The sequence below is a fragment of the Channa argus genome, chromosome 6 (assembly GCF_033026475.1).
Source record: "Channa argus isolate prfri chromosome 6, Channa argus male v1.0, whole genome shotgun sequence".
NCBI lineage: Eukaryota > Metazoa > Chordata > Actinopteri > Anabantiformes > Channidae > Channa > Channa argus.
In genome coordinates, this window is record NC_090202.1 from 5,259,100 (window position 1) to 5,393,929 (window position 134,830).

Genomic DNA, 134,830 nt, shown 5'->3' on the forward strand with positions numbered 1-134,830 from the left:
AGTAATCACAATGTAAAAACATCTTTTCTTAATATGTCAAATCTATTATTGTAGGTATTAGTATTAGTATTAGTATTAGTATTAGCATTGGTTGTTATTTGTTGTTGAGATTTTGTAATTATAATGAAAAGGTCGCATGTGAAGGGGCGGAAGTAATCGGGGTTTACAGGCGCGTCAGGAACGACCCGAGCTCGGCCTCTCAATGAGTTTACTTTAAATCATGACGTCATTACAGCGTGTCACCAAATAAAAGGACACTTAAAGAAACATCATTAAGGAACCAGTGGAAGCGGATCAAACCAAACGATTGTCAGTAAAGGACAGTAAAGGCAGAAGCTGAGGTAAGTCTATACCTGTGGATGTGCGCATTGATGGACGGAAGAAACCTTTTTTTGCATTTTGCATTCACGGCTGTTCGTCCACTGGGAACTGGTTGTCGGCTTGGTTGCTACTCAAAGTTCACGCTGTATGTGTTTGCACTGACTTCGCTCAAAGGGTTTATGGCTCTGCATTAGTCCCACGATGTCACGGGAATCTCCTCTGAGTGTTTCAGGTTAACGCTGTTCTAATAATGCGCAAATCTGATGTTTGTTGAATGGCCTTTTCTGTTAAAGCCTATGGGTTCAGTTAATTTACGGAAAAACCGGAAGAAAATAAAGTAAATTTGAGTGAAAGAAATGAGGATGTTTTAGGTCCTGAAATAGAGTGTGGCAAAGGAGAAACGAAATAACTGCAAAGGCTTTAGAGAACAATATTGAAAAGCTTAAAATAAAGGGCTCACTCCAGAGATTAAAAAAATTTTTTGACTTTCCAACCTCTTCTGGAGAGTATTTCTCTTACTTTCAGATGATAAACACAGTAAACAAAATGACTGGCTTTCCAGCAACATGTTTAGGGACAATCTCAAACAGTTGATGAATGAAAATGGCATTTCTGTTTTAATCTTATTGAAGAGATGCTTTACCTTCCAGTAGCAGATAATCCTCAGAGTACAGGCTGCATCTAATTATGAAAAAGGCCAAACAAGATGATGTAAAACCGAGCCACCGTGTGTCAAATACTGGAAGCACTGTTAAAGAAATTTGGGTGCAGAAAGACCCCCACACAGGAATGAATCAGTAGCACTTTCTTATGAAATCAATTTTTTTACAGGTCAAAAAAGTGCAGTTGCAGAGTGCAGCACGGTTTGCTATCATCACATTGCGACATTGGAATATCGATAAATGTATTTCTGTTTTGTTGTCTACTGGGTAATGACTGATTAAACGAGTGTAAAAGTTTAACAACAAGTTTAACAGCAAGGGTAAATTTTGCTTTTGTTGCCTGATTTTAATCTTATTTTAGTGTCAGGGATTTTTTGCAATCTTTTGCAAACAGTAGAGTCATATTTGATTTATTATTATTTATTATTATGTGTTACCTTTTGAAAATGTGACTTCATAGTGGATTCAAGTGTCTGATCAAATGAGAAAAACTGTGAACGCATCTTACCTATTGAAAAAACTGCAGAAGCATGAACATGAAAAAGAAGAGGGGCAGCTACAGAAGAGGAAGGAGCAACTTAAATTAGATGGGGAAATTGCAGCACACATGTCTAAACTAACAGTAGTAAGATCTCAAACATGTATTTACTTCATTAATGTTATCATAAGAAAAGGACATTAAACACGACCAACTGGATTCAGGATCAAGGTCTAACATGACAAGTGCGCCTCAGATCAGTCATTCAAAACCTGGAACATCTAAAGGCTGTGCATTAAAGCCTAGTTTCATTGCATCACAATGCACAAGACACTACACACATCAGCAATGGTGAAGCCTCGACTTCAAATATTGGAACAAATAATGGACCTCATATCAGTGTTAGACATGAGAAGGCAGAATGAAATAACTCCACTTTTAATACAACAGCAAGGCCTTTCATCTTTGCCAAAGAAAGAGATACCAGTCTTTGGTGAAGATTAGTTTAGAGGACCTTTATGAAAAGATTTAGGAATGGTGTAAAAACACTTAGAGAAACAGGCATGGACTCTTTTTCTTGGAGCAGTACAGAACGGGTCAATCTATGGATGTGGCAGCTAATTAATCCATATAGGGAATAAGACTTTATTACAGGGGCAGTTTGGCAATAAGCAAAAGCTGCATACAGTATCTCTGCAGAAGGGTCATTTTCATTGCCCCCAAATAAAACTGAAGATGTAAAACCTATTGAAGGCCACAGCCTGTTTCCTATTGTTTACTTTCATGCCATGGATGAGGTGCAGTACATGATCCTCATATGTCTGTTAATATGTTGACCATTACTGACGGCAAATAAAGGCATATGCAAACCCAACCACCAGCTTTGCTACAACTGTAGTCACCCAACCTGGAGGTAAAGGGAAGGAGAGCTTTCCAAAAGTGTGAAGACACATCCATAGACTGATGTAGTTTTACGAGTTAAGGGGCAGGTCATGGATGCTCATGTCCATGGAAACTAAACAATCAATAATATCAACAATAATGTTTTTACAGCTTCTACGGCACTTTCATCAACAAGTCGGACGTGGCGGTTGCAATGATGTTGTCCAAATTATGAGAGAAGTATTGTATCACCAAATGTTCAGCCAAAGTTCCAGAAGATGGCAGACTTGCCCACTGAAAAAGTTACTCTGAAGGAGCCTCCACTTACTCGTGTTGGAGTAAACAGTTTGGACCTTTGAAGTAAAGAGCAGTTGAAGTGTAGTGATTATTTACTGAATAATGTTTTCCTGTCTAACCATGTGAGCAACAGACATTAGCAGGCAGTTTCACTGGACACAGACTTATATGCCCTCAGATATTTTGTCATGATGGGGTCAAGTTCTGGAGCTGCAGTATGATAATAGTAGGGACATAATAGGAGCAGAGTGTTGAAAAATTACCAATGTTTTTCTTAAAAAATGAAGAATTAAGTTTGTTGACTTTCAGTCCCCCAACCGGCTCACGTTATGCAGGACCAAGTAAAAAGGCTTATTAGATCTGTGTAGAAAGGCCTTCACTCACTTCTTGGTGTAGGAGAAGCCAGTCATCCAATAACCCAAGCATGAATCCTAATGACACAAAAGCATCAACAACCACAGTTAAATAGATGTTAAAGACGTTACTATCTTTACCACCAGCAGAATTCTAAAGTGCACACATATGACATCAGAGATGATCTGGGGTAAAGTGCAGCCTCATCCGTTGAGACATGATACAGGTAGTGGATAACACTGCAGCTCGGACACTTTGTCTCATGACAAAGTATGTGGATGTCTCCTGACATCTAACACCTTCTCCACAAATGGTCCATGATTCTATGTGACAGGTGTTTTTAAATCACCTGTCCATCTATTTGGACTTTCGTCTGCTCCCTGCTAGAGTTTTGTACGCTCGGAATTAATTCTGATCCCTGGCTTTCTCATTATTCCTGCATGGTCTGCATCCCTGACCTGCAGGCAAGAAATAAATCATTAAATCGATAAACTCTAGCATCAAAATCATGGCCAGAAACATGACTTCAAATGCACAGTAACATAATGTTGTCCCTTATGTGTGAACAAGCAACCTTTGGCAAACTCAGTGTCCAGATAATAATAGTTTATCTGTATTGTGCTTAAAGCTTGTTTACACTGCTCCATAGTGGGCAAAAATGTTATTTAATTTCTCCAAAATGCACATCGGTTCAGATTTATTTTCGCAAAAATCTTTTAAAAAGCATATAAGCATCTCAGTGTTATCTTAACTGTGAGATCACTGGGTTTCAGATACATATGCAATAAAACTGGGGGAAAGTAGAGTTACTTTTGGCAGAAAAGGAAGCCAGTCCTCTACTCAGCTTGAATTCTGTTGCACAAAAATGTGCTGATAATTCAGATAAGTTTATTTAATGCCTTTTTCCAGTCTAGGAGATACACAGTGAGTACAGTAAACGTCCTGGATCTCGTTTATCCTGCAGTGAATATGATCGCAACCTGTGCTTATTTAAACACAGATCCTCTGATGATTCTAGGTAAAGCCGGAAGACCAAAGTTCTGAGCAGCATTTAAAATAATAACATGAGCCACAGAGCATCTAAATCTTATCACCTGAGAATTTGTAGACAGAAATCCAAATATTATTTGGCATTAGGATCCAAGCAGAAGTCACAGATATTGAAGCCAAATCTGTTTAACCATAAACTTAAACTTTGTTATTGTTCAAATCATGTTTTAGCAAATCCTCATAAATTAGGATAAGCCATGACGTATCAGCTGATGAGCCTATTTAAAATGAAAAAGGTGGCCAAAACATTAGAACCACATAGGCTTATAATGCATTTCAGTACAACTCCAGTATGACCTTAATAATAAACACATATTAGAATGATCACCTTTCTGTAAGTTTCGACCTCGAGAATATAACCTTGTTAAGGTAGAATCTGTGGCAGAGTCACTGTATTGGATTGTATTAAATTACACAGGGGGTCATAATGATGTGTCTGATCGGTGCACGTCTGCATTACAGATTAGTTAGGAGCAACACAGGACATGGAAAGTTAAATACTAACTATAAACTTCTAAAACAAATACTGCTTTGTCACTCCACTGAATGAATCCCAGCTCTCATGGCACGAGGCGGGGGACACACTGGACAGGCCTCCAGTCTGTGTCAGTGCCAACCTAGAGAGACATATACAGATAACTCACACCTACAGGCAATTTAGAGCCAACAGTTAAACTAAGAGTCATGTCTTTGAACTGTGGGAAGAAGCCAAGTACGGGCCTTTCTGTGTGGAATTAGCTGTGCAGCTAGATTTGAACAAGATTTGAACTAGGACCTTCTAGTTGCGTGGTGACAGCACTTAACACTCTGCCACAATGCTGCTCCCTGATGTATTATAAAATGAAGATATACACTTGTCATCCATTTAAGCCTACACTTATCAGCTACGGCATTTTGATCCTCCACCTGATATTGAGTATGTCCCCCTTTTCCTGCCAAATCAACCCTGTCCTGTCCAGGCATGGACACGTCTGAAGTTATGCTTTGGTATCTGCATTATCCTGCTGCCTTCAGGAAATACTGTTTTCATTAAGCAGTGTACTTGGTCAGCAACAATGTTTAGGTAGGTGACATGTCTTCTTCTCTATTGCTCTTTGGTCCAGATATGATCGTCACATGCCCAGTGTGACGATCGTCACATACACAGCAAACTGTGATGACACCTTTTTATTAGAATCAGCATTAACTTTTGAGCTACAGTATCTTCTACTGGGTTGGATTACATGACTGAGCCTTCGCTCCCCACAAGCATCAATGAACTTTAGCATAAATAACCAAGCTGAGTACCCCCTGTACCCACCATTCTCCCCACTGGAACCTAATACTTTATAGGTAAACTAACACCCTCACAGTTCAGTCCTTCACCCCAGTTTCTTCCTTCACCAGCACTGAAACTGTTGTTTTTCAAATGGATCTGTTGGCTGTTCCTGCAGAAAAGAAAAAAGGGTGGTACCTTTCTCTGATGGCCCCTAACACAAAAGGACCCATGTTTTCCTGGCTGGACCCTTCCAGACTCTACTGCAATTCACAGGTACTATTGGAACAAAAGGGGATTTTTCTTGATACAGTGTCTGTTGTCCAAACTTTCACGAACTGCAGTCATTCACTAAGTCATTAGTAACTTTAGAAATATGAATAGTTTATGTGTTTATTTTACCCACATTTAGTAAAACTTGCATTCATTCTCTGTGCACTTGATTCAGGCTTTTGCAGACTGTGTTGAAGACCTTCTCAGTCCATTCCAGAAAGATTCCATAGACCTGGTTGCTGGGATAGATGCAATGGGATTCATTCTTGGTAAGAAAACAAACCAATTCAAGAAATTAAACGTTAGGAGCAATCACTCTTGTTGTTGCATGCTAAATATATATTTTTAGAGGCAGTTACTCTGCTAGTAAAGTGGTCAGGAAACTGAACCCCAGTGACAAAGATACTAAATTTAGATTTTTGGTCTGACTGTTGAGCTAGGGTCCAACACCCCACCAAGCCTACCAAGACGACTGGTTAGGATAATGGATGCATTGATCAACTAATTCAAACACGTTTTGCATGAAAATGTGCAAAAGCATTCTTTCCTCAGTTTACATTTGTTTATATTTGTACATTTAGGTTATATTTGAATGCATGTTCTCATGTGTTCTTCAGGAGCATCTGTTGCAACTAGTCTTGGAAAAGGTTTCCTGACTATCCGCAAAGGTGGACACCTGTGTGTCCCAAGCCAACACCTAAACTACACAGACTACACAGGCAAAGAAAATACTTTGGAAGTGAGACAGGATGTGCTGAAACCAGGTTAGCGGAAACTTACCCAACAATGGAAATCAAGACTTCAAATACTCCAACATATTGTCCATTTGCTCCTACCAATTAGGTCAAGGGTTCTCATTACAGTAACATCACACTGAATGTTTTTCCTTGTCTCTGATCCAGGTTGCAAATAGCAACACAGATGAGCTCAGATCTTTTATAGATGAATGGATGATCACTGATTCAAGAATTTTGTGTTGGCCGATTTATATTTAGCAAATGAACTTTAATAGCTGGGACCATGTGCTTTCCTTTTATTTGACACAGTTAATTCATAAAACGTTTTTTTGAACAAAACATTGTTTTGCTGTGCTAAAAATGTGATGGTGAAAATCAAATGGGTCCTAGTTGTTATTAAATTAATCTTTGCGATTTAAAACAACTCTAACAGAGGTGGGAGCACACCAACTCAGTACTCCAGTAGAAGTGCATTATTTGCCTAAAATACTAATATCCACTTAGTATCCAAAAGGCTATTACACTGTTATGGCTCCCTTGTATAGACCATGTCCATTGACATGTCTCTCTTTCTTTCAGGTGTGCGTGTGCTATTAGTGGACCAATGGATAGAGACTGGAGGCACTATGAAGGCTGCAGTGCAGCTCATAGAAGGGCAGGGAGCCACTGTTGCAGGTCAGTGGTTAAAGGTTCAAGGTCTGAAATAAGACACTGACTAAAGTATATGGATGAGTTTCTGGATTTGATTTGAAGGCCCCCACAGAGTCAGTGTCTAATGTCAGTGGGCATGTTACGTATGTTACGTATCTGACAGGAAAGCTGTAACTGATTGGCTCCAAATCTGAATGCATGAATATGAATATCTCGTTTTCTCCTGCAGGCATTGCAACTGTGGCCATTGAGAACACAGAAGGTGGGAAGTGGATTAAAGACAATTACAGATTTTCTCACTGCATCCCAGAAGAGCTGCAGAGCCACATCGATGGGAAAGACCTCAACTCCTTAATTCAAAAGCTCCAAAAACTGAGCAACTAAACAGGATTTCGTAAAAGTTCAGTAAAGGGGAATAATGAGTTTCTAAAACTGAGAAAAATGAGGAAATAGTGTAGATGTACTGTAATTACTTTTTATTAAAATGTATAATAACATAAACTGTTCAGTGATTTTAACTTACCGTCTTCTTAAAACCCATTAGTTTACAAACACTTTGATAGGGATAATTTTTACATAAAAATGTTTGCCATGACAACGTGGCGATTGTGGTAGAGTGGTTGTCCACCAATCTTGCAGTTGTCGGTTCAATCCTCGGCTCCTCCTGTCACATGTTGAACTGAACCCCAACTTAGTTGCTCCCGGTGAGTGTTGGCCAGCTGCATAGCAGCTCCCCCCTCAGTGTGTGAGTGTGTGTGTGACTGTGAGTACAAATGGTTGAATAAGATGCAGTGTAAAGCGCTTTGAGCACCAATAAGTAAAAAAGCACTATGTAAGTGCAGAACATTTACCATTTATATAAACATTAAAAAATAAATGACTGAACATAATATGTACCTTTTTACCAATCTCTTAACAGTGTATTACTATGTATAATATTACAGTATATAACAGTAGAAAAACTGTGGATTTAGAGTAATTTTGGAGTATATATGCCAGCATGTTATTGTTTATTTTCAAAGCTTAATAAAATTTGCTACTTTTTTATTTTAACTGCATGACAGTGTAATTAAAAAAGGACAATAGAGTGCAGTAAGAAGGACTGTAATGCCGCATTTGGCTGGTATCCTCCTGGTCAAAAGTTCTATTGTTTCTAGTTATAATCCTAATTACAGATATCTGAAATTACATTTTTATTAGTCATAATAGGAACTGTAGACATTTTTACTAGTCAATGTATTTTTGGATATTCAGAATTTTATTTTAGATACCGAGAATATTGTATTTTCATTTTAAATATCTGAAATTAACATTATGATTAGTAACAACCGCAGTGTAAATATGAGACAGGAAGAAGTTAATTGTGGTTATATAAATTGTTCTTTTTGAGTGTAAAGATTCAAATTACAGATATGTTAAAACAGCTAAGGAATATCTTTAATTACCTTTCTGTCTAATGGGAATACAGCTTGGTCTAGGAGAAATGCTTTTTTAAATATCTAAATTTCAATTACAGATAAGAGTTTTGTTTGCTTTACTGTTAAAAACAGCAGCCATACTTGCTTTTTTCCAACCCTCACAAGAATAGAACCCACATTGCACCTCAACTGTTCACAGTGTGGTGGTCGCAGGCGAGGATTCAATTTGATAATCTGGTGTGTGATGATTTTTTTGATTCTCTGTTTTTTACCACTGAATTCAATCTTGTTGGCATTGGACAAAACAAGACTCATCAGCATGTCGCTTTGCGCTCTTGGAAATAATCTATTGCTTTTCTGCTTACGGAAATTAGCATGAGAAATATCAAGAGAGGCTCACTACTGTTTCAAAACAATCACCACAGAGCAAAAGGGAAATAATTTAAGAAAATATATGTGTCCTCCAATAGAAAGGTAGATTAAATAACCACAATGAACAAGTATGCGTCTCACTGCTTATCATATCATAGTATTCTTTTTGCTCTGTGTCAGAAAGGCTCTGAGGAAAAACTACATTCCTGTGGTTTGAGCCAGGACACAGAAGATTTGCTCTGCACATACCAATCCAAACGATTTGGATTTGACCCCAGCAACATCACAGAAATGGTCCCAAGCACAATTTTAGTATCAGTGTATCAAGTATCAATGTAAAATAGTAAAGAACGTACACTCTCAATCTTTGTGACCCCGAGTAACAACTAAACACTGGTGGGGTTGTTCTTGTAGCACACACACAGAGCTTCACAGACAGATTCCTGACCAGTAACAAACTGACCTTTAACCTGTCTCCATCAGGAGAAAGAGTGGACCCACTCCTTTCCTAAACCATGGAAACTCAGCCTTCTTTAGATGAAACAAGACTGTGATTACATGATGTTTGATCCAAGTTTGATTAGAGTTCAATAAAAAAACAGCGAAGTCTACATTTTAAATAGGGTGAATAGATAATGAAGACACAGTGCCACTGAGAGGAGATTTTGTTCATCACATTACTGTGCCGAATGCGTGTTTGGTTGACTAGATTGACTCTTGTAATAACTAGCAAGTTTTAATATTTCTAAACACAATATCATATGTCACGTGTAAGGCACTCTACTTTTTACAGACACTGTAGTTGCACTGAAAGCTGCTGATTTTATGATCTATGGATTATTCGTAACAGGACCATTGCATTTGAAAAGAGATGCTGATGCGAGAAGGTTAAATATGTTTCTTCTGTGTTTTACATTCGTGTAGCTACTCATGTAAATAATGTAAATAGTGTTTTCTCTGTTACAAGTAAACGTCTTGCACTCAAAACTAGAAATAGCTTTCCAAAAAGAAAATGCACTGCGAATGATTCAGCACTGAAAGGACTGCTGATAAAAGCTGAACTGTTTTTGCTGAAATAGCTGAAACAAAACGTCACTTCCTTATATACTGATTGGCAAACTTCATAGCCCGTTGGGGTTGACACAAAAACTTCAAAGGCAATTATGTGATGTCATTTATGCTGTAATCAATGACGTCATATAAAAAGTATAAAAATCTTAGAAAGATATCAAAAGTCTTTATACAAGCAATAATGATGCTTCCTTTATGAGATGAAAGTGTTGAACTTTGAATGGTGTTTCTTGCTAAAAGTTTGCCCAAGTAGTTAGGTGCCAAAAACTTATGAAAGACTGAAGTCATAATAATCATAATAATAATAAAGATTAGAATAAAATATACTGTGAAGGCTGAAGTTCACAGTACAATAGAAATGAAAATGCAATCTGAGGGCCTCGGTGCTGAAAGGATTTTCCAAGCAAAGCTTAAAAAAGCTAAACTGTTTTGCTGAAATAGCTGAAATGTAATGTTGCTTCATTATATGCTTCAGTATTTACAGAAGATTATAATTAAGTGCTATGGTAAAATATTTAAAGTATCAAAGTAAAAGTACTCACAGCTGAAAAGTGGTGTAACTGCATAATATTGAGAGTTAATATTTACTATTCTGCCTTTAACTTGGGTTGGAGTGTTAAAATACATGTTAGGCAATAAGCATGCGTCAGCCTAACTGTTTAATTAATGAGGTATCACATTACAAATGTTATTTAGAAATGTAATAAGAATACACAGAATATGTATGTAAATATGATATTCATATTATATGTGATTTTGCAAATATTGACATATTTACTTACTGAATTATTTTGCATAGTAATAGTTTATTATAGGACAGTACTTAGTGTATGTGCATCATGACAATAATTTAGTGAACCAGGCTGAGAGCAGGAAGGTTTATGTCGCCCTCTACAGTCGTTACATTTTATTGAATACCCGGAAATACCCGTTTTTTTTTCTTTTTTCCCCCTTGTTGCGAAAACAAGGGCATGCAGTTAAATACTGTAAATTACCACTTGCATTATTTTAGAAAACATGTCAAATGTATAGAATTTTGCATTATTTTGCAGAGCATCACAAGCATTCTATTTTTACAAGATCCTTGCCTTACAAACATAAAGCATAAAAGATTAAAAATTCAAAAATTCCACATTTCTTCCAGTAGGGGACCGAGCAGAGAACCTGTGGGAGGAAAAAAAAAAGACTCCAGGGAACTGAGTCAGCAGCAGCAGCAGCAGCAGCGGATCAGTCTGCGTCTCCCTCTTAACTTCCGTGGATCCATTTCAGCTTAGTTCACTAGAAACTCGGCGTCTTTAACTACCTGACATCATAACAAGAAACGTATGCGGGAATAAAATAATTTGTATTAAGCAGAAGAGAGAAAAGACGTACTTGGAGCGGATCGTCCTGCCTCCCTAAGGTAACATCTCTACAGATCTGTTGCAGGTCAAACACGTTGGATTCAAAAAAGTTTAGTGACTCGTGACTTATTCAGAGGTTTAACTTTAACGAGATGAAACTGTGCTTTATCTGCGATCTTAGATCCAGTGTCAAAGTCGTTATTTTTCAGCCTTGTGTCTGGAATCTGTTAATAAAAGTCTGTTAAAATTTGGGTTTTACGAGGAGCTTTGATGAACAATAGGATTAAAACAGATCTGCACCATAAATGGATGAGCAGTGATTACTGTTGTCTGGCTGTGTGTGTGTGTGTGTGTGTGTGTGTGTGTGTGTGTGTGTGTGTGTGTGTGTGTGTGTGTTGGGGGGACGACAAACGGTTCCTCATTACTTGTTCTTTGAATTGGCTCCCTCTCTACACTACAGTATCGTGGCCTGTTTGGTTAAGGACACACAGACACACGGAGGAAAAGGTTCCTCTGCCTTCTCTGTATTAGAGCATCTGTGCTTTTAGCTGAGAAACTCGTGTAGATGATGTCATTTATTGGATTTGTTTCAATTTCCATTAAACACATTTGGTTACAGTCATATTAAAGGTTGTAGTCTTGCTCCTTCACAGCTCCAGTTGACATCATGTGAAATGAAAAACTACTCTGGATTTTATCATTTGGAGAAGTTTTACAGCTAATAGTACAGCAATATTTCAAATGGAAAAGGCTAAACCAGGGGCCAGGAATGGCCACCAGGAGTAGTGGCTAAATGGCCATTTGTTTCCACGGTTTTATTGATACTCTTTACCCTGAACAAGAAAGCATATAATTGTCAGATCTTTTGATGATGAAAAATATTTATTGGCTGCAGCCTTTCAGTACTTTCTCTGCTTGAATTATACCATCGTGCCAATGTTTCCTGCTTGTTTACAGACAAAAGATAATGGAACAATTTGACAAACATAATGTTATATCAAATTAGTTCAATATAAACAAAATCATTCAAGTTGCGATTGTAGTCTTAGGCCAGGTACCATCTAAGAAAGGAGGAGCCATCATCCTTACGATTTTTGTTGGACTAAAGTGACTAAAATCGTTATTTAGTTAACAAAACAGTGACATTTTCAGTTGTTCGGTAAATAAATCAGCTAAGTTGCATTTCTTCACTAATCAAAAGTCAGTAGCTGCATTAACAGACATTTGTCATTGAAGCCTCCTGCTGGTTGCATCCTGATAGTTTTTCTTATTGAAGAAAATTCTTATATTGTAGTTTACTCTGGGCTACTGGAATTTCAGATACTCTAGAGAAACCAACAATTGTCTTGAAACAAGATTTAGACAGTCTCTATGAGACAGTGGGGTGGAGGGGTAGACAGTTATTTTAAAATGAAAAAAATATATAGTAGCTTTTTGTTTTCTGTTAACTGCTGAATCAATACATTGACTGATTGTTTCAATTGTATATAAACTCTAAATGCGTAAACATTCAGACAACATTTGAATTCAGTAAATCTATCTAAAGATTAGTTGATAATTTTCTGTCTATAAATGTGAGGTGACAGTGAGGAATGTTGATTACAGTTCACAAATTATGGCTGAAACCATCAGTCAACTAATCAACTAGTCAATTGTCAGAAAACAAATTGTGACAATTTTGAGAATCATCTATTTATTACAACAAATATATATATATATATATATATAATATAAAAAGTAACATGCAACACATGTACTATTTCCCCTTCTTAAATAGTTTGTGTAACTTGGGTTTAACAATGCTGCACAGCCTAAACAAGTGAATTCTTGTAGACTTTGATCGGCATGTTAGCAATTAACTGATTAATTGGATCCAACCATCTTGCTACTACTAACACATGGTTTTATGTAGATTTCTTTTAAACCTTATTTTTCACCTTTTTCATTTAATCAATTAATTCCCTTCATGCTAGATGTTGTGATGAAAGCTGTGAAGCGGTGAGATGATTCTTCTCTTCCTCTCTGTCCAGATCATTTACCCTGAGCTTTCATGTCTTTCCGAGTTTCAGCCATGAGTGTTCTTCCTCCTGTTCGAAGGGATCGCATCATCGCTCATCTCCCTCAGGTAAAACCATTCACTATTTCAGCCTCAATCTCTACCATATCTGTAAAACACTGTACAGTCTCACTGTCTTCTCCCTCACCTGTAGTATTTCAGGAAAGAAGCAGCTCTCCACACTGAGGACGATTTCCACAATAAAGTGAAGACAGCCTGCCAGGAGCAGCGCACCGGCACTGTGGGGTAAGTTCCTGGGTTATGTTACATTACGAGTTTTATTTGTGGCACTTGTTTACATATTACTTGTTCTTGTAATCTTCTCAGCAGATTTAAAATCTCTAAGGTCATTGTTGTTGGTGACCTGGCTGTGGGGAAAACCTGTCTGATTAATAGGTAAGCGCCAGCCTAATATGTGAAGAGCTAAGTTGTGTTTCTGGTAAAAAAAAAAAAATTCTGAAACCCAAACATATACCCTAAACATATAACCAAACTCAATATGGCCTAATATAACTTACTTTGATAAATAATTTCATATTTAGTTTTTTTTTCCAACCTTGTTTTTTTTTCCTACCTGGTCATCACAGACACAAAACATTTTTATTATTTCATAGTGTCTGTATTTTAAACAGAGTTGCAATACAAAGGAGAAAGTAGATTATTTTTTTACTGGGCATGTGTTAAAAGTCAGTCCCACAAGCTGTTTGGCAGCTCCAAATATTTGGCAGTTGTCTTAACAACTAAAATGTTCAAAAGTCTAAAATTAATGGTGCTAGCAGCAATGTAGCTATTAAGCTTTAGCTTTCCTGCATGGCTTTCTGAACAACAGCATCACAATTGCTATCTTGCTAAGAATTTAACTAACATTAGTCAGTAAAGGTTCTTAGCCATCCACATTTCATGTCAACTGGACTTTTCATCAAGTAGCTTCTTGGCTGGGTGGCACATTATTACCAGTGGTCCTTTGTTTCTCACCTGGCCTGAATGGGCATGTTAGGTGAACAAGTGGAGGTGAGATTAGGGAGGAGTCATCAGCATATAACAATCGTGATCCCTAATGCCTTCATCCGTTCATGGGGGGGATCATTAGCTGTGGCCTCCCTGGTGGATGTGTGAAGTATTTTAAAATTATCTTGGAATGGATGAAAAGGCAGTTTGGATATTGGGAGACAGCTAACTTTCACTGAGAATGAAGAAGCTACCTGGATGAGTAGTAAAACATTTTAATCTGAAAAGTCGGGTTGAACTGTAAAATAAGCATTTGCTTCTAAATGTGCATTTACTAAACAACACGTGTGATGACCTGTTTTCAATCAGTAAATGCAGTAGTTCAGATGAAAATTCAGAATATTAAAAAACCATTTTTATTATTTTGTGTCCAAGTCAAAACAGATATTTAGAAAGTGAAAAGTGAAAAATAAGAATTTTAAAGGAGGTAAATGCTTGTGCTATCAGTTACTGGGGCCTGTGTAGCTCAGATGGACTTTTAATCTGATGATCCAGGGTTCAAGTCCCTGTTCAGGCGACAATGTTATTTAGGTGGTTACAATCTAGGCTCTACTAGAATGTTTCCTCTTTGCTGGGACAGCTCTAGCTCAGTTGGTAAGGCATCAATGGTTCGATCCCCAGCCCTGGCTACATGTTGAAGTGTCCTTGGGCAAGACACTGAAGCCCAAGTTGCTCCTGGTGGGTCAGGTGAGCATCTTGCATGGCAGCCACCGCCATCGGTGTGCGAGTGTGTGTGTGTGAATGGGATTGGGAACATTGTAAAGCACTTTGGATAAAAGCACTATATGTGTCCATTTACCATTTACTTAGATGTTATATCTAATCTAGATGACTCTAAAAATTAGGAAATTTATGTCCAAAAAGCCAAATTAAATCATGATTCATTGCTATACTAAAATACAACGTGAACACTTCCAATAGCTTTTTTGAGCACCATACAATGCAACAATGTTTTTTGCATATTTATTTATTATATCTCTCTTTTTAGATTTTGCAAAGATGCTTTTGATAAGAACTACAAGGCAACAATTGGTGTTGACTTTGAGATGGAGCGGTTTGAGGTGCTGGGAGTTCCTTTCAGCCTACAGCTGTAAGTGGAAGTGGACTTTTTTTTTTTTTTGCACACATCAAACTGAATAAAATGGGCCTAAAGTATCATCAGTAGGAATTTCTTTTTGCTACAGGTGGGACACTGCAGGACAGGAGAGGTTTAAGTGCATTGCTTCTACATACTACAGAGGAGCCCAGGGTGAGAGATTTGTGTGTTTTAGGGAACCAGACCAATAAACACTGCTTGGATACATAGTTTAACAAAGAACAAAATGTCAAAGGGGAAATGCTAAAACAACATTCTTATAACAATATTAATGCAGATTCTTCTTTCCAGTTGTGATCATCGTGTTTGATGTGAATGACATCACCTCTTTGGGGCATGTGAGGTAAGCTTCATTTCTATGAGCTGTGTGTTTGCACACGTGTCCCAGCTGGAGGATTTACTGTATTTCACGTTCTCTCATCTTTTATTGTCTGCAGGCAGTGGCTCGAAGATGCCTTGAAAGAGAACGACCCCACGAGTGTTCAGCTGTTCCTCGTGGGCACAAAGAAAGATCTGAGTGTAGGTCTTTTACTGTTTTTAAATTGATGCAAGGGAGCATTTCTGTGATGTTACTGGAGTGGATTGGTGTGAGCAAAGCAAATCCTCTCTGTACTGGCTATGTCAGGAATGTAGTATCTCCTCCTCTTTAACAGAGCTGCCTTTCTGACAGAGGGTGATGACACGCATACTTGTTAATTATGATTATTTCATCCACTTTTCTGTGTGAAGAGGAATTATTTCTTTTTACTTCGTAGTGATTTTGCTGAAACAGTAGGGTCTGTATTGACATTTCTTGTGCTAATTTCTGTAGCCACACAAACACTTTGATTATTTCCCAGAGCCCAAAGCAACCTGTTGGCGAATCTTGTTTTGTCCGATGCCAAAGATATTTAATTCAGTGGTAAAAACAGAAGCCAAAAATCACACCAGATTATCGAACTGAGACCATGGCAGCCTCTGCTTTAGGCCACTGGAGCTGCCAAACAGCATAATGAGCCCACAACCACACTGTGGACAGTTGAGTTTGATTGTGTGTGCTGCAGGTTTTGACTATGAACCCGGTGTGGAAATAAAAGAAATGTTATTCCACTTCTAGTGTTCACTGTCCACGGTTAATGCAACAGTGGTATAGTGTGGGACTGTTATGCCAACTTTTTCTTGGAATATATGAAATGCATCAGTAATCTTTATAATTAGCACTCTACTTTAAGGTTTTCTTCTTGACTTATCGCTTTGGATAAAAGCTTCTGCCAAATGAATAAATATAAATTAAATGTAATTGGTTGATTGACGTCATTTGTAGAGCAAAGGTGCCTCCTGTTTTTCCTGCTTTGATAAAAGTAATATCAATATTTTGGACAGTTGCTCAGATGAAAAGAAAAAACAGCCTGAACTGTTGGACTTTGTAATTGATATTTTTTTTAAACAATTTGGCCAGTTCATAGACCTAACATTTTATCAAGTAAGAAATTCATTGATAATGAAAATAAGTTACTTTCACTTCAGTCAGTTCCTACTTTTTGATCTGTCTTGGTTTGATCTCTTCTCACAGTCCCCTGCTCAGTACTCTCGGATTGAACAAGACGCCCTTAAATTAGCACAAGAGATGAAAGCGGAGTACTGGGCTGTTTCATCCCTGACAGGTGAGTGTTTAGATTTCCATAGTCAGTAACTCTAGGGAGGGAGCAGAGGTTTCAGTCTTCTTTCTTACTCAAATATTGCGGACGTCATTGATGTGTATCTCCATTGTGCTATAGGAGAAAACGTCCAAGAGTTTTTCTTCCGAGTTGCATCATTGGCATTTGAGACCAATGTTCTTGCAGAGCTGGAGAAAAGTGGGTCGAGACAAATTGGAGATGTCATCAGTGAGTGTCCAAACTGTTGCACTGCAATAATAAAAAAAAAAAATCACATTTGTCAAAGTTTAACACTCTGCTGTATTTCAGGGATTAACAGCACTTCGAGCAACCTGTACACAACGTCGAAGAAGAAACAGCTGAGCTGCTGTCAGTAAGAATCAGGAGTCAGGAGCAGAATTTTCTCAGTGGGGAAAACAACCACGGCTGCAGCTTATGTGAGGGATTTGTGTGGTCAAAGCAGGAGGGAAGCTGGATTTTCACTTCCTGACATATTTGAGTTCATCGGGTTTCCTCCGTGGGAGATTCCTGTGGTAGTGGTTAACATGCCTGGACTTGCAGACTGACACATTAGAGAAACAGTGACTGTTCTAGTACTGGCCAACATGACAAGTATTGACTGTACGTAACTTCATCGCCATGTATTTGTGGATGCTTACTTAGAAATTTTGAATTTACTCTTCAGTTGCGCTGGTGTGTTTTACAATCGGTATTCCTCATTACACAATGGTGACTTACCTTCAGTTCTTTGTTTTTAAATCTTTTTTTAATTTTCTATTTCTTTATAATTTTTTATTTTTACAAGAGATGTTGCTTTTTATCTTTTGACTCGATACAACAAAGCCATGGATGCTGTTAGTCTCATTCAACTTTTCAAATGTATTTTTCTCCCTTTAGTTTTATATGAAACCCCAGAAACCCAAGAATTTTTTTTTTGTCTTCAACTGAGAACCATTGTTGTAATATAATCACAGCTTGGCCATTTTAACTTGAAGATGTAAATTTTTCTTCATAGGTACTTTTGTACTTTGTTTACAATCAAATCAACTTAATTTTATTTCTTTCTACTTTTTTCACAGAATTTATGAGAAATCATTTTTAGTTGTTCAGTTGTTGGAGCTTTTGAATGAAGGAGTTGAGGTCTTTCCCATCAATGTGGCTCTGCAGCTCTTCTGGGATGCAGTGAGAAAATCTGTAATTGTCTTTAATCCACTTCCCACCTTCTGTGTTCTCGATGGCAACACTTGCAATGCCTGCAGGAGAAAACGAGATATTCATATTCATGCATTTAGCTTGAATGCAAATTCAGTTATAGCTTTCCTCTTACTGGCTATGTAAGATCAGAATTGAAGGGGCCTCCAGTGACATAAAACCCTATTTGAATGTGCTCCATTTGATCTCCCCTTAACCTTATACTGAACCCTGTGGTCCCCGCTCTCAGAATGCAGGGATCCTGTCTGTCTCCAGAGTCCCTGTCTGTTCCCTTATAATTTTGAATAACCTACCTGCTGACATCAGACAGCCCAACTCTGTGGGGGCCTTTGAATCCAACCTAAAAACTCCTCCATATGCATTAGGTTACAGTCCGTGGCTTATTTCAGACCTTGAACCTATAACCACTGACCTGCAACAGTGGCTCCTTGCCCTTCTATGAGCTTGATTGCAGCTTTCATAGTGGCTCCAGTCTCTATCCATTGGTCCACTAATAGCACACGCATACCTGGAAGACAGAGAGCCATGTCAATTAAACTTCCATTTATTCAGTATTAATATTTTTTTTAAACATTATTCATGTGTAGTCCCATGATTTAAATCTGAGTGGGTCATGAGACAGTATAATAGCCTATTGTATACTTTTCTGTCTACTGAAGTTTAGAGGTAGCAAAAGTACATACATTCCTCACGTAGGTGGTAATGCATTTTTTCAGCTACAGATTAGGTTACTTCTCATTGTGCTGAAAGTTCTAGAGCAGTTCTACCTACAACCTTGTTATTCTGACAGGAGGTGGCACCCCTGGGTACACCATGGAAGGGTCTCCAGTCTATCTCAGGGCCAACAGAAAAGCATACACAGACAATCAACCATTCATATTCACACCAACGGGCAATTTAGATAAACCAATTAACCTAACATGCATTTCTTTGGACTGTGGGAGGAAACTGGAGTGCCGTGGCAAAAAGGTAGCTTCCAACTGGGGACCTTCAAACTGTGAGGTGGCAGTTCTAACCATTCCATGGGTGTGCTATCTGCAGTTCATTCAGATCATATAAAAGAAATAAAATATAATTACAGAAAATAAAATTGAGAAGTAATAATATATAAACTCTCCTTTTTTAATTTGGGGTAGCTGACTCAGCTGATAGAAATCTTTATTCTTGTGAAAGTTGAATTTTAGATTAAAACCAAAAAATACAGATATGAGCGGTGGTATTGAAAAGTAAAAATGCCTGAAACATTAAATTTTGTATCACTATTTTTTTGTTGTTGATTCAGTCAGAAACACTACAGGGTTATAGTGAAGTATAAATACTGATCACAGGTTATTTTTAAAACAGAAAATGAGATAAAAGAAATAAGAAAAATAATGTTGATTAAATGTGTATCAGAAACACTGACATACTCTTAAGATCTGTAGTCTGACTTTACACCTTATATTTAAGAAGATAATTTATCCAAATACTGGGCCTGATTCACAAATAATATGTTTTGCAGCTTAAAACACTGACATGATGTCAATGAGACCCCTTTAAAAAATTCATGACCAGCAGGAATGTTGATTCATCCTTTAATAAATCCAAGTGGAGCTCACAGTGTGAGTTTAAAGAAAAGCTTTAACCAGAAAAAGAAAATGTATCTTGTCCTTTTTTTATGTATTTATCAGTAGACGGTGCCTTACTTGAAACACCAACGGGTGCAGAGATACCTGCAGGTGGCCCCTATGTTTTGGACACTTATTCATAGTAAAATAGCCTACTTCATAGTAAAGTGTTAAAAGTCAACAGCAAAATTTTTAGCCCTCTGGTAAAACGTTTATATAAAATAGTCGGCTTAAGGAAAGAGTTCAGGCAGTTTATTTAGACTTCTGCCAACGCATTTACAACAGACCTGTTTGTGAACAGCTTGTCTTTAGCTGCCAATCATGGAAAATTGCAGACCAAGCTCTTTGAAAATTTCGATGTGGAGATGGAAGGAGCCTCCTTCAGTTACTGAGTATAGCTATGCTAAAGTTAGAATATGCCTGGACTGAGAAGGTTGTACAAAGAAAAATAAAATCACTTCAAATGCAGTAAAAAGTAGCAAGCCTGTTTAGAAGATGTAAGGAGTAGAAAGTACAGATGTTTGTGTTAAAATGTAAGGAGAAGAAAGTACAGATATTTGTGTTAAAATGTAGGGAGTAAAAGTAAAAAAATGGTTAAAAACTAAATACTGAAAGAATAGATACCTGAAATTTCTGCTTAAGCACAGTAACAAAGTATTTGTACAAACATTCTGGACATATAAATAAGAACAAGCCTCGAAATTATTCTTTTTTAAAATAGGGTTTATCCATCAGCAGTGTGCTCTATTTTAGAAGCTTATACATTAAATTACACAAGTACAATATTGTGATAGTAGAGTAAAAAGTACTGCCCTCTTTATTGTATTGGTGTGAAAATGTCTCACAATATGGTAATACACTAGACAAGTACCTCTAAATTGTATTTTCGTATAGGACTTGTAGAAATGATGGTTAGAAGAACTACTTCTAGTTGTAGATTAGTGTTTTTGCTAAGAAGAAGTGTAGGACAACCTCTGTCGATGGCACATATGTATAAATTCAGATGTAATTTGATTCAACTAACAAGAACGCAGTACTTGTAAAGATGAGGAAACCCGTGCTTTTAATGCTTGTGGTTATTATTCAATTATCAGAAAGATTTTTCTTTATTTTTGTAAATATTTGATGGAATATTCTAGTCACATACGTGGATTTATTCTCTGAGATTTCCTTATTTTATAACATTACACAAAATTGAATATTTGTGTGTTTTTTATGGTTCAGTGCATTTAGCACTACATTTCGCTGCTTTTCCAATGCTCACCGCACAAACAATTTCTTTGGTTAAAAATGATGAATGAAGTCATCATCGCATGAAAATGCAATCAATTCATTTTTCAGTGTTGACAAATGTGTGATGTTGTCAAAGGTTAAAGAGCAAAGGAAACTAACCTGGTTTTAGCACATCAAGTCTAACTTCCAAAGTACTGTCTTTGCCTGTGTAGTGCATATAGTTTTGGTGTTGACTTGGGACACACAGGTGTCCTCCTTTGCGGATAGCCAAGAAACCTTTTCCTAGAGTGGTGGCAACAGATGCTCCTGAAAAAACACATGAAGGCATGCATCCAAATATATTAGAAGTGGAGGAAGAATGCTTTTGGACACTGCCATGCAGACAGGGTTGGATGAGTTATTAATCCATTCATTGTCCTAACAACTTACAGTATTTGGGGTCATGGTGGCCAACAGTCAAAGCAAAATTATAAATTTAGGGTTCCTGTCCTCTTTACTAGCAGAGTAACTGCGTCCTAAAATAAGTTCAAAAACAAGTGTAATTGCTCCTATCATATCACTTTATGAATTGGTTTGTTTTCTTACCAAGAATGAATCCCATTGCATCTACCCCAGCAACCAGGTCTATGGGGTTTTTCTGGAATGGACTAAGAAGGTCTTCAACACAGTCTGCAAAAGCCTGAGTCAAGTGCAGAGAGAACCAGTGCAAATTATACTAAGTTTGCCTATAATAAGCTCATAAAACATTTATATTTCTGCAGTTATTAATGATTTTTTTTTTTTTTTTGCTGTATTTAGTGAGACACTGCAGGCAGATACTGTCACAGCAGCTTGCTGACTACCTAGAAATCCACTTTTGTTCCCACAATACCTGGGAATTGCAGTAGAGTCTTGATGGGTCCAGCCACGCAAACATGGGTCCTTTTGTGTTGGGGGCCATCAGAGAAAGATACCACCCTTTTTTCTTTTCTGCAGGAACAGCCAACACATCCATCTGACAAACAACAGTTGTCTGTGCTGGTAAAAGAAGAAACTAGGGTGAAAGACTGAACTGTGTGTGTGTGTTACCTATAGAGCAGCAATTATTAATACAATGACCGCGGACTCAATCCTGCCCGGACCCAGGGCCGGAACCGACATATCATTACTATTACTATACATCACTATAGAGTTTTAGCGGAGATTACATTTAGACCGGCGACTCTTGTTTCAACACCGCTACCAAGCAACGGAGACGTCCTGCCTGTCTTGATTGGCTAGAGATTGAAAAAGATTGATCAAGGTCAGAGTATCAGCCAATCACAGGCAGAGTAGGGCGGGACTTCACTGCTTTCGAGTGAAAACAGCGCTAGTGACAGAAAGAAAAGTTCGGCTTTTCTTTAGCGAGAAGTGAGACGACAATTGAAAGAAAAGCGGCCGAATTGTAAGTCATGGTTTCATGGCTTGTGCTAAACTGCGGAAGGTTGACAGAGAAAACCGGGCTTTTAATCTGTAATGGACTGAGACCTACATGTCCATTTAGAAAGCTCGAAACCGCTGTGCCTCATCTGCTCTGACACGGTGGCAGTTTTTAAAAGTGGGAATGTAAAAAATAAACCTACTAAATTGAGCAATTCGGCTACAGAGAATAAGCGTTGTGAAAACCAAAGCTACGAAACTCTCCGTTATTTAAAGATGTTAAAATTATATGTTAAACTGGTTAAGCCTATTTAGTTGTTCACTGTTTTTATTTTTTTAACTTAATTTTATTACATTTTATTTTTATATGCAGCCAAGTATTTGTTTTATTGAAATGTTAAAACTCATTATCATCATTATTATTATTATGACTCTCGCCTTACGTTGTTTTTTGGCGCTAACTATTTAGGCATATTTTTAGCTAGAAACACCGTTCAAACCAAAACGTTCAGCTTATAAAAGATATTACTGACTGCATTGCCTTTTTAAATATCTTATAATTTTATAATTTTAAAAGTTATTGCTTTGATGACTTCATCGATGACATCATCAATGACATCACATAATTGCCTTTGATGTGTTTGCCCTTAAAGTTTTTGCTTTTAAGTTTGCCTAACCAGTATATAAGGAAGCGACATTTTGTTTAAGCTATTTCAGCAAAAAGCTAAACTGTCAACTGCTTTTCAAAATCCTTTCAGTTATTAAATCCCTTATATATTTAAAAATAAATGTAGTCTATAAATGAAATAAGCTGAAATGATAAACTGGCTAAGGTTTCTGTGGCATAATTAAGTCAAAATCCTTGGACTTGCACTGTCGCACGGTGAGTGAAGTGAGGTAGGATGGGAATGAATGGCAGCTACCCATCAATTCCATTGATGGCAAACCGCATTATGGTATCAAAGGAAATGATCCTTGTTGGGCACAAAAAAGTAAGAAGAGCTTACTTGACGGTACATATTTTTGGTTCAGGTTATTTATGAGGCATATTAGGCTGTGGGTTACCTATTAATCATTTCCTCGCAGGTTTCAAACAAAGATGACCTTTGAGATTTTACATGTGCTGAGAACAATGGAAGAACAAGCATAACTCCTAATGTAACATAACCCAGGAACTTAACCCACAGTGCTGATGTGCTTCTCCTTGCATCTTTAGTGTGAAGAGCTGCTTCTTTCCTGAAATACTACAGGTGAGGGAGAAGACTTTGTTAGCCTGTACAGTGTTTTTACCCTAAGCCTTCATGTCTGTCCACGTTTCAGCCATGATTGTTCTTCCTCCTGTTTGAAGGGACTGCATCATCACTCATCTCATCTAAAACGTTTTAAGCCTCATTGTCAGCCACATATGTAAATCTACATAGAAACAAGTCCTTTTAGTACCAAGATGGTTGAATCCAAGGTCATTTAATAGGAAAAAAGTCACATTCTCTGTAAATTATTTTCTTAGTCTCCATTGATTTTCATAATCAGTCAGTTGCTTAAATGTTACAGTTTCCAAAATAGTGGATGTCTGCAAAATGCTAAACCCAAAGATTTTAAATTTAGAAATACTATTTGATAAGAGGAAACAGTACAAGTGTTTCCTGTTACTTAAAAAAAGGTACTTGATGTAATTATGAGATGATTCTCTAAATTGTCACAATTTGTTTTCTGACAATCAACAAAGTGATTAGCTGACTAATGGTTTCAGCCCTAATATGAAAACATCACCCTGGGAACTCTGATCAATATTTCTTAGTTTTCTTACATTTTGTAAACAGAAAAAAGGAATAATCACCTATCAATGAATTTTCAGTTGCATTTACTGAATTCAAATGTCTATTGAATATTTATGCATTTACAGTTTATATACAGCTGAAACAATTGGCCAATTTATTGATTGATCGGTTAAAAGAAAAAAAGCTGCTATTTTACATAATTTTCAAACAACTTTGTCCCCCCAGCCCTATTGTCTCATACTCTTTGTACAAATCTTGTTTCAAGACAATGTTGCTTTCTGTAGTGCTGAAATTCCGGCAGCCCACAGAAAACTACAATAGAATGCTGTTCTTCAATAAGACGTAGTTTTGTAACTCATATTTACGAGATCTGTATCTCGTAATTACGAGAGAAGTAAATTTGACGTTTTTGCCTTTGGAGTTTTTAAGGCTAACTGGTTTTGACATTTGCCTAACCAGTATATAAAGAAGCAACATTTTGTTTCAGCAAAATCAAAAGTTTCAGGTTTTTCAGCAAAAAAAAAAATATTTCAGCACTGAAGCATTCATAGTGCATTTTCTTCACGGAAATGTTTTTTATAGTTTGATATAAAACTACAAAATTAAATTTCCATTATCTTTTGTCTGTAAACCAGCAGAAAACTGAGGAAATGCAGCACTATATGATTCAAGCAAAGAAAGTACTGAAATAATATAAATATTCATCATCAAAAGATCTGACAATTTTTTCTTGTGTCAGAATAAAAATACCAGAAAATAGTGGCAAACATGGCCATAATTGTTCCTAATGATGGCTAAATGAACATATTCAAAGAGGTTTTTTTTCTGATCAAAGCAACAAAAAATTACGAAGTTTATTGAAAAATAATGACAAATATTCACATTTAAGAACCTGGTCTTTTGTTTAATTTGCAACTACGCAAATTTTCAACTTGCTTCCTATGGTTTTACAGATTAATAATCTTTTATACCGTATGTTTGTAAAGCAAAGAATTTAGAAAAATAGCCTTGTAACGCTCTGCAAAATAATATACATTTGCCATGTTTTCTAAAACTATGCAAGTAGTAATATTAGAGTATTTGACTGAAAGCCCTTGTTTTCGCAACAAGCACACATACAAAAACAAAAGATAGAAACGGGAAACTTTTATTTACATTTCTGAGTATTCAATTGAATATGACTGTAGAGGGCTCCATAAACCTTTTGATGACTGATCTCAGCCTGGCTCACTAAATCTTTGTCATGGTGCACATACAACAGGTATGGTCATAGAATTAATGCAATATAAGTCATCAAAGTAAATATGTCATTATTCGCAATATCAAATACAAATGAATAACATATTTACATAGATTATTTAGTAATGTAATACATAGATTAAGTCGTAGTTTAAAGTGGTGTTGGGCTGAATTACTTCATGCTGAGATGTAGTTTTACTCGTAAAAACCACATGGGGGCAGAATATTACAAACTGCTCTCATTGTAATAGGTACATGGGCTATTTTTTCAGCAGTGAGGTTATTTTTTCTTTCGGCTTATCCCGTGAGTTCAGGGTCGCCACAGCGGATCAATGTCCGCATTTTGCGGCTTGATTATGCACAGTTTTCACGCCGGATGCTCTTCCTGACGCAACCCTTCCGGCACTGCACAGCTGGGGATGGGAAAGGGCTGTTGGGGGTTCATTGTCTTGCCCAGAGACACTTCGACATATAGCCGGGATCAAACCACTGACGCCTTTGTTACTGCCTTTACCAACTGAGCTAGCCACAGTGAGTACTTTACATTAATACTTTAAATATATTTGATGATAATACTTTTACTTCTAATAGAGTATGCAATGTTTAAATTTAACTGGCACTTCCTCTGACTAACTTTGACATCTACGCGTGAATGTAGGTAACTACTTGAATGTAAAAAAGCTATTAAAAATATGTACACCAGCATCCCTGTCATTTTAAACATTTTTTAATCCATGGTATCACTCAACAATCTAAAATACAGGGTTCTTAAAAACACTTTTCATTTTAATACACAAGATAAATTAGACATTATTGTGGTCAAATTAATTTACTGTATGTTTTTTCTTTCTGAAATCTCTCTTCTGGGCTCTCTCTTCTGGGCTTTTACATATACAGATAACATGCTGCACTATATCTATATGTTCTACATTAACCATATCTCCACTTTCTTCTCAGTTCTCAGTGTATTTTTTTAAAGGCACTATGGTAAAGGCACTGTGGCACAGGTCAGACACATCTCCACTCTGATTTTCTTGGCATTGGCTGAAATATAAAGGTAAATGTACTAATAGGTTTTAAATGATACTGTCAGCACTGGATTTTTGGCATGATTAGGAAATTATTATTCAAAGTTAATGGAAGGTTGACTTGGTGTTACAATACTAACTTTTGAAATATATCAAAAAGGAATGCACAGGAGGAAGAGGAAACACAAATCTTCAATCGATGCTTAAAAAGACGGTATATTTTGTAAAAGTATTATTTTACAAACGAGCAAATACACCGTGAGGATACTTTTTTACTATTCCACATCAGGTCGAGCTACTTGTAATGCAGTATCACTACTGATTGTGCTGCTGCCTGGTCCCTCATGCCCACCTCCTGATGAGCAAAATTAACACACTGTTAAATGGCAGGAAGATCCAGCTTCAGCTTTGCTTAAGTCAAATACCAACAAACATTACATGAGAACCATAAAAGGGCCATAAATTGTCCTGCATTGTGTATTGCAAGTTCATTTGGTCCTTGACAACATTATGTATTAGTTCTATCACAGCCCAGCATCTCTTCAGCCACAACTGGCTTCATACAGATGAAGACGATGTAATATATATATATATATATATATACATACACATATTATTAAAATGTGTCTATTGCTGAGAAAATTCAAACTCCAGTGTTAGAAAGTCCCAGCTGGTGGGTTGTTCAAACACTCAGGGAGACAAAAATGGACGAGTTTGAAATGTTCCCTACAGAAAAAACACTGCTCCCCATGTAAATGTTATTGCAAATAGCTGAGCTGTCTGCTACAGCTAAATGCCACTTCACACACACACACGATTCAATTTAATGTATGAGTTGAACTGTTTATCACTTTGGAGTTTTGACAGTTTTACATGCTGGTTGATTGAAATCAGGGAGTTTATATCCCAAAGTATCTATTGCTCACATGATGCTGAGATAGATTCTTAAAGCAGAAGTTTGATATTTTGGGAGTATTAAATGAAAATACTGATAAATGTACTGCTCTCTGCTAGTGAGAGAGAAATAGGCTACAGTCAGTAACAGTCTCGCAGAGACACTATAGAACTGGGGGAAACTAACTAACCTGGCTCTGTCTATAGGTAACTAAATCCACATAACAGCTCCTCTAAAGCAAATACATGATGTGGCTTTGCAGACACAGCCAAACCACCTGTTTCTAGTGTTTAAAGGATAACTTTAGTTATTTTTCTGAATTAATTGTATTGTCCATAATCGCCATACATGCTAAAGCCACCACTATATCTTCTCTGCTCACATTTGGTTAGTTGATGCCATACACCTCCATTGTCAAAAAAAATATTAAAAACACATCACAGCCAGACACACTGCTCCACAGGGTGACACATTTCTTCATTCTAAAAACTAGGACACATTTAAAATTTGTCCACACAGTTGAAGTATATGGCTAAATTTGTTAAAAATAATATAGTCACCGTTTTTCAAATAAAGACGTGTGTCACCCAGTAGAGTGGTGTGTGTGGCTTATGTATTTTTAATAGTTTTAGCACGACAGCAGCGGTCTGTGGCACAAGAGGGGGGAGTGAATGCAGGCTACAGGCTGACAACTAACCAAACGTGAGTAGAGAAGATTCAATGTTGGCGTCAGTGTCTATGGTGATTGTGGACAATAGGATTAATTCAGAAAATGACCAGCGTTATCCGTTAAAGCTGCAGTGTGGAACTTTTTTCATTTCTTTGTTTCAGTAAAGATATTCCTCAGGCACACACTTAATGACTTTGGAGACGATATGAATGTAATTTGGTAGAGATGACTGGTTGGACGTCCTGGACCATTTTCATCTAGCATAGTTGGTGTTGTCAGTCAAGTAGTAGAAAAAATCGTTTGTGCCGTGTAAAGACTCTAGCATTTAGTTTTAAGATCTAGTCACTGCCAGCCGTTCTCCCAATAATTTATAAAATATTTACGCCTGACATGAGTGACCGGTCACGTCACAACAGAGACAGTAAGTACAGTAAGTTTCAAAGTTCTATATAAGCACTACAGTGTGCATTGTTCTCACCTCTCCATCCAAGACACTTTTATTGTCTTTTGTTCTTTTCAACGCAAATTGCACATATAATTAAAATAAGTAAAAGTTGCTGGTTGCAACCATGTTTGTATGGCACATTAATTTTTGTTCATCAGGGATTTGTCTTTCTCCAGAACCTCCAATCGATAATTGTGTTTCCCACAGTTTACTCAGTCATCGGGTGTGATTAGACTAGAAGTCTCTGACAGTCTTTGAAAGTCTTGGTTTTCAGCTGTGTCCTCAGCTTTATGACCATGGGCCCTGCACCTAAACAATTTAATGTTAATGTTAATTCAAGGGGGTTGTTCTTTGGCAATGCTACACAACAAGGGAACCTGTCATGATAATGAATGGTGTCAGTTATTGTGTGAAAAAGACAACGTGTAAACTCCCACCCTAAATAAAAACCTAACATAGTGTTGTAAACCTCCCTGTCAGTCATTGAGGAACTTTTTGGAGTTGTTGTTATGAATCCCGTTCTGCCCCACATAGCTTTTACTCCGGGGAAAGAAATCAGCACGGAGCAGGCGGTAGAAATAAATCAGGATCATAATATTCATCACCATGATGCTGACAAGAAAGCTTGTGGCGTTGTCCAGCCAGGAGTAGTTGTGGATGATGTACCAGGTGAGGTAGAACTGAGTGCCCAGACGAAACGTGATGTAGGTGAAGAGGTTGACGAGTTTGTTGACGTGGTACATGGAAGAGGACTGGGCACCAGCCAGTTTCAGCATCAGCCTCAGATGCAGGGTGACGCTGTTGACCTCCACAAAGAGAGCGATCAAAGCGCCGGCTATATACAGCTGGGTGTAGAGGGCGTACAGGAAACACCAGATCACCTAATAAGGAGACAGACAATTTGTTTTTATTTTACTTTGCCTTACTTTATAGTCTACTTTGTTCTGCTTCTTTTAAAGCATTTTAAAGAATTTGTACGGGATATTCTATATTTCGTTATTGTTAGCAAAATCCCATAAAGAGCCATTAACACCCTGATTTAGTTTATTCCTCTATGCCAAAGCCTTCCAGTTGTGTCCAAAAGCTAAAAAAAAACACACATTACACTGCGGGAAACCTTTTCATTAATCAAAATATGGGCAGTGTAGTTTATCTATAAACAGCTCCAGACTAAAAGTGGCTGCCACTTTCACACTCTCTGGAGTAGTTCTTGTAAAGCAGAGTACTTGTACTGCACATGCTTCTGTTTACATTGCTTTTGGGCAATGTTTGTTGTGGTTCTCTGACATTATCACAAAAAAACGTCCAAACATACGAATAATTTGAAAAAGTGTTTTATGATCAATTGAGGCAAATGTATGTCATGTGGTTCAAAAGAGGAGCTAATGAAAAACATGGAGATGGGATGAAACAAACGCAATCTGTCAGGCTGTCACATGAATTTTAAATCTTAAAGTATCTTGAAGTTGAAATAAAAGTCGCCGCATGACCTATTATCAGTGGCTGCATGATTGACATAAATATAGTGTGTGTGCAACAGTTCTGTGTCATAATGAACAACACAACAGCAAGTGCAAGTGTTTTTGTGCGTTTCTCACACACAAACACAAGGACACAGTTCTGTGTCCTGATAACCTTGATGTTTCGTTTCTTGTGTTGAGTTGCTGAGCTTAGCATGGTGACTAATGCAAAAATGAAACCACAATAGACTTAAAAAGAAAAGGAAACAAACAAACATGGCCACAGGCATGCTGTCTTACCAGTGCATGATGGAGTAAGAATTCCCACGATCCTCTTGCATGTCCTGTCACAATTATATCACCTGCATCTTGCACAAAGTATCCTGAGAGGAAAGAAATCAAGACGATGTCTCTGCTAGTGCTATAAGTTAATCAGCTTAATAGCAATTATAAATTAAAAATAAAATGTAAATGGACAGTTCAGTACCATTACTAAACTGTGGAGATCTAGGTGACAAACTGGTGGAAGGAAAATGTGGTAAGAGTAGCCTAATGTCAGGGTTAGTGAACATGCAGAGCCCCAGATGATTGTTAATTAGAGGATTGTTACAGTCCTATAACAGCATCAAAGTGTTTAAGTATGTGAATTATACAAAGAGCTACGGATTGTGTTCAGGGTTGGCTACACCGGAACATGTTCCGCACAGTGATTTGGCATGTGTTTTTACGCCGGATGCCCAATGCTCTACCACTGTGCCACCAGGCCCATTAAGTATGCTAATTAAGTCTGGGAGTTTGTTTAAATGGCTTATTTATTTGTTGTAAAGACAATTTATTTCATTGTCAATATATTGACAATGAATCATTTTCAAGTGAAAATGACAAACATTCCCTGATTCCAGCTTTTCAAATTTAATTAATTTCTTGCATATGGTAGAACATTGAATATATTTGCATTTTGAACTGTTTGGTCAAATAAAACATAACATGCCACTAACAACTCGAACTGACAATAATTGTATGGGTAGTTTTCACTATTTTCTCATTTGAGTAGTTACGACCTAGTAGTAACTACCCTAAGTAGTTGTTAACTGAAGCCCTGTTTAATTTAAATTATGATTTGTTGTTGCTTTGCTTTTAGCCTTAATAAATCATTTTACACTTAAGAGCCTCTTTGGGTTTATGGCAACTGAAGTATTTTTAATTCATTTGTTTGTATGAACATTTTGATGTAATGACTTTTTTCTTTACTCAATAAATCCAGTTTGGTCCTTCACCCTGCTCAGAAAGCAGAGCAACTGTTACCTCACCCTACTGTTGTGAAAACTCAAGGTAATTGTAATATTGCCTGAGGGGATGAGTCAACCAAACAGGTGTGTGACTCAACAAACTCACAAACATTGTAAAGGTTATTCCAAAAGCAATCAATGCTGTATTTTACTTTACAATATGGAGGGATACAACAACAATGTAGTCATTATAAAAATGGGGAATTCAGACTTTAAAGACAAAACTTTAATTCCTTACAATGTCAACTTTCAATTTATTCCTGACAGAAAACTGTTTTTTCCCCAAAATAACAGCTCTTTTCACTTCAAATGGGTCCATATCTTTTTTGTCTCATATAGTTTTTGTCACCCTATATTTGTAGCACTTTATGACACCACAATGCTTTTGTAATGGAGTGTCGGCAGTTGTTTTGCTGGTAATGCATGAACTACCACCAAGAAAGCAGGAAACCCAATCTGCTCCTGTGTTACAGAGTATAACCTTCACTAATCAGTGTGGTTGGCCTCAGTGGAGTTAATAGCTGTTTGTGGGTGGTAGGACAGATTGCCAAAGATTTTTGTCTTCGTGATAACAAAAAGATGCACATTACAGTAAAACCCAGCCATGTACAGCACCACAGCTCAGTCAGACTAATCTCAAACTTATCAGTTACTTGATACACTCATCAGCACTTATCAGTGGGATTATCGTTGCAGTTCATAGCAGCTAAGAAAAGCCACCTATTTGTCTGTTCTAAGAAGCAGGTAAGAAGGCCAGATCTGGTTTCTTTGAAAATCAGAAACTGGAAAGTTGGCACGTTTACACACCCACAGAACAGGAGGGTTTAGTATATATCAGGGATGGAAGAGACACCTCCCACATTTCCCTATTCTGCATTAAAGTGAAAAATTAATCAGTTGATAATAAAGTAATCTGCAACTATTTTAATATTTAAATGATAGTTTAAAGTTTCTAAAGGCCCCAGAAGTGCTGATTTCAGCTTCTCAAATGTAAATGGTAAATGGTCTGCAGTTATATAGCGCTTTTCTACCTATTGGTGCTCAAAGCACTTCACACTGCTTCTCATTCACACATTCAACTGACACACACACACACACACACACCAATAGGGGAGCTGCTATGCAGCTGGTCAACGCTTGCTGGGAGCAACTGGGAGCAACCACTCTACCTTCTGCAACTGTGGTGCAGGAGGTAGAGAATGAGAAAACAGCTGGTTAATTAACAATATAACCAGTAAATGACTCAATATGGACATCTTTTCTGTTTTTAAACATTATGACATATTCTGTGTGTGCAGTGTAGCTGGAGGCAAAATAACTCCCTAAACACTTTAGGTTTTGGGTTTGGTGGCTTTTATAAGAGTTTTTCTGCAGACACATGGTCACTGACTCTCTGGACTGAGGCCATCATAAAAATGCTTGTTTTTGTAGCACACTTCAAACCATGTAAGGTCTGGGTGTGTCTGAATGCAAATCACAAATTGGGGAACTAGGTGGAATAAAGTTAGGTGATTTGACACAGGTAGTTCACACAGAAACAAAATAAAAATGTACATCCCGATTAACATGCCACAAACTTATTTTATGTATAAATGTTTTTTTTTTTTTTTTAATTCCACAAAGTGTTTACTGACCTGTTGAGATGCAGATGAGCAGGTAGGACTGAGGCGTGTGGTAAGAGTGGATGTTTCTCAATGTCTCTGGCCAAACCACCACACTGGAGAGGGACACATGTTATGGATAGGTGGGTCTGTAATCACCTCACTCAGACATACGGACATGGGCTCACTCCTGGAGAGAAAAGCCCGTCTAAGCAGAATATCATGTGTTATAGCTTGTTTACCCACTGGCCAATTGTAGAAATAGTGCTATTGTTGTTTTTCTTCTTTAAAGGACGAGTTCACAATTTCTTTTATGTGCGTCTTAAAACACTCAGGTACCTCTATGGACACTATAACTAGTTTTACTTGCTCTAACCATTTCCCCTGTTCGCACAAGCCATGAAAAGATCCCTCCATGAGATACGTCCCACTGGATGCAAATAAGCGGGGCCAAAATTCAATGTGCAAAAAATGTGCAAGACACTGAACCCCCAACAATCCATCTACAGCCACGTAGTGCCGGACCCAAGCCCGGGAGAAATCGGGAAGGGTTGCGTCAGGAAGAGCATCTGGCGTAAAAAAAAAAAAAAAATAAGAAAACGGTGCCAAATCAACATGTGGACAAATGATCTCCTGTGGCGATGCTGAACTCATGGCCAAAAGAAAATCTGAGGACAATAGACTGTTGAGGCATATTTTATTTATGTTTAGTTATAAATGTACATTTGAAAACATTTCTGCAAAGAAGGACTGTGGATTTTGGCCCCCCACCACTTCCATTGAAAGGACTTTAAGAAGCAATGTCTCTGTGGCTAATGGACACCTGACTTGTTTTAAGACGCACTTGTGAAACAATGTGAAACTCTTTTCTACTCGTTACAGTGTTATTTGTATCTAAATATGAGTCACTGATTTGACAATATCACTTAACACTGTCACTTTATTGTGCTGTTTGGAAAAAGAGGCACACCTCCTAAAATCAATGGTTTCTCAATGGTTACTCCCCACCTTGTATAAACACAGCATAACAGACTTAAATGAATGACCTACAGTACAGTATAAGCAGTGCACCATTACACCTGTACTTTAAGTGCACAAACTCTCTTTTGGATGCAAAATCTTACTTCTAACAACTCTAATGCCACATGTTAAATGCAGCAATAATTAGGTAAGAAAGCCGACGGTTGATAAACACGATCTTGGTCCCACTGTTTCATGTTAAAAGATGAGTTAAGAGCATGGTCCACACCCTGAGAATAGCTTCTTCTAATGCTTTCCCAAGAATCCTTTGGCAGGTTTTTCCAGTTGCTATCAACGACTGAAAGTGAGACTAGAATGATGTGTTTCCTCTGAGTCACACACCAGATTCAACAACAGCAACAAGAGCTTTGTGTGGCTCATATACTGTACAGTGGCATTTCCCTCCCCACTTTAAAATGCCATTGTCTCCCCCATCCCTCACTCTGTCTGAGCATGTCCTTCTTCTCCTGGCTGCCACAGACTGTCACTGCTCCACACACACAGACACACACACACACACACACACACACACACTCCCCTACACATAACACATCACGTGGACTGTGAATAGACAATGGTGTCCCAGTGTGGATGGACAGACAGCTGTTTGGATGGACGGATGGAGACTTACCACATCAGGGCCCATGTCCCAGTTAGCAGGGAGTGTACCATTGAGACGGAGAGATTCCTCCACTTCCAGGAGCATAGGTCATCCTGCTTCACCACCTTGGGCACAGGCAGCCTTTGCAGAAGCCAGTGGACCAATCGGAAAATAAGAGCGCACACCAGGACAGACGGGCCTGGGTGACTCTTCAGCACAGGAAGCAGGGCCTCCATCCTCTCCTCCCCACGCACGCTCTGCCTCTATCTCTCGGCGCTTGCTCTTCTCCTAATTAGATTGCGTTGCCTTTGGTCCTTTGCTGTTGGCGACACACGCTCCTGTCAGCGTCTCCGCAGACCGGTGATGGACGCAAGGGACGTGATGGGTTATATAGGACCGGGTTCTGCTGTTGCAGGAGATGATCTGCCTTTTTTATTATATTTTTTCGGATATCCTTTCCGCACACTTGATGTCTGAATGATGCTGCGGCCGTTTTTCTTCGCACGATTTCAGCCTGAAGATGGACGCTGGTAAAGGAATCCCGTAAACAACTCATACCAATCTGCCTCGTAACGTTCTGTGAAGCCGCTCGCAGCCCGCCCGTCTGTGCACAACGATGGGGGAGTGGTGGAGATGGAGCGGGGTGGGCGGTACTGTTGCTGCTCCGTTTAAGCAGAAAAAACAAGACCGGGCACAGAACTGAGATTGTGTAGGGAAGCACTCCATTTGCCTGTGGCGATGTGCCTCTTTTTACAGAGCAGTAAGGGCGGGGAAAGCGGCGGTAGCAGAATTGTTGAGCATGTCTTTGCTTTTGGTTACACAAAGGGAATGGAATGAATTTTATTTGTATTAAATAGTCCAATGTGAAGTTGGCCTTTTATTATTGATTGTGTGTGTTTGTGACGTTTGTAGAGTTTAAATGGAAAACCACGCCCACCCGGCACGGGCCGGACAGATTTTGGAGTGCACCCATGCAGTGCCGTGGGAATCACGTTTTTCTGTAGGCCAACATGGACGCAGCATATTCCTGATTCCTCCGACAAAAAGTCAATGGGTTTTTCTCACTGATAATTGGAATAGTGCACGAAATACGATAAAACTAATGAGAACATAATGATACTCTCTCGTTTTGTTCAGCCAGATAACCTGCACTGATAAACTGCAAGCTCGACAGAAAACGTGGACGAAAGCAGGCGGCGACAGCAGGGGGAGTGGAGACAAAAAGCTGCTCTCAAGACGGACAGAGACAAGATTTGTATTCGTCATCTCACTGATCTTTGAACTGTCAGAGATAAAACGTGTGCAGATGTTTTTTTAAGAATCCTCACATTCTATTTCCAATTGTTTTGACACCCTAAATAATGTCTTTATTTTTTTATGCTACATAACTAGATTATTAGCAGCACAAACACAATGTGTGATTTATCGATCATATTAGCCTTTGGTAAATCGTTACGTTGATTACTAGTAAAATCAAAATATTTCACACTAAACAAATAAAGAAACAAGTCTATACACGTCACACCTGAACCAATCAGCTGTTATATACTTCTGTGTATTACGTACTTTAGATCAAATACAGATTTCAATTTTTTCTGAGGCTATGTTAGCACCTGGTGCTGTTACTGTAAATATACTGATATGATTAAAAAAAATGACTACAAATATTAATTTTATCAATATTTAAACTATATAAATCTAGTATATGGATAGGCCTTAAACTTAATTCTGGGTGTATATACCCCCCAAAAGTTTTTTGCTGGGTTTGATCTTCAGGTCTTTTCCTCTGAGATTCTACTCTCAGTGGCACAGAGGAATTGTGAGACCACCAGTCATCCCATTACTGTCACCTCTGATCAGATTTGACGTCAGCCAAGATGGCAAAATGTCAATAAAGAACATAGGCCAGATGGCATTGATTCTAAAAACTTGAAACTAAGTGCTGATCAGTTATGTGATGGATTCCATCATTTTTCTCCCACTCCCTTAGTGAATATAGAATACTGTGACATGGAATACATCTTGCATACTGGCTGTCTCTAAGATTTGATAAGATAATGATTTAAGACCATTGCATTAACATATTATGGTTGTCCTATGTTTATGGAATGAGTTTTAAGATCCCCTGCAGTTTGCTTATATGAAATGTTACATTCCATAGTCATCTGGAGACAAATCGTAGTTCTGTGCAGATTATGTTTTCGGATTTCTCGTGCATTTCACACTGTTCAACCTCATCACACTAATTGATTTTAATCTCCATGCTGCCTTGTTAGCAAGGATTTACTTACAAGACCTCAGTTGGTCACACTTACTAAAGTTTCTAACACAGTTTTGATCTAATACAGGACCCCCACTTGTATGTGCTCAGACTGGCACAGTGGCTCCTAAGAGTTGCCTGTATACATTTTGCTTGGCTAAAAAGTACTTTAAATCATTCAAATTCCAAAATGCATCCTCAAAAAATGCAGTTTCCATCTCACCAAATGAATGGCAGGGGGGTCCTCACAGCATGGTGTTCTCTTTAGGGAATATGTCTGTAGATATTCGTTTGACGGTCTTTGATTTGTTTAGGGTCTAAATTAAACACTAGCTTCATTAGTCAGTGTATTCAGAGAAACCTCATAACAGATGATGAACATGTGGAAATGCACTACAGTAACCTGGTTACTATAAACCTAATAATTGCTAATTACATCTAAAATACATTGTTTTCATTGGTATCTAAAAAACCTTGGAAAAGCCCAACAAAATTACCTAAATATGGACAAAAGGTTTCAATCATGAATGTTTTGTTCTAACCACAATAAATGCGGAGAGTTTCAACTCTCCCACAATACATACAAAGTCTTTTATTATACTACTTTTAGTTCCTAAAAACGTTAGTGATTAATTCAGTGTGTTGAGCTAAGCTATGCAAACATTCACTTAGTTTCATTATAAATAATTTATGGAAGTAAGAAACAGAAATTTTAAGTTAAATTAAATGCACATTTCTTGTATAATTTTCATGAGAAAAGATTCAATTGAATAAATTGATTAGATTTGAGTCTACAAAATCATTTATAGTCACTCACATATGTCCAAAAGAGAAACTTAAGTGTACAGTTTGTGTCTGCACTTTATCTTTAGAAAAACACTCCTAACAGCACAGACTACAACAACAAAACCGCCGTTAGATGGCAGCAAAACTTCATGTCAACAAGCTTTGTACATAGACGATTCTGATGTTTAGTTCAACTGCTCCCATTTTGTCATCACACCACTTGGGGGCAGTTCTGTCCTACAGTTTAACCTGCAGAGGAAGATCCACCCCTCTAACACTGATTGTTAAGATGTGCTAGATGGTTTCCAGTAGTTATTCCGTATGAGTTTAATTGCATGTGTATTTTTGAGAAAAAAGAGAGAGATCAACTAAATATTTTTTATCAGTAATGTGTTGTTCAGCATATCAGGATCAATACAATGCTCATTTGACCTTTTTGCAAAAGTATGAAATTTGAACCAAGAATGATTAACCATATAATTAATCTACTTATCCTCTGAATACAGAGCTCTTTGTAATCAAACACCCTGTGGTTAGAGAGTGAAGTGTAACTTAATACCATGCCCAGTGTTTCCTGGTTGCTTCGCCATGGTTATTTTGTTCGTGTGTGGGAGAATTAGAGCTCCCATAGTTTTTTCACTGTTTTTTAGTTTTTTCACTGAATCCTACAGATAAGCACAGCCTCAGATTTCCTAAAAAGGATTTCTTACACCAGGTGTAAATAAAACCCAGGACGTTTGCGAACTTCATTTCATTTGCAAAAATGTCAGCAGTTGTTGGTATCATTTTGAGGTGTTTCTACTTAAGTGTTTCTATTTTATGCTACCGTGCTTTCATTTTCCTACATGTCAGAGACAAATATTGTACTTTTACTCCACTATATTTATTTTCTACTCATCTTGTTACTAGTTGCTTTTCAGATACTAGAGTATGTGAAGCCATTCCACTCATATATAAAGTAGTTAAAATCAGCTCCATCTTGAGCTGTAACATAAAACATTACAAGACATTAATGCTTCAATAATTATAATCTAATAATATCATATTCATTGACATAGTTTATAAAGAGTTGCTTTACTTCTGCTACCATAAGTATTTTTGGTTATTATTGTACTTAAGTGACATTCTGAATGCATGACCGTAACTTGAAACATTTCTACAATTATACCTTTGCTTAAGTAAATGTTCCAGGTAGCCGACTTCTTACTAGTTATATTAATTATTCACTCCTCATTTATTGTATTTTCACCTCTGCTTGTCCGGCTGATACATGTCACAATAAAATCCACAAGCAAGCACCTTTAAAAATTTTAAGTATGAGGAAACAACTAAAAGCATTTCTGTGATTGAAGCCTCACCCAACAACTTCCTCTCATGTGTCTTGAGAAAACTACAAGGTTCATACCTGGGGCTTAACATCAGTTTCACTGTCCTATACAGTGCATTCCTGGACACTTACTGTCACGTCTAGAGACAGATTTGTTGCTGACAGAAGACAGTAGCACATGCCCAAATATGCCACTTATCTGGTCTGAGCAGTGACATATACACTGCAAGGCTTTTCTAGTTGTTCCACTGCTGAAATATTATATCACTGGGAAAGAGCAAACTATTGTCTGTAAAACCTTCACTGCACCAAACTGTTTTAAAAAGTGCAAATTGTAAAGAAAAATAAATAGTAGTTTAGTAATGTACTTCACCACAACACAGAGCGAGCTTTGTCACAGCACAAAGCATTTATTATCCCCATTGTGGTAGAGAGGGGAAACAGTGCTAATGCAGTTCCCTTCCAGCTTATCTCAGACAAGGGGAAGGCGCTTCATAATCACTAGGCGTCTGAATGTAAGACTGTTGTATGTGAAGTCCAAGCTCAAAACGCTAATCATATCTGTCTCACTGTCTCCTTTAGCAGCCTCAGTGTCTCTGTTTCAGCTTTCACTACTTGTTTCCTGGCATTGATGTTCAAGAACATACAGCTTAATAATAAAATACAGCACCTATCTTATTGCCCCTCTCTTTTTGATTTTTTTTAGTGTGTGTATTTTTAACACAACTCCAGTTTTCAGTGTTTATAGTGAACGTTCAACAAAGATGATCTTTTGCAAGAGGCAAAACAATCTAGCTTTACTTAGATTTTGAATAGAATTTTTAAAATCCACCACATAAGATCAAATAAAACCATAGACAGCAGAACATACCCAGCTATCTTTATCCAACCTAAACGTGAATGTTACCCAGTATTTACATGGAAGACCTAGCATTTCATTTTTATATATCTGACAAAAACACTTTTCTTACCTATGTCAATATGACAAGAACTGATCTAAACATTTACTAACAAAACGCATAGTCCCAAAGAGTCCTGCATTTCCCTTGTCACTATGTTAATCAAATGGTACCAGGAATAGATTTTAAAGAAACAGGTTTACTTTTATTCAGAAGCTTAATTTAGCTGCCATCGTAAAGAAAATATCTGTTTCTGACTTATAGATATCAGAAACTTCATGTCCAGCCGGACTGTTCACAGCTAAACTCACTTTTATCTTGTTCTTATGGAAGAAAAAAGACATAGAAGGAAGAAACTAAAGAGTGTATTCATATGCGTCTGAAAAAATAAAAACAATTTCTTGTTTGTGTAGAATCTTTGTTGTGGATTTTGGGAGCCTTCTTTTCTTTTCTTTTAGAAAATAAGGCCACACAATGTTCTTTTTTTTTTGACGTGGACATGAGCACATTTTTTTTATTTCCTTTGCCATTTTTGTCCTTCGTAGTTTGCCGTAGATGTCGTGTTGCCTGGAGACGGCGGAAACGTTTGGGAGCAGCGATGGAGAAATATGAGAAAATCAAAGTTGTTGGAAGAGGAGCTTTCGGGTAAACTCATAGTTTACTTTCACGCGTTAGCTTATTTGTTTTGCACACTTTTTGTCTGTCTTAAAGTACGACGCTGTCAGACACGAAAAAGAAGTTCGTAATTCCGTAAGGGCTCAGTTTTCCCCCACAAATGTGAAAAACGAAATCGTCCAACGTCAAATATGCGTGAAGAAGACGACGAAGACGATGTAGACAAGGAACGAAGCTCTGAGAATAAACAGTTTTATTTAACAAATAATGTTAAGAACTCACCTTGGGTCCCCCTATTTAGCACATATGTGTCATTTATATGCATGTACAGTAAAGTTATTTGTCACTGACCGACTGAAGACATTTGTAAAACGTTACGGTAAAAAGTTACCAAGTTAACGGTTACTAAGTTACTAAGTTAACGGTAAGTTAACGGTATGTAATGATAGTTGCTGCCTAAAAGCTCGGAAGGTGAACTTTTACCTGTTTATACTTAATGCCAAAGTCACTTTTGCTTTGTGGCCTTTTATTTTTTATTTTAAAATGTAACTATAGCCAAACTGTTAAAATGAACTTAGGCTAGTTAGCAGCTACAAGGTAACATCAGTGGGTGGTGAATATTTGATGTCTGTGCTCTGCATTGATTTGAGATATCAGGGGTAAATCTTTGTGATAAAGCTTCATTTCTAAAGGTTTAGTAGATTAAACAACGTTTAACTTATTAGTAATTAGTTCACTCATGCTTTAAAGGTCAATTTTAAACCATTAAATACAACAGGTTTCCAGATTTTTGTAAAATTGCTAGTTACCGTCTAGCATGGCACTTTGATAGCACCTATATTTAAAATCAATTCTATGTCATGAGTTCTCAACCCGGGCCTTCAAGCCCCCCGTTTTCAAACTATCCCGGCCCCACACACTGCTGTTTGCCATGGTCAGGTGTGTTTGGTTATTAAGAAGCTGGAAAATACCAATTCGCTTTTTCTTACCCCCAAATGTACCAATGACTGCCCAACTGTAGGTACAGTTGAAGACCTGACTTCGAGGGCATATCGATATCATCCATTAATGCGTTATCTGTAACTGCTATCCTGTTTATGGGCACAGGGGGGGGTTTGAGGCTATCGCAGCTTTTGTTAGGCGATAGTCTGTTACACCCTCAGGGCCAACACAGAGAGACATACAAAGACAGAAAACCATTCACAATCACACTCAAACCTACGGGAAATTTAGAGAGACCTGGAGACACATCCAATCTTTCTTTCTAGCACTAACCACTAATCATTATTATGCCACCCAGTAAAAGAAGCAAAGGGAGGCAAACACGACTATACTGGGGGAACAAACAAACAGTTTCATTGATCATATGGATCGCTTTGTACGTGTTTGGACTGGGGGAGGAAAATCTAGCAACACGACTGATTCAGTCGCACTGCACTTTCATTTTCACATATTTGTTTTTCTCGTATAATACAAAGTCGTGTCCTTTGATCAGATACTGCTTATCATCACTCAGTCTAAACCGCCTTATCAACCTAGGAGAGGACAAAATCTATAAATCTACACATTTTTTTTTTCTGGTGTCAGGATCGTTCACCTGTGTCGCAGGCGCAGTGATGGGGCCTTTGTCATCTTGAAGGAGATCCCAGTGGAGCAGATGTCACGAGATGAACGCCTTGCAGCTCAGAATGAGTGTCAGGTGCTGAAATTGCTTAACCACCCAAATATCATAGAGTACTATGAAAACTTCCTAGAGGACAAGGCCCTTATGATAGCTATGGAATATGCACCAGGTAAGCTTACGCTAATATCTTATTTCATTAACCCCATGGTGTTTTGTTGTAGGGGTCCATTCTATTTTTTGTTTCCATGTCAGGTCTGGGAATAGCACTTCATAATAATGTGATATGATGATGTTTTGAGTAACAATGTGATTAGGTAACTCTTATGTTAAGTAAGGTATAATGTATAAGGGGCAAACTCTATGGTAGTTATAGACACAGTTAATAAAACAATGTATTCAGGCTATAAATATTAAAACATTTAAGAAAGCGTCTTAGATCTCCTAAGTTGGTCAATCGCAGATAGATGTATAAAAGGATACATTAGTATTTTGTGGATCCAAATTCACTTTAATTCTGACATCTACATTTCATCTATGCACAGCAACAGCACATGTAGTGTTCTTTAAGCCTGGTCAATCAGTTGCCTATTGGCTTTGATACAATCATCTGACTGTCATTTGGTAGTAACTTGAAGTCATTATGATGGATTGAACACAGTATTATTTAATTTTTCTTAATCTGTGCAGGTGGGACCTTGGCTGATTACATACAGAAGCGCTGTAACTCTTTGCTGGATGAAGACACCATCCTTCACTTCTTTGTACAGATCCTACTTGCCTTGTATCATGTTCACAACAAACTCATTCTGCACAGAGACCTAAAGACACAGAATATTTTACTGGACAAGCACCAGATGATTGTCAAAATCGGTGACTTTGGCATCTCCAAAATCCTCGTCAGCAAGAGCAAAGCATACACAGTGAGCTGTTTCCCCCTTGGTTTGGAACTGTAATTACTTCAGCAACTTGTCGTGATATGGTGCCTTCTAACATGTGCTGGCAGGGAATTAATGCTTCATTTTTCACTTTGCAGGTGGTCGGGACTCCATGCTACATCTCCCCAGAGCTCTGTGAAGGAAAGCCGTATAATCAGAAGAGTGACATTTGGGCTCTAGGCTGTGTACTCTACGAGCTAGCCAGCCTTAAGAGAGCATTTGAGGCTGCTGTACGGACGTTTTGTCTTTACAATAACACTTAAAATGTACAATATGTGAAATATTAATGTTTGCAGCAAGTTACAATCCTAACAACCATCAGAGCCACAGTGTCCACCTTGGGAGACACATAATTTCTTATATTGTTGAGGTGTTTGATATTGACATGGTTCAAATCGTCTTACCTGCTTTCACTACGTATTCTACAGTGATGTATTAATGTGGCAGTGTTATTTGTTTAATTTGTAGGGGATTGGGAATTATCTTATATTTCTAAATCCTTTTGGTTTTCTTTCAGAATCTACCTGCTCTCGTTCTGAAGATCATGAGTGGCACATTTGCTCCAATTTCAGACCGGTACAGCCCCGAACTCCGACACCTAATTCTCAATATGCTCAATCTGGATCCATCCAAACGGCCTCAACTCAATGAAATAATGGCTCTTCCCATATGCATCAGGCCTCTGCTTAATCTCTACACAGATATAGGCAGTGTCAAAATGCGCAGGTGAGCCCTCTACTCATAAGTAATGAGAAGATGATTTTTATGAGACATGAGAAATTTATTTGAGACAAAGGTTTTTAATAATTAAGCAATTAATTTCTATTTCTATACAAAAATCATCTCATCTTGCATTTTAAATGTTTTTGTCAGAATTGAGAAACCACTTTCTAGTGTTCAAAGTGGTCCAGGCAGTAGACCAGGAGGGAGAGTTCCTACCAACAGATCCAGAGGTGAGGCTCATCACAAAGTACCTGTAACAAATTACTGATTGGGGTACTTTAATCATAAATCTGACTCTTATCTCTTGGACTAAAACAGATGGATCAGTTGGCTTAGGCTCAGGAAAGGTGCATTCCCTCCCCCTGTCTTCAGTGTACACATGGGGTAGTGGCATCTCATTGCCTCTCCGCCTGCCAATGCTCAATACCGAAGTACTTCAGGTGTCCCTAGGTCGGACTCAGAAGATGGGGGTCACCAAGTCAGGCCGTCTGATTACATGGGAGGTCTGTGTAATATTTTATAGTTATTAATATATTTGTTTACAAGTTGCTTCTATTACTTGTATGAAGGAATAAAGGAAAAATTCATTCAGTAACATGAACTTACTGTCATGTTACTGGGTCACCTCCTTGGTCACCTTGTTGATGAACAAAGGTGTATTTTTTCATATTGCCACAGACAACTAGCCAAATACAGTTGATATGTTTCTTGTTAATATACACGTCAAATGCACCTTAATACAACATAGTGGTCATAGTGGCGTTGTTGTACTAGACATACATTTTTATATTTTTAATTAAAAGAATTCATGGTTAAGCTGTTTTAGCTGTGTATTGTATTAACTGCAAAAAAGCAGATTTTACAAATCACATTTCACTGTCAGACCCTCAGAGCTTGTAGACTCTAAGACCAAATTACAGAGGGACGTACCATTGCAGGTGTGGCAGAAGTAACAATTTCTTTCAGCATTTGCTCTGGTACTTCAAGTATAAAAACCATCCATTCATTATCCAACTTATCATGTTAAGTGTTAAATGAGACAGGCTAGCTATTTAATAATGACATGACAAATTGATGGTTTTTAACAGTGAATGTTTTCCTTTGACATTTATTGTTGCATTTTTACTCTGTTGAGGCCATAAAAGCAAAGTATCCTTTTTACCTTACACCAATAAGCATGTATTGTCACAGGCTCCATTGGTTGGGTCCGGTGAGGCCAGTTTGCCCGGTGTGGTGGAACAGATGCAACCTCAATTCATTTCCCGCTTCCTAGAGGGCCAGTCTGGAGTCACTATTAAGTCTGTGTCCTGTGGTGATCTCTTTACCACCTGCATGACAGGTTTGCTGATCATTCCTCTTTGGATAGCAATCAGAAAGATCACAGCCACGTCCATTCAGCCTAGAAAGGAGATCCACTATAGGAAATCAATGTTTATTCTCTGCGTTCTGCACTCGCATATACTGCACAACATGACGGTAAAACTCCGAGGCAACATTTGAGCATATACTGTATATTAAAGTGTGGTGACAGTCAGCCCTTTTTCCACATCAGATAGTGTGAACCCACATGGAAAATAAACCTTTCCATGCTTGCTTAGCACTTTGGAACTACAGTTTTTCTTGAGCTTTAAACTGTAGTACAGTGTCAGTCAGTGTGTTTTAGGAGGCTGTCATCAGTCTGCATAGCATTGCAAAGCAGATAAACCAGGATTAAAAACCCTTCAGCTAAGTTGCCTCTCTTTTATCACGGTTCACTGTGGTGATGCAGATTAGTATTTACTAGATAGGGATTAGAAGTATTCTGTTGGTCTAAATAAAAATACACCTACTCTCATTTACTAATAGTACCTTTAATCCCTTCTTCTAAATATCAATTTGCAGACAGGGGTATTATCATGACGTTTGGAAGTGGGAGCAATGGCTGTTTAGGACACGGTAACTTCAATGATGTAACGCAGGTAAATGTTTACCCTTTAAAGTAAAATAGTTGAAGGCCACATTCATATTAAATGTACAATTGCTGACCTGTTGATCAGATATACTTAGCTAAAAGAATATTCAACTGTATTTGTCTAAGCTAGATGTACTTAATAAACTGACAAGTGTGAATTTCATAAAAATGCAACCTATAAATATTTTACTAATATTTCTAGTATTTCTACACTAAGTAAACAGATCTTCAGCCGATCTGGTCACTACTTACAGTGCTTTGGGATTTACAGTACAATATTCCAAACCATTCTCCCATCTGGAACTAATGCAGTGAGCATTAATACACCAATGTGTCTAATAAATATATGTTTAGCAAATAATCTGATTCCAAAAATTATTTTTTAGGGTCTTATGCATGCTGTCATATGCATTTCTTATGAAAATATGTGAGAAAAAGCCAACCATAAATATTATCAATAGTAATTAAACACATTACACACACTGTATTCAAATTTAAATTGGTACCATGTAGAGGTCATACTTATCTAAATGTGCAAAAGTTTGGACCCTGGCCGAAAGGAATCTATAAAAAATGAACCAGAACTCTAGTACCAGGATCCTTCATCCTTACAGATATCTGAAAGTGTGTCAAAAACATTACAGTGCTGACATTTCTGTGCTCTCCTTTCCCTTTTGTACTCAGCCCAAGATAGTGGAGGCCCTCCTGGGCTATGAGCTGATTCAGGTGTCTTGTGGTGCTTCCCATGTTCTTGCTGTGACCAATGAAAGAGAAGTATTTGCTTGGGGAAGAGGAGACAATGGTATAGCACCTAACTCATGACAGCATTGTCTCAGCATGCAGCTTAATTTTTGAGTCTCTGTCCTTGTTTCTGTTTCTCTGTATGGAAGGTCGCCTCGGGCTAGGCACCCAAGACACGCACAACTCTCCACAGCAGGTCTCTTTACCTGTGGAATTTGAGCCCCAGAGGGTGGTGTGTGGAGTTGACTGCTCTATGATTATCAGCACCCATTACAGCATTGTTGCATGTGGAAGCAACAGGTAATTACTGTATACTGTATAACACAAACTATCACCGTCACACTTGGTAAACAGTGATTGACAGGAGCTCACGATCAGCAGTGAAACATGCCTATGTTTGTGTTGAATGATAAGAGAAGCCTCTTTATGATTTCCAAGAAGGATCCATTTTGATGCATTTTGTAAAAGCATTCTTCTGTTTTCAACAACCAATTAAATGTCTCCTCCTATCGGCTTACTGTATACGATAGACCCATTCATGAGATGAGGGGGGTTAAAAGTAAAAAAGAAGAGAGATAGTTTCCTGTTTTTTTTTGTTTTGTTTTTCCGTCCTTTCGGCTTATCCCTTGAGTTCAGGGTCACCACAGCGGATCATTGTCTGCATGTTGATTTGGCACAGTTTTTACACCGGATTCCCTTCCTGACGCGACCCTCCCCAATTTCTGCTGGGCTTGGACTGGCACTGCACAGCTGGGGAGCGGAATGGGCTGTTCAGTGTCAGTTCAGGTTCTTGCCCAGAGACTATTTGACATATAGTCGGGACCGGGGATCGAACCACTGACCCTATGGACCTGTGAGACAGCCTTCTCCTAAAACCATTCCTTTATTTTATAAGGTTTACGAAAGGATGGAGAGTGTAAACAGTGCAGATTCAAAATCTGTAGCTCAGCAGAAACTCCTGCATATATACAAATGTATACACACACACATACATATGTATGTGTATACACACACACACACACACACACACACACACACACACATATATATATATATAGTTCAGCATTAACAAAGACGTATCTCTGTTTTGAATAAGTAGATTTTTGTTGTTGTTGTTAGATTTAACAAGCTTGGTCTGGATAAGATAACAGCTGGAGAGGAACCAAATCCCTCTAGTCAGGTGGAAGAAATCCATTCTTTCACTCCCGTTCAATCGGTGCCACTCAACAATGAGAAGTTTGTTTACATTGATATTGGAACAGCTCATTCTGTTGCTGTTACAGGTAAGGCAATTCTCAATATTATTTGGTCAGGTGAAATTTTTGCAGCAGACTGGTTTGTAGCAGTGCATGTATGTGTAAGTGACCAAAATATTTTTGCTCAAAGGATTTGTCACTCACATCTCTGCCACCAAATGTGCAACACTTCGCAGTACTTTTATGCTCATTTCTTTCCCCAGAAAGGGGTCAGTGTTTTACTTTTGGCAGCAACCAACATGGCCAGATGGGTTGTAGCTCCCGTCGTAGCAGCCGTGTGCCCTACCTTGTGCCTGGACTGCAAGATATCGCCATGGCTGCTTGTGGAGACGCGTTCACCTTAGCCATTGGATCTGGTTAGTAGAGGGGACTTTTTGGGATAATTTGACCAAAATGTGTAACATATAGAAATGTACTGACAGCCAATTCCTGCCTGACTGTGCCTTTAGAAATGAGTTGAGATCACTTGTATGGATGTACAGTAGTTGCAGAGGGTCTTAAGAAGTTGGGGGTTTTATTGTCACAGCATGCAGAACGTTGCATGACTTAGAGTTATACAAATTAACAAACAACGGGGTTTGTCTTAGCTTTGAGTAGATGTAACATGTCTCAGATTACCTGTGGTTTAGCTGCTTTGTTAGGAAAATGGAGAATTTAGGGAAAGTCAGCACATTGTGTCTTAATGCAAATCAAACGGTCTGTGGGTTTTGTCACTCAAAAAACCTTAATGTCTCTGCAAGTTTACTTTGATGCCAAACTGAAACGCACTGTTTTAAACCAATGCTCACAGGGAGTGTATTGTGTGCTGGGAAGAACCAACAATGCAAACTACACAGGGGTTTCGACTAATGGGCCAAACAGACAAAAAACGTTTCTACAATCCCTTAAATACATGTGTTAACAGATAGGTAACAGATGTGTGAGTCTGTGTTTTTGTGCTTGTGTGTCTCTAACTGTGCTTTGTTCTGAGAGTTAAGGGTAAAATGGTAAAATGTCATATTGTACCAGTGACTGGCTCCCTGGGGAACAAGCCGGCAGTGGCAGCCATGCCTGGAGGTTTTCTTTGGTAAAGACAGTCTTTGTTCAGCTCTGACTTCCTACGGATTGAGTCATTATGGTGCCACTGCAGGAGAGTCAGAGCTGTCAGTAAAAGATTTGTTTGGATTAATGGATCCTGGGGGTCTCACTCAGAATTTTGAGAAACGCTGACCAGCTTCTTCTTCTTCTGGTTTTCACAGAAGGAGAGGTGTACACCTGGGGAAAAGGGGCCCGTGGACGGCTTGGCAGAAAGGAGGAGAACTCTGGGATACCAAAGGCAGTGCAGCTTGAAGAGAGTCACCCATACATGGTGACATCAGTGGCTTGTTGTCATGGCAACACTCTTCTGGCAGTGAAACGTAATATTTCACTTATTAGCCTTTGTTAACAAACACTGTGTGATGTTGGGATGTGCTGAGATCTAACAGAGAGGCCTAATCCCCAGATGAAAGACAGGCTGAACTTGAGAAGAGCTTCTCTTCACAATGCTAACAGAGATCCATGTAGAATAGTAAAAGGACTCATTTGTAAGTTTGAAAGCTCATTCACCAAAGACATGAGTATAGCTTTGTTGATCGTATGTTATGTGTTAAGGCTTTTCTTTTTTTTTTTACTTCAACAAACAGTCCACACACATTTTTGCATGGACAGTGCAAAACCGGCTAAAGTAGGATTAAAACCTCCTTGTACAGTCCAAATTGAGCAGAGTTGCAGATTTAGAGAAGATTAAACATAACCACAACAATCTAACAGGTAACCGAGATAATGGTGATCTTTGCTGCTGTGTGACCTAAACCATGTGACAAGGATCTGGACAAACACTGAGGGTTTAAAGACATGCTAATGTGTGAGAAGTTTAATTTTATTGTTATTAGTAATTTAACTAGGATTTTCCTTCCATTACCAGTTCCCCTTTATAAGTAGAGCTGCTTCTTTACTAACAACAACAAACTCACATTTAGATGGTGAGATTACAAAGGTGAGTCACAGTCAAGTGTTTTGCAGACTTTTGTTAGTGACATATACAGGTGTCAGCTGTATAAATGAAACTGATAGTTTTGTGTGCACATGTGGAAACCTTTGAAATTACGGCTACATTTTAATAGGATTGAGTGCAGTATTTCAACGTTCCGTCTGAAGTTTTTGGCCACTATCAACAATATGGAGTATCATATTTACGATCTTGATTTTGTTTGCTCTCCTGTACAATCATTCCAGCCAATGGTTTCACACTATTCTACTGATGAACACATGGAATTCATTTTACTCTTTGTCAGTGGTCACGTTGTGTTACATCAGTTGTTTTGATGAGAACCAGTGAATGAAAATAGACTGTTTAGAAGAAAAGTCTATGGGGTCCTGTTATTTCTTAGTAGGAAGGAGCTGGTCTAAAACATCCTTTAGAATGTCACCAAACAGTAAAACCTTTCAGCACTTCTGTCACACTACAACTCATTATGGATGTAGCGAGAGAGGACATGAAGTTAGTTAGTGTGAGAGAAGAGGATGCAGAGGACAGGGTCAGATGGAGGCAGATGATTCAGATGATGCGACCACTGAAAGGGAACAGCCGAAAAGAAAAGAAGAGTAGGTTTAACCTAATAACTGTTATTTTGATTTCAGCCCACTTATTACAATTCAGTTTTATTTCTTTATAAAACATAAAACATTTTATTCTCAACAAAACAAAATAGCTCAAGATACAGCATCATGTTCTAGTACCGTACTTCCCCATTTTTTGTAATTGTTGCTTGAAAAATTAAGCTTAACTTTAAACTTTATAAAATACTTTTTAACTTGTTGGTGAGTTGATTAATCATACAAGCTTTATAGAATTTTGACCATCTTTACACAAGAATGATTCAGGATTTTGTTAACGTGAATGTTTGTACTGCTTTTGTACTGGAGCTGAAAACCTTACTATTAATAATGAACTATTAATAATAATAAATACAATTGATAATAATAAATAATTAATAAAACAAGACATTTGAAAACTTCTACTATCATGTAAAAGTGGCAAATCCTGGCATGCGGAAAACAGTAAATACTTTGCATTTTTACTGAGAAGTTACTCAAAGAAATTGATTATAAAAACACACTTTATATAACAACTGATCGGTTAATTGACTCCAGCTCTACTGACCCTCGTCCTTTGTTTCATGTTGTTTCAGCTTTGCTTGAGGAACCTGTCCCAAGATGATGTAGTCCCCAAATCCACTCAGCAGTTGTCATGAAGTCCAGCAGTGGCATGAGGTGAAGGAGAGTTTGCTTCGAAGAACTCTTCCCATCTGTGCTGCACTTAAACGATTCCCTTTCATACTGCAGCTGCGGTCACTTGGTCTTCCTCTCTATTTTTTGTTTCATTCTGTGCCTTGATATCATGGAGCATGACACAGAAAAGGTCAAACCTGACTGTTGTAGCAGGTGTATCTCACTGCCTCACACTTAAAGGAATGCTGTAACACTGTTGCTGAATGTGGATTGCAGAAAGTCAGCTTTCATGTGGCAAACTATTGTTCTCTTTCACTTGCATGGTTAGCATGATAAACAACAGAAGCAGTCAAACTTTGAGCTCTCTTAAGCAACTGGTGAATGAGCTGATACAATGCACACAAATTAAAAGAATTAAGCCACTAGAGAGTTCACCATTTGGATGAACCAAACACATTCATCTTGATCATGCAGTCAGTGGTTACATTGTGCTTTATTGGATTAGTCCTCCGCTACATTTGTAACTTCACAGCAGTGTTCAGACCAGATAACGACATGTTGTTCAGTGTTAGACTGAATCAAGCGTTTAAGACGCATCGACTCCTTTGTTCACTCATTCACTGCTCCCTATAGAATCAACACACAGGAGTGTGTAGTCAGCGGTAAATATTATTAACCAGAGGTAAAACAAATATTACTCATTTATGTTGTGGCATTTACATTTACAGGAAGGCAGAGCAGTTGTCCACCAATCTCACAGTTGTTGGTTCACATGTTGAAGTGTCCTTGAGCAAGACACAGTGAGTGGTGTATGTGTTTGTGATTGTGAGTGTGAATGGGTGAATAAGAAGCAGTGTAAAACGCTTTGAGTGCCAATAGTTAAAAAAGCACTATATAAGTGCAGACCATTTATATAGTAGGTGTAGGGATAATATTTTCTAAATTTTAATTGTACATATACTGTAAATGTGTAAACTGTGTTAATAGTAGGACAGAAACTATTGAAGGGACCCAGATCTGCCAGATTAGACTTCTAGTGAAAACTTTGAAGTGTATTTGCATCAGAAAGTTGTGTGCCTGCTGCAGACACTACTGTTCATGTTCTGTTGTGTGAGATTTTGGATTCAGTGTTGGGACACAAATGTGTACCATATATTAAATGTTATGGTTTACATATTGTGCAAAGTGCATTTACAGGAAGACCTAATATTGGAAATAATATACAATATTAGAATACTTAGTATTTTCAAACGTACTTAAAGAATCAAAAGTAAAAGTATTCATTTTGCAGAATAGCTTATGTCATATTCATATAATTAGTAGCTCGATTGATGCGTATATTACTTTAATGTAGTAGCTGGCAAAGGAGTTTTTTATTCTGAGCTATAGCTTAGCCTGTTATATACTGTGCATCCTTAAATATAAGATTATTATTATGCTTTGTACTGATAATCTTTAAAGTCGCAAATCTTAAATTAATACAGTCAAGTATTTCCCTCTAAAAATTGCGGACTAGAAGGGACAATCTTGTACAATGGTACAATGTACCACAAGATTGCAGTACTCAGTGCCTTGAAATCGTAAGAACTAAAATGTGTGTGTGTATTACTTTACCTCAATTTTTTCAAAAGGATTCCAGATCTCGACAAGTGTATCACGACTGTGAAAGCTGACATTAAAATAAAAACTATATTTGGCACACAGTGATTATACCTTATTTCACATGTGTTCACACCTTTTTTTTTAGACATGGATCTTCTCCATTGTTGTCTTGTGCGGTGATGTAATGATGATGTAATCCGGTGGCAATATAGCAGTTGAAACCTGGTCTAAATATGTGGTTGTGTTCATTTTTCCTGTCTTGAAACGATGTGGAGTTGTCTGTTTTTAGCAGTGTTACATAAATCAAATTCAAATTTTTGTTGTATGTAGATCATATTTTAACATGGACCACAGAACATATCCTAAATCTTGAGTTTGTGCGCTTGCTTTTGCCACCAGGGGGTGTTAGTCACCGCTGTGTTGTAGGTTTTCATCATCTAAAACCACATGCTACAGTCAATGAGTTTTATTCTCTTGATTTTGTGTTAAACCTAACAACCAAACCCTTCACCCTCAAGTTTATTAATGAAATGCGAAAATAGATTTAAGTGTTCCGGTTTCAGGCGCCGTGAAATAAATCGCCAGAAATCTACAGGTATGGGAGACAAACAGCTTATCTGATTGAAGGCCACTGTAGCCAGACAAACAGCGCAATTAAAGATCCTTAACGGGAGATGGGAGGATAAAATGGTGTGAAGAGAGGAAGCTTCAGCTTCTTGACTCCTCCTTGCTTGAAGGAGGAGGCGGGACTCGGCGCACCTCAACAGACGGAGGGGTTATGCGTTGTGTACAGTGTCAGCACTGCATCCACGGCGGGACAGAGGCGAGAAGGACACAGCAGCACCGGCGGCTAAAATAAAAACGCCGATCGTGCAGCGAGACCAGGGTCTAAGAACGAATCCGTGACCAGTTTTCTAGCGTTTCCTGGACGGTGTTGTGTCGTGCGTCTGTCAGCTTCCAGTCGCACGGGGTGCAGAAAGAAAAGCTGGGGAGGACTCGTCTCCTCAAACCCCGATCGCTCGTTGGCGGAAGGGACGTGATATGCACCCTCCATCGGCTTGAACGGCTGTGCAGCTGAACAGCTCCGTTTTGTGGAGGTGGGGTTAGCAGATACTCTGAAGGGACATATCTACCTTTAACCTGCAGCGGAAGGCCCGAGAAACAGTCACAGCGATGCCCGGTTTTGATTACAAGTTTCTGGAAAAACCAAAGAGACGCTTCCAGTGTCCACTCTGCAGCAAGGCGATGCGGGAGCCGGTCCAAGTGTCTACCTGTGGACACCGGTTCTGTGACACCTGTCTGCAAGAATTCCTAAGGTACGGTGTGTGTGTTTGTTTGTGGACAAACACAGATAGACCCACCTCTCTGAAGGCGATACCGAAGGCTACAGCCGTGTCTAGTTTCGGTCGAGCAACAGTAAATACAGGATATGTAGGTGTTTGTGTGCGCGCGCCCCCTTCACCTTTCCTCAACTGGGATTTTAGTCTTTTATGTCACAACCGCACAGTGCTGTGACACAAGATGTGGCCTGGAAAACAGGTCCTGGTTTTAGCCCGTCTTCTTTTAGTTTGAGGTCCTTAATGTCGTCTCAGCTGTGCGCAAAAAACAAAAGTGAGGAGCCCTTTGTTGTATCAGTCATGCAGGAACAGGTAGATCATGCTTTCACTGTATAGACAAGGCTCAGATCAGGGGGTTGCTGTGGCCACATAACACAACAACGCACGCAAAATGCAAATGATCCATAAGTTGCTGTTTTGGGAAAAATGTATGATTTTTATTTTTTTTTTTCTAATCACAGTATCCGGTCCTATTTGTGTCCTGCAGAGGGCCCTTGTTTCCTGTTTCTGTCTGTGTTTTTGCCCCCGGGACGGCTGAGTCTGCCTTGTGTGTGTGTGTGTGTGTGTGTGTGTGTGTGTGTGTGTGTGTGTGTGTGTGTGTGTGTGTGTGTGTGTGTGTGTGTGTGTGTGTGTGTGTGTGTAAGGGAGTTCAGAATTAGACAGATTCCTTAATTAGTGTCAGGGCACTTGGGGGATTACATGGAGACCTGTCACTTTGGGGTCTGCAGCCTCATCAGAAAGTCTGAACAGAAGCTACAGCTGTAAACAGATGTGTAAACTGATAGGATGCGCTGAATTTTACTTTTAATACCAACAACAACTCACCTGAACATCATACATTTTTTGCTTTACGAGCTTCAACTGATATCTCTGGTTTTGTGTGTGTGTGTGTGTGTGTGTGTTTTTTTTTTTCTTTGCATGTGAAACTTTTGCTGTTGACCTTGTGGGACTTGTGTAAGCTGTTAGTCATTCTCTGTGGACTCTCCACTGTCCACTCACCCCAACCGGTCAAGGCAGATGGCCGCCCACCCTGAGCCTGGTTCTGCTGGAGGTTTCTTCCATTAAAGGGAGTTTATTCTCTTCACTGTTGCCTAGGGCTTGCTCTAGGGGGGGATTGATGGGTTTTCTCTATAAATCTTCCTAGTCTTGACTTTTTTTCTGTGCCTAGAGATGACTTGAAAAAGACTTGGTTTTTCCCTGTCTTAAATTACAATAAGTGGAATATTTTTGAAGCATTGATTAGACAAAAGAGAAACAGCAATTTGAAGATGTGCCACCCCCCTCTCTGTTGTTTAAAAGGCAAAACATTTAACAAATTATAGGAGAAAAGATGAATCCTCAATGAGAAATCACATCTCTGCTTGTAATCATTTAAATGTAATATAAAAATGTCATTCATACATGCCTACAATAAGCTGTGAATGAAAGTGCCCGTTGACACACAAAGTAAATGCACTGTTGTTTTTACAGTCACTGAGTCATAGAATAAAGCCTCTGTGTTGTTGACATGTGACGCAGGTCAGAGTTTCAGTGATCATATAGAAAGATAAAAAGAGACGCAACAAAATTTGCTTACTTTTGTTTGAGACAGTCTGCGGAGATACAGTTTCCATGCCACTTAACCTCAAAGCCTTCAAGTTCCTGACTATAGTTAAATATAGCATTTCATTAGTTGCATTCAGTTTTACAGCTTAAATAAAAGCCGTAGTTTGTTGGTGTTCACTTTTACTACTGAGATATGAGCGTAACCAGCCTGGATGAAGATATTAAAATGTCTTCAGTTTTACCTGATGAAACTTGAAGGCACCCTGAGGGAAACATGCAGGCAAATACAGTATAGCTTCTTAGAGAGCAACACTTGCTTCTCAGGAAAGAGGAAGATCTTATCATATCCAATGTTGTAAGGAAAGAGGAACATCTAATCGTATCCAATGTCGATCTCATATCAACTTGTCTTGTGTCAGACAGCCAGGAGAAAGGGGAAGATGTGGATTAATTTGCTGAATACATTAACCACTGCGTCGTGAGTTCCTAGTTACTGCCTTGAGTCATCAGGAAGGAAACCCTGGCTCACCAAAAAGCAGCAAATTGCATCTGGGTGAAACGATGAAATTCAGATGAACAAAGAGAACGAGGGAGGAACAGCAATCATTGGTGATCAATGAGTTTGGCCCGACGCTTTTTCTGCCTCATCCTGCCCACCTCCGCGATCATCCTCCAGTTTATGCTCTTTATTTACTCCCACAGACGAACTGAATTTAAGTAAAGTTTCCCAATTTCTGAAAGTTTTTAGTTGAGTAACTGTGTGCTTCTGATGAGTAGGGGCGTCAGTGCAGACGTGAGGCTTTTTCTTCATGTCTGACGCACATGACCTAAAGATGTGGGACTTAAAGAGATATGTACGCGACTGTGCATATTTATACACCAGCCACACAATCCTACAATAAGTTTAAAAAAAATCCCATTTTCTAATGGATACCATGAATTAAAGAATCACTTTGGAACCATTATTAATGGTTAATAAATCATTTACTAATGCCTTGTTTAAGCACTTATATATGGCCAAACATCTCTTTTATGATCAAGATGGTGCAGGAAGTTTGTAACTGCAGATTTAGACATTATTGTACATCTCTGTACAATAATGTTCACATTATTAGTTCCTGTCCCACGTTTCCAGCAGATATAAGTTTAAATAAACATATATTAGCAGTAGGTAATGTGTCGGCAGCTGGTCCACTGTGACACCTAGAAGCACTGTCACCTCTTTAAATAACAGTGTGTCAGCTGAGGCCACTTTCAGCTCTCTTGGCCATTAGGAGCCTGCATCTTTTGTGAGTAGGGTTCAAGTTTATTGAGGCTGACAGACAGTAGTTAGTTATTGCTGCACCTATTGTGCAACTAGATTGATCCCGTTTTTGTAGTCATTGAAGGCTCTGCAACATCCAGCCTGGGCTTGCCAGTCAACCCTGCCCACTTTCACACTACCAGCTCCGTCCCTGTCTGCATAGCTGCTGCTGTGTTGCAACAAAGATTGCTTCAGCGTTAATCATCTGTTCTTAGGAAAAAGCTGTGACAGAATTAAAAGATTAGCTTCTAACACTTTACAGCTCTCATTTTTTATCGCTGTATAAACAAATAATAGATGGGTTGAAACACACCGGGATCGAACCAACAACTGCGAGATTGGTGGACATCCGCTCTAGCTTCCTGCGCCACAGTCGCCCCATTGTAGTATAGTAATGCAGGAATAGTTAGAAAACAAGCAGGGCAGGGGGCAAGTAGGGTCTGTCACCAAAGTGGGTCAGTGCTGCTGCCATAGCAGGTCAGTAGATGAGTGCTGTCTTACTTTTGCCGCATCTTCATCAAGCTTGAACAACCCTCTATAAGCTCTCTTTACATTTAGCCCATTACCTCATGAGATGTAACCCCTGTCCCCTAAAAATTAACAAGGCATGATGTAAATGGACACTCTTGTTTTCCCTAACCGGGACTTTGGTGAGCCCGAACTCACCGCCTCCCTGGTTCAGGTTCTTCCATCAGCCTTTTTGAAGACAAGTTCTGGGAGCTAAATATTAGCACCTCCCAGGAATTGATACTAAAATCAAGTTGCACTCACATGGGTGTAAACACATGAAAGACAGATTAAGCAAGCAGGCCAGAAATGGCCACATTTACCCCACAAGGTTATGAAAAGCTCCAGGATGTGATGCGGTTAAGTACCTTTGGTGGAAACCCACCTTTAGTGGATGGTTTTAAAGACGGATAATTGATTGACAGTACAGTAAAACACAGTTCTAATAACGAAATATGCCTTATAATCACTGTAATGTAATTCCAAACAAATATTAGTATCATTGAATGGTGTATGTTAATGCCTATTAGTGTATATTATTATAAATGTTTTAACCATTTTGCCATTTGTTACTATATCTGTTGTGTCATAGTGTATTTATATTAAATCCTCAATTTATTTAAAGAAATGGTTACTATTTTTTATTTTCAATTCTGAGGATTGGCACAATAAAGTGAAATTCCACCGAACGGAAGTCAAGGAAACACAATTTTTCGTACTTCACCCTGTCTGAGTGCTGAAAAGAGCTGATGCATGCCTCTGTGTCCACAGGCATGTTAGCATGTGATGCTAATGGACTGTGTTTCCGCCTCGGGAGGAATGTGTAAATACTCCTCAGCCGCAGCAGCAGTCCTGGAGGCTGCCCCTGCTCTGAGAGAGAGAGAGAGAGAGTCATGGGGTAAAAGCAGCAGCAGCGGCGGCGGCAGCAGCAGCGGCCCAGCCCTGCAGCTTTAACACCCTCTGGAATCAAACATGAGTCACATGCTTCAACAATTTAATGTGTGCAGACCGGGCCGGGTCTTTGTTTTAGCAACACTGCCTCTTTATTAAAGAGGAGTAAACACTTAATGATACGTAACACAATGTCCTTCGCTGTGTGAGGGCTAAGTAGGGCTTATGGCCAAGCCTCACATGGCTCATCAGTTCTAGGTCCTCTGAGCCATAGCGGTGCCATGCGATGATGTGAGTGGTGTGTCTGTGAGAATGATGCAGTGCTATGCCACAGCCATGACAGGGCTGTAAATTGGTTTGTTCGGCTCGGGGAGCTTCTTCCCATGCAGACCTCCATGTAGTCGTGTAGTGAGTACAGCGGTGCTGACTTACCCAGAGTCACACAGAGCTCCAAAGTGGGCTAATGTGAGAATATTTCACAGCTCGATTATTCACTGTCCAGAAGCCAGAGTGGTGTTATTTATTTCTTTTTTTTTTGAATGGGCCGTGATTCATTTTAGCGTAGACACAATCTGCGTGTAGTGCAGTGATGGAGGTGATACTCACTTTTTTTCTACTCCCACACTTTTGTTGTCCGAGTTCCCAGATGCACAATTATCTACACGTCTTATCTTTTACTCTTCTTCTACTAGCAACTGTTGAAATGTGTGGTAAACTTTAGTGGAAATATTAATACCACTTATTGGTTTAACCTGTTTTTTTTTTTTTTTTCATAAAGTAAAGTTGTACTTTTCCTGGTAAATTAGGAATAGTTTGACATATGTGGGGGGAAATATTCCTATAAACTTTTTTTACATGGGGATGGAAAACAAAAACGGACAATGTAGCCAGTTAGCATAGCTTAGCATACAGCCTTGAAACAGACAGAAACAGCTAGCATGACTGTGCTAACAGTCCACACACCAGCAGTTCTCAAGCTCACCCCCCATATTATTTCTGTTAAGAAAACACTTTAAGATTTAAACACTATTACGTGCTGAAATATTTTCCTGTTGGGGTGCAGTGGACTCCTGGATTCTCTCTTTATATGTGCAGGTAGGTAGGTTTTGTTATATTTAAAAACACTTGCTGTTTCCTCATGTTTAAAGGGTTTATGCTAAGCCAAGCTAGCTGGCTCCTATTCCCAGCATTGTGATTAACAGACTGATGTGCACTGATTTTGTGGTATTAAGCTTCTCATCCACTAAAAGATCTGAAAAGACAAGTGTTCAAACCTGGCAACCTAAAAGTAGTTTTTAGGAATTTCTTGATGTGGGAAAGATGAGTAGACCTTAAAGTATTAATTGAACTTATTACAAAGTTGTACCAAAAAGGTCAAATAACAGGTCTGACCTGACATGTCAGGGCTCTTTTAGCTCATCAACATTAGCATACTCTCCTTGAAATGCCAATGAATCGACTTCTGTCTCTTGTGTGTGCAGCCGTGCAGATGGATGTATTGGGAGGCTTTTTGGCCCCTGTGATGGGGTGTTTCTTAAATAGCTAAATGGAGCTGTGTTGCATTGGTGTTTAATGTTGTGTTAGTTTGGCGCTGAAGCCAGCTGGAGCTTTGTGTCTCAGTGAGTATCTGTATCGGAATAGGGCCAATGCCATGGATGGCTCATGAATGAGTGTGTGTTCATTATCATCTTCGTCTCTCAGTCCCATCACAGAGATATTCACAGTCCCCCCGCAGGTGTCCGAAAGGCTGCACGGGCATCCTGGGTCCAGATCCGGAGAGTTCGAAGGGGACTTAGTGTCCCATCCTTTTCTGACGACAAGAGCGGTCACTGAGCTGCACATAGAGAGACATTGTGTTTAGCTGAGTGAAAGCCCTCAAGCCTCCGCTCTGCACTCTAGGGCCTGTGAAGGCCTCTCAGAGATGTGCACTGAGGCTGCTGTCAGCTGATATACGAGGGTTGAAAACAGCCCAATAAATTTGCATACATTAATGCATAGTAGATCCACTCACTCAGAGAAAAAAGACAAAAAAAAAAAAAGCTTTTAGATCCAGCAGCATTTGTGTGGGAAAAGAAAACTCTGCAATCTCTTCAGTGATGTTCAGCACCTGTAAAGTCAAGAGACAAACACCAGCTACTGTGAAGCTGTGCCACCCATTCTTTCCACTTATAATAGAAGTCAATGAGCTGAACTGATTCCCGAACTTTACACATCATCACACTCCTGGACTTTGAAACTAGTGATTACAAGAGAAGTCGCTGATCTGATCGATGTTTACTTCCTGCTGCCTCAAACAGATTATGCTCTGATTTGAAATGGGAGGCACCTGTGCCTCAAACTGTCCAGGGTGATTTAATAAAAATTTGGATTTAGACTGATGGAGTTTGGTGCTTTTTTTACTATTAATAATTGAATTATTTCAGCTAAAGACTGAACTTGGATGAACATAAAAGTAACTGGAACAACACTAAAAGTCTCAGGATGAAATCTAAGCAAACAACAGAAATTTACCACAAATCATAATGTTTTATGGATGTAAGGAAATGGTTGTTGACATCCGGTTGACAGTAATTACCCATGATTGGAAGGGATAGTATGAGAAATTACAATTGAGCCCATGTGACTTTTGTTTACATGCTCTGATTCTTCTGTCACAAGATTCCTCTTTTTCCAACAGGATTTGAAGTAGTAAGTTGTAACACTTAACTACATGTTATAAGTTCAAAAATTCCTATTTATTGCCCGATAATCTTCTAAGGTAATTCATACACAGAATGTAAATGTTCTGCACTTACATAGCACTTTTCTACCTATTGGCACTCAAAGTGCTTTACACTGCTTCTTATTCACCCATTCACACTCACACACACACTCATACACCGATGGCAACTAAGTTGGGGTTCAGTGTCTTGCTCAAGGACACTTCGACATGTGACCGGCAACTGTGAGATTGTTGGACAACCGCTCTACCTTCCTGCACCACAGTCGCCCCAGAACAATTTATACCAGTGTTAATTAACAGCAGTGATCAGTTGGTATACTTCCAGCTATTTCTAAGCTAGTGCAACCTAAGCAGGTGAGAAAAAGATATACTTTACCATAAATGAAGAATAACATTTCCAAGTCAACATAAATAAATATTCACTCAAAATGGAGCAATTTCTTTAATTAAAACTCATCTGAAAGTAGCAGCAGACAACCTCAAAATTTTGTGTGGTTATTTCAAGGAGTCCTTCAAGGATTTATGAGGAAATAAGATATTAAGATACTAATATAAAGTTTTAGAACAAACAAATACAGCAGAATAATTGGCAAAAAGAATATGCATAGAGGAAACTTTGCATAACTTAAGCAACCTTTATCCTTTTCATCTGTCAATTTGCAAACACTGAAATGTTGGTTCTCTAAACGTTTCCATAGACCCCCATCACCCCAGAGGCGAATAGCTAGATGTAAGATGGCCTGTTTCAGATAATTGTGGACCCCCTCATGGGAGGACACGGAGAGGCCTTAGAGACGCAGCTGTGTTGATGACATCGCTGAGAGAAAGTGCCCTGACCATTTCACACAGCTGCAGAGGGGATGTTATCATGAGACTCATGTTGTGACAGCTGTTTGTGCGTGAATGTAAAAAAACAACAGCAGGGTGAAATTTCTCCAAAGATGCAGGCACATTTTTATTGTTATGGTTGATTTTCTCCATTGGTGGAGTGAAAGTATGCTTACTGCAAGTGTTTGGGAATAAAATTGTAGTTTTGTAGTTAAGACTTTTACATACTAAACAGTCTATTTGTTGCTTTCTTTTAGATCAAATTACTAGAAACACATGATTTAGTGGAAAATTTGTCCTTTATGTCCATTTTTTAATTAACAATTTCAAAAGTTTCTTTCCAGTTTTGCTAGTCTAATTTTGAGGTTTGGACAGTTGATTGCACAAAGAGACATCTAGCTTTGGGCAGTGGTGATGGACTTGCCCCCATATTTTTAACCAACTGAATTATCAAGGAAATAATTGGCAGATTATTCCATAATTTAAAAAAATATTAGACAGTGGCTTTTGGCTTGTTCCTTTAGGGGTTGCTACCATGAAACTTGTTCCACATGTTGATTTGGCATGAGTTTTTATGCCGGCTGCCCTTTTTATATGTTCAGCCTCTTGTAATGGGCCAGCTCTCGGTGTATCCCCTTTAGATCCAAATATCTGTCATCTGTTAGGAAGTTTATTAGTGACTCTTTATTTGAATCACAAAAAGAAATACTAAATGCTCAGACTTGCTAATTTCTGTGTATTTAAAAAAACTTGAGCTAATTTCTGTGTCAACCACAACTGTTTGTCTAGAATCAGAAACCACCCACACAACAATTTGGACGTTTAGGTAAAGGCCATTACTGCAATTGCTAGTTGACTTTATGTTTGTAGTTGATTCTTTTCAAGTTGATCGGTTTCAAAATGAAGTGTTGCATCTTGGGAGTTTTGTTTATTGCCCAGATAAAGACCAGTTTTTTGGATTTTTCAAGTATGGATTTGGTTTCTAGTGTGGGCTCCAACATGAGTGGTTTATTACAGCTTTGTTCTTCAAGGCATCTTTAGCTCAGTCAATAAAGCAGTTGGTAAGGCAGTCGTCCATGAATCAATATGTCGAAGTGTCCTTTGGCTAGACACTGAACTTCAAATTGCTCCCGGTGGGTTAGGTGCGTACCTTGCATGGCGGCTACAGACCTGATTCTACATTTCCTTTTACATATGTAGCACACAACAAGAAATTCTGAGTCTGTGTCAGATGGGTTAAATACTTTAATTAGTCCAGATAATCAGCAGTGGGTACAACAGGAATAGTTGGAAAACAAGCAGGGCAGCATCCCTCAAGGACTGTTGATGAAGTTGGCAGAGTGTCCAGTTCAACTGAGTTGAACTTTGACTGCTTACATACTGTTTCTCAGATTGAGTATCAGAAAGGCGGTTGAGCAAAAGTGTGTTTATTGTTAATGAATAAATCAACAGATGTTACATTGTCTTGCTTTAAGACAATGCAACATCTGAAAAAACAATGTTTTCTCTTTGCCAAAAACTCATTCGCTCTGACTTAATAAATGTAAATATTTGCTGGTTTTCTTCGCCAAAATTATTCATAGAGGACTAAGCAAGGAATTTGTTTAATACCTGCTGTCAGACCACCTGACCACTCTTGTTTCTTGGCCCATTAGCATTCCCAGACCTAAAACCACACAACCACAAGAAATGATTGCTAGAGCTGCGAGAGTAGGATGATCTGAGATGTAATGAACATAAGATAAGATAAACCTTTATTCTTCCTATAGTGGGGAAATTTCCATGTTACAGCAGCGGAAAAAGTGTGGAAATGTGCGTAAAGAATTTCTGCACAGAATGAAAAATAAAAACTCAATATAAAGAAAAAATCAATATTAAAAAAACATGACCAAACATGAAGGATTTTTGTTTCTGTGGAGATGACTCTGATTTTTGCATACATTTCATCACACTGGGTTAATCAATGAGTAGATCAAAGCATATTTTCTGTATATGTTTAAAAAAATGTTTACACTAAAAGATTACTTAAGAAAGCGGTCTGTCAAATAATCGATAAAGAACTGTTTTGTCATTTACAACCTAATTGAATTTAGTGTCTGTGTTTCACACGCTATAAGCATATTTAAGAGTTGCTTATAGACATGTTTTTACTTGCCTGCCTCTATAGGAGCTCCTTTAAAATCTATGTCCCAGAATTGGGGACCAAACAAAGATGGGAAAACATTCCAGCTATGCAGTGAAGCACCTTGCCCCTCACACAACAAGCATGCTGGGGCCAAGCCACCAGACCCAGCCCTGCTGCTGGACTACAGCCAATTGGCCCAGATCTGAAACGCATGGCTAGTGCTTACACGTGCCTGGGTGTGCATGCTATGTGAAACAGCTTAGCTGAAGGTATGTTTATGATATTACATACACCCTATTTGCATCTCTGCTGCACCACAAAACATATGGGCTCCTCCTGAAGTTTGTATGAAGGCTTGTAGTTTGGGAGGTAATAGCAGTTTCAGGGTTCAACAGCAGATTTTTCATGAGATGGCTCCAAACCATTTCCTTGCTCAGTCTGACTACATCTGTGCTTTGTTCCTATTGTACTAATTGCCCCCCACCCCTCAATCCCCGTCTTGTTTGTGTTGTGCACAGGTCACTGAACACAAACACACACACACACACACACACACACACACACGTTCAGACTCCCACAGAAATTGGTCCAGTTGGTTTACTGTTTTGTGTTATTCACTACATAAAATTAGGCCATCATCCTTCAAGCCCACTACTAGAGTGAATTAGTTAATTAGTCATTCTACAAAATAAATAAATGTTATGATAATCTAGTTTACTAGTTAAATGTATTTTGTCCAGCGTTTCAAATGTAGTAATTTTCTGCTTTTCATATGCATAAACTGTATCTAGGTTGTGACTTGTTGGTCATATAAAACAAGCTTAGCAAACAGTAAAAAAATGCAAATACTTAGTAGTTGCAGATATATCTACTTGTACTTGCAATTTCTCAATTAGGAATTCAACCACAAACATGTTCTGAGAAATGGTTTTGATGATGTCGTTTTTGAGTTCATCTCTCTTAATATTGAATCAAAATGTTGATTTGTGAAAGAGGTAAAGTGATGTGTGATCCAGCAGTATTGGCGCTTCCTGCCGACTTCCTGTGAGACACTGTGATGCTTTGACAGCAGCGTTGTTGGTGTTAGGGAGTAGTGTTTAGGAGCAGGCAGCTGAGTGGTCACTGCAGTGGTTGCTGAGCTGACAGGAAGGCATGTAAAGAATGTGTGTTTGAGGTCTGAAAGGCAAGCAGCTGGGAGCGAGGGGAAGAGAGCGGCTGGCTGCAGAAGCACCTGTCCTCAGTGAAAGGCTCCTCTGTAGAGGTGAACAGGTGTCGGCTAGGCAGTTAAGCCCCTCAGTTGCAAGGAACACACTCTGAATTATATAATTTATCCATAGGGCCTCATCAGTGTTAAGGTCACTGGCCAGTATTCCCTCTGCCTTTCCACCCATTTCTTTCAGAAGTGATGGCTTCCTTCCTGCCAAGGCATTTCCTCTTATCAGCTAGCTGCTTGACTGTGGTGGCTCAGTGTTTCTTTCAAGTAAACCAACTCCCTTGTGTTGTATTCAGGATCTCTGTGCCCATGAAAGAAACTAAGTGTCACATGCACAACCAGGTGGATTGTTCAGTCAGCTTGTTCAGGATGAAGGAACACTTGTTTTCTAGACTTCCACAGCTTAGCAGACATAGGATCCACTGGGCAGCTAAATATTATAGTTTTTATTAATGGATCTGACATTTTTCTTCTTGATTAACTGATTAGTCTTTTTTATAAAATAGAAGTCAAATGGGAAAAACATTTCTGCATAGTTTTCTAAAACCCAGGGTCACCCTGGGTTTTAGAAAACTATGCCGTTGACCTTGTTTGTCAGACCAACAATTCTAAACCAAAAGATGCTGAATATACTGGAAGATATTTACAGTTTGACATTTTCCCTAAACATTTTGAAATTATTACTACATTTGCTGCATATTATTGATTAAAAAACCCCAATAAAGATCTGGCTAATCCCAATCAATTTGTTCTTATTTAACCAAGTTTTTGCAGAATGTAATTAAAAACACACTACTGAGTGGCTGTTATACTGCACTGGCAGCAACGCTATAATTTAGCTGAGAGGAATAGGAAAATTGCATTTTCAGAAAGAACTTCCCCTTTATTTTGATGATTTATTCTTATTTGGAATAAGTGACATCTATATTTGTTGCTAGTTTTTCTTTGCTTCCCATCTGCTTTTATGTCCTGATTGAAAAATCTTGTCATTTATCACATTGTTGCTCCCAGCAACAGGGGCAGGTTGAAGAATTCATACTAGATGAACAATGCAGCCGAGGCGTTAAAAAACAAAGGAGGCGATTTGACGTCACCACCTCGCCTCACTGAACAAAGAAATTGCATCCACAAAGCAGAGAAGTGGACAACTGCAGGAGAAGCAGCACGGTTAGCTTTCTCACAGTCATGCTACGTGGCTACGCACAGGCCAGGGGCACTTTCTTTATTGCTTTGGACTTCATCTGCATGCATTTTGTACGGATTGAGATCGATAAGGAAAAAGCAACCCACAGCATGGCTGAGGTGTGACTGTGGCAGCTGGTAATAGTAACAGCAAGCAGCAATTGTTTGTGTGTTGTGAATTAGTGCATGTGTCTATGCTCAACATCTGCCAACTGCTCCCTCCGTCTCCTTTCTCTCACTCTTACTCACACGCACACCGAAAAAAAAAAAGCCCTCACCTTCACTCCTAGTTACCATGGACACAAAAGCACAGGAACTAAAATTGTCACTGCCAGTTATGTGCACACCTCACAGACCTGAATCAGCTTATTAACAAATTAGGCAAAGTTGCTTTTCCTGCTCACAGTTTGGTGGAAATGCCAATGAGCTAGAAGCAGAAGTTTACATTATATAACGTTTTTTTTTTTTTTTTTTTTTTTTAATACCTCAGAGTGAATGAAGCATCGACTTAAAAACCATCAATGTGAAAAGCGTTTGTGAAAAAAGTTAAGATGAGGCGAAGAAAGTGACTCATGACATGTCAAACTCATGGCTTTGCTGCCAGCACGCTGCTGTGATAGTGGTGAATCACATTGAGGCAGGTCACAGACTTTGACAACGGGAATCCAAATCATTATCCTCTCTCTATTCTGCACTGTCTCCAGTTCAGTGTGACCTCAGACACTGTCTGTAAAAGTTTCGGTTTCACAGCATTTAAAGCAAAGTTGAGTCATTGTGCTGACATAAGAACTATTCTTCCGGTCCTACTCTTAATGATCCGTAGTACTGGACTTCTTAAACTCTTGCTAATTAATGAATGTGTCATAGGCCATATTGCCCATTTTTTCCACAAGGTGTTCTTGCGGGAAAGGACCAAAATAACTTCCTCACACAGCAAAGCTGATAATGTTTTACTCGCACCTGCTATCATGTGCACACATTGCAGGTCAGTTCGAGATATGTGTGTGTTTGTGTGTATTAGTTATCAGTGAAAGTAAGGAAAGAAAAGGCAGCTGGTTATTGACAACAGAGCTGTACCTTCTGTTGTTGCAAGCTATTTGATAGAGTCTGTGTTTAAAGCACGAAACCAGGAGACTGAATCTGCTGTTACCTGCTGAAAAAAAACAATGGTGGATGATCCACCTTATCGTCATTTCATTAATTAGTTTTAAGAATGTTACTTTTTTTTTTTCTTATTTTCATGCAGATCTTTTATGTGTTTGGTGATGCTTAAGTAACACACGAGAGCAGTTTTCGTTTTCAACATGCAAACTTTTATACCTTTTTTTTTAATAGCCAAACATAAATAAATGGTTTGATTTTCTTTTTTTTAAAGCTCATCTTAATACAGGGTTGAGGTGCTTATACTGTATGTATGTGACAATAGGTCTTGTTCACTATAGTTTTTGCTGCTCTGCACAGTGGCCCTGTGGCATTTTACCTGGGATTTCTGCAAGAAATCAATAGATTTGATTGAATAGTTGTGCCTAAACTCAACCACATATATTTTGTGTCTGAAGGTTTTAGCTCCATATTTATTATTGTAACAACTGTCAGGTGCATAATGTGATAGCAACGTGAACCTACTGGGAGCCATTATGGGCTTATAGGAGCTGATAATGGAATGGTGAAATAATGCAGACTATTACAAAGTTTCTAAAAATCTGTCATTTGTACCTAGGATTTTATGCTGATGTTCAATTTGGACTCGCAAACAGAGACTCCTATACAGATGAAGCACATGGAGCACTTATTTTTAAAAACTGAATAATTTTAGAATAAAAAAGTATTTTTTTAAACAAGTTAACAAAGATTTAAAAAATGTACTGTGGGTAGGATTGATTGTTAAGTTTCATTCCATTTTGTCGAGCACAGATTGAATAGGTGCAGGTTAATTAAAAGCTCTGTTGTCCGCACGTTACAGCTTGCAGGTATTATCTACACTGACCACCTGCTACACTGGAGGCACTACAGAATTGAGGTTTCGGGTTAGGCTCTTTCCCTGGGGGCATAGAGTATGTATATCTTTGGCATTGAGAGTACACTACATAATAAGTGAACTGAAGTACTCTACTTAGCAGTTACAATAAAATGTGATTTATGATAGGAGCAGGAAAAGCAGCAGCCTGTCCTTTCACCTTCGGTGCCAGGAGCTCATGTGTCTGTAGCTGCTAAATTGTGGAACTTTACCTCCTGATTGCCCTTACAGTCCGTATTGGTTTCTGGACTGGGCGTGTCAGACCTTGGCAGTTTAAGAGGAAGCTGTTATGGAGGAATAATGTGCCATTAGAACAATCTAATAAGCCACTGGCATATTCTTTATTCTTCCACAAGAGCTAAGTCTCTGTTGATTAAAAGAAAATGTAACATCTAATTCATGCTACAATCTGCCCTGCTTAATTTATGCAATAACTCGTGAATTATCCTACTATGGAATGGCTTGATATCTAGGATCTTCTTCTTTTACTTTCAGCTGTTCCGTTTCAGGGGTTGCCACAGTGAACCATCTGCCTCCTCGGTCATGTCGTGATTCCCATGTTTGATTTGGCATATGTTAAGACACTGGATATTGCCCCCCTGTTCCTGATATCTAGCATGTTCAATGGTTAAAAAACATGAAATCGATAAATGTAAAGCTCTCCTTTGCTTGAAGAGAAACTTTCTTGGCTTTAACTTCGACCAAAGGAAGGGTGGTTACAAAGGCACCATTTCATGTTCAAGGAAGTGCTTTTCTAAATAATTCTGTAAATGACTCCTGTGGCTGTAACTTTTTAATCAAAGCCTACCTGTAACACTACATTTAACAAACCAGTTACATATGCTCCCCAGGGCTCATGCTAATTTGAACTATGATTATATGACAATTAAATTTGGTGTCCTGGTATTGTAGGTCTGTAGCCCCAATTTGAACTTCTTATGTAGATAAGCTGCTGATAACAAATCAATAGATGGTGATGTTTTCTCAATCAGCTGTGACAACACTCACAACGCACTCATTTTTTTTAGGTATTTCTATAATCATCTGGATAAATAATTAACTAGATCCGCTATAGAAAAGTATTTTAAATTCATTTGTCAGGTACTGCTATTTCTGATGTTGTCTGATTTTTTTTTTTTTTTCTTCTGATGTTTTGTCCATAAAAAGTCACAGCAGCAATATCAGCAGGTCACAGTTGAAGTCTCTCAGTAAGACTTCAGACAGTAAGACAGTAAGATATTAGGCTATAGCATCTTTTTGAAGGAAACATTTCTGTGATGTAAAAAAGTCGCTGTTGAACTCCTTGATATAGAATGTGTATTTCATTGCTGATCAGATAATTTAATTACAGTAGATGGGCAGTAAAAGTACTCTATGGGGACTCTCATAGAAATATCAAGCAAGCTTGCAGGAGTGTTGTAAAGTGTGTTGCAGATTTAGAAAACCTTGCCCTGTATTGATTGATTGATTGATTGATTGATTTGTTTATCAGCATCTTTATCTCTGTGTCTACAATTTGAGCTGAAGCCACTTCGCTTAAGCTGTGGCTACAGGTCGATCAGACTGTCTAGTTCAGTGGTATCAATCATTCTGAAAGCACTCCAGGGTTAAAGAAAGGTCAGAAATGTTTAATCCTTTGAGCTTTGCAAGTGTTTAGTGTTATTGGAATTAAAGTGTGCAATGAACTATTACAGCTTGAAATCCATACTGGCACCTCCTGCCATCAATGACCGCATACACAGAATTAGTCATGTGACTTCCAGGGCTCTATAAACCATCTGCAGCATAAACTGCCCATCAGTAATACTTTAGCTAGTAATGTGTACAATACAAAATGACCTACTAATCGATAGAAATAAACACGGGCTTGGGCCAGTTGTTTTCCAACGTTACCAGCGTTTGCACTACTGCTAGACAGCAAGAAACCAAATTATGTCAGCTTATTCTTTTACTGCTAAGTTTTAATATATGTTCATGCTTACAAAATAAATGGCAAAGATTTCTTTACATTCAGAAGTGAGTGTAAGAGAAATTACCTCAAGCTAAACACCTGCACAAGCAAGCTTGTGTTTTTCTGAATGACACGCCTTATTGTTGCTGAACTTCCATTTCCTCTTTGGATAGATGACTTGTACAATAGCCTGAAGTGCACTGCAGCTGCCACGCTTAATCTGTATTAGTGGTGTCACGTCATGCTGTGCTTTATAATGATTGTGACTCTAATAGCTGATTCATTAATGCTGTTTGAAGGCAAAGAGTGACTGTGTCTAGTTCTGCTTTTCTAGCAACATATGCATAGTTGGCAAACTGCTCTCCCTTTAATAGGCCAGGCAGTGGCTTGGCAATCTCGGAGCCCCTCCATCCAGTGGAGGCATTCAACGGGATTAGTGTGGCAGTGTTGCAGCTTCACCAAGCCAGTCTCCGTCCCTGCAGATCCGAAATCTGCCCTCTGAAGCAGAGCTAAAATTAGACTAGCCATCTGTCGTTAAAACAGCGGAATTGGAGAAATTTATAGCATGTAATTGCTTCCATTTGGGCTAAGTTGCTAGTTAGCGGTCAATCAGCTTCTTGTTCTTTCACATTTGAATTTTTGCAAATGTGCGATAGTGGGTAGTAAAATGGTGAGTGGGATGTTTCACACCTGCTTAAATCTTGACAGCGGCTTTTATCACTTTTTGTGATGTGTCCTTCTCACACATGTGACATGTTAAAGCCCAGTACTTTCATTGATCTTCAGGAACAGTCCTCCACCCACACCACCCTTCAACAACCCACCTTTCAAACAGATTTAACCTAAAGAAAAAATCTGCTTACCTTTCCTGTGAAGAATGCAGGTGTGTGTACACTTTTGTTATGGTGGTCTCCTTTTGTACTGTGTGGATAAGGTAAGGGTTATGGTAGCCGTGCATGTGTGAGCTCAGCTACTGATACTGAATTGATGGGGCGCGCGTCTCCCTCTCAACCCCCCACCCTGCACCCAGATCAGCAGCAGTTAATGAAAGTGGATTGATTTTTCCCTGCGTCCTGCATACAGCGTATAATCTGTCAGATGAAATCGACCAGGAAAACAAAGGATCTTACAAGCATTCTCTTACATTTGCTGTTTTATTCTTGCCTACCAAGCACAGTGGAAAATAGTCTGTAAAGTGTGACCAGTTAGCTTGGCCTGACTTGTTAAACAGTAACTAAAACCACCTACCTATTTCTTTAGATCTGCAAATAATATCTGGTTTGCTAAATGTGAACAGAAAGCTTCGGACATAGGAAGGTAGATGTTTTCCAGTATCTAAACAAAGTTAAGCCAATTGCTATTTAGCAGTGTCAATCGTGTTATCTCACTCCGAGCGAGAAAAGTTTTATCCTAAAGGAGGTTTTCAGTTCAATTTCAGTTCATTTAAAAAGTTGAGCAAAACAAATGAAGGGCTGGATTAGCATGCTATATAACCCTCCCACCTCTGATGACTATGTCAAAGCCTCACAGTGATGGAAGGAGACAGTGCAAGGGATTATAAATACTTGTAAGCACTGTCTCCCCTCCTCATACGTTTAAGGATGGATTATGGCATCTCGCAGGCTTGCTCCAAGCTTGCAGATGGCTTCTCCTCCTCCCTCTGACCCTTATTTCATCTATTCATCCATCCATCCATCCTTTTCTTTTCCTCCTCTCACTCTGCTTTTGCAGCCAGCTTATGGCAGGTGGCTCTTCCCTTTATGCTTTGCTGTCATGGAAGTGCGTTTATGCTGCACCTCTGGCAATTTGATCATTGTCCGGTCACAAATTTAAACCAACTGATTTCGCCTCACCAGGTTCTTGGAGCCACTTCTATAAATCAATGAAACCTTTCCATCCGGGAAAAATACGTCTGCTTTCTGTAAAGAATGCAATAAATAAATGAGCATATATATATGTATGTGTATGTGTGTGTGTGTGTGTGTGTGTGTGTGTGTGTGTGTGTGTGTGTAAAAAACACAAGGACAAAACAAAAACTAAACTGTTATTGTTTGCTGACATTTAGGAAAAAACTAGAATTTTTTTTAGAGCTGTGTGAACTTGCTCACAGATGGCTTGTGCTCACAAATGCCAGCAGGGTGAAACGAAGGAGAAATTAATATCATTACATAACCAATGACGCCAAGAGCATAGGCGACCTCAGGTGTCCTGATAGATAGGACATACAGCTTAATTGTGTTCCTAAAAATACCTGTTTGCAGGAATATTGCAAAAGACAGAAAACTAAATCCTATTAGTATCAAAATCGACTTTCTTTTGTTCAGCTTTTTGCTGATAGTGTTTGTGTAGCTCCTGTAGTAAAACCATCCTTTTAATGTGTTGTCTATCTTGGTCCACATTTGGTCCCAGTGAGTGTTGCATGGGGTGCTCGAGATGAAGCCAGGGAAAGAGGCCAGACATCCACCCACACACACTCTCTCTAGTAGTAGTGTCTTCCTTCCACTTGCATAATTTTTTTTTCTGCTTTAGCAAAGCAGCACGTTAAAATAAATAGCATTTTTTTGCTTAATTTATATTAATTCCTAGTGGTGTAGTTTTTCACTTGCCTTTGTAGTTTTATCTGGCACCGAGTAAGATTTATTTAAATCCGTTTTGTTGACGACCATGGCTCAAAAACTGTCAGCAATTGTTACTTCATAACAGCTGCCAGTGGCTGTTGGTGATCAGCAGAGGAAGTCAGATGGGATTTTCCAGGTGACTTTTTCTGAAAGTGCACCTGCAAAACCATTAAAAAAATGTTGATTGCACTGGCCCAATTAGCATTTAGGAATTTATCACTTAGTTCTGGCGTAGTCTTGTAGAAGAACTACAGTACGTATCGTTTTCAGGATTGTCAAAATAAGAGGACATGACCTAATTTAACATGTACAGTATGGCAAGACAGACAGCAAGATTTCTCCATAAACGTTTTGTTTAAGTAACAAAATTACTATTTTTTTTTTAATAGTGAAGTGTAATGAGTGAACTCATGATAGTAACTTAAAAGAGTTCAACAGAATTTCACCACAAACGTCAGAAGGCTTTAATGTAATCTCTAGCAAACCACAGGTATGAACAGCTTATCCTATACTGTGCAAGACGCTGTCACAGCTTCTTTTCGGTGTGGAACTCCCACACACAAAGCCTACGAAGGCGAACTCCATCCACCTGTGGGCACGTGTGTCATCACCCTCTGTGAAAGTACGTGCAACTCCACCTTTTTCAGACACATAAGAGCCAATGAGAGCTCGGCTTAAAGCCAAATCAGCTGTGGGCAAAAGGGGCTCTCACGCTTGTGGAGTATCGGATTTCACAGGAGAAGACACCACCCAGCTTCGACCCTGTTACTCAGCCTCATTTAAGAATCTTTATTCAGTGCCGACTGTTCACATGAGGGCGATAATCCAGTTCGAGAAATAGAGCTTCTGCTGGCCAAACACCAGCTGCTGCTTTATTGTCTTAAGTTTCTTTGTAGGATTGTTAGTTGGAAAGTTGGATAGCTCATACGTCACTATAGATACTAAATGTGTTTGATTTGAAAGTTTGCTTTTGATGTTAAAGTTCCAAAATGCTGTGCAGAGCAAAAATGGAGGAGCCGCTAACAGGGAGCTCTACCATTTTCATTTGGAAAAGATTAAGACAAGCTGTGGGTTGTGGGCAGACAGCTCCAGAGACAGCTGTAAAGACATAAAAATAAATTATAACATCTTATAAAAAAAACATTTGGCTTGGCTCTTTGTGAAGTTTTTAGTTATCTTGACTGAAGCTGTGTAAATTCACACATTAGTTCAGTACACAACAGTGAAAAGCATAGATTCAATTGATGCTTCCTCCCAGTTTGGAAGATATACTTCTACTACTCATGTTGTACATAATGTAAGGCAGGTTTTGTTCAGCTTCTAGATAGTTTTACTATATTGTGGGGAAGTGGGACATAGTCTGGCTCAGAAGAAGGAAGTCACAAGAGCCCACAGTTTTGAACACATAAACCCAACACCAGAAGGATTTGGGGGGATTATGAGAACATTATCCTAGGAACCAGGATAAAACAAAATTCTTGTTTTCTCCCAACTTCCTGAGAGGAGACGGAAGAAGCTCTGGAGCACTGGAAGAACTTCAGGTTTAGTTTGTGTATATAAAAGTTAATCCTGATTGTAACTTAAAAAGACAAAAGGGGTTTAGCGTGAGGATGAACATAAAAGCTGATAGCCAGCTCCAGGGGGAAATAAGATCGTAGTTCAGTCGACGCTTTCGATGCTACATGTACACGCCAAAACCTTCGTTTTTTTTTATTTAGTTTGTTAAGTGTGCTTCATAGGGAGTTTTGTTTAGGAGTCTCTGGGTTTCAAGGTTACTCTGCAGTCTTGGCTTGTAAGGAGACTGGGCTGTCACAAACATGTCTGCTCTGTGTGGCCCACAGCCTGGTCACTGTCACCGGAAAAAACACCCTTCTGCTCTTACATTAAACCTGAGGGATTAGTACTTCTCACCGTCCGTCTGTCAGAAGCCCTGTGAGTGACAAATGTTGTGATGGCTGTCCTCATGGTATCAGCTGGATGAATGGAGGGCTGTAATCTGTGCCTGAAACGAAGATTTGAGGACAGGAAAGAGAAGGGGCAACCCATCATTGGCTTGGACCGATGATGGGTTTGACTGGTGGGCGCATTTCACGTGCACACGTGTGAATATTTTTTCTGCAAACTAACACAATATACAGTAATAATGTGTGTACCCTTGTGTTGGCAGTGAATGTGAGGCAATTTTAAATGTGATCAACTCTGCAGGCGAGCAGCTGCAGAGCCTTCTCTGCTCTCAGACTGAAGGAGGCAATGAAATTTTAATAAGGTGATTGGATTATGCTGTGCTGTCCAGTCTTAAGCTGCTCCCCTGTGACATCCCAACACTGAAACACTTGTTTATCAGTCTCACCCTGGATGGTAATTGACTAGCGTGTGAACCGAGGTCAGACACCTGTTAGTAGACAAACATTTCTGTGAAACTTGTTTTAAAAGAGGCTGAAATGCAAGTTCCCACTTGCAAGCATGTACACGAAGCACTTTTGCCCTTTGGGCTTTCTGTAATAGTTTATCCTTTAATGGCTGCATAGGTGTCGCATCTAATTAATAGTCCTTGATGATTAACATACGTGCTGTTTTTAAAATTAAACATGCGAGCACATTTGTCATAAAATGAGAGAAAAATGCATTTCACAATTTCCCACAGCTTGAGTTAACATCTTCAACTATGTAATATATGTGAGTATAATATAGTTTTTTACATGTTATCTAAATACTACATTTCTGCCTGGTGAGTTGTAATCAAAGAAATAATAAAAAAGTGATGTTGTGATGAGCAGAGGGACAGCAAGGCACAAATAGATTGACAGTAAGGGAATGGTCAAAAACCATTGTTGGTTCTTTTTAATTAAACAAGGCGATTTAGATAAATTAGTCATTAATGGCCATTTTCACAGCAGATTACTGCTAGAAATGTGCTATTACCTTCTGGGACAACTGTTACCGTAGTTGTCATCACATACTGTACCTAATTATAGGCCTGTGTCAGATCATATTTTTTCCCAATGCCTTATAATTCTTTTTCAAAGTTACGCTATTGATGTTTTAGCTGCGGGACGTCTCACATACATCTACACAGCCACAAGAAGGACAAGATGCACCAGAAATATTATTGTGAAGGAAATTTGTCAGATTTTATATTTTTGTATTTATATAATTTTTTTTAACTACTTTATTGGCTTATTGGTTGGATATTTGATGGTGTCGAGGTTTGAAACAATAAATGTCTGTAGTTTTTTTCACCATGTGGAAGGTAGCAGTATAATAAAAAGGTTTTACAAAGCACAAACAAATGAAACTTAGATATTTTTGGACGGGTTTCTGGGAATGTAATTGGTAAATGGTCTGCACTTATATAGCGCTTTTCTACCTATTGGCAATCAAAGCGCTTTACACTGCTTCTTATTCCCCCATTCACACACTGGTGTGGCCCACTTAGACATGTGACCGGAGGAGCCGGGGATTGAACCAACACCTGTGATATTGGTGGACAACCGCTCTACCTTCCTGCGCCACAGTTGCATGTGCATTTGTCAGATTTTTGAGTAGTTTAAGAGTAAAAAAATCAAATTATTCATTTAAAAAAATTAGGTAATAAAATTAATAAATGTTACGTTCAACTTGATTCGTGATATTTTCTGCCTCTTCTAGAGGCTTTGCCAGTCAAAAATATTGTCATTCGGTGAAGATGGATGGAATTGGATTAGATTTGTGTTACACATCGCCTGTACCTTTTACCACTAATGTGCTGTCACGAAGTGCCAGTGAGCTGAACTCACGAGCAGCCTAGAGAGTCGAGTGGGATTATCAGTAGTGGGGGCCTGAATACATGAATGTGTGACTGCGGGAGCATCTCTGTGACCGGGGAACGAATTATCCTGACAGTCTGTGACTCGGCTCTTTTCGCCTGTCTGCCTCTCTGTACATCAGATACGGAGACTGAGCTGGACCGGGGCCTCTGGCTGGCACCCTGTCCTGAGCTGAAAACCTGTCACTTCCCATCTCCTCCCATTGTTGTGGGCAGTGCTTTCTATACATCTTCCAGTGGAGCACGAGATGATTCCTGTGTGATGCCGATGAGTACTAGGAATGATTTCACACCACACATGAGATGCTGACCAGATGCTCTCAGCATCTAATCGATTGACCCTATTTTATAGCCCGCTGTGGCTTGTTAATTGGTCTCCAGCTCCCTGCTGACACAATGACCATAATGGAGGAGAATTACTGCTGTCTTGTGATGCATTAACCTCCCTCATCCACCCCCGTTTCATGAGCCCTCCCTCCCTCTCAGATCTCTGGTCCCACCCACCCCACCCCTTTATCTGCACACTCCCTGGGCTTACAGCATCTGGGTAGATGGGGTGAAGTGCACATTCACTCCCGTCCTGTCACATATCGCTTTGCCAGTTGGAGCTGCTGACACTGCAGCCAATGAACTTAAAGCACCAGGAGGCAAATTCTTGCTTGCATGCTGTTGTCCCTCAATTAGTTTAAACATAATTTAGGCATAGTCAAAGTTACAAGAGGCCTCTTTGCACGGGAGGTCAGATCAAGCTCTAGGGCTTGTGACTTCCGGATAAAATGTGTCAGTCAATGCTTTGTTGTCTGTAGTCTTCGTAGATTTAATGCAAAAGCAAATAAGAATTAACGCTATTTCTTTCTCAGTTTACCTCTGGCTGATCTGCTTATTTCCTTTAAGCAATTACTCAAATGCAAAAACTTAATTAAAAATACTTATTACCAATCCCAACATTGGAAGGATTTGTCTAGTTAGAGTACAAAAAACAAAGATATATTTATTTATTAGCACAATAAACTCATTGTTTGAGATTTTTCTAGGAAAAATGCCATAACAGTTGGCCAGTAATCAAAATAGCAGACCTGCAGTCTGTGAAAGCATCAGGCATCAGTCATAACATTGTGTACATCTCATGAGATCAGCCAGCGATTTTCTCGTCTGCTTTAAAAAATTACTTTTCTAGGTCTCTGCGTGTTTGCCATTCAGCTGCGATCTCAGATTCCATGTAGCAGCTCTCCCCTAGTGGCTGCTGCCTCCATTATTTACAAGTGTGAATATTTTATGATGACATCAGGGTAGGGATGCTGGCAGAGGGCTGCCCTAATGAGCCATGGCATTCGCTCATTTGGTCCTAAAACCAGCCAGTGAGTGCCACTCTGTGCCGCCACAAAAGCTGCTTGGGGGCCTTTAGTAAAACGTGAGTTCAGTTTTTCTTTCAGGTTAAATTACTTTAGGGGAAACTTGTCTCACTCTTGCACCAGCAGATCAGCAAGCAAGTTTTTCCCGAGGAACAGCCTGGAGACGAACAGAAAACAGAAGCCCGTTAAAAGTAGCACAGAGTTGTGTAGATTGCGAAACAATGGCAAAGACGATTTAAACATTTTTAAAGTCCACAATCAGCCTGTTATGTATTATAGATCAACAGAGTAGGCTGCAACTTGTAGTTTTGTCTGCTGTAGTTATAAAAATCTGTGCAGACATGTCCTCTGAGGGGAGAGATATGAAAGAACCAATGTCATTAAAGCCAATGGCTCAAAGATCCCTCTCCATTTTGTGTGCGTGTGTGTGTGTGTGTGTGTGTGTTCACTCAGCATGATGAGTCAGAGAACTCATATTAAGAGTGCATTTAAAGAGACAGAATAAAAACTACAGGCAGTACAGCACTGTTCTTACAGTCAAACAAAAGCCTTTTAGCTTTAGCTGTTCTCAGTCAGGGTCAGAGTTAGTAAGCCTACAGAATGCTGAGTGTGATTCAAACATGTCCCATGGTCCTTGTTAAGGTGCTTTGAAATTAGTTGTCATTGCAGCTTTTGCAGCTTATTTTAACAATTAATCTTTTCTCCTGTTTTGTTGTAGTGAGGGTGTGTTCAAGTGTCCGGAGGACCAGCTGCCATTGGACTATGCCAAGGTAAGATCACATTCTTTCAAAGTGCATGAATCTGCAGCCATGTTAATTGCTGGCATGTGATGCCTTAATGTGCTTTGAGCTAAAAGGGTGTCACGCCCACCTAGCAATCTAAAATTTAGCATGCTAATTATCACTAAACAAAAAGTGCTGTTCAGCTGGGACAAAAAGGCTGAATTAAGGTTCTCTGAGGTTTCTTAAACAATATACTGCCATCTCCACACAATGCACTGTTGAGATTTGGGAGGTGTGCACATTGGGGCCTCTGTGGGCCTCTGGAGCCAACCGTTACCCATAATTCCCTTCTCTGCGTAGGTCCATGTCGATGTATAAAGTGTAGTATAAATCGGCATTGAGGAGTGTGTCATTCGCAGATGTTAAATAAAATGTTGATGGCCAAAATAAATTATTACAGTTTATCTTTAAGGGTGCATGCATGTCTGTACAAGCTACAATAAAAAAACAAATTAAAAGTAGAACACAAAATAAAACAATAAGTAACATAAAAAAGCCCAAATCTAATAATAACAATGCTGAAGTCTAAGACAAAGGTTTCTGATAAACAGGACTGAAAACATACAGATTTGTCAGAATTTGCATTTTAAAGGTGGCTAACATGTTTGTGCTGTCTGTGCCTGGTAAATGTGGGGAAAAAACGCATCAGTGGAGACCAGCAGCACACAGAGTGACATAGAGTCCCGTGGCAATAAATATACTGTAGATGTATTTGGGATTTTAGATGCAAATTGTTGCACTTAAAGAGAGTTTTAGAACATTTGCATCACTGGATAACACAGGAGAAATAATCCTCACCAGTGTCAAAGGTTGCATTTATTTCATTGGAGTGGGAACGCAGTCCATTTCACAGATTTGATACAAATATGCAACATAATTTATTAAAACTCTTCAGTTTTTACCATGTCTTTCTTGAAAAAAAAAAAAAGAGAGAACTATATGCAAATTCCTGCTGAACTCTTTCCCTCTTTTGTTTTTTAAAGGCAGATAAAAGGGTTGTGCTCAGGGGGAAACAGTTAATGACTAACTGTATTCAGAGTCAGAGGCTGCTTCTTTAACACGTGATCTCCCTGTTGTAAAGTGAGAGACTGTTACACAAGGTTCAGGGCTTAGACATGGGAACTATGCATAAGAGATTTTTAAAAAAACTATCCAAGAGGAACGCATATTAAATGATCATCTCTTTTTGTGAGCTGCTTTTGGCATCTACAGTGCATCCAGAAAGTGTTCCCTTCATTTTGTTAAGTTACAGTCTTATTCCAAAATGGATCCAATTCATTATCTTCCTCAAAATTCTACAAACAATACCCCATAATGACAACGTGAAAGAAACATGAAATCTTACTCATTAAAAACTCATTAAAAAAAAAAAAACGTGTTTAGGGCGACTGTGGCGCAGGAGGTAAAGCGGTTGTCCACCAATCCCCCAGTTGCTGATTCGATCCCCGGCTCTTTTGGCCACATGTTGAAGTGTCCTTGAGCTAAACACTGAACCCCAATTTAGTTGCTCCCGGTGAGCAGTGGAAAGCTGCATAGCAGCTCCCCCATCAGTGTGTGACTGTGTGTGTGATTGTGAGTGTGAATGGGTGAATGACAAACAGTGTGAAGTGCTTTGAGTGTCAATAGGTAGAAAAACACTATATAAGTGCAGACCATTTACATTTACTATTTTATTTATGGCCTTTGACGCCATGATACTAAAAACCGAGCTCTGGTTCATCGTGTTTCCACTGATCATCCCTGAGAGTTTCTAGAACTTGATTGTCTACCTGTGGGAAATTAGGTTGATTGAAAATTATTTGGAAAAGCATACACCTAAGGTCGCACAGTTAACAATGCATGGCAGAGCACAAACCAAGCCAGTCAAATAAATTTTATGCAGACCTCCGAGACAGGATTGTATTGAGGCACAAATCTAAAAAAGGAGTACAGAAAAATTTCTGCAGCATTGAAAGTCCTAATGAAGTTTGGATCCACTAGGGCTGTGCCTAGAGCGGGCCAGCTGGCGTCTCAAACTGAACCATTGAGAGAGAAGGGCCTTAGTCAGGGAGATGACCAAGAACCCGATGGTCACTCTGAAAGAGCTCCAGCATTTCTCTCTGTGGAGAGAGGAGAACCTTCCAGAAAAACGACCGACTCTGCAGCACTCTGCGGCCTGTATGGTAAATGGTAAATGGTCTGCAGTTATATAGCGTTTTTTTACCTATTGGCACTCAAACCGCTTTACACTGCTTCTTATTCACCCCTTCGCACTCAAAATAACACACATTCACACAGCCAATGGGGGAGCTGCTATGCAGCTGGCTAATGCTCGCCGGGAGTAACTAAGTTGGGGTTCAGTGTCTTGCTGAAGGACACTTGACCTGAGGAGCCAGGAACGGCAGGAACTGGGAGACAGGTTAAGTCAGGATCTGGGGAAAGATGGATGCAGCAATGTACAGAGACATCCTTGATGAAAACCTGTTCCACAGGGCTCTGGACTTCAGACTATGGTGAGGGTTCATCTTTCAACAGGACAACAAACCTTAGCACACAGCCAAGATAACAAAGGAGTGGCTACGGGACAACTCTATCAATGTCCTTGAGTGGCCCAGCCAGATCCTGATTGAACATCTCTGGATCTGAAAATGGCTGTGCACTGACAATCCCCATCCATCCTGATGGAGTTTCCTGAGAGCTACAGCAAAGAAGAATGTCAGAAACCAAAAATAATTAATTTAATACATTTTGAAATAAGGTTTTAACGTAACCAAATGTGGAAAAAGTTAATACTGTGAATGCTTTCTGGATGCACTCTATTGAAATCAGACCGCTGCTTGACATTTTTCTATGCAGTGAATTAGCCCAAATTTATCATCGAGCTGTAAACCCCAGTGCTGCTTCAGGATAAGTGGGGCAGCAGTGCAGGGCATTGCAGCATGCAATGCTGTGAGCGACGACGGGGCCTGTAATAGCAGGGACTCTCCATGGGAAGGATGTGGACATAGCACACCTGTCAGACATTGTTATTTACCAAGGCCCTTGCAGGCTCCCAGTCACCTGCAAATTAGTCTTTGCTGGTGGTCTCCTGTCAGGAGTAATGCTTGCTGCACACCTCCTTTCAGAAATGTGCACAAACACAACCTTGCTTCAACATAACCAGAGTGTTGCAGTCATTAAAGGATTGTGCTGCTGCTGCTGCTGCTGCTGCTGCTGCTGCTACTGATGTAGTAGTAATGTTGTGGGAATTAGAATGGCTAAAGCAGACAGAATAAACCCCCAAGTTAGCGCTCCAAAGAGCTTAACCCCCCGATCTGGCTGGGACTAAGTTATTAAAAGGTCATTATTGCCGTCTCCCTGCAGATTCCAATAGTGGAACAATGAGTGTTCCAGTTTGCTTTACAGGATTTTTTTTTTTCCCCCTTTCGCTTCTCTCCTCAAAGAATGTGATTATGGCAGCGAAAAGTGGAGTACAACAAATCAGGCATTTATTGTGCTGTTTTTTATTTTTTATCTATATATTTTCTATAGAGCATATTTTACAGGTTAGGATTATAGTTTAATGCATTTGTTTTATTGGAGACAATTGTCCAAATGAGCTTTTTATTTTGATGGCAGTGGCTCCAGTGCAGAGGCAGGTAAATACTCCCTGGCTGTTACTGAGCTGTTATTTGTTTGTCTGTTGTGACATTTTGAGGAAGTGGCTTGTCTTGTTTTACCAGTGTTCTGCTAGTGTTACAATGATCGGGAATGAAAACGCAGAGTGTAGATCTTTGGGACATTGTACTGTAAGGGAAGGATTCAGGGGGTTTGACTAGCTTGCCCCTATCGCTCAGTGACCATAGTCTTTTGCTCTTCATCTGTCTTTGTCACTTTCTCTCCAAAGACCCAAAGAGAAAGAAGAGAATGAAGCTTTATAGCCATAAATTCACTCATTATCACTGCAGTGGCTGGATTCACTGTGCTACAACACAATTTCAACACAATCTCAGTAAGAAAGCAATATATTTTATAATGTAATATATATTATAATTCGTTTTTTCTAATTGCAGGAAAATTGTCATAGTACAAAGTACACACCACCATATGCATTAAATCTTAGGAAACAGTTTTTCCATTTTAATGTAATCAGAGCAGAAGAAAATCAAAACATATCTGCTCATTATGAATTTAAACACAGCACCAAATAAACCACTTTCTGCATGTAAATGGTTTTATAAAAAACAAGTTTTGAGAATTGATGAAGTTTCACAAAGCATAACATCACCACATTCAAGTGGTTTGAATTTTTTATTTTTTTTCACAAACCCTGTACAGTATATAGGTTTGGAAAATACACGTATTTGCCGCTGCTAGTTTCAACTATTTGTGAAATACAGAGCTGCAGTAAAAACTTTAGGTTAGCTTAGTTGTGCTAATCTAATCTACTGTAACATTCTACCTTAAGACTCGAAACGGCACCTTACAACTGACTTATTTACATGATCTATCATCTGTGGTTCGCTTATGTATTTTCGACTGATGGTGCTTATGTGGGGTCTTGGCAATTGGAGTAATCAGGAGGTTGCTAGCTTGTGATCAACCATTGTGATGTTATTCCTTGTATTACTCTTTTTGCCATTTCAAACATTTGCACCCAATTGTAAAAGTTACATATACTTGCAGAAATTCTTTATGCTTTAGTTTAGCTAAATCACCAACCATAAGTCTCTTTTTGGTACACAGTCCAGACCAATGTAAGATACACATGTGCTGTATGAATGTGGTATATTACAGCTCCCTTAACACCTAGTTCCCAGCGATGACTGTAGCTAACCCTGGATCAGCTCCTCCACTGACCTTGTCCTGCTTTTCTTATTTAGATCTACCCAGACCCAGAGCTGGAGCAGCAGATCCTAGCATTGCCCATCCGCTGCATCCACAGCGAGGAGGGCTGTCGCTGGACCGGCCAGATGAAGCAGCTGCAGGTATTCTCTCTCACTTTGCCTTCATTGTTCCCCCTGCAGCTTCCTCTCGGCCGTTGTTTTCTAGCAGCGGCCTGGCTCAACACTCAACGTGTGGTTGTATGTATGTGTGCAAGTCTCATGACGCATGACACTCTTGTTGTGTCTCTTTCAGGGCCACTTCTCCACCTGCGCCTTCAATGTGATTCCCTGCCCCAATCGCTGTTCTGTCAAGCTGACGCGCCGTGACTTGCCTGACCACCTGCAGCACGACTGCCCAAAACGCAAGGTCCAGTGTGAGTTCTGTGGCAGTGAGTTCACCGGTGAAGCTTATGAGGTAAACACAGACTTCCCTTTTTTCCTCAGCAGCTCTTTGGTGTAATAGCCCAGAAGGACACTACATTATTTCCAAGGCTATATGAAAGCCGCCTTTGTGAAACACAGCAGGAAAAGCACGTGGGACGCTGCCTTCTGAGAGTGTTGGTCTGTTTTAAAATGGCACATGTTGGCAAAAGGAAGGAAGATTAATGTTTTTTTCTCCAGAGTCTCCTCACTAACACCTCTGTCGTTCCTACCAAGTTGCCCCTCCTCTGTTTACTTTGGCCCACATGATCTCCCCTCTGCACATAGTCACACTGGTGTTAAGCCAGCGTTTGGCTCTCGCACTGTCATTACTCATGTTTACAACTGTATCTCATTCAAAACCATAATCCTACTTCAGTAAAGCTGCAAGGCTAAAGATCTACATTGGTCTTTCACAAAATTCTTGTCTTCATTGAAGAATATTAGACAAACCTATGAAGGAATCAATACAAGCTTTTATAATAGTTTTAACAATAATACATATGATAACTAGTTAAAAATGTGACTGTGTCACACTGGCTTACTGCTTACAAAGGAACCAGGTTGCAGTGGTGGACCACTGACCTCGGCACGAAGTAGCTGATATCAGAGACAACTTGCTGAAGATAACCGTCAGCAAAAAGAGGGTTAGGGTTTAACAATGAGGTTGAATGTTTAGATTTAGGGAACTCCATTTAAGGCAATAAAACCAGAATATCTTATGGAAGATATTTTAAGGACTAAAACAGATGCCTGGCGTTGGGAATACCATGTTAAGTAGACGTCACTTAATAGTCACTGGCTAAAAGTAATGACCTTTTTACTACAGCTTTAGATTTTTTTCCACATTATCCAGGACTACTAAGAGTTTACCTCTGAATTTTTATATTTGCAAGTGTGTTATTACTGTAGTGCAGTAATTGCCGTTCTCTGTTGTGAAACCTGCAGTAGGTACTTTAAATAGCCTCCTTATAAAAAGTAATTCTTACTGTATGTAGAATACATGCAATGTCCCCTTTTAGTTTTTGATGTGTCTGAGCACACACACAAACTCCCTGAGGTCCCTTGGACCACTGTGAGAAACATCAGACGTGTGCACTGTGCTCACGGCAGCATCGCATCCATCCATGGTTTATTAAAATAATTAAATTACAGCACTTGCAGTTCTGTTAGAATACTTGAAAATTACAAAAATCTTGTTCATGACTTGTGTACTATGTTAACGGTATTGGAAGTATAAATATTTAATTCCAACTATGGCAAAACATGAACTGCCAACCAAACCAAGCCAACTATAAACTCCAATTTTGAAAACACAATTCACATTTTTATTATAAAGCTCTGACTTGTATTATGAGTATGAGCCAGTGTGTGAAGCTCCTGCTGTGCAGTGGGTGAGATTGTCCTACTGTTGTCTGTGAGAGAGTCCTGTAACTCTTTGTCTGCAAAATACAGTATTATTTATTTGCATAAACATGTGACGGTATTTAATGATCAATGTCCATTAATGAAAATTGTAAAATAATAAATCGTAATATTTATTTTATTTTCAAGTCCGGTTGGATTTTATTTTATTTCTTTTTTTGTGCGCAGAGCAGATTTTTGTGTGCGCAGAGACCGTGTCAGCAGTGCACAATTGCGCAGGCGCGCAGTTTAGAGGGAACACTGAATGCATGCATTGCAGATTGATTGCAGATAGCTCAGACCATGTTCTAAATTGTAACCCTGTGTCTTTCGCATCCCAGAATCACCAGGGTGTGTGTCCTCAGGAGAGTGTTTACTGTGAGAACAAGTGTGGAGCGAGGATGATGCGTCGTCTCCTGTCCCAACACAGCATGGCTGAGTGTCCCAAGCGCACCCAGCCCTGCAAGTACTGTGGCAAGGAGTTTGTCTTTGATACAATCCAGGTCAGTTTCTCATGGTGTACAAGCTGAATCTCACATTTTTTACCAAATGACTACTTAATGTAATTCTGAAAGAAGTTTAACTCCTTTCTGGTGTCATTGTCCCTGCCGCCCATTTCACATACAAGTGGCTCTTAGAGGGTTTACTGCCTGACATTTATTACGTCATCGCTTTAATTTGTTTTGTTAATCCCTGCTCCTGATGTGATGTTTAGTGTTTCTTTTTGGCTTGATAGTGGTACATGATAAAATATGTGCTTCAACAATTCAACAATTGTTAGAACTGAATGTTGCACAATTTTGTTGATCAAGTTGTTTTTAAGGAAACATGCATCCGTCAAGATATTCAGTTTATCTCTGTTTTCTGTCATTGCCTATTCTGCTTGAAGTGTTCGTTTGGTAAAACAAGACACATAAAGACACGATCATGCACTTACAGACACTAGGACTATTTTTCCTGACATTTTATAGACTAAATGATAAATCAATAAAGTTTTAATAAATAGAAAAAAATCATTAGTTTTTCATATCAGAAAATTATCGCTAACAGAGCAACAAATTCATTTACTTTATTTTCCTGCATCGTTTTACTGAGAACTTTTAAGGAAATGTTTTTTTGTGTGTGTGTGTTCTTATCATTCATACTGTTATTTAAGCAGTGCACATATTAACATTTTGCCTGATTCTTCTGCAGAATCACCAATATCACTGCCCTCGATTTCCTGTCCAGTGTCCGAACCAGTGCGGCACACCCAACATTGCCCGCGAGGACCTGGCCAACCATGTGAAGGACAACTGTGGCAGTGCGCTCGTTCTCTGTCCCTTCAAAGAAGCCGGCTGCAAACACAGAGTAAGACCTACCTACATAATTTAACCATAAAAGTCTATTTCTGCTTCTGGAGTAATTTTCCTCTTGACCTATGATAATCAGCTGCAAGCCATGCTTGTCTTTGTTGTTAATATGGGGATTTTTCATCCTTATATTAACTTTATATCCATGCAGGCTATAAGTAATGGTTTTTATTTCTTCTCAAACATATAGTGCTGTGCCCGTAGGCTCTATTTTAATGAGGGCAACACATCTATATTTTGGCCGAATTCCTGACTATTTTTGCAACTGACGTCAATTTTTGAAAATGTGGACACGCTCGAGGAAGAGCGACAGATAAGCGTCATACTTTGTGCTGTGGGCTTAATGCTCTTTTAAGCATCACAAAGCTTTTGGAGAGCTTGATGTACAACATCTACAGATGGCCCTGATAGAAAGTGATAGTAGTCTTGAACAGCACATCCCCATCTTTATCATGTTCAGCATAAGGCTGACTCATTAGCACAATTAAACTGTAGATGCAATATGAAGCTGCTGACTGCATATTAGTGTTGAAAATAAATGAACCCTGATCTAAACAGATATATTAGTAATATTTGTTTTTCGTTTGCCTAATCAGAATCAGAAATTCCTTTCATCCCAGACGCTCCAGGCAAGAGTAGGAAATTGTGCATATGAACTTGACTTGAAATGAGATTAAAATAAAAGCAAATTATCAAGGAAAACATTTACAAATTTACAGATAAAGTACCAGTATGGTTTTGAATCTGAGTATCTGATCTCAGAGGGATAGTTATAAAGATTGATGCTCAGTGGTGCACTTTGGTAGTATGAGTTTGGCACTGAAAGTGATCCTATGCTTCACCAGCATGTCGTGCAGAGGATGGGAGCCATTCTGCATTATCCCTCGCAGCTTAGACAGCATCTTTCTAGCTTGACGCTGCTGTTAAAGTGTCCAGCTCCATCCCCTGTTGATGTCTGCAGCTCTCCATCCACTCCCCCAGCACACAGTAAAGAGAATTGGCAACCACAGACTCGTAAAAGGGCTTCAGTGGTCTTATCTCAGTCCAATTTCTCATCAATAAACACTCTCAGGTATTTGTAATCCTCCACAACTTCCACACTGTGAGCCTGAGTAGAAACTGGAGCCACTCAGATACTTACTTAATTTACTTACTGTATGGCAGGCGCTACATAAATCATCTCTCTGCTCCCTCTCTTTGCAGTGCCCCAAACTGGCCATTGGACGTCACCTGGAAGACACCACAAAGTCTCACCTGACTATGATGTGTAACCTTGTGGGTCGTCAGCGGCAGGAGATCCTGGAGCTGCGGAGAGAGGTGGAGGAGCTGTCTGTTAGCCACGATGGCGTTCTCATCTGGAAACTCAGTGACTACTCCCGCAAACTCCAAGAGGCCAAACTGCGGAGCAACCATGAGTTTTTCAGCCCACCCTTCTACACCCACCGCTACGGCTACAAGCTGCAAGTGTCGGCCTTTCTAAACGGGAATGGCAGTGGTGAGGGCTCCCACCTCTCTGTCTACATCCGCGTGCTTCCCGGAGAGTACGACAACCTGCTGGAGTGGCCCTTCTCCTACAAGGTGACGTTCTCCATCCTGGACCAGAGTGACCCGTCGCTTTCCAAACCTCAGCACATCACTGAGACCTTTAACCCTGATCCTAACTGGAAAAACTTCCAGAAGCCATGCAGCAGCCGCAATTCATTGGATGAGAGCACCCTGGGTTTTGGCTATCCCAAGTTCATCTCTCACGAGGAGATAAAGAAGAGGAACTACATCCGAGACAACTGCATCTTCATCAAAGCTTCTATAGAGATTCCCCAAAAGATAATGGCTTAAGATCCGACCTTTGTTTTCTTTTCATGAAGGAGAAATCAGTGAAAGACTAAAACTGATACTTAACTTTGAAAACTTCAATACACTTACCCTTTATATACTTTCTGCTCTTAAAGCCTTTTTCCACCACAGAGCTTGAAGCGAGTCTGTTTGACTGTGAGCTGACTAGAAGAACCTTGATACATCAGAGGGGAAAGTGTTTGGTCTGCAGAACCATCACTCTCTGTTGAGTCTTTCAGTGTGTGTGTGTGTGTGTTTTTTTTTTTTTTTTTTTTTTTTTTTTTATCCGTTTGCTAACCTTTTATCACAGTCTAAAACAAAAAGCCTTGGAAATCAACCAGTGCCTAGAGAGTGTATTTTAAGTTATATTTTTGTTGTTATTTCCGCAGTACAGATGTTAAAGATTATGGAAAGAGCTAAAATAAAGGTGAAGGGCTTCACTAAAGCCTTGCACTTAAAGCAGAGGAAAAGTTAGAAGTTGTTAGAGCCGTCCTTTCTTATCTTGGGTGATCTAAGAAAGAGGAAGCTCAGCAGGCTAAAGCTCGAGCCCAACTGCCTTTTGTTTACGGGCTCATACAGTAAACTCCCACTGATCCTTTAGCAAACACAAAGTCCTTGGTGAGAGACAACTACTGAGGTTTGCACACAAACAAATAAATCAATGTTTTTAGCTAAGAAACTTTCAGATCCAATCTTGGCGGTTTTTTTTGTGTGGTTTAAGGGAATAATTTAACATTATGGGAAACATGGTTGTTCCTGCCGAGAGCTAAATGATTGAGTTAGCTTAGCATTCATAAATAATAAAAAACATCTAGCCTGCCTCTGTCAAGAGCCAGAAATAGCCAGAAAATTGTTGTTTTCACGAATTGGTTCATGTACGTTATTAGCGACAAGATATATGTTAATTGGTCTGAGTATAACATATTGTCTATGGCAAGTTAGCTTTTAAGTTAGCATCGGCTAGTCTGCTTATATATTAAGGTTTTTTTGTATAGATTAACAAGAGATTACAGAGAGACAAGCTAACTGGCTGCTAACTGTAGCTTCATATTTAAATAAATAGTTTCATATTTAGGCAAATACACTTACGTGAAAGTAAAGAAAGTATAACGCTTTAGCAACCACTTAGCTTAACTTTGTAGAAACACTAGAAACGCTCAACTACATTTAGACAGAGCCAGGCTAAGTGTCTTGGCTATGCTAACCTGTGCTGGCTGAAGTCTGATCATTTGAGATTGATATCAATGCTTTAAAATAACCATAAGGAGTGAATAACCAAATGTTAAACTATTCCTTTAAATAAGATTAAACATACCTCACACAGCACTCTATTGAAGGAGAAAAGCATCTGTCGAGCTAAACCAAGTCAGATTTCAAAAGCGTTTCATCCAACATCACTGAAGTTACAGATGCCTCTCTTCAAGTAAACTGCTCTTATAGGAAACTGGTTTGTGACATGTGTTTGTAGGTAGTTCAGCCTAGTTTTAAAGAGCTTCAGCGCCAATGTACCAAACACACACTTCATAGTGAACCTATGGAGCTTTGTACTGACTGTGGAGTCAACCAATAGGAGGGGAAAAAAGCACCTTTCGTCGGTCTTCAGATGAGCTGAGAAGACAAAAAGGCCAGCTGTTGGAGTGCACGTGCATTTAATAGTGAAGGAAAAGCCATGTGGCCTTTTTATACAGTATGTCTTCGCATAAAGGTTTTAGGGGTGTGCAGGCCAACGTAAACACATGCATGCTTCATGTGCTACCACCTGGACCACATTTTTGTACTGTAACCTGTATTCTTGAAATTCTCTCCCATTGATGGCTATTTGGTCTCATCAGGACCATTTCAAAGCTGACACATTGTCAAAAGGATTTTTTTTTCCCCCCCATTTATTTACAGAAAATGTGAACACTGTTGACCTGTAGAGACAATAAACATTTGGCTGTCAAGTGTATTGTTTCACATTAACCTGAACATGGACGCACTGAGGCTGTTTGAAGAAATGGCTATGGAAGCGTCCTCTGCGAACATGTGCGTGTCTTGGGACTGACTGCACCTTTGTGGTTACCATGGCCACCAGTGCCTATCTTCAGCTCGGTGCACAATGTGGTGATGAGGATTGGTTGGCTGGGAGCAGCCCCGTGCGATACACCTGTTTCCATCAGCACCATCCGAGGGATGGAGGACTTTGATACTGTACACTCATGACATATGTGAATACTATTGTAAAAATGCAGAAGCACATTCTGTATTTTTACTATTATACATGAGAAAAATCTTGATTTCTTGTCATAATACCAGCTGATATTTTACAGTGATTTAAAGAAGTAAAAAGATTAGACTTTTTTTAAGACCATGTATTTTTCAAAATACTTAGCTGTTTTATACAAACGCTCTTTGTTGGAGAGTCGGGGTTGACTTTGGGAATTTTTCAAACCCTTCCATCTCTTGGAATAATTTGTTTGTCCGTGTGGTTTGAGCCTCACATATTCTGTCTGTATTATTTCCTCTTAAAAGTATTTATTTTAAGGAGCCACCCTGTGAATTTACACAGGTGGCACAAATGTTTTAAAATGTTGATTGATGAGTGCTTGTCAATTTCTTAATTGAAATAAAATACCATATATTATAGTTGCTTTATTTGATGGCTTTTGTACAGTAAGTAACTCTGAAAAAAATCACTAAGACTGGTTAAAAACCTCATTGGAAGAATGTCTTTTAGTAAAACAGCATGGGCACACAACTATCAAACACAAGTTCCTAAAATACTGATTTAAGACTAAAAAGTTTGCCCCACAACTACAAATCTTTAGGGCCTTTTTGTTTTTTTTTTATATATACAGCCAGTAGGAACTGTTTACATTAATGTAAACGAGGGCTCGTTCCAGTAAAATATTATTATATTTCTAAATTGTGGTGAGTCTGCACATCTTTGTAACATCCAATAAAATGGTTTTTACTTTCAGGCAAATTAGCAGTAACAGATCATATTGTATCTTTGACACCATTATCTATTTTTACAAAATTGATAACTTTTTAAAATGCTATAAACGGTAACCTGCAGTATATTATTATTTTTTTAAATATATCTTTATACACCAATACCTAATGTAGAGAGGTCTATTGAAACCTCCCATGACATAGGCTCATTGAACAGGACTGGCAGCAGTGCAGAGATGTTTACTTCTATAAGCTTTTTGAGTGAGGGTCACCCTTCTGACCATTCAGAGAAAACAAGCGATTTATGCCTGTTTATTAAGATTTGGAACATTCTAATTTATTGTAATTTAGTAACTATGACTACCTGAAGGGCTATGTAGATGGTGGAGGAGCCTAATGAGCAATGCATAGCTGTCTGCACTCAAATAACTATTATTGCATCAGCCTAGACTAGTTTACAGTGATTTTGGACTAAAAGAGCCTAAATCTTTTCTGAACCAACAGCCAAGAAATAATTAAAATAATTTAAAGCCTGAGCTTAACCACACCAATGCAACGTTGTTGAAAACTAGAAGGCTAAAGATCAGTGATGCAGTGATGCAGAAGGAAAAAATGTAAAAATATACAAATAAACAAAAGTATATAAATAATTCTCCCTGGTACATTGAGTCACAGTTTACATTTCCAGTACTACTTGCAAGGAAGGAACCCAGAATGTGGCCAGGAGAAACCAGGAATCAAACCACTAGCCCTGTTGTATGGACAACTGAGCTACTAACTTGGCCAAAAACTCCGAAGTACTTCACTTTACAGGCCCACTCAGTGGATTACAACTATATTTGTAAGTACAGCTGATCAAACATTAAATGTTTGAAATTAGGAAGGTTTGATCCTTTTCTAATCTCAGATGACTTTAAATCAATGCACTACTTTACCTAATACCTTTATTATAGAAAATGTAAATTTCCTCCTGGCTAAAAAGAGGTGCTACATCATCCACTCAGAGATCTAGGTCAGAGGTCAAAGCAGTTTCTGTGTTGTCTTTTCTTGAGATGGAGAGAAGCTGAGGAGCAGAGGAAAGGGGGCAGAGGAAGTGAGGCAGACACTAGCCCTGCTTTGAAGCCACGCCAGCAGTTTGCATTAGCTCGCAGTGATGATGTTCAGTACAACAGGATTTAGGGAAGAGGAAAATGAGCTTTTAATGTAAAACTCACTGAGATGTCCCTCAGGAGGACAAGTCTTGTTTTTCACTTACTATGCAATAGCTGTCCAAAGTTGTCCTAAAACATATGATCCCAACTATCTAAGTCTATTTGGGGGAGGTATTTTGTTTTCTTATCCTTTTTCTTTGCTCCTGTTTTATTTCGGTTTTTAGGGTTATTGCCAATAACAAAAGGAAACCTTCTAGAGCAAATGCATTTTTTTTTTCAATTGGGGAAATCTGTTTTGAAGTTTTCCCCAGTTTCCCTGAATGAGATCGTTAATTTCACCACGGGTGCCCTCTGTCTGTCCTCGGACCATTACAGAAAGCCTCGAAAGTCATACTGACAGCCTAAATTTTTCCTGGCAAGGGGCATACAACCAACAGTCCTGAGCTGCTTCAGGGCAGTGCAGAGTGAAAATAGTAACGGCTAATTACAAGGTGGCAAGCTCTATGTTTCCCATGCAGAGCAGAGCAGAGTGGAGTCACATGCAGCTCATTGCGCAGTGCTGCTCTTTGGCTTTGCTCCCTTTTTAAATGACCCTCTGCTCTCTTGGTGAATGATTTGCAGGTACAGTAACGTTCTCACACATGCTGTGTACACATTAATGGCATTTCTGTCTGGTGAGCTCACTAAACCTTTGGTCAGTGTGTGTTCAAAGTTAGATACCAACCAAGTTAAAGGAGGAGGAGGAGGTGGTGGTGAAGGCGGGGATGGGCCCAGCCCGTGAGGCTTTCCTCGCCCATAAAAAAAAAAAAAAAACCCACATCAAAGAGGACGTGTGGTTTATAAAGCGGTGCCCTGCTGTCGTCCCTCATACTGGAGTTTAACAGTTGTGAGTCAGGGTGCAGCAACTGAACCGAGGTGGTATGTAAGTAAGATGGTGTCTTACAGCAGTGAAAACCTCCCAGACATGGTAAAGTTAATTCACAAGTTGGACAAATTCTCTGACAATAACCTTATTGTCTGAGTGGAGGTTAATCTTGATCTTGGGAAGAGTAGCCAAAAAATCCTGTGAGGTCCTCCTCAACTATGTCCAATAAACCACAATAATAGGAAAGCAAGTATTTATTTGGATTTTTATTTGGCATTTTGAGCTCCACACCCATTGATTAATGTTGCTAGGCCTGACAGGCATTTATTTTTCAACATTTCCAGTCTTATTTCTTCCCTTTAACAGGCTTCCAGCAGTTGTCCTGGCTGAAAAGGGACCTATTGTTGGCACATTTGTGCTGTAACAAGCATTAAATAATTTGCTATCGTTCATAGTACCAAAGTCTGATAACAAGGGCTGGACTAGTAGTGCATCAGTTTATTGTAAGTTCCTCACGTTACCCTATTATTAAATACCTTATGTCTTTCCTTTTCCTTGCATGACATATCTTACATTTCATTGTCTCAGCTTTTCTCCTGGTATTTCTATCGCATTTCTGCATGTTCTGTCTTGAATTATCCAATAATCTTCTTCAGTTGTGTTCACAAGCAGCCCCGCCCTGCCCATCCCTCTGTCCAAAAGGGACTTTAATGTGAGTCATTGAAATCATCCCACTTATTTGCATCAAAATGTGACAGCTGCAAAGGTGCAAAAATAATTGCTCATCATTGGTGAATATTGTGACACGAGTACATAATTGATATGGGGCCCATGCATAAATCCTTAAAAACACCTGAAATACTCAGCCGAGACTCTAACGTCTCACTGCATAGTATGAGTCATGAAACTTATGCCTCTGATGCTATTTTTATGTGGAGCTTTATGTCAGAGTTGAAGAAACTGCTTTTAAAGACCTCAGATAAATAAATAAATGCTGCTGGATTACAGACTGGGTGATACAACTTACACTGTAGACCACCAGTCTTTAAGATAAGGTTGTCTGACCACGCAAAAGTCATTGATGACAACCAGCTGGTTTTGCTGATGCTGTAGCTGGACTGAGCAGAATCTGAAAAAGCAGCCACGCACAGTTTTATTATGTACAGAGAAAAAGAAAAGCAGCCTCCCCGGTGTATTGATTTATGCTTTCTCTCTGATCCATCAGCAAGTGATTGATGGTTTTCATCTCTTTTAATTAAACTAGTCGAATATGACCAGATGCAGTGACCTGGGGGTCACAGGTCAGTCAGACCCATCATGGCGCCCTGCCACCACTACGATGCTGCCAGGCCTGGATCGATTACTGACCTGGATTACTGACATAATACACACTAGTGGGGGGAGGAGAAAGAGGCCTTACACCCACACACACACACACACACACACACACACACGAGTGAAACCTCTGTTTGACTGTATTAAAAGTGTCACAGTACAGCCTGTGATTTACTGTGTATATGTGTAGAATTCATCATTGATCTTACGTCACCTTGAAACATCAATCTCATGCTCTTCTTCCTCCACTTGTTCAGTTAAAAAAAACACTAAAGAAAGATAAATTAGATATGAATATAATCAGCTCAGCAGCTCAGATTCAAATCTGCTCAACAGTCATTTGTAAGAAATATTTAAGAGGGTACAAACAACCAGTATTTGACACTGTGAGTATTCTCCAGCTGTGATGCAAATATGTAGAGCGATGTGTGAGTCAGTTTGTACACTGTGAGAGAGAAAAGTGTTTACATATGTGGTTTCTTGATATCAGATGATAAACATTACACAGCTTTACTTCAGATGGACACAAACATCATGAAATTGACAAGTCAGTGATTAGGACCTTTGCACATGATCATCAAGTTTAGCTACATCAAGTTTAGCCTGTTTTACATTCTGGTCAAATAATATTTGACCAAGTCACCTACAAATAGGTGAACTTAGACCCATTAACTGTGTCATTTTCATTAAGGTACTATTTACTAAGGGTTTTAAAGCTCTAATGAATAGATTCCTTCACAATTACATCATTTGCTAGTCCTTAATACATAGTTTACAATACATATTTATAGCCTGTAAATATGAACAACTTTTGGTTTGCTGGCTAATGGAAAATTGTCATCCAGCATGAAGAAAACATAAGCCATCTAGATTCAAATCCATTTATAAACTGCTTATTTATGTCTTGAACTACACACTTCATGTATTGACCAGGAAGCCTCCAGACATTCACATGCTGCTGGGATGGTTTGTCAACATGACTGTTGACTCATTGTCACTGACCGTGCAGTACTTGCACAACACAAGCCTTTAGTCTGTGTTTAACCCTTTAACCCTTAGATGCATAAGTGGGTCAAAAATGACCCGGTGAGGACGTTTTCTTTCAGTTTATTCATAATGAAAAGTTGTTATCATTTCATAGTTCAGCTCTTTCTCAAAAAGACATGTTATTTTTATCACTTACGTTTTTTACCTACCATTTATACATTTCAAGAAATTGTAGTTTTTGTATTACTAACCTAAGCTTCCATAGGTGGGTCAAAAATTACCTGCATTCATTTCCTATGGAATTTCATGATTCTTTGACCGACAGGAATATACATATGAATTTCATCTTTCTCCTTCTCTGTCTCCCTCTCTCTGTCCCTTTCTGCAGGTGTCCCCCGGCTTTGGAGCTGTGTGTTTTACAGTGTGCAGCTACTGGTCCTACCAACCTGCCTGATGTTCGGTTGTTGCTTTTGTTGCTCTTTTTTTTTTCCCTCTTCACTTTCCACTCGCCCCAACCGGTCAAGGAATTGGCCCCAGACCCTGGGCCTGGTTCTGCTGGAGGTTTCTTCCGTTAAAGGGAGTTTTTCCTTTCCACTGTTGACTACGACTTGCTCAAGGGGGAATTGTTGGGTTCTCTATATACATCTTTATAGTCATGACTTTATTCTGTAAGGCGCCTTGAGATGGCTTTGTTGTGAATTGGTGCTATATAAATAAAGTTGAATTGAATTAAATTGAATTGTGTGTGTTTCTGAGTGCATTTATTTATATAGGTACATCGATCAATGGTTTGCTTGACATTCAAAACATTCAAGTAACAAAGATTGTAAAGTCAACAGTCAGTGTGGGTGATGCAATGTACCTGTGTGCAATGATCACAGCCAGAAACAGGTAGTTTGTCACAGCACAGAGTTTTATACACACTCACACACGCACACTCTCTCGCTCTAACTCTAAGAGAGTACTACAAAATATTTAGCTGTAGCTCAGCTGGTGAGGCAATCGTCCACAGACCCCGGGGTCAGTGGTTCAATTACCGGACCCTCATCGCCACATGTCGACGTGTCCTTGAGCAATACACTGAATCCAAAGTTACTCTCGGTGGGTCAGTTGAGCACCTTGCATGGCAGTTACTGCTATTGGTGTGTGAGTGTGTGTGTGAATGGGAGACTGAGAAGTAATATTGTAAAGCGCTTTGGATAAAAAGCATTATATAAGTGTCCATTTACCATTTACACACACAAAATGGATGTTGACATTTTTCTATTGCTGTTGTGTAATTTTCTTGTTAAATTTTCAACACATGGGTCATTTTTGACCCACTTATGGAAGAGTGTAGGGTCCAGTCACTAGTGCATCTAAGGGTTAATAACTTGCTCAATTGCACCGTGAAACCTTAAAATGAATCAGAGTTCTGACAGGATGTAAGATTTACTACCTCAAAGTCAGTGAGCAGCAGAGATTTTACAGGATGGTTACAAAAGCTTTGACAAATTCAGTCCTCTATTACTTTACTTTTGTACACATAAGCATTTGTTAAGAAATGATGGGACTTGAAAATCTTAACTGTATAGGTATCGCTGGACTGTTCACTTGGTGCCATATTGAAGAAGCAAGACCAACCATATTTTTAAGTCTAACTGGAGGTTTACAGTTTTTTCATATTTTATAAATTTCCACAATGATAATGTTGAGTGTTGCTCACTCTTGTTGATCAGCCTACAGATAATTATCACATAGACTTTTCAGCTAACAGTTTAGTTATAGCCTTCATCTCTCCCTGGTTTTAAGTCCTTGTCTCTTCGTTCTGCTAGCTCGCAGGCACCCACACTCATTCACACACACACACACACACACACACACACACACACACACACACTCACTCAGAGCACCTGGCCCCTCTCTGCCTGATGGATCTGCTCCTCCTTCTCTGCCACACTCACCTGTTCCTACTTAGTATTTGGCCATTCCACCACATGCCAAATGTGCTTAGTTGAACTGAAATTTAGTGACTGGAGGTCATTTGAGTACATTGAACGTATTGTCTTGTTGAAGAAGGCAGGAGCATTTAAACAATGTTCATTTAGTACTAAGGGCCTCAAAGTGGTTCAAGACACCATCAATCTACCAGCAGCCTGAACCCTTGATACAAGGCAGGATAGATTCATACTTTCATGTTGTTTCTGCAAAATTCTGATCCTACCATCTGAATGTTGCAACAGAAATCATCAGCAAGGCAAGGTTGTGTACTCAGTCTCCTGTTCTTGGTGGACAGGAGTAGCCCTTTGTGTGGTCTTCTGCTGTTGTAGTCCTTTCACACTCATGTTTCATACTCATCTCTGTAAACTCTACAGATAGTTTAGAGATGATTGTGTGTGAAATCTGAAGCAGATCGGTATCTTTAACAGGTTTATCTTAGTCACAGGTGAGTGTCATTAATGTTAACATGCTTCAAAGATCAAAACAGAGTATGTAAAATCCCCCAGAGTCTCTTCCAAAGAATGGGTAAAGACAGTAGGAATAGCGTGGATGCAACAACAGTCATAAACGGTGACTAATGAGACAAGTTTTATCACTTGAATGGGGCAGAACAAATGGAAGTATGAGGCATAATCCTGCAGCAAAGATGGAGATGAGAGATGGAAACTGTAGCACTTAGACCACATGACAGGCAGACAAACAGACGGGGAGCTGTGAACAGGGCAGAAACAAAAGGTAAAAACGTACGAGTATAGACAAGACAATCCAGCAGGGAGAAAAGGGTGAGAGCAGCTTAAACAGTGCATGGACAGATGGAAGAGAAAACACTCTGGGTGAGAGTGGGCAGACTTTGGTAAAGAAAAGGCAAGGTTGGAAAAACAGAACAAAGAAACTACAGTCTCTGTGTGTGTGTTTGTGTGTGTGTGTGAGAGAGAGACACAACTTGGTGGTTCAATCTCTACTTCACTATTTTTACTAGAAGGTGTATTGTTAGTCGTGTGTTTCTGTGACTTTACGCTCAGTAAAAGTAAGGAATTATTCAGAAAGTAAAATCAAACCAAATTAGAAAACCTGGATTTAGTTGTTGACACCACAGAATCCTCTCACCACTAAACACAATGTTGTGTTTCGCTTGTGGACCCAAATCTCTTTGACCCGAAGTCCTGTAGATAATAACTGCAGCCTTTACCTCCTAAGTAATGGCTTTCTGTGGCTTCCACCATACAACCTATAATCTGGCCACATGGCAGCAATGCTATGTATGAGCAGGGTAAATACTTGTTCTTTGCACACAGAATAAAATAGAAATGTTATGATCTTTGGACTATTTTTATCTCCCATGTTGTGGAGCTTGAGTGGCCATACTTTAACCAAGTACGCTGAAACAGTGATTATTTTACTGGAACATTTTTTTATTTAAGGAAATCAAACTCTTTTTCCTGGTGCTAAACATAAGAAAAATGCATAAATCTATTTCATCCTACCCTGCCAGTAGTACTGTATGATTCAGCGTTGTAATGCCCTGTAGTAGCGATGTCACACTACTGCCGAGCCCAGTTTAATCCTATTACAAGCATTTTCATCACTACCAGGGTATCTAGATTAAATTTCCTGTGTCAACAGAGATTATACTGGGAGGGGAATGGGATTGCTGAAGCATCCAGATGGGCAAAAGCAACTGGAAGTGATCAGTAGAATAATATCTCACCACTGGCTTGGGATGCTTCAAAACCCACCCCTTCTCCATCGAATGAAATTCAGGTGACTTCTCTCTCACAGTATAAGACAGCAGAAAAAAAAGCAATCAGAAATGTATAGAGAGAATCTTGACCAGATGGCTGAGCCAAGATTATCCTCTAAATATTGCTTCCCAGTCTCTTCAAGCTATTCAGTAAACACTTTTAGCTCTGTGTCAAGCAGGTCTCTCCACTGGGGGTCTGGATGTTTCTCATCTTTGTTCCTGTGTACAGATGTGTTTGCTGCTGCACTGTCAGGGAAGGGTTACTCAAATAAGTGTGGTTTGTCGTTTAAACCAGCTGCAGCAAAACATGCGGCACCACCCACACTTGTCTAGAGCTGTATTCTCACATCTGTGCTGTGGCTCAAATATCTTCTTTCCCCACAAGCATCTGCTACAGGCAGAGAAGACTGCCCTGCTTTCATAATGTCGCCATTTCCATCCTCTGAGATAACATCACATATAGATAACTTTACCCTGAGCTATATGGAGCTACACTGAGCGCCTCACTTGGTAGAAGGGCCACCCACAACCTGTAGGGTTAGTGGTTCACAGCCTGACTCCACCTGGTCAAAACTGTCCAATCCCAGCTGTTGTGCAAGATAAACTCCAGGTAATGTCCAGACTGTCTGAATCTGACATTTACCTTCTCACACACACCTCCTCTGCGTGGCGTTTACAGAAGGTCAGGGTTAACGTTCATGTGTGAAAGCTGCCAAAAAGGGAGGCCAGAGAGATAGAAGGTGGGTGAGGCAGGTAAGTGATGATTTGGCTGTGTTATAAAGGGTAAAAAACAGGGGCGAGAACTGAAAAAAGGGCAAGACTGTGTTCAAGAAACAAATTACGATGTTGCCGGTTTTACAGTATATGTGTTAGGACCCTGTACATGGTGAAATAATCAGGGCTTGCTTCATGTTGTGCGGTAGTAATTTTATAAACGTTTATTTAGAATCAAATATTGGCCTCTTGTAAGAAAGTCCTGTGTTTTCTGACCCACCCATTCCCCAGAGCAGAACAACGTCAACTTTCTCTTTTCCTTAGAACTGAAAGATTTCTTTCTAACTTTCTAACCTTCTGTGGTTTTCTGTTTTTTTCTTTTAACTCCTGATCTCTATTACTGCCTATTATAAACTGCAGCCAAAAGTCTTCGTAATATACTAAGCTAAATTATGTTCAACATTAACTAACACTCCGTTTACTGTGTCTTGATGCAGGATATTAAGTCAATGTTTGGGTGATCTGGTAAAAAAGGTGCTATGCTATCCATATTATTTAACTTGTAGTTCCCAAACCCAAAAGTTTATAGATAGTCAGCAACTTGCTGTTTCAGCACCTTTTTTCTGGGACTGCAGTAATTAATGAAGTTGAGCTGTTCATTCAAGGAGATTCCACTGGAAATCAACAACTGATTCAGCTGAGCTCTTCCCAAAAAAAGTAACTGACATGTCCTGTACATTTAAAGCTTGTAACAACTGTAACAAGTATCTAAATAAACAACTTTTGAGAATCTGGCTCTTAAGCCACGGTTCACTGCTTTAAAGCAAGTCTTCTAAAATAGAAGTATAGCATGTAAACCACACACCAACCCCTCCTCCTCTGTTACACTCCTCCTGAGCTGCAGGAAAGGCCAGTTTCAGTTCGTTGGGGTGTTATTTTGTCCATCTGATGGAGACAGAGAAAACGATGTGAGGGCTGTCAGTGAGTAGAGGTAGAGTGGAGCGGTTGCCATGGCAAACATATTCCGTTTCCACCAAGCCAGCCTCTGATTGGTGGAGGCCCCAAATGAGATTTGGAAATTCTGCCAATAGGAAACAATTGATGTTTTGTTGCTGGGCCACACTGTCTTGACACACAGTTGACATTAACTGGCAGCATGATGGCTCCTCAGGTTTGAAAAGGTGACTCTAATACAGACAGGGGTTCACACACGGTCATGTGTGCTGTTGTTTGAGTGACACACTATTCACATGGGTGAATTATCTACACCGACATGTTATAGTCCCCTATCTCCCTACATTGGACCAATACACCCCCAGATTGAAAGAGACAGAAAATATTTTGTCTATTTATGGTATTTTGTGTCTGTCTGTGCATGTTTTGGCTCTTTTTGTAGAATATTTTGCAGATGAAGTGAGCCGTTGAGCCTGTGACCAGCTCATTAAATGCTGCTTAAAAACATCAATATTGATTAAACAATGAGACTAGATTATTTAAAAAAATGCTGACTTTATATCAACTAGTTTGCATATAGTCATGAGATGCTAATCCTAGTAATTACTTGCCATGATACAAATGTTCAATGAGGGTTTGTTACTCACAGAACAAAACCTGGAAATACTGGCTTCTCTTCAGCTTTCTATAGTTAACAGACTCAGACTTCTTCAGCAAAACATTTGGCTCTGTGACTAAAGCTGAAGTCTTCTTGATCACAAACACAATCTCTTATATGATTCACTGCAGATTACAAGGATAATAATACAGATAAGTCTTGGTTGACCTTTTGGAAGTGAAGTTTTTCACAAAAACGTATTACTTATTTTAAATACATATATATATTTCTATAGTATGTCAGTGGCCAGCCAATAACTGCTCAGCAATATCGACAATATCCAACCCACATATATTATGTATAGACGCACAGGTGTGCAAACAGGTGGAAGTTGAACAGAAATTGTGTGTGATTGAAAACAAACAAACAAAATGAAAACAATGCTACAGGCCTCTGTTTTCATAGTTTGTGCAGACAATCTGTTAATAAAATCTCATTCACACACAGATGTATTTCACTTTAGCTCTGGACTCCTGTAAGACTGTCAGACTGACAATTGTATACTGTATGTATCAGTGCAGCAGATTCCACACAGTCCATTGATTGTCAACATCGAACCCCCACATTACCCACAATACTTTGGTGGGACCTAGGTAAATGTCTTTGTTTCCACTATGTCTAATATACATATTGATGTTGATTTTGAAACTTCCTCCAGTGTTTTTCAATGTTCTTCTTCCACTGAAGTCAATTGACCTCTACTGTATCGTATCAGTAGCTAGACCCTGTGCATCAATATCCTTAAGGCTGTAGATGAGGAAGTAGAGTTTTAATAAATGTTGTTTTTCCAGCTGACACCTGAGAATAGCAGCAAAAACTCCTGCTCCTGTGTCCATTCTTAAGCCTCCAGCACAATGCACACATCAATTAATGAAGAGAAACTTATTTTTTTTTTATTCCTGTCGGCTTCCTGCCCAAACTGTACGTTTCAGGTTCCTCATATGTAAAATCCTGATATTTTAATAAATCTGAGCAGCTCATGCAAACAGATCGTCCCGGCTTTTAATAAAGTTAGGCTGTGGGACATCAAGCTCAATATTTTCTGTGGAAGTTTATATTATTCTAAGCTGATATATTATATATTTATATTAATCTAAGTAATCTTGCTTTTTATTTTCTCCTTTTATAACTTATGTGTGTGCTGGGAAATCTCTTGATTAAATGTTTTTAGTACCATCTCGCAGTGTAAAACTGTAAAAAAAAAAAAAAAAAAAAGAATAATAATGATACAAAGAGATAAAAACAAAAGTTTAGTTGCACCAGTTATCGTTTACATAGGGGATTTGCTTGATTACACCTAATGTTGAAAACATCCAAATTATACATTTTCACATTTAACTTATCATTACTGACTGAAAATGGCTCAAACAAACATAATTACTCCAGATGTTTCTTAAAAGGAATATGGATCTTTTTTGACTGCTGTTTCTGAGGACAGTCATGCGTACGTTAATGGAAGGTGGCAGCGTGTCCTGATGTCATTCATTAGTTGTGCATCTTAAACATCCAGACAGTAATTGTCAGCTGCACACGAGTAATTGAATGGGGCGGGCGTGCTTAAACAATTGACTCTAATTACATTATTCATTTGGACCATGACAACTACTGTCAGCCTGAAATTTGCCCTTTCAGCTCTGCTAATTGCATATGTAAATCCCAATATTTGGCATCTTACCAGAGGGGAGGGTTAATGTAATAAAGGAACTCCGCCACTGCGATGAGACCTGGCAGGCATCTACTGCTAATGCCTGAAGCACACGCGGGGGATGTTTTCAACCTTTAGAATTGCACCCATCACTGGATCAATGAAATGAGATGATTTTATGAGCTCTGAGGTGGAGGATTGTAGAAAAATTTGTACTTAGTCTCCAGGATTTTTTGGTTTCTTTGTTTCGCTGATTAACAATCTAAAGCAATTTATGCCATGAGAATAAACATCACACACACAGTTTATCTTGCAGTCAAGTACACCTCTACTTTGCTGCATCCAGATCAATTGATCTGGATGCAGCAGCCTCTGTCAATGATTTGCTTGGACTGTTGTCTGTGTTTCAGATATTCTTTAGGTGTGGTTTGTTTTAGAAAAGTGTTGTCATTGACTTTACTTTCTGTTTCACCACTACACTGTACATAGTGCACATCAGTTTACATCAAGAAACTGTCTTGCACAGTATTTACAGATAATTTTTGCAAACATCCCACCTGTCCTGGAAGTTCCAGGAAAATGGTCTGCACTGCACTTATATAGCGCTTTTCTACCTATTGGCACTCAAAGCGCTTTACAATGCTTCTTATTCACCCATTCACACTCATAATCACACTCACAATCATACACCGATGGGGGAGCTGCTATGCAGCTGGCCAACACTCACCGGGAGCAACTAAGTTGGGGTTCAGTGTCTTGCTCAAGGACACTTCGACATGTGACTGGAGGAGCCGGGGATTGAACCAACAACTGTGAGATTGGTGGACAACCGCTCTACCTTCCTGCGTGTCCTGCATATTAATAACAGGTCCCCGATGCCTTCAAATAATATAAAATATCCGGAAAATAAGATGTTTTCTTATCTTATCATGAGTTGGTCCTTTATTACCCTTTGTGCATAGTTTGAACATAAACAGCGACACCACATAGTGATAGTAAGCTTCCATCAACAGCCCTGGATTGTGAGGCGATCAGGGACAAACAGGGTGTGGGTCAAATTTACAGAATAGTTGCAATGATTGGACAAAACTGGAAGATGACACAGAATTCATAAGGATTGTTCTAATTCGTATTAATCATGTTAATGAAACTTAGTTTGTGTGTAGCCAACCCACATTACTGCAACATGGATTTGGGCTATTTTAAAACATAAAAGTGTGAGGTACATCCAGGTATTTTTATTGCTAGAATCCGGAAGGATCAAGAAAGAATGAGGAACTACCAGGAAGCGAAAACATATTTTTAACTGGATTACGTGTTCTATTAATACTGTATATGTTGACAGTGAATGGATGTATTAAGATATGCAGTCAACAGCATATTCTGCAGTTCACCATCAGCTTGTAATGATACAGCATTATTAAGCATTTTTATGGTTATGGTTTAGCACTAAAAGATGTAGGGTTGGGTAAGTTTAGGAAAAGAGCATATCCTGCTTTAACACATGAACTTACAGTGACTTCATCGACTGTGGTGCAGGAAAGTAGAGCGGTCATCCAGGTTGTTGGTTCAATCTCCGGCTCCTCCGGTCACATGTTGAACTATCCTTGAGCAAGACACTGAACCTGACCGGCTGCATAGCAGCTCCCTCATTAGTTAGTGTGTGTGTGTGTGTGTGTAATTGTCAGTGCGAATGGGTGAATGAGAAGCAGTACAAAGCGTTTTGCGCAATAGGTAGAAAGTCCTGTATAAGTGTAGAGCATTGACCATTTCAGATAGTCAGCGTTTCTTTACATTTAACCCAAACCTACGAAATGCTTTTATTGCCCAAAACTACAGTTGTTCTGTATCTGAAGTTTTATTCATTTATAAAACAAGATATTATGTCATTCATAAAAATTTGGTAATATATAAATGGAATTTCCAGAAAACAGGTTTGCAAAACTAAATGACCCTCCCTTTCCTAATACAATACCTTTTATACAGCCCCTCAAAAGCTTGGACTTCTCAAAGTGGGTTGTTTGTCACAAAGGGTGGTGCGGGTAATGTGGAGGATGATGGAGCAAAGGAGGAGGAGGAGGAGGAGGGGGTCATGTTTCCATTCCCCACAGCTGTCTCTCCTCTCTCTCAATCCTGCTGTTCTCATCACCATCTTCAGAGCAGAGAAAGACAGAGCACATCTGGAGCTGCAGCCATGATTCCAAACATGGCACCAACCAAACTCTGAGCCAACACCACACCCAGAAACACCTCCCTTTATGTCCCATCATGCTCCTGTGTGGTGGTACCAAAGAGTTTGTTTCTCACACTAAAGTAATTAATTGGGCATACAGGAGTTCTGAAGTGGTAAATGTATGTTTTAAGGAATGCATTTCACTTGGCTCCTCAAAAAAGAGCCGCTGAACTTCAACAAAAAAAAAAAAAAAAAATCTGTCCCACTGAAGTGCCATTAAAAGCTTCTTAAATTAATCCTGAGACATTAACATAAGCTGATACCGTTCCTTTCTCATTGAGGCAGGGCAGACCCTCATGCATGTTAATTGTTCACAGCTTTTATAATCCAGTCCTCCACATGTGGGACCCCATCCAGTCTGCCTGTTTCTGATTAAGACTGAGAGAAGGATCTGTGGTACATTTTTTTGGGGGGGGGGGCACATTTTTTCGTCTCTATTGGACAGGCTAGGCAATTGCATTACATCTATGGGAAAAGCAGACTGTTTTTTTATTTTTTTTTGTCATTTCCTCTTATCCTGTGAGTTCAGGATCGCTACAGCAGATCATTTACGACTGGAGATATTTTAATCCAACACCACCTTAAAATGCTAAAACTGTAGTGTTGCACCGAGTCTCATGTAAATAAGAATGTTGGTTTCCAAAGAAAAAAAGCAAAGTAAAAAAGAAAAGTCAGGAAGCCAAAAGTTTCTGGTATTATTGTGGCTGAATAATAAGATTTATTTGATCTTAAAACTTGGATCCAAAGCTTAGAATATGAGCCAATTTAAACCATATTGGATTTCAGGGGCCAACAGGTAGTGTTGCCTTCTGCCTGGAGTCTGCATCCTCATGCAGACTATGCTGCAGGTCTTGTGTAGGGGGGTAGATGCAAGATGAGGAATAAATTCATTAGGTGGTGCTGCTCTGTATTTACAGGTCACCAGGGAGCCTTCTGTCATTAACCAGCCCTGGGGCGCCTCCACTCTGTCAGTGTGTCAGGTTTCAAGCACATGGAATTTATTAACCATATGTGGCACTATACCAGGGCTGGGTCCCCCACACCCTGACTAAGCAGTGACTGGGTGTTAGAAGGTCCCATTTTGTTTTCTCTATAAACACAATATACTTTTAAGACTTGTTGTTTCAGGATGGTACTGAGGCTCCTGCTGTAGTCTGAGGAATGTTGGTGGAATTTGACCTGTATTGTAGAGGAAAAGAGTAACTTGAATAGAAGTCAACCATGACCTATACTGCATGTTTATTTTAGTTTTTTTCACAAATTAATGCAGTTTGTATTTCTCAGCAAATTCTTTCACATAGCTAACAGAAATATCATGCAGTTGTAAAGGATAACCTCAGTCATTTTCTAAATTAGTCTTATCTTTCATGCTCCCCACACAGACACTAAAACTCACAACAAATCTCTTTTAGGCTCCAGTGTGGGTTGTTTGTCTGTGCTGTCCAAAAAACTGTACAGCCATAGTTCTGTTGAGCCTAGTTTTCCCTTAACTCTGAGCAGCAATGACTTCATGACTTTCTTTATGAATAACATTGTAGCTATTACAGAAAAAATTCACCCAATCCTCCCCCCAAATATTATAAATAGATCTTCAGATACAACATTGCTAAAATCATCAATAAGGCCCCAATCCCTGTTAGACTGCTTTTGACTCATAGATCTCGCTGAGCTAACTTCAATTATTACCTCATCTAAACCAACAACCTGTCTGCTAGACCCTATTCCAACTAAGCTGCTCAAGGAAACTTTACCCTTAATAGATACGTTCATATTAGATATCATCAATCTATCTGTAGAAACAGGCTATGTACCACAGGCCTATAAGGTAGCTGTAATTAAACCACTACTTAAAAAACCCTGTCTGCACCCAGGTGTTTTAGCCAATTACAGACCAATATCTAATCTCCCCTTTATTTCTAAAATCCTTGAAGGACGTTTTAATTATGTGATCACCTTTATAGGAATAATTTGTATGAAGACTTTCAGTCAGGATTTAGAGTTTATCATAGTACAGAAACAGCACTGGTAAAAGTCACCAACGATCTTCTCATGGCCTCAGATAATGGACTCGTCTCTATACTTGTACTGTTAGATCTTAGTGCTGCATTTGATACCATTGATCATAACATTTTATTACAGAGACTGGAACATGAAATTGGGATTAAACGAACTACACTAGGTTGGTTAAATCTTATCTATCTGATAGATTTCAATTTGTTCATGTTAATGATGAATCCTCTATGCACACAAAGGTTAGCTATGGAGTTCCACAAGGCTCTGTGTTAGGACCAATACGTTTTACTTTATATATGTCTCCTTTAGGCAACATTATTAGAAAACACTCCATAAATTTCCACTGCTATGCTGATGATACCCAGCTATATTTATCTATGGAACCAGATGAAAAAAATCAGTTAATAAAGCTTCAAGCCTACAAGACAATAAAGGCCTGGATTTCCCATATTTTACTTCTAAACTCAGACAAAACTGAAGTCATTGCATTTGGGCCCAAAAATCTAAGAAATATGATGTTTAACCATATTGTTACTCTAGATGGCATAAGTCTGGCCTCCAGTACTACTGCAAGGAACCTTGGAGTTATTTTTGACCAGGATTCCTTCTTTACCTCACATATAAAACAAATCTCTAGAACAGCCTTCTTCCACCTACGGAACATTGCCAAAATTAGGAGCATCCTGTTTCAAAGTGATGCCGAAAAACTGGTCCATGCATTTGTTACTTCTAGGTTGGACTACTGTAATTCCCTACTTTCAGGATGCCCCAGTAACTCCCTAAAGAGCCTGCAATTAACCCAAAATGCTGCAGCAAGAATGCTGACTGGAACTGGCAAGAGAGATCATATTTCACCTTCACTAGCTTCTCTCCATTGGCTTCCCATAAAATCTGCAATGGTATTTAAAACCCTTTTCCTTACATATAAAGCTCTGAATGGTCAGGCTCCATCATATGTAGAAGACCTCATAGCACCATATATCACTCTCAGAATGCAGGCCTACTTGTGGTTCCCATAATTTCCAAAGGTAGAATGGGAGGCAGAGCCTTTAGCTATCAAGCTCCTCTCCTGTGGAACCAGCTCCCATTTCACATTCGGAGAGCAGACAACCTCTCTACCTTTAAGTCTAGGCTTAAAACCTTCCTCTTTGATAAAGCTTATTCTTAGTTATAGTTATGCTGCTATAGGCTTAGACTGCAGGGAGACCACCCCCCAATGCACTGAGCTCCTTTCCTCCTCTCGTCTCTCTCTCCTCTCCTCTCACCCCACAATTATCACCACTGTATGACATTAACTTTGTGTGTTTTCTCCCATAGTTGTCTTTCTCCTTCTCTGTACCCCTCTCTCTGTCCCTTTCTGCAGGTGTCTCCGGCTTTGAAGCTGTGTGTCTTCCAGCATGCAGCTACTGGTCCTACCAACATGCACGATGTTTTGTTGTTGCTTTTAGTACTCTTTTTTTTCTCTCTTCCCTTTCCACTCACCCCAACCAGTCAAGGCAGATGGCCGCCCACTCTGAGCCTGGTTCTGCTGGAGGATCCTTCCGTTAAAGGGAGTTTTTCCTCTCCACTATTGCCTAGGGCTTGCTCAAAGGGGAATGGTTGGGTTCTCTCTATACATCTTTGTAGTCTTGACTTTCTTCTGTAAATTGCCTTGATATGACTTTGTTGTGAATTGGTGCTATATAAATAAAGTTGAATTGAATTGAATGAAATAAAAAACACATTGCTCCCCTCTGTGACATGTTCCTTCATGCCCAAGCACTACAGTAGGTTGTGAAGCTGAGTACCAAATCACTATGGTATTTTACAGAGGTGATGCATGTGGTTGCTTATTTCTGAATGCTTCTGAATTAACATGTCACAGAGTGGAATAGCAATGTTTTTTATAATTTTTGGACAAAAACGAAGGTTACAGACAACCCTGAAGAGAGGAGAGTCATTCTTCATTTTGATGATTGTGTGCTGCCATTTTTGAAAATATGATACATTTTCTTTAAGCAGTACTAACTTTTCTCAAGGAGTTCTTTGGGGCAGCACAACAAGCCGCAGTACTGCACTTCTGGTTCCCTCGTACCTATGTCTACAGGTTTCTTAAAATATTTTAGGTTAAAAGTTTGTATGAACAAAATGTGCAAGTATCATGCCAGTTTCTGTTTGTCACAGAGCTAATTTTCTGCAGTTTTCTAAATGCCAAGATGAAAAATTTCAATGGCTTTCTGTCAAGGGAACAAGTACGATGCTAACTTTAGGGTAGTGCTACAAAATGCATCATGGCTTTCTATAATGCCTGCTTACATGACTGATGGTGACATGTATGAGGAGGTTTTTATTTATCATGGCTCATGAGCTGCTTTTGTGTTTTGTTTGGTGGGATTTGGTGTCAGATCAGTGACTCTCAATGAGTGTCTGGAGTGCACTGAGGTCCAGATGCATGAGTGAAATGAACCAGGGGGGAAATCTGTCAAACTGCCAACGATTACAGCGGCCACAGATGATGAGCTCAAAAAGACAGTTTGAAAAATTGTACTCTCTGAGAAAATGATCACCGCTGTTTCCATAGTGCTCGTGACTGTGCAACTCCTAGACTAGATAAACACATGTGGTTCAACCTACATTAATATGAGAAAACCTGCTTCACTAGTGAGGACCGTCTCTCTTATACTTTTTCAGCAGGATTGGGATAAAAGTCTGCTTGTGTTTTGGCCCATGGTTGGCTTTCATCCTCCAGTTTGGACTGCAATTAACATTCTTTCTTATTTTATATACTGTAGCCACTGCAGAGTCATTTTTGTCATTGCACAGCATGATTCACACATTCCATTTATATGAACGCAGACTTTAACAGCCAGAGGAAGAGTAAAACATTAACCTGTGTTCAACAATTGTAGTCACGTTTGATAAAACAAGAGTTGTGTGAAACTCCAATGACGAAAGTAGGAGGTTATGAAGCTGCGAGAGTGGGCGAGTGTGTCAAGAGACAACAGTGTAACGCCTGGTGTCCAATTTCGAGCTCAGATTGCCGTTTAACACACTGAACTCTTTGACTTCTTAAGTCGAAACTAGTAGTTTCTATTTTCTCACATATCTGCTTTGGGCAATGCATAAGGTTTTTTTTTTTCTTTATACCTTACATATTTTCCCTTCAGCTACCTTCTCTTCTAACTCCCAGCAGGAAGACAAATAAGATATTTTCCCTAAATTCGACTATTATTATTTCCAAAGTTTTACATTCTGTGGTGCCCAAACAATGCAAAATGTGTCTTTGTCACATTCCTGTCTCTAACCTCTCTTCTCCACCTCTCCATGCTGCATTTATAATGACAGGCTAGACGCTGTAAAGGGAACTGAAAATAGATAATGATGTGTTATATTGGTCACAGAGTTGCGCACAGTATGTAACGGTACCATTCTCCTGCAGACAACGTCAGCGAGGATGTCTGGCGTTTCCATCATGTTCCGTCAGACGCAGCTATGCTCGTCTCTGGTAATGTTAGCGCCGCCTTATTGACTCACTATTCGCCAGTTTACAGTGTCACACTCACAGGATGTGCATGTGATGGAGCGTGGGATCTTTTAAAGATTTTTACATCTGACTAAAGGATGATTATCTTTAGTCTACACAGTAAATTAGAAGATGATGCATGTTTTGCAGCAGTGAAATATAAAATCTGAAGCTTGAGTCATTACAGAGGGGGACAGTTTAAGTTAACTACAAAAAGAAAGTTTAATCTCTTATTAACGTGAAATACGGATACATTTTCTTAAAAAGTAACAAGGATCCTTATGGGCACAATTTGGTTATAACGTTTAGGTCCACTAATCAGTTGACTGACAGTAAGTTGATTCACATGTAATCCTTAACTAAACACTAGATAGGACAACCACACTCTGCTGGGAGTGATAAGGTTAACAGAGATTCTTCTGTGTGTGTGCAGTGTGTCTCTGTTCATTTGCATGGTGAACTGCTGCATATAATGCATGTCTGAACTGTATCAACCATTTAAACACAACAGTGAAGAAAAGCCAGTCTCTAGTACAGAATGGGAAAATCCTGCAACAAATTACTAGAAATGTGCACCTCTCCACGTTTTGTAAAGCAATTCAGCTTCTTGTGACTATTGCATTTTAGTTTAGTTTTCTTGTAGTTTCCCTGTTACTATAAACTTTCTTTTGCTGTTTGTAAAAGAAAAATATCAGTTTTACAGTATAGATATCTAAACTCACTGCCCTCCAAATGTCAGCGGTAAAGTTTTACAAACTAGTCCAAGATGGGTGAGAAATGGCTGCTGCTGTGCTTAATACATTAAAAGGTGATGAGAAACACAATACAGTGGCCTTGAGCGGGTATGAATCTAACTTGGCTGAGCCTCTGAAGATGGCTGAGGATAAAGGAGGATCAGGAGGTCATGAACCGTCTTTATGAACGTTGTGGTAATAGATGAAATAAAGTTAAATTACAGGTCCAAAGGCTGACTCATTCCTTTAGTCGTTAATTCATCCAAACCTTTCTGCAGGAAAATCATTCTCAGGAATTGGTGGAGTCCGTGTAAACAGTGACTCTCTCAACATATTGCACTGTAAACAAGCAGCTATGTTCAAACAATAGAAGCTAATGGACACAGGAAGAGGACTTGTAACCTAAACTGTTCGTTTGATTTCAGTGTGCAGATGGACAGAGTGTTCTCTTCTACTCAGAATGGCAGGGAGGGCCACTGACCTTTGACCCCAGCAGGATGCCTATTATTGTAGGGGGGCTTCTCCCTTGCTGCTGCTAAGCTGCTGTCTCGATAACATGCGGAAGAAGGTTTCGTCAGGGGGAAACAACCATATGTCTTCCAGAGCCATAAGACCCACACCCTCTCACACACACACACACACACACACACACACATAACAGGACAAGACATTTCTATCTTCATTCATTACAGTACTGATTCTCTGTGAAGAGGTTTACATCATGTGTTGCAAGTGAAAACGTTTTATGTAATGGCTTTTCAGTGGCTGCTGACCTCAGCTGATGAAAACATTTCACAGAAGGATTTACATCGACTTCATATTCTGCATGTGATATACTGAGGAGAAAAACACTTTATCTCCACCTGCAATTTTCCAGCTGTCTTTATTCATTGCAACGCTAGTAAAAATACAGAGCTGTAGGTACAGATAAACAAAAATGCTTTTAATTAGTATCAGTAAGACAATTAGAAATTAGGTTTAAAATACAGTTGAATGTTATAATAGAAATATGCTTGAAAATGTGTGATATTCCAAAACAATATACAGAAAACATGACACTACATTGCTCAGTGCTTTAGAACCTTCTCATTTTAAAATTACATTTAATAATAATTTATGAAAATTTACTAATTAAGCAGAAATTATTGAAATTCTGGATTGGTTGGAAAAATGGTGAAAAAAGTTTACAAGTCAGTGTATCTGATTTCTTCATTTCTTCTTTATTTTTAGGAATTTAATTGGTAACATCTTCTCAAATGTGAATATTTCAAGTTTAAGTTTTGAATCACATGTAGCTTGGTATGACAACAAATCAAACTTCTTTGATTTTTGGTTGTTGGTCTGATCAACTAAGATATGTGAACATGTTAACTTGGACTCTGGGGAACATGTGATAATGAGGTAATTGTGCGTTACAGCATTACATTTCCAACAATGTCTTTGATTTGATAAAATATAACTTTATGACAAATGAGCAAAGTATAACGTAAAATAATATGAAAAGCTCGTAATTTGGCAGACACTTTTATCCAAAGCGACTTACGAGTGAGGGCTTTGTACACTTTGGATCTATTAGAAATCCAGCCTTGACTGCACAGAACAGCAGGCAAAATGACTAACTAGCATGTAAAGAAGAAACAGAAATATTTCTGTGTTAAAGTCCAAAACAAAAACGTAAAAGGTAAAAAGAGAACGAATCTGCAAGTTGCCTGGGACTCAACATTATCACTAATGTTGCTCGATGCCTCCTGGATGTGAAAATAGTGAACTGCTAGCTGTAAGTCAATGAGCCAAATAGTTCAGAAGATTTAAAACTTCTTAATTAAGAATTTCTTGAATTTCATGATGGAAATCTAATAACTAATCCAGTGAGTCCCAAACCAACAGTGCTCTCTCCCAGTAAGTGTACACTTTGTTAATCTGTGAGTGGCTGTAATGAGGACGTGAAACTCCATCACCCCTCTGTGTGAAGCACCTCTTCGTGTATGCTCTCAGGCCGGTGCTGAATAATAACATCGGTACTGGAACGCAGCAGAAAACGATGACACAAAAACTTCCTCGCTTCCTTCATGCAGCTGACAACCTTACTTAGTTTTGTGGAAATGTTCTTTGCGCTGTACTTATGTCATCCACCTCCAGTGTTGAATAATTGAGGCAGACACATGTAGTAAGGGAGTTGCTTTTTCTTATCTGATACATTTTACTTGAAGGCTCGAGCATCAGCGGAGGTCATGGCCTCTTTATGTCCACAAGAGCAGATGACTGGCTGGGTCTATGTGTTCAGAGGTCTCCCAACATTAAAGTTAAGCCTAGCACTACAGTTGCATCATGTCTCACACCTATTTATAGTATTTATAAATTGCTGAAGAGCATCCTAAGGCTGATTTGGAACATTAAGCTTTATGAGCTGCCTCAGCACTTCCCCCTGATTAACACAAAAGATCAGCACTTTTTATACCACACGCTAACTTTCGGCACACTTTCTTTCAGTCTTTGTTCTCGCTGAGTCTTTGCCAGACTGAGTTTACTGTGGTGGAGTTGCTCGTAGTGGTCCTGGTAGGGCTGTAGCCTTTCCTAATGGTCCCAAACCAATGAATCAACGATAGCTGAGAGACTGAAGAGCAGAAGTAAAAAAGAGAGGATGCAACAGCCCAAACCAGAGGAGCTTTGTCAGAGCCGTCACCTGGTTTTAGCTAAAAGAGTTGATATTCAAGTTGTGTGAGGGCAAGGATGGATAATAAGAAAATGCCTTTCTGTGCCCTGGGAACAGAAATGAGAAGTCCCCCCATCCCTCCTACACACTGTAGGACCCCGACTAATGGTTTCTGTCTGTTTAGGTTTCCTTTATAACCTTTTGTTGTACTTTGTCTCTTTGGTTATTTTGCAAAGGAACCTAGTGATGGAGTGGTTAGCGTTGCCGGTTCAATTCCACTTGTCTTTGGTTAGTGTCCACCTGCCTATCTGCATTTACATGTTCTCCCTGTGCTTTTGTAGATTCCCTCCAGGTACTCAAGTTTGTTTCCTACAGTCCAAAGACATAATTGTTATTATGTTTGGTGACTTTAAATTCCCGTCGGTGTGAATGGTGAGTGTGAATGGTTGTCTGTGTATGTGTGTATGTCTGTCTGTGTTGGCCCTGAGGTCAACCTGCCCAGGATCTACCCTGCCTCTCACCCAATGACAGCTGGCTCCAGCCAACTCAAGACCCTATGAATGAATAATTAATTTTTTATATACCTGTAGGCATCTGTGTCTGTCAGCTTTTGCATATCTTTGTGATCAGAGTTTGAGCAGAGGAAATCTGAACATGAGCAGGGACACTTTGAGTGTGAGGAAAGGAATTTAACAAAACTCACTCCATGCACTTGTTTTCAGTTTTTTTTTGTATCTTAGCATATAGCAGCGCTTTGTGTTCATTTTGTGTTATTTTTGACTCATTTTGTTATTGTTGTCTGTCTCTTTGTGGCTGCTTTGTATCATACCGGGGTTGTTGTGTGTCAATGTGTTTATTTTGCTTCTCTTTAGATAGTTTTTTGTCTCCATTTGTTTCTCTTTGCATTTCGTTGCCCTTTTTCGGTAAACAAAAATGCTTATTGTTTTATTGCATCACTGTCATTTTGTGCCCCTTTATGCTCACGCTTGATTCTTTTTGTTATGGTTGCTTTGCATCTCTATGGTTGATTTGCGTCTCTTTATGGTCATATTGGTTGCTTTGCCTGTCACTGTTTTTATTTTTGCTTCTCGTTTGGATAAATTCCTGTCCCAGCAGTTTTGCATCCTATTGGTCAGTTGGTGTTTAGCTTTACATTTTGCAGCCTTCTGTTGTTTTAGCATCACCTTAAGTCATTTTGTGCCTCTTCATGCTTCATGCTTGTGTCTTTTTGTATTGCTGCTTTGCATCTCTATGGTCATTTTGTGTCTGTGACGTCTGGCTCCTTGTTATTGTTTTGTGACTCTTTGCAGTTGTTTTTGTCTCTTAGTTAATGTTTTTGCTCTCTTTGATGTAGTTTTTAGTTACTTTGGCTTTTTTGTATCTCATTGTGGTTGTTTTGTGTGTCACTGTATTTATTTTGCTTCTCTTTTGGATAAATTTCTGTCACTGTTTTGCATCCTATTGGTCAGCATAAAGAGACCCAAAGTCTCTTTGTGCTCATTTTGTTTCTTTTTTATTTCTGCTTCGCATCTCTATGGTTGTGTGGTGGCAACTTTGTATGTTTTAACTGAGCTCCATGAGAAACAATAACAGTTGCCTCATAAAGAGGTCATAATGTTTGAAGAAGACAAGATAACAGTCTGTCTGTACAATTTAGCATACAGCATTTTAGAAATCAACTAAATGTCAAAGCACATTTCTGGTGGATAATGTGGTGCCTGAAGTTACTCATTTATTTATTGTTTGTTAATGATTCACCAGATGCCTTTTGGGGTATGTAAGTGTGTATACTAATGACTTTTGAGCTAATATTTGTGTCACAGTGTGCTGTGACGATAACAGACTGTTGAGAGACTCAGTGCATCCATAAGGTTGTAAGGGAAGTCCTTTAGCCCATACAGGAAGCATGTAAACTGAGCTGCAGTGCAAACAGGAAATGAGTGATGGATTGCAGGTTTTGTTGCAGCCGAGGGAGGAAAAGCTTGAGTTCCTCAATCACTGTAGCACATGGCCATGTTGCTAGAAAGCTGTTTAGCTATTGCAATGCAGGAAAAGGAGAAAAAGTTTCTGTGGTTGATCCAAGGGGCGCACAGAGCCACATCAGACCGAAAACAGCAGAAAACTTGCATGTTTTTAGTTACATAGACCTTTTCCTTTGGTTTCATCAACTGAGTTTTTAATAATAGAATAGGAAGACAGTAGTTCTTGGTGGTCTCTGGGTTGTGACCTCCTGTGTTGCAGCTGAGACAGGTGCAGCCGCATATTTTCTCATTCTGCTCCATCTGCTGCAGGCAGTCATCATCAAATGCAAGCAACATCCCTGTTGTGTGACTGAGAGTGGACACACACTTATTTTCACCTCAGTTCAAACTCTTTATATGAGCATTTCGTTGATTAGTCAGGCTAAAAGTCACCATTGTGACTATATTCCTAAAGTCATTTAGCTACTAAATAAAACAAGTTCATTTCCTAAAATCAAAGCCAGATTTTGGCACAGGTTAACTCTCCATCATAGCTGAAATTCTGAAAGTAGGTTTACTTCAACTGAAAATGATAAAATACTGAACATCACTAGCCAATATCTTGATTAAGCCCTCCCAAATCCCAAACTCTCAGAATAGCACTGGCAGCAGTAAAGAGATATTCACTTCTAAAGGTTTTTCTGTGAGGCTCTGTTCTCTAAGCTGTCAGAAATATTTGAAAAAAAGGTACCCTGTGCATATCTATGAGACGCCACAGACTTTTACACAATGTCAATGATATAATTTGTCAGCCAAACATTTTACTTTCAGTTCCAGCGAGTTTGTTGAAATTAATTCAGTATACAATAAAATGTGATTTCTGTGAGCACGAGTCAAAAGCACGAATAGAATACTGCCTTTCATTGCCATAGTATAATGTTCAAGCAGGAAAGCGCTTTATGCTCTTTGTTTCAAAGGATCAACTGAGGCAGACCTGCTGATGAGAGAAACATAAAACCTGGAGGTGGCTGCATGCTCTTGATAACAGTATTATTTGTATCCCATTTAATGATCAGTCCATGCATTGTATTTGTCCACATTTCCCTAGACATTTATTGTAATTTTGCATTATCCTGTTGAACTGGTTGTGTATTTCTTTCTGCACACTGCAAAGTCAGGTTTGTTTCTCCAGACTAAAGGAACAGGACACCTGTGTGCCAGCTTTTTGACCATGTATGAGCCCTTTGAGTTCATAGGTCAGATTCATACCTCTCTTTTGCTCGACTGTCTCTGGTGTCACATTCCCCTGCAGCAGATATAGCTGTCAGAAAAGATGGACTTACTTTCTTGCCACATTTCTGCCACAGCTGCAGAGATTCAGAAATAGCAGTGCCTTTCTCAGCTGACACACTGGCGCCAAAGTGAAAACCACGGACTCACTCTCTCTTTGGGCCTTTCACTCTCACTGGCTTGACATAAAACGCTGCTCCTGAAATGCACTAATTCTTCATGAACTCAAAGGAAAATGTCAGTTAATTTGGGAATGCAAGGAAATAAAAGTCACGATCCCACAAAGTTGGAGCACTAATTTGAAAGTAATTAAGCCTATAAAATTAAATTAAATTGATATGAAATTGTATACAATATCGAAAAATACTAATTCTCTCCAGATGTTTCTTCCCAAATCTGCAACTCCATATGCTACTAAAACTTTTTAAACAATGGGTTAAAACCCTCAGGAAATTGAACAAGATACCAAGGGAACTGTGTACAAAGAACCAATAAAAAAAAAAAAAAAAACAGAAGCTAGAGCAAGAACTGAGCTCACATACTTTTTTGTGGATGGTATAGTCTTCTGACATGTTCTGTTTCCAGTCACAATCTAAAGATAATTATATTAACCACAGGCTAAAACAAGAGCATCACCTCAGCATTTTAAATGTTCAAGCACAATTGTGTTCACAACCATGTCGATCAGTGTCCCAGGGAGCCAAAGGTACTAAACAACACCGCAGCAAGCTTGACATAATAATTACTTTGAGCATATCTGCAAATCTGTGGAGGCAGATCCACAGCCGTGCTGTCTCCGACACACAGCAGAATGTATGCACATGCCTGCACATTCTGCCCGTAATCAGCATCCTGCCTGCTAGAGATAAGGCACACTAGCTCAGCATGAGGCTGCTGCCAGGAAACTTAGCGGCAAAACTTCACAGCCAACTCCACAATAGGCTCTTCTGCCAGTGAAAGCAGTCAGTCCTTATTGTACCACTCAACTGTCATTATCCAACATATTGTACCACCCTGTAACACCTTATCTGTATGTGTGTGGTAACTAGTCTATTGGCAAATTTTGCAGAAGATTAGATTGAATTAATAATCTGTAGGTCAGTGATTCCTGACCAGGAATACTTACAGTATACTCCAGGGTACTTACATTTCTACAAACTGTTGCCTGGATGTTTGTTGAATAGAAAAATTTGATGCATAAAAAATGTTATTTGTTTAAAACATATCAACATATATTCAGTCAGTTTCAATGCGTTGGGGACGTGAAATGTGTTCATTTGTGTCAGTAAAGAGAAATAACTAAGAACAATGGATGAACAGCTGAAAGAATTAGTTAAACGTAATGTTAGAAAATGCCAACATGAGCAAACCCAAATACCAAATATAAAACATATTGTAACAACTTCAATTTTATATAATTATATACTAAAACTATAAAAATTATATGATGCTAGTTCACCATTTATAAGTATGACACAAATGGTTTAGAAGACCTGATGTACCTGATATGTTGCTCCTCCCTTTGATTATCTTCATTTGCTTCTGTACAATGTGAATGAAACTTTTTTTTGTTTGCTCCATTTGCCTCACACGATTCACTTTCATTCATGTGGCAACATTTTGCTCTCATTTTAAAATTACCAAACGCTGTTGATATTCCATCACCGTGGGCTTGATTACAACACCTATGACACAGACTCAGAAAACATAACCGGCAGCGGTGCAGTTTGATTCCCAAAAGTTACATATTGCAGCTTAAAGTTATGTAATTACTTATAGTATGCGCCTTAAGTCTGTGATGTCAACCAGTTAATACAGGTACTTCATTTTACTTCCTCGTTAGTAGATTGAATACCAAACAATGTAATTTTTCTGTTTCTGACCTAGCAGTATTGCATTGCATCTCCATTTTATTCTCACATGTCAGTGCACACTTTATATGAGTTTCCTGTCTATCATGAGACAGTCTCATGAAGAGCTAAACATTTCTGGAAAAAATCCCTCAAAAACATACATCGTCACAGACCTTTGTCCTATTATATAACACAGGTCATTGTCAACCAGAATGGACAATGATTTGCATTATTTAAAACAAACCAAATGGTGGGAAAGTATTAAGCCAATGGAAAAAATGTGGTTTATGGGCTGTAGTAAATGCTACTGCATCTGGATCAAAAATATATTTTATACAAACTTGTGCCTCAGCAAAACATATTTTAGCATGTTCTAAAGTGCCTCATAATACACATTTAAAAATCCTCCGTCTTTTCTAATTGCTGTTGGAAAATATACTGAAGGAGGGCAGTCCCTCCCCTTAAGACTCCTTTCAACAACAGTACGTTTGTTGAATTCAGCTCCAAAAACCCTTAGTCAGGGAAAATACACTCCATATGGAAGTTGTACTATGTTGCATCAGCTGGGAGAGCGGAGAAAAAAATGTTTTTAACATGCAAAGAGCTCTCTGTGTGGCTGTGGAAGCCAGGGGCAGCTCTTCAGCCAAGAGCTTCATCTTTACGAGTTCACAGACACAACCACACAGGAACATGTGGTTTTAATCGGCTCACGTGCAAGGCCGAGGTTGCCAGTTAAAGCACCAGTACACGATGATCACTCACTATACTGCTGCAATGAGAACCACATGTCAGTTTAAACCCAAACACCCTGATCCCAGTCCCTGTTTTCAGTCATGCCTTTCCTTTGGGAGCCCTGTTCCCAAGCCTGCAAACAATGGCTCTGTATTCATTCAACTTTTTCATGCAGTTGTGAGACTCAACATGTTGTCTTGGTTTGCAGGATCACATTGACTGATGTTTTTAATAAAGGAGTTTTAATTATTTTCTGCCATGTTGTTTCATGATGTTTTTCACACATCACCACACCTCGAATGATTATGAAGATGACACGGAAGGTTGCATCAGTCTGTCTGCGCACGAATGACTCCTATCCCTTAGAGCAACCCTTTCCAAACTGGAAAAAAAAACAGGCAACAGTTTGCCTGTAAGGTTTTTCACACTGGCAATGCAAAATCAAACATGTTGATTCCGTATTGGACAGGCTCTGCAACCTTCTGCTCCTCAGGCAACAATCATAATGAAATCACTGCAAACATCTGCTTTGTTATGCTGCATTTTACCACCACACAAACACACAAGTGCTAATGTTTCAATTAATTACTTTGACAGCAACAACAACAAATCAATTAATCACCTCTTGAATCTCACTGCCCCATTCAGTCACATGTGAGTGGCAGAAACAGATTGTAATCTGATCCTTTAATCTAATATAGCAATATTTACATAAATAAAGCTGTGTATTTATTCAATTGTTATCATTTGGCAGACGCTTTTATTAATGCAACCGCAAGGGGACACAAGCCAGTGTCTTCTTGTTCCAGTCCGAAGTCTGGATAAATGCAGAGGGTTGTGTCAGGAAGGGCATCTGACATAAAACACGTGTCAAATTAAAAATGCGTTTCATGAGTTTCACACCGAAAATGACTCCCATACCTGATCGGTTGGGGCCTGATTAACAACGACCGCCACCGGCGCTGTTGACCTACAGGGTACCGGTGGAAATTGGACTAGGAGGAAGAAATGTTCATAGGTAGAGAGAGAAGAGGAAAGCTAAGAATGTAGGACTGACAGTAGAGACTTTGAATGTTGGGACTATGACAGGGAAGGCCAGAGAGTTGGTTGATATGATGCAGAGAAGGAAGGTAGATATAATTTGTGTCCAGGAGACCAGGTGGAAAGGTAACAAGGCTAGAAGCTTAGGAACAGGGTTCAAGTTGTTCCACCATGGGTCAGATAGGAGGAGAAATGGAGTAGGAGTTATGCTGAAAGAGGAGTTTGTGAAGAACGTTCTAGAGGTGAAAAGATTATCATACAGGTTGATGAGTCTGAAGCGGGATGAAGTGGATGAAGTGGTTCAGTGCATCCCCAGAGGTGAGGGAGTGGTGGTTGGTGCAGATTTAAATGGGCATGTAGGTGAAGGGAACAGAGGTAATGAGGCTGTTATGGGCAGATTTGGTCTTCAGCACAGGAACGCAGAAGGACAGATGGTGGTAGACTTTGCAAAGATGATGGAAATGGCTGTAGTGAACACTTTCTTCCAGAAGAGGCAGGAACATAGAGTGACGTACAAGAGCGGAGGTAGAAGCACTCAGGTGGACGACATCTTGTGTAGATGTTGTAATCTGAAAGAGATCAGTGACTGTAAAGCATTGGTAGGGGAAAGTGTAGCCAGACAACACAGGATGGTGGTGTGTAAAATGATGCTGGTGGTGAGAAAGATGAAGATGACAAACGTAGAGCAGAGAACGAAGTGGTGGAAGTTGAAAAAGGAAGAATGTTGTGTAGCTTTCAGGGGGGAGCTGAGACAGACTCTGGGTGGTTTGAAGGTGCCACTACAGCTAATGTGATCAGGGAGACAGGTAGGAGGGTACTCAGTGTGTCATCTGGAAAGAGGAAAGTGGACAGGGAGACTTGGTGGTGGAACGAGGAAGTTCAGGAGTGTATTCAGAGAAGAAGTGGGACACTGAGAGGACTGAAGAGAGTAGACTGGAGGACAGGGAGATGCAGCGTAAGGTGAAGGTAGAGGTGGCAAAGGCCAAACAAAGAGCATACGAGGACTTGTATTCTAGGTTGGACACTAAGCAGGGAGAGGTGGATTTGTACAGGTTGGCCAGACAAAGAGATAGAGATGGGAAGGATGTGCAGCAGGTTAGAGTGATTAAATGTATTGACAGGTGCCAGGAAGGTGATGCGAAAATAGAAGGAGAACTTTGATGAGTTGATGAATGAGGAAAATGAAAGGGAACGAAAGGCAGTTGATCCTGATGACATACCTGTGGAGGTATGGAACTATCCAGGAGAGGTGGAAGTAGAGTTTCTGACTAGTTTGTTTAACAAGATCTTGGAGAGTGAGAGGATGCTGAGGACTGGAGGAGAAGTGTTATGGTGCCGATTTTTAAGGGAGATGTGCAGAGCTGTGGCAACTACAGAGGAATAAAGCTGATGAGCCACACAATGAAGTTGTGGGAAAGAGTAGTGGAAGCTCGGCTAAGGGCAGAGGTGAACATTTGTGAGCAGCAATATGGTTTCATGCCTTGAAAGACTTTAACAGATCCAGTATTTGCTTTAAAGATGCTGATGGAGAAGTACAGAGAAGGTCAGAGGGAGTTGAATTGTGTCTTCGTAGATTTAGAGAAAGCGTATGACAGGGTGCAGAGAGAGGAGCTGTGGTATTGTATGAGGACGTCTGGAGTGGCAGAGAAGTATGTTAGAGTGGTGCAGGACATGTATGAGAGCTGTAAGACAGTCGTGAGGTGCTGTAGGTGTGACAGAGGAGTTCAAGGTGGAGGTGGGTCTGCATCAAGGATCGGCTCTGAGCCCCTTCTTGTTTGCTCTGGTGATGGACAGACTGACAGATGAGGTTAGAAAGGAATCTCCGTGGACTATGGTGTTTGACGATGACATTGTGATTTATAGTGAGAGCAGGGAGCAGGTAGAGGAAAATCTAGAGAGGTGGAGGTTTGCTCTGGAAAACAGAGGAATGAAGCTTAGCCGCTGCAAGACAGAATACATCACCATATACAAACAAAACCAATACAAACATGCCCCTGCAGCATTTGCACCTTGCAGGGATTCTATGACGGTTATGAGTGCAGTTTCTTTGGAGTGACCACTTTTGAAGCCAGACTGGTTGACATCGAGGAGGTTGTTCTGGAAAAGAAAATGTGGTGTTGATTGAACACTGCTCGTTCCATGGTCTTGGCCAGAAATGGAAGAAGAGAGATGGGTCTGTAATGTTCCACAATGGAGAGGTCCGACAAGGCTTCTTAAGAAGTGGGATAATCGGACCCTGCTTGAATGACGTTGGAAAAGTGCCTGTTGTGAGTGACTGTTGATGATTTGTGTAATGGTTGGGATTAGTGTGGGTGTAACTGCTTAAAGGAGAGGGGAAGGGTTTGGATCCAAAGAGCAGGTAGTCGGATGTTTAAAGACAAGGAAGGTGAACACGTCGTCCTCAGTCAGAGTTGAAAATGAGTAGAGCGATGCAGTGGTGTAAGAAGTTAGCAGGATGTCATCATCCGGAGGAGAGAACTGTGAGCTCATGGCTGCCACCTTATTAGTAAAGAAGCAGGCAAAGTTGTTGGCAGTGAGAGAAGGGGATGGAGGAGGTGGAGGTGGTGATTTTCAAAGTAGGGAAAAGCTTTCTGGTGTCCATGGTGTTGTTGAGCTTGTCCTCAGTCATAGCCCTAGTGACAGTACGAAGAAGACCCCCATACTCAGCAAGAGTAGATGGAGTACTGGATTTGCGCCTCTTCCTCTCAACACTCTGGTGCATTGCTCATGGATCCAGTTGCTGAACAGGTCTAGAAGGGATGGGGTAGACTATGCAGACAAGCTGACAAGCTGCTCTAAATTACCCTAACTTCACATCCATGTGTATATATATATATATATATATATATATATATATATATATATACACACACACACACACACACATACACACAAGGTATTCATACCCTTGAATTTTTCCAAATTTTGTTACGTTATGACCACAAACATAAATGTATTTTATGTGATAGACCAACACAAAGTGGCACATAATTGAAGTGAAAGAAAAGAGATAAGGGGTTTTCACATTCTTCTACAAATTATTATGTGAAAAGTGTGACGTGCATTCGTATTCAGCCCCCTTTACTCTGATACCATCAACTAAAATCCAGTGGAACCAATTGTCTTCAGAAGTCAGCTAATTAGTAAATAGAGTCCACCTGTGTGTAATTTAATCTCAGTATAAATACATCTGTTCTGTGAAGCCCTTAGATGATTGTTAAGGAACATTAGCAAACAAACAGCATCATAAAGTCCAAAGAAGACACCAGACAGTTTAGGGATAAAGTTGGGGAGAAGTTTAAAGCAGGGTTAGGTTATAAAAAAATATCCAAATCTTTGAACATCTCAGAGAGCACTTTACAATCTATCATCCAAAAATGGAAAGAGTATGGCACAACTGCAAACCTACCATGGCCGTCCAGCTTAACTGACAGGTCGGCCAAGATGAGAATTAATCAGGGAAGCAGCCAAGAGGCCCATGGTAACTCTGGAGGAGCTGCAGAGATCCACAGCTTAGGTGGAAGAATCTGTCCCCAGGACAACTATTAGTCGTGCCCTCCACAAATCTGGCCTTTATGGAAGAGTGGCAAGAAGAAAGCCATTGTTGAAAAAACCCATAAGAAGTTCCCACAAGCCATGTGGGGGACACAGCAAACAAGAAGGTGGAAGAAGGTGCTCTGGTCAGATGAGACTAAAATTTAACTTTCTGGCCTGAATGCAAAACGCTATGTGTGGTGGAAACCTAACGCTGCACATCACCCTAAACACACCATCCCCACTGTGAAACATGGTGGTGGCAGCATCACGTTGTGGGGATACGTTTCTTCAGCAAAGACAGGGAAGTTGTTCAGAGTTGATGGGAAGATGGATGGAGCCAAATACAGGGCAAACTTAGAAGAAAGCCTGTTAGAGTCTGCAAAAGACTTGAGACTTCCAGCAGGACAACGACCCTAAACATAGTCAGAGCTACAATGGAATGGTTTAGATCAAAGCATATTCATGTGTTAGAATGTCCAGACCTATATCCAAGACATGAACATTGCTGTTCACAGATGCTCTCCAGCCGATCTGAATGAGCTTGAGCTATTTTGCAAAGAAGAATAGGGAAATGTTTTATTCTCTAGATGTACAAAGCTGGTAGAGACATGACCCAAAAGACTTGCAGCTGTAATTGCAACAAAAGGTTGTTCTACAAAGTATTGACTCACCTTTGAAAACCATTTATCATTTTCCTTTCACTTCACAATTATGTACCACTTTGTGTTGGTCTATCACATAAAATATCAATAAAATCCATTTACATTTGTGGTTATAACGTGACAAAATTTGGACATTTTCAGGTGGTATTAATACTTTTTCAAGGCACTGTATGTAAAAAATATTTTGATGGATGCAGTCAGTTTGCCAACAAGTAGAAACAATCCAATAACAGCAGAGATTACAGTTTGCACTGATTATGAGAAAGTGTAGTTTTCCCCGCTGATGAATTTAATACTTTTTTATATTAATATTTTTATGCCCTTCTTTGTTTCACTGTTGGTTAAGTACTCATTCAATTTTCAACCACTGCAATTGCTACAAAAATAAATATGGTTTAATCGGCATTGCCAGATTACAAAAAGAGTTATTATTCATCATCCTTATTATTCATCATCCTAGAGAACGTATTTGTTTTGTTTAGATTCTCTAGGTTCATTGACTATGCATGCAACAGGATCAACCCCACTTCTTCTCTTAGGAGTTCTCCCTGTTTTTTACTTGAAGTTGGTCCCAGTAGGTCTTGAGAGAAAAGCATTCTTGCACATTTAGCAGACTGGTAACATAATCACTTTTACATCCCTGGAAAACTGTATTTCCATTTGATGAAATGAATTACAGTACATTACAGATCTCTAATCTGTCTAACATCCATAACTTTAACAACAAGCTGTAACAGGCCCCCACAGAACTCTGCCAAACAGATCTAGCTTCTCCAAATTTGGAGTAATGTAATAAGAGTACATTAAAGTGGAACAGTGAAAGTCAGTGTGTTGTTAGCATAGCTCAATGGCCACAATTTCCCTTTTTAATGTGTCTCAAATTAGACCTGCTATTTTCTTTCTCATTGTTTTGTCCAAACCTCCAACCTTGGTTTGGAGTATTGCATGATACAACAATTTGAAGATAACCTTTTTTTTTTTTTTTTTTTACCATAGAATAATGTTCTATTAAAACATTGATCTAAAAACAAAATGAAGACTACAAAAAATAACTGGCTGATGTCCTGACAGACAGAAATGTTGTGAAATGAACTGGTCTAGCACGGTTTTCTTTATATAACAAAAAAAGGCATCAAATTGAAATTCATATTCAATTGATTTAAGTTGAATTTTCTGCTAGAATTCAGTCACTTGTCTGTCTTGACCTATCACACCATTTAACTCACTGTCAAACTGAGATGTATTGTACATTTACACCCTTCGCCTTCTGCCATAAATGCAAAGTCTGCAAGTTAGCGAGGCCATGTCATCTGTGTTATTACAATGCATCCACTGACCATGAGGAGATTGTTTAATGCACATGCTTGTAAACTGTCAGCTGGGCAAAAAAAGCTGTCTGGTCCCACTGAAACCCCACAGTGGACAACTAGCCTAGTGATATACATTTCTGCTGTGTAGCAGAACGTGGCAAACTGTACAGGTCATCACCCTGAACTAGTGGCTGTGTGGGAAGACTGGTGACTGCTAAACATGTGTCTTTATCTCCCTGCATGTCTCTGTCATGCTATTGCCATTGCATTCTTGCTCTGACCCTGACAGCCATTCACTCCTCACTTGTGCTCTTCTACTCATTCACTTCTAAAAAGCAGGTGCCTGCCAAGAATACTTTCACTCTGATGACAGGATGCATACCACTGTGAGAGGAGAACATGGTGATGACATGACCCATTTTGGCCACTGAGTCAGCTTTGCCAGATTGTGCAGCTTTTTAATTTATAATTTAGGCTACAACGTGCACCATGATAAGGGTTTTGTAAAGGTCAGCTATGCGTTCCAAAGGTTAACTTCATGCAGGTATTCTGAAAAAACTGGAAGTTAGAAATTGTATTCCGGCTTGGATTTAAAGAAAATATACGTAAGACAGTTTTACACTCAGTTCTTCACTGTAAAACTCCATAGTTCATCCAATTGTGTCCTATAAAGAAGAAAAACTAATACCAAATTTTGCAGAGTAAGTTCCCTAAATTTTAACAAATATATCTCCAACCAGTGTGTATGTAAGCAGGGAAAAACAACCAACATAAATGTATTACAGTGTGGTGATGTGTAGCAACTGTAGCGAAGTACTGAAGTGAAGTAACCTAGTCTCAGAAAAGTTTGCCAAGAGGTGGTTATTGGAGGACTTTCCTACAGGAGACAGTTTGATTCCAGTATAAATAAAGTGTAACGAGTCTCCCGAATTGCTAAATTGAAGCAAAAGTATTTTAACATCACCTAACCATGTTTATTTACCTACTTTAACCAAACCTGGATTTTTGTTCCATCCAAACTGCTAAGTTTGTGTGCATTATGTTTAATGCAGTGTTATACAGTGTGAAATAGGCTGCCATTTTGGCTCCATCGTCAACTACAGTATATGTGGGTTAAGGTTAAAGGACTTGTCCAATTTTTAGCCAACGGCAGAACTTACTGAATTCATAACATAATATGACAACTTTTCAAACTGGTGAAGATTAGTGTACCATGACTGCAAAGTCAATGATCCTAACAAGCTTAAATATGGTAAGAATACATTTTTATTCTAATTTTCTTATCATATTATTATTAAATATTTTATAATGTATGGTACATTACGTAACTCAGATTCATCATCTTGAATGAGAGCAAAATATAAAATTTCCATACTTAATTTTTTGATGGTTTGCATAAAACGTCTGACTATGCTACTATATCTAAGGACATTATTCATCTCAAAGGGTTGCAGAATCCGTGGCTAGAGGGCTCAGAACCATTTATGCCACCCTTTTATGCAAACTTTCCACATTATCCTGCATGACCCCTCACTGTTATTTCAGTCCATTCACTCAAACGCCACCACAGATCATGCTTAATGCACATCATTGTTCTTCCAGAAATATTGTGTTAGGGAGCCCACTCCAATGTGCTGAGACCCAGGCAGCCTGAATGGGCTGCTGGGAGTGGGACTAAACTAACAGGCCTGTGGTGCCTCTCCAGGCTGCCACTAGAAGAGCCAGAGTGTGGAAGCCATCAAGGCACCAACAACTGATACATTATGACAGTGTTGTGGTAGATCTGCTCTGCTGTAAGAAATGCATAGGAAACCCGGTGTGGTTCACATGGGAAACTCTTTTCCATTCACAGCTTGGTCTCGGTGGTGAACATCATTTACAGTAGTATGTGTGGCCATGTATCTGCATTTTAGACACAGAAATCCCGTCCCAACAGCATTTTACCAACTTTGCCTTCTTGAAAGTTGTCGCACAATCATGGAAAGTAACACTGTTATTTTGAGTTATTTGTATTTTGCTGTTACATCTTATGCTAAGTATGGTTCCTCTTTTATTTTTTCAGATTTTTGTGAATACTTTTCCTACGACAAGATTTTACATATAAAAAAAAAATACATGATAAGCTGGAATACAACAAAATAATTTATATTTTTGGGCAACTTTGGCAAAGGAAGGTAGAGCGGTTGTCCACCAATCTCACAGTTGTTGGTTCAATCCCCACCTCCTCCAGTCACATGTCAAAGTGTCCTTGAGTAAGACGCTGAACCCCAACTTAGTTGCTCCCGGTGAGTGTTGGCCAGCTGCATAGCAGCTCCCCCATTGGTGTGTGAGTGTGTGTGTGATTGTGAGTGTGAATGGGTGAATAAGAAGCAGTGTAAAGCGCTTTGAGTGCCAATAGGTAGAAAAGTGCTATTTAAGTGCAGACCATTTACCATTTAATACAGCAAATAACAAGACTTTCTGTCTCAGTGGTAATTTTGACATCTGATTTTGATTTAATTTTAGTCTTAATCTGGTAAAATAGTGAAGTTTTAGTCATTTATTTTTTTTGTCTAATTCATTCTATTCTTTTAAATATTATATCAACATATATTTATATATGTGGAAAATGTGGCCTTATTGTTGTGTTCAGTTACCATGGTTACAGGCATTGTTCTCATCTTCCATGAGATAAAAGATTATTTGTTCACACAATCTGTATCTCTGCACTGCAGTGATTCATACTGTAGGCTTGTCCCCTTTTTTGTCTAAAGTATTGTTCAGTAAGTTCAGCTTGACAGGCCAAGCTATGTTATTTAATAACATTAATAATGACAGATTTCCTTAGCAAACAGCGCTAATTAAATTTTGGCATGCTGCTGGATCTTAGAACAGAAGTCACAGCTCAACCTTTTTAATTCTCACATAATTCATTCATATCACAAACCAGGCAACATTAGATAATAGAGGCTGTAAGCTACTGAATATAATTAGCTTCTTATTACTAGTGGTGCAACAAGTCAAGCATTTTTTTCAACTTCTGAACAAAACATATTTTGGACAGGGGAGGAAACCAGTTTGTGATTTTGCACATGCTGTAGGTCAGTAAATGACATACATTCATCCTTTTTTCCCTTCATTTTCTTCATTGACTATAACTGCTGAAGAAAATGTAATCATTTTTATTCTCAAAGGATACTTTTTATTTTATCGTAGTCCCATCTTTGTCATGAAAAACTGGCCATCAAATAATATTTTTCATTACATTTTTCTAAAATGAAATTAACACTGGTGTCTGCATGATGGTCTATGTAAATGTCCAGGTGTTTCAGATATTAGCAGTTCCACAGTTGAGTGATCTCATCTTAAAACTTATCAAATTGACACACTGTTCCAAACAATTACAATGATTCAGTATTTCTTTAGCTAATGCTGCATGAGACTCAAAATCAATCAATTCTGTTCCTTACGTCCCTTCCCCTCCCTTCTATGCTACCCTCCAACAGAAACATACTTTTAGGAGAAGTAAAACAGGCAAATGTTTGAAAAATAGCTCCTATCGCCACATTTTGCAATTAAAACTATGAAGCCCCTTATACCTCCTATTAAGGTGCTACGGTGCACTGGTGCTGCTATAGAAAAATAAAACCCTCAGTGGGATCCAGAATCTAGGATCACCACTCCACTCTGGTGTGCGCTTTAGGCAGCTACAATTACTTCAGTCTTTACTTACCTACCTACCTAAAATAATTTGTCCCCTGTTTTGAATGTTATGATACTAATTAGGTGTCAAGTTAGTTATTCTTAAGATCATCACTGACTAGCCTAAAAATCATTCAGCTCTTTCTGTTGCAGTATGCAAATATTTATTTTTCTAATGGACAAAGGGAATTTTTACCTTATCGAATTGAGAAAAGCCAAATATACAACAGGATATTCTACTTTCTGAGCACTTCCTCTATCAATCTTGTCTTTCTCAGGCCTCACTGTGATTCCATTTTCCGTGGCCCTAACAAGTGGGAACGTGGGAAACACTTGCATTCCACACACATTTGTTGACCTCCGTGATCACTCACTGGCCGGACTTGACCTGGCCGTGAGGAAAGGATGACCACTGAACTCCCATGGAGGAGATACATATGTAGGGGGGAACCTCTCCCTCAGTGAAAATAAACTGATGATACATTTGTGTAGGAGTCGTCTGTTTTTATGAATTTATTCACATCAGTGAATCAGTGCTCACATACTTTAGAAGGAAGATGGGTCTTCCTCAATCATTACTGACATTTATAAGACACTTAAGACAGCATCATCTTCATTTTTTTTTTCACCTAATGGCCTGTGCTTCCATGTATATCAGCAGTGTCAAAGTGCTGCATGTAAAAAGCAATTTGAATCTTACTCAAATATCTCCACTTGACAAAAAGCCAAGATAAAAGCAAACCTGTAGTACAGGAAACTTAAGTTTAACAGCTGCTCACAAGTGGCAAAAAATGTGATTCTTATCTCAAGTTCTCGCAAAACACGAGCTCCATGTTTAAAGAGTCATTCCTCTGTCCTGAGTCACTTTCAAACCATGTGACAATCTTCTGCAAGGAATGTCTGTAAAGGTTAGAACCACTGATTGTGTACAAACCTCTCTGGTTCCACATTTGGTTTTTGCATCCTAAACACACGAAAAACTGATTTATGAATTTTTTTATACATTTCTGAATTACTTATGAGTATCACAGCTATAATTTAAGGTCATTTCTGTTGGTTAAAGTGGTGATAGAAAAGTAGTTCGGCGGAGCATTAGAGCAAAAATCTTGTTTAAGGTTCATTTCACTTTAAATATGTAACACAAAAGTGAAGCACCTGCATTTACGTGAGAGCATAGTCACCACAGGCACAACTGTTTTGAAAAGAACAAGCATTTGTACTAATACGACTTTATGCTCAAAACATGTCAGCTCTTGAAACCAGATGTTGATGAGTTGGCTAGAGTGTCAGGACACAGCTTATATATATTTACCCTATTGCAATATCTTACCATCGTTTTGAGGATTGAAATTGGAATGAAATCAAACAAGTGCAAAGTCACTTGTTCCAATTGATTTACTGAGCTACAGTAATGTAGGGTTAGAGCAGTCGTAGGTTGGTTTGATTCCAGGCTTCTCCCATGATCCACAATCAGTGTGTGAGTGTAAGTGCAAATGGGTGCATGAAAAGCAAGGTTGGAAAGTTATATAGAGGTGCACACCATGTGCCAGTTTCCATTCTTACCCAGTTTGTTTTTAAATTACATTGTTTATTTTGATCATGTTTCACACTTTTAGTAAATATACATGACCATAATTATATAGATAATCAATAACAAAGCAAACTTTAATGTATCTTTCTTGAACTTTTTTTTTTTTTGCTTGTGGTAGATTTATAAAAGAGTTACCTTTGACATCTCATTCTGAGAAAACAGTTACCTACTGTACGTGCTTTATAGTTTTTATATTCTTGTGGCAAAAGAGGAAGCTACAGATCTACAGCTGTCAGTCTGAAGCAACATTTATACATTAAATTCACAGCTATTGTTGACACATATATTATTTCAAACTAAAATATTTCATGTGCTGACCTTTACTCAAAAACCCAATTTGTAAAGCAAAGTTCTCAGTGCTTGTGTCTTTTCCAAGAAACCATTAACAGACCGTAGTGTGAATATTGACATTATTCTCGTTGGCTGTCTTTTGTCAAGATTTATTAAGGGCTTGCATCCATTTTACCTTTTGCTTCTCTAAAAGGCCGTAATCTTGTTTTAGAACATTTCCATGACAGGGGCAGTTTAACTCTATTTTTTTTTTTTTTTTTTTTTTTTTTGGGAGTTAGCCTGCAAGGCGTGTGCCAGATGCCCCCTTTTCTTCAGCAGGGCCCTCATATTCAAATCACAGCAGCTGGGAAGTGGCATGGTGAGAGGAGTGGGCTCAGACTGGGGGAGTTTTTAAAGATGTAATGGGGTGGGGGTGTACATTTGTTTGGCCAGTGTATAATCTGGCACACGTCTATAACAGAGAAACCCCAAGGCTCTCTGTGTTTGATCCGCATACGCACAGTGAGGCCTGCAGGCTGGGGGTTTGCCTCGAGTTTTCAGGCAAAGGCAGCGGAAATAGAGAGAGTGGGGGTTGGGGGTAGGAAGGGGGCATGTTGTTGGAGCGACAGCAGGTTGTCTGCCCAGGGATGCTGCATTTTGGGGCCATTGCAGGGGAGCACACATCACTCTGAAGCTGACACTATTTTCTTTGTTAGTGTCCTTGTGGGTAATGGATTCCTCCCTCATTCACCATGAAGAAGGGATTTAAAACAGTATGCTACCACATATGGTGACCCTAACACTAAGTGTAACTTTCGTTTTGTTAAAGACTACAGGACTGTCCTCATACAAATAGGCCTGCAGCAAATGTCAGGATCAGGTACAGACACAGGATCAGGTCCATAAAGATTTTTTTCTTTTTAAAATGATTTGACCAGCCTACTTAAAACCTTAAAGTCAAGACTATCTATCACCTTTTGATGATCCAGGTATGGTGAGAGTAATTCTAGACAATCTTGCAGTGGCCACATGTTGAATTGATTATTCAATTAGTCAAGTGACAGAAAATGTAACTGCATCTTTTTCTATAAGTAGTTCATTTAAGTCATTCATCATGCAAAAACTCATTGTGTTTTAAATTTGTTGGTGGGTAAAACAAGACACCTGAAGACTGGATTTGGGATATTATGCTGGCCATAAACTAAATATTTGGATTTGGTCTCTGAATTAAAGATAGGCCAAGAAATATCTCAAAACCTTGACTTATATAACTTCAACTCTGCATACCTGAAAACCACTTAAAGAAAACTAGAAACCTTTCTGGGCATATGTGTGCATGTGTGGATACGTTATTTGGAGGAAATGACCCCTTTAGTCAGTAAATCAGCAACATTTAGAAAAGCTTTGTCTCATACAAGTGTTTTTTAATGTTAAACCATCTCATTTGAATCCCATGTGCAACTTTGGCAAGACATTTACACCATATTTTATAATCCATTAAGATGCCAGGCATGTACCACAAATGCAATGTCCTACCACAGTTTTGAGGATTGAAGTTGGAAGGGAACCAAACAGTTGCAAAGTCACTGGTTCCATTTCATTTACTGAGCTACAGTAATGCAGAGTGTGGCACTTATTTATTCATACCAAAGAATTATTTATACATCTTTAATAATCTTGGAATGTAGACATTACAAAAACATAAGTGCAAATACTTCGTAACCTTTAGTCCTTGAATGAGTCCAGGCCTAAAACTCAAATAAAGTTCATACAATGTCCCTAAAGCAAATTAAAAGCACCTTTGATTATTTTTCTGGACACTTTTAGTTTGTGGTGCACGTACATCATTGTTTATGATTCAAAAATGTGGTTTAATGCTGACACAATAATTAAACAATTGTGGTTGCAGCCACTCAAGAAGGGTCCAGCTGTAGACCCCATGTTTGAAGACCTCAGGCCTGCAGGCCAGCAAAGGGTGGGGGCCCTAACATGTAAACTTGATGATGGCTTAGAGGTAGAGCAGTGGTTGGTTGGTTTGATTCTAGGCTCCTCCCATGACAAGTTGAACAGTCTTTCAACAAGACACTAAACTTGTTGAAGAAATGACCCGTTTTGTCAGTACTTCAGCAGCAGCTGGAAAAGCTTTGTCTCACACAAGTGTTTTTTAATGTAAAACCATCATGTGCAACTTCGGTAAGACATATTTTATAATTCATTATGATGCCACGCATGTACCACAAATGCAAACAGCTAATAAGAGCTGTATACCCATAAAAGGGACTCTAACAAATAGCAGATTGAGTGAAATGGGAGTGTTCTTCCTCCGTCTTGTCACTCTGAGCCATCTCAGTGAGGACAAACCAT

General features: G+C 39.2%; 6 protein-coding genes across 9 annotated transcripts; 4 read left to right on the forward strand and 2 right to left on the reverse strand.

Annotated features, from left to right (window-relative positions):
- Positions 1 to 252: 252 nt before the first annotated feature.
- LOC137129554 (adenine phosphoribosyltransferase-like) lies at positions 253 to 8,582 on the forward strand. 2 transcript variants are annotated; one of them, XM_067508831.1, is made up of 6 exons: positions 253 to 341; positions 5,478 to 5,575; positions 5,748 to 5,841; positions 6,190 to 6,336; positions 6,889 to 6,984; positions 7,190 to 8,582. In XM_067508831.1, exons 2-6 carry the CDS (start codon positions 5,507 to 5,509, stop codon positions 7,342 to 7,344), a joined length of 561 nt encoding a protein of 186 aa, XP_067364932.1. In that variant the 5' UTR covers positions 253 to 341; positions 5,478 to 5,506; the 3' UTR covers positions 7,345 to 8,582. The 2 variants fall into 2 exon arrangements, with proteins under 2 accessions (XP_067364932.1, XP_067364931.1); XM_067508830.1 differs by lacking the exon at positions 253 to 341 and having other exon boundaries at positions 5,383 to 5,575; positions 7,190 to 8,581.
- Positions 8,583 to 10,997: 2,415 nt separating this feature from the next.
- rab34a (RAB34, member RAS oncogene family a) lies at positions 10,998 to 19,422 on the forward strand. Of its 3 annotated transcripts, none has more exons than XM_067507324.1 (11): positions 10,998 to 11,223; positions 13,234 to 13,289; positions 13,375 to 13,466; positions 13,548 to 13,616; positions 15,217 to 15,318; positions 15,413 to 15,477; positions 15,616 to 15,667; positions 15,762 to 15,843; positions 16,877 to 16,967; positions 17,082 to 17,189; positions 17,271 to 19,422. In XM_067507324.1, the coding sequence occupies exons 2-11, from the start codon at positions 13,236 to 13,238 to the stop codon at positions 17,336 to 17,338; spliced, it is 783 nt and encodes a 260-aa protein (XP_067363425.1). In that variant the 5' UTR covers positions 10,998 to 11,223; positions 13,234 to 13,235; the 3' UTR covers positions 17,339 to 19,422. The 3 variants fall into 3 exon arrangements, with proteins under 3 accessions (XP_067363425.1, XP_067363423.1, XP_067363424.1); XM_067507322.1 differs by having other exon boundaries at positions 10,999 to 11,223; positions 13,195 to 13,289; XM_067507323.1 differs by having other exon boundaries at positions 10,999 to 11,223; positions 13,195 to 13,289; positions 13,551 to 13,616.
- On the reverse strand, positions 18,060 to 25,175 carry LOC137128792 (adenine phosphoribosyltransferase-like). The gene is made up of 5 exons (XM_067507327.1): positions 21,885 to 25,175; positions 21,599 to 21,692; positions 21,173 to 21,319; positions 18,586 to 18,681; positions 18,060 to 18,214 (listed from the first exon to the last, which is right to left on the reverse strand). Exons 1-5 carry the CDS (start codon positions 22,005 to 22,007, stop codon positions 18,060 to 18,062), a joined length of 615 nt encoding a protein of 204 aa, XP_067363428.1. The 5' UTR covers positions 22,008 to 25,175.
- A 145-nt stretch (positions 25,176 to 25,320) lies between these two features.
- tlcd1 (TLC domain containing 1) lies at positions 25,321 to 35,057 on the reverse strand. Its single transcript, XM_067507326.1, has 4 exons — positions 34,468 to 35,057; positions 32,850 to 32,932; positions 30,227 to 30,309; positions 25,321 to 29,347 (listed from the first exon to the last, which is right to left on the reverse strand). Exons 1-4 carry the CDS (start codon positions 34,671 to 34,673, stop codon positions 28,943 to 28,945), a joined length of 777 nt encoding a protein of 258 aa, XP_067363427.1. The 5' UTR covers positions 34,674 to 35,057; the 3' UTR covers positions 25,321 to 28,942.
- Positions 35,058 to 40,265: 5,208 nt separating this feature from the next.
- On the forward strand, positions 40,266 to 52,509 carry nek8 (NIMA-related kinase 8). Its single transcript, XM_067507345.1, has 15 exons — positions 40,266 to 40,354; positions 41,912 to 42,117; positions 42,636 to 42,868; positions 42,982 to 43,113; positions 43,401 to 43,609; positions 43,757 to 43,836; positions 43,925 to 44,109; positions 44,798 to 44,945; positions 45,488 to 45,564; positions 46,242 to 46,359; positions 46,448 to 46,598; positions 47,418 to 47,581; positions 47,758 to 47,910; positions 48,793 to 48,951; positions 50,767 to 52,509. The coding sequence occupies exons 1-15, from the start codon at positions 40,308 to 40,310 to the stop codon at positions 50,793 to 50,795; spliced, it is 2,091 nt and encodes a 696-aa protein (XP_067363446.1). The 5' UTR covers positions 40,266 to 40,307; the 3' UTR covers positions 50,796 to 52,509.
- Positions 52,510 to 53,156: 647 nt separating this feature from the next.
- traf4a (tnf receptor-associated factor 4a) lies at positions 53,157 to 91,064 on the forward strand. Its single transcript, XM_067507347.1, has 7 exons — positions 53,157 to 53,724; positions 78,523 to 78,574; positions 83,428 to 83,532; positions 83,684 to 83,845; positions 85,596 to 85,757; positions 86,449 to 86,604; positions 87,810 to 91,064. Exons 1-7 carry the CDS (start codon positions 53,582 to 53,584, stop codon positions 88,440 to 88,442), a joined length of 1,413 nt encoding a protein of 470 aa, XP_067363448.1. The 5' UTR covers positions 53,157 to 53,581; the 3' UTR covers positions 88,443 to 91,064.
- Positions 91,065 to 134,830: the final 43,766 nt, after the last annotated feature.

What these genes read in the sequence shown, in the direction of transcription:
- LOC137129554 (XM_067508830.1), top strand. Translation starts at nt 5,453, where the DNA reads ATGGATCTGTTGGCTGTTCCTGCAGAAAAGAAAAAAGGGTGGTACCTT. An exon ending in TGCAATGGGATTCATTCTTG is followed by an intron (nt 5,842 to 6,189) that starts GTAAGAAAACAA and finishes TGTGTTCTTCAG; the next exon opens with GAGCATCTGTTGCAACTAGT. An exon ending in ACAGGATGTGCTGAAACCAG is followed by an intron (nt 6,337 to 6,888) that starts GTTAGCGGAAAC and finishes TCTTTCTTTCAG; the next exon opens with GTGTGCGTGTGCTATTAGTG.
- rab34a (XM_067507322.1), top strand. Translation starts at nt 13,215, where the DNA reads ATGTCTTTCCGAGTTTCAGCCATGAGTGTTCTTCCTCCTGTTCGAAGG. An exon ending in GGCTGTTTCATCCCTGACAG is followed by an intron (nt 16,968 to 17,081) that starts GTGAGTGTTTAG and finishes ATTGTGCTATAG; the next exon opens with GAGAAAACGTCCAAGAGTTT. An exon ending in ACAAATTGGAGATGTCATCA is followed by an intron (nt 17,190 to 17,270) that starts GTGAGTGTCCAA and finishes GCTGTATTTCAG; the next exon opens with GGATTAACAGCACTTCGAGC.
- LOC137128792 (XM_067507327.1), bottom strand. Translation starts at nt 22,007, where the DNA reads ATGGATGTGTTGGCTGTTCCTGCAGAAAAGAAAAAAGGGTGGTATCTT. An exon ending in GACTCTACTGCAATTCCCAG is followed by an intron (nt 21,693 to 21,884) that starts GTATTGTGGGAA and finishes CACTTGACTCAG; the next exon opens with GCTTTTGCAGACTGTGTTGA. An exon ending in GCAAGGAGCCACTGTTGCAG is followed by an intron (nt 18,215 to 18,585) that starts GTCAGTGGTTAT and finishes TTTCTCCTGCAG; the next exon opens with GCATTGCAAGTGTTGCCATC.
- tlcd1 (XM_067507326.1), bottom strand. Translation starts at nt 34,673, where the DNA reads ATGGAGGCCCTGCTTCCTGTGCTGAAGAGTCACCCAGGCCCGTCTGTC. An exon ending in GGGACATGGGCCCTGATGTG is followed by an intron (nt 32,933 to 34,467) that starts GTAAGTCTCCAT and finishes GTCCCTCTCCAG; the next exon opens with TGTGGTGGTTTGGCCAGAGA. An exon ending in GCTCATCTGCATCTCAACAG is followed by an intron (nt 30,310 to 32,849) that starts GTCAGTAAACAC and finishes CTTTCCTCTCAG; the next exon opens with GATACTTTGTGCAAGATGCA.
- nek8 (XM_067507345.1), top strand. Translation starts at nt 40,308, where the DNA reads ATGGAGAAATATGAGAAAATCAAAGTTGTTGGAAGAGGAGCTTTCGG. An exon ending in AGAGAGCATTTGAGGCTGCT is followed by an intron (nt 43,114 to 43,400) that starts GTACGGACGTTT and finishes GTTTTCTTTCAG; the next exon opens with AATCTACCTGCTCTCGTTCT. An exon ending in TCATTCTGTTGCTGTTACAG is followed by an intron (nt 47,582 to 47,757) that starts GTAAGGCAATTC and finishes TTCTTTCCCCAG; the next exon opens with AAAGGGGTCAGTGTTTTACT.
- traf4a (XM_067507347.1), top strand. Translation starts at nt 53,582, where the DNA reads ATGCCCGGTTTTGATTACAAGTTTCTGGAAAAACCAAAGAGACGCTTC. An exon ending in TGCCATTGGACTATGCCAAG is followed by an intron (nt 78,575 to 83,427) that starts GTAAGATCACAT and finishes TTTCTTATTTAG; the next exon opens with ATCTACCCAGACCCAGAGCT. An exon ending in TCACCGGTGAAGCTTATGAG is followed by an intron (nt 83,846 to 85,595) that starts GTAAACACAGAC and finishes TTCGCATCCCAG; the next exon opens with AATCACCAGGGTGTGTGTCC.